The following is a 143,330-nucleotide window of genomic DNA, read 5'->3' on the forward strand; positions in this document are numbered from 1 at the left end:
TGATTGATTGATTTATAGGAAGGAAAGACGCGGTAACTGTCTCACTTGCTTTAAACTGATTTATTTAGAGGAAGGGAAAGGTGCGGTAACTGTCTCACTTGTTTTCTGTGGACACCGCAACCGCGCCGTAAGGGAAGGGGAGAAGATGGGAGTGAAGGTGGAAAGAGAGGAAGAGGAGCCGTAGTGGAGGGCTACGGAGTAATTTCGACCACCTGGGGATCTTTAACGTGCGCTGACATCGCACAGCACACGGACGCCTCTTCGTTTCGCCTCCATCGAAGCGCAGCCGCCGAGGTCGGGTTCGAACCCGGGTACTCCGGCACAGTAGTCGGGCGTCTTACCACTGCACCACCCCGGCGGGGCTCTCACTTGCTTTCTTTGGACACCTCAACCGCGCCGTAAGGGAAGGGAAGTTGGGAGAGAAAGTGGAAAGAGAGAAAGAGGAGCCGTAGTGGAGGGCTACGGAGTAATTTCGACTACCTGGGGATCTTTAACTTGCACTGACATCACACAGCACAGCCTGATTTATTTAACTGATTTATATATAGGAAGGGAAAGGCGCGGTAACTGTCTCACTTGTTTCTGTAGACACCTCAACCACGCCGTAGGGCAAGGTAGGAAGGTGGGAGTGAAGGTTGAAAGAGAGAAAGAGGAGCCGTAGTGGAGGGCTACAGAGTAATTTCGACCACCTGGGGATCTTTAACATGCGCTGACATTGCACAGCACACGGACGCCTCTTCGTTTCGCCTCCGTCGAAACGCAGCCGCCGAGGTCGGGTTCGAACCCGGGTACTCCGGCACAGTGGTCGGGCGTCTTACCACTGCACCACCCCGGCGGGGCACACAGCACAGCCTCCGCTGCCTCGTGCGGACAGAACACAGCCTGATTTATTTATAGGAAGGGAAAGGCGCGGTAACTGTCTCACTTGTGTTCTGTGGACACCGCAACCGCGCCGTAAGGGAAGGGAAGGGAGGAAGATGGGAGTGAAAGTGGAAAGATAGAAAGAGGAGCCGTAGTGGATGGCTACGGAGTAATTTGGACCACCTCGGGATCTTTAACGTGCGCTGACATCGCACAGCACACGAAGCCTCTTCGTTTCGCCTCCATCGAAACGCAGCCGCCGAGGTCGGGTTCGAGCCCGGGTACTCCGGCACAGTAGTCGGGCGTCTTACCACTGCACTACCCCTGCGGGGCACAGAACACAGCGATAGCACCTGATTTATTTATAGGAAGGGAAAGGCGCGGTAACTGTCTCACTTGCTCCGCTGCCTCGTGCGGACAGAAGAGAGAAAGAAGGGAAGAAAGATAAAGAAGGAAAGAAAGACTCGCGTCGCAACAGCCGTCGTCCACCACCGAAGCGATGGCGGGTGCAATGACGGCCTACAACAGATAAAAATTTGGTGGCAGGCTAGCCTCCGCCGCAAGCGGCGTTGACCTACCAGTCCCAGCCCCGTATGGCCAGGAACAGCCACCCTTCCCCACATTTTCAGACGTAGTTCAACGACGGCAAGCAGTAGTGGGGGTGGTGGCCTCGGCAAAAAAAAAAAAAAAGAAATACGAGTACAAGAAAAAGAAATCATCAGTGCTGATGCGCCATGGATTGCCATAGCCGCGCAGGGTCGTTTGGCATTGAATTCTGTGGTGGCTGCTCCTGGCCCTACGGGGCTGGGACTCGTAGGTCACTACCGCTTGCGGCAGGGGCTAGCCTGCCACCATATTTTTTTCTGTTGTAGGCCGTCATTGCACCCGCCAGCTACCGTTTCGGTGGTGGACGACGGCTGTTGTCCACCACCGAAACATTGGCCCTTACACAATACTCTGTTAACAAAGATGTCCGGTGAACTATTGCGTTGGTCTCTCATGCACACACCGTCGCCGATCGGCGTCGGCGCTCCGAAGAAGTCGTCCACGTCTAACGCGTGAAGCTCTGTGCCCGCCGTTCCTCTTCTCTGCAATCAGTGACCAGGGCGGCCGCTTTCTTGCCGGATGGATTTGTTGTAGCTGTTTACCAAATAAGATATGGCGCATACCCACCATTATCATCCCTCGCTTCTGTTTGATGATCACACGCGACATTTCTTGAAGCGGTTTTAGCGGCTTAACCGGCTTAACAGTGGCCATATTTCTCCACAAAAACTATGACTGGCTTGGCTAACCAGATAACAAGACGTATATGGAAAGAACTGTTCGAGGTCGGTAATTGCAACGTATGTTTCCCTGCAAGCGTTCTAGGCGCAAATCTGGCTTGTCACGCGATACCTATACGTTTGCTGCCCTCTTAAATCCATTACACTGAACCACTTTAAAGTACAACGCCCAGATTTCGCCTTGATCAATCTTTATCAGAATTCACATTTACCCTCACAACGTATCAGCGGAACTATGTGCCTCTCCTCAATAAATAAAAATATGCGGAGCTGGTACTTTCAACGAATTATTTTTCTCTCTCCTGCCAGTGCAGCGCTGCTGCCTGAGCAGCATTTATAAATAAATAAATAAATAAATAAATAAATAAATAAATAAATAAATAAATAAATAAATAAATAAATAAATAAATAAATAAATAAATAAATAAACAAATAAATAAATAAATAAATAAATAAATAAATAAATAAATAAATAAATAAATAAATAAATAAATAAATTAATATCAGCCCCATCTCGCTTCACACCTTTTGAATCACGGGGTCTTCATCACATGAGGTGTTGATCAACACTGACGTTAAACTCCTTGTTAACTTTGCACTTTTTTTAAACATTTGAAAGTTAAATCTGTTCTGGCCGCTGGAAGGCCGCTAGAAGTACTGTCGAACGAAATCTCGTGAAAGCTCCGCACCTGCGTTAAGGTCCTGCTCGTAAGTAAAGTACGGGGAGGCTTTTTTCGGAGTAACGAAAGAACCTATGGCGCCTTTCTCAGACTTCATAAAAACGTTTTCGTTCGGCGATTTGGTCCGGCGTGTGAGTGTTTCTTCTGAGGGGCCAGGAGTTCGCAATAAGACATAGGCACTTGAGAAGACATGCGACACTTTTCATTTTGGAACTCTTCCAGCGATGGACAGTGTGGAGTGGTCTGATGACAGTCAGCGATTCCGGACTTGGTCTAGCACGTGGCGTACTGCTGTCAGTCTCGGGAAGGTCTGGTTCGTGTTGCACAGGCCCGTGTAGTCTTCGTAATCCACGTAGTAGGCAGCCACGCATACGCTTGGGTTCACCTTCAGCGCAAGTCGCATCTTCAGGGGGAAACAGGAAAGACACGTGATTAGAAGAGGGAAAGCAGAGAACGGGAAGCATGCGAGGATATCGAGTTACATGTCCTCTTATACATTGCCCCGGGGGAATACGATACTGTACAAAGCACATGTACGGGGGAGAAGCAGGAAAGTGTGAGGACGATACACAAGGCAATACATGAGTCTATGCCCAACTACACACATATACGCTTTACCGCACGAATGCATGCTTCTGCGTAGAGTTTATAAACAATACACGAGACCTGCCTAATCGATGGTGGTGCAGCAGAATGCGCCATGTAGAGTATACCTTAGCCTTAAATATTTACTTATCCTTCATCTTCATCGGAACATTTTGTACCGCCCAAACTCAGTTTAACGGCAAAGCCTACAATCCGGAAGCACCCATTGGGTCAGGCGCTGAGCAGTACCGTGACGTGGGTGGATGGGCCTAAGTTATAAAAAGCGCGTACCATTTTGGTGACGCTGTCCGGAGTGAGGAAAGACTGCCACTCATTGTTGCGATAGTGGTAGGATGCGATGGCTCTGTCGTCCTGGATGGGACCCGCCCAGTCGCCTTTCTTCTGACACGTCTGCGTGAACAAGACAGAAACGATAGTTGAGCTGTAGTGCTTCTGTCGAAATGTGCATAGGAAGCTAGGTGTTATGGGGCGCCTGAACCGAGTGCGTCTAGAATAAGCGTTTTAATTCCACGATGCTCCGGTAGTTTAAAGCACTTTGCCGCTAATTTTCGCACAGGAAGCTCAGACGGCATATTTGATACGCATTTAGAACGCGCCATCGAAGCGAATAATGTTTATATCAGTGAGTGTCAAGACCCCGAAAGTGGCTCCTTCGTTACAAATTTCCCTTGTTACAGCAACAAAGCGTCTTAAGTACTGAATTGCTCATGCGTCACAAAGTAACAAGCGAACTTGCTAGTTCGAACAACTCAGAAGAAGCTCCATGTACTGCTCCGACATGTTGTGGGTTCGTTTACCCGACGATTGCTCACTGCAGGCCATTGTAATGATCCCATTACTTTTGAGTATTGTAAATTACATTCCCTGCGATCACAATTTTAGTCTCCGCAATAACACGGAAACGTTATTCGGAGGGGGATTTCACTGGATTGATTCAGGCTATAAATTAGTCTGCTGGCCATCTACACGGTCGCCAACTTTTTACGAGCTGGTGTATGCAAAGCGTGTCGCACAATTACATTTGCGCCTTATATTCTTCTCCAAACTAAAGCGCTGAATCTTTGCGGCTCAAATTTCGCGCAGAAATGGCATTTGGTCGTGAATATTTTTTCATGCCAAAGATGTTTCGGTACTTGCCTGATTCGATCAGAAAAAGTCGAATGTTCGCATTGTCTGTGGCGTGAGCAAAACATAAAAAGTTGTTGTCCCAGCAATGACACCGGTGGCGCCACCTCGTTGCGTTCCCAGCTCGAAATATTATTTGCGATACGAAAAACTCTACAAATTTAGTGCAGTTTTGGCCAAATGCTGATTGTTAATCAAAGAACAGTTGTGAAAGCTCTTAAAACTTTCCAAAAAAATAACCTCGCCTGCCTAACTTCCTTTCTTTGAGTCTCTGTGGCTGTGTTGCTGCAAACAAAACGAGATGGCGCAACCGGTGCTATCACTGGGATAATAGGTTCTTTTATTTCCCCGCCGCCACAGACAATGCGAACATCCGAGTTTTTTCGATGGAATGAGCAAAGTACCCCAAATAAATTTGTTATAAAAATACTGATGGTCGCATGATATTTCTGGGCAAACTTTTGAGCTGCAACATTCCACCGGTTTAGCTAAGAGAAGCATTCTTTGGCGCACATATAATTGCGCGACGCTCTGTATTGTAGTGCGGTGACGTTCAGTGAGACCTAATCTGCGGCTGACAAAGACAGGTGACAATCATTCTAGGGCGCTGGCGTTTCAGGTAACGAGGTTTTGGTTAGCGCACACCCCAAAACCTCCTGGGGGAGGGGCACTTGGTTCACACCTTGCTGTAGGGTAAGAGCTGCTCTGACTCGCAGGCCGCACCCACGTTGCTGGAGGCCGTCTTGAGCATGTAGTGCAGCGAGGCAAGGTTGAGAGAGAAGCACATGTTGGGCATTGGCACGACGTTGCTCTGCATTTGCTTGATCCACTCGAGCGCAGTCACCTGCGACGCGCCGACCAGTATGTTTACGCCTTGAATCCGATATCGAGCGGTTACCAGAGTGGAAAAGAGCAATAAAGGTCGGTCTTCAACGCACCCATATGGGGCAGGAGGTGGAGAGAAGCCTCAGAACACTGACCTACACTTCGACAAAGGTGTTTGTTTTTGTGTTGGGGCCCAAATGAAGACGCCTCGTCCAAAATGTTGGTCAGCGAAATGCGACTTGTCTCCTTTCCCTTGCTCAAGAAAAAGCAGGGGATGCAGAATACTGACCCATTTTAAAGTGAATCACTGACAGAACACAAAAAAGCAAACGTGACGTATCGTGACAGCGAAAGTTGTTATAGGATCGGTGTAGCTATATAACCTTGCATTGAGCCCTGGAATCTATACAGAGGCGGCTGGTAATTTAAATTAAATGAATTAATTGACTTTAGTTGAAATTGTAATTATATTCATTCTAAACCACCTCTCACGGTCGCTATGGGACAAAACGGGGAGAGGGAAACACCACTTTCTACTTATAAGGAGGAGGGAAGGCTGAAGGTGACTGCCATAGCAGGTTGGCGTATTTCACGATGACGAGGAAGGAAGGGAAGGACAGAAACAAGTGAAGAAGCGCGCAATGTGATTTGGACGCAATTTTGCGATCACAAAGCTCTCCTCCTGCGCTGCTGAAAGTACCACCCAGAGTCACTAAAGGGCCCATGAAAAGCTATTTACTAAAACTATAAAAACGAGCATGAGCAATAGGTATACAATCAATGCTCCCTGCAGAGCAAATATTTTTAAGCTAGTTTTATTAGCACCGAACATACGAGCGATCGAAAATGAGTACGCCCCTTCTCCCTAAACTCAACCTACGCCAGCGTGCAAAAAAAAAAAAAAAAAAAAAAAGGGACGAAAACAAGTCTCGACGGCAATCCACTACGCCCCGTGGGAGCGTCGAATGAGCGGGAGCGCCCAGAAGTCCCAATGACGTCAGTGGGGAGGTTTGCGAGCGGAGATGTGTCGCCCAAGTCGGTTGCGAGCGGTCGCCAGTCCCCCCCCCCCCCAAAAAAAAAAAAAAAAAAAATGCCAGTTATCAATTGCACGCAACTTTTTGAAATTTGGCTTGAATATTTACAAAACCACCTCTATGGATTTCATGCATTAGAGTTAGACCAAAGATAGCATTTCAGGGGCCATTTAACGCAACTGACACGGATATGAGTACGTTGTCTTTAGGCATTATCCCCTTCATTCTTTCATTTTGTCCCCCAGGGCCAAATGCATTGCTTAGAGGAAAATGTAAGACACATGTTATAGGAACATTATTATATGCATATTTTTTCTATGATATGCATGTAATAATATAATAATAGAGTACAGTACCAAATGCACTGTACTAAATATGAAACTTTAGAAACAACCTGAATTACACTGTTAGCCAAAGGGACGTTTGAACATTACGTTATTGTTAATATTCACGAGTTCGTCGGAGCGTGCTTTTATTTTCATGTGGTACGGAGAATGAATAGCTGTGAGAATTTAACTTGTTTTATATTTCAGTGCCTCTTCTGTGACGGTGATCGATGTGGTTGGACATGTACTCAGGGCAAGGAACGAGATGATTACGCAACGCGTAGGGTGAGGTTAAAATTTGTTGAAAAGACTCAGGCGGAAACTGTTCTGAAGGATTGAAAGCGACGAAAAGCCGAGTCAGGATTTCATGTCAGTTATGCCAGCTAGCGAGTCATGTTTGTATAAAGTAACAAGAACAGAGTACGGAAAGGCATCTGGAATGAAATAATTGTCCCAAGGCTTACTAAAGGGAATGTGGCTGGGTGTCCTAGATGGGAAGTACAAGTGGGGCTTAAAATAAATCACCGCTATTGGCAGATTAGCCCTAGATGCTCAAAGTAAAATTACAAATGGAACAACAGAGAGAGATAGAGAAGAAGGGGGTCATTGTTTGAATTCTGGAAAGTGTCCTGTGAAATGTTGTACGAGAAATGAGTGAGGAAAATGTGCGAAAAGCGATGATCAGCCAAGTTATTTCCGTATTGGTACAGAAAGGCCGTTAACCTACTGTGGATGAAGAGAACTAGGAAACTAAGTGGTAAGTATACGAATGATACAAGAACGACGTAGTAAGGCGAGGTAAACGCAGGGCCGCAGACGCAGAGATAATGAATCAGCGGATTCGAAGGAAAAGAAGTGGGAAAGAACTGGACTACACCTTCTTCCATAACCCCCCACTAACCAGTGGTGTCCTGTGCCAGCTACGGCTACTTTACATCCCCGCTAACTTCCTAATCTCATCCACCTACCTTAGTTTCTGATGCATCCTGCTACGCTCGCATTCCTTTGTAGCCCTCATCAACTCAGTTACGTTTAACGATCATCGGTTATCTATCATTCGCATTACGTGAACTGCCCATTTCAGTTTTTTCTCCTTGATATCATTTACGATATTGTTAGCTCCCGTTTGCTCCCTTTCTGTCTCTTAAAGGTGCATTTGCAATTTTTGTTTTGATAACTCACAGCGTTGTCTGTAATTTGAGTTAAACACGCAGAAATTGCATTATGACACACCAAGAGGCAGTGTACTGTCGTCTGAAGCGAGACCGGGGAGCCTGACAGAGCGCCTGCAAAGGAATGTGCCAGGTTGAGTATTCATGCTGCAGTACACAACCAGACATCAGTTCCGGCAAGATGAGTGCCTCTGAGGCACTGTTGTGGTCAAGGATAACGAACGTGGCTGCAGTAGACGTCAAATACGGTAGGAGAAAAGGTGGCGTTAAAGTCGGGACGTCGAAGAATAGCTTTTGAGAGTCAGATTTTACGCGTTATAAATTTTAGTTTTCCTGCGTGGCCTATGATTAGCGTGCCTGAATAAACATCCTGAAGCACTGGAAATCCTTCCTCATATTTCTTGTGTCTGTGACCAGAAAGTGGCCGAAAACGTCCTTCGCACCTGTCAGCCATCCAGAGATCGATGACAATAAAATAAATTTCTGATAATCATGATTTGACTATAGCCATGGCTAGTCATAGTCAGCCATAGTAATGGATAGTCAGTAATGGCTACAGTGTCTGACGTCATAACAGCTCAATGCAGATGGGGCCAATGCAAGCCCAGACATGCCTGAACACGCCAGGCGTTGGCGGAGATCCGTGGTGAACACAACGCATTAGAAATGGGGACACGTGACGTGAATCTGACTGCTTTGAGTGACCTTACGCGGGCGGCGCGGACTTTCCCGTATCCGGATCGCGTACCTGATGGAACCTTCAGTCCGCGGGCGGCGGCGAACCGGGGTTGTTGTTGCTCTTTTTTTGCTTTATCTTTGCTGGGTGTGTCAACGTGGGCTCACTTGTCTGGCTAGCTATCCGGAATGAAGTCTCCTTTGCTCCATATGAACACCTTTCGTTTGGGCGAAATGTTTCGCCGCATTTGCCGTCTGACTGAAGCATTCTTTTCGCGTATTTCGTTCACTGCATTGTTCGCTCCGTCTTTGCTGCACTGCGTCGTTATTGTATGTGTGTGAGCGCGCGCGCGTATTTGAGTGCCCGATTTGTTGTGTTGTTTCTGCTAATATTAATGAAGTTGGAAAGAAAGCGATCAGTGACGAAGCGGCCGCCATGTTTTAAGCTCTCGTTGAGAGCTGCCAACCTATATGAAACATTGAACACGCTGACAAAATTAATATAGCGCTATGAAATAGCTTGTGGCATAAGATCTCCTCGGAATGGGGTGAGACATCCCAGTCGGCCCCGTACACAGTCGGTATACATAACGTTTCTTCATGTTCTCTTCTTTTTATCTTTTTTTTTTTTCTGAAACACCCCAGCTAAGCGGACTTTCGAACCTGCCTTTCGGATGAATATTACTTTGTTACTATTCCCTACGCAGGATTCTTGAAGTCGCCGCTTGGAGATAAGCGCCGGACGATCCCAACTATGGCTTTGTTCAATATAACCGCTTTTTAGCCACGAAACCTTCCGTCCTCTTCGGACGCTTCAGTGGCAATAGCCAGTGCCGCGAAACGACGCTTTCGCTCGGCGTCCATTTTGAAACTCTCGGTAGCAGAGTATTCGGAGACGCGCAAACAGCACAAGCACGCTGGGGGAGAGAGTACGCGCGGTTTGTCTGCTGCCTTCGTTTGAATGCTCGACGTCCGGACTGCGACTCGCGGATGGGTGGTCACGTGGCAAGAGACCAGTCGCGATCTCGTCCGCCCGCTTGAACCCACCTGTGCCCCACGGAATTTTTCCAGCTTCCCAACTGAAATGAGAAATCCGAGTTGGCAACTAACAACTTTATGATATCACGTGGTCTTGTTAAGTCGACAAACCATCAAAGAATTGGTGCTCGGCCATGTCAGCTGCCAGCTACCACCTGCCTGCGCCATGCATGCGATTTGACGTTTACAACGCTCAAGCCACGGTGGAAGAATATTTAGGTGGGGACACAGCACGGGCGATGCACTGGACGCAAGTTTCCAGATAAAGTACCAGCCAGGATCCTCCGAACCGGGCCGCTGATCGCAGCGTCAGCGCCGTTGCAGCGGTGAATCTTCGGCGGAATAAAAAAACCATACATGAACGAGGCCGTTGCGATAGCAACTAGCTGATATCGCACGGCGCGTTTCTGCCGCGCGAACCGGTCGCGTGGCCAGAACTGTCTCTCCGTCGCCGCCAAAAGCATCGCCGTAACTATGTGAGCAAGTTCGGTGCGATTTTGCGTCAGTGCTGCAGTAATCAGCTGCTATGGGCCGCAAGTGCTTTGTCGGAAATTGCAACAGTGGCTACGCAAGCTGCAAAGAAAATTTGATTTTATTTAATGTTCCTTCCGACCAGAAGCGGTTAAAGGACTGGGAAGAAGCTATTCCTCGTAAAGACCGTGCGCTGAGTGTAAATGATGCTGTTTGTAGCAAACATTTTACGAAAGAAATGATGATTGAAAAAAGGTACTTTGCTGAATATCGTGGTGAAATTTTGCTTGACGTTCCAAAAAGAACCGTCCTGGCAGAAGATGCCATACCTTGCATTTTCCCGCCGCCATACGCACGGAAGCGGAATCCACCCATAAGCAGAAAGTCACCTCCACCGCCAAAGCCCAGAAAAAAGCGACGGAAAGCAGGAGAATTGACCACGAATGGTGATAGCTATCAAACATCGCAATGTGATGAGCAGCACGCATCCTCTTCTCCAGTATGCGAAGTCCCAATTGTGACGCGCCGAAAAGGACTTCTTGTATGATGAGGACAAGTGTACAGACGCCGTACAAATGGACTGTCGTGAAGAAAGCCCTACCAGAAATCTCGACACAGCACCCAGCAAGGGCTCTACAGGGATAGAAACGCGCGCCAGCTCCACAGTCAATGATGTGCTAATCTGTTTAGATCCATCGTTTGCTCAGCTGCCAACCGCTGCTTGGAACTACCACTGTGTGCATCAAAACGGCCTTCACAGCTAATGCTTCATGCAAGTTGGCCTGTCACCATCAAGACAGCCCGTTCCTTTGAAGACTGCTCGTTCAACAGGTGACAAAATCAACGTTTTCTTTAAGCACTTTTGTATTAGGCTGCAAGCTGCAAACAACAGTAGTTCCCGACGCGTGCCAGCTACGCTGTCAAGAGGACTGGGAAGTTGTTAGCCAAGCCCTGCAACATTTTCATGCACTGCACCTCTGTCCTGGCGGACCATGTCATAAGAAGTACGCAGATGTACGCCTCGAGTGCGGCTACATTGACTCAAGCAATACTTGGAGGCATAACCGCTGCCCTTTAACTCAAGAAACGAAAACGCCTTGCGCATATTGTTGTAGGTTGGAGAACACGCTTCGAATTCACAAGGCAAGGAAAGAAAAGCGCGTCAAGCAGCGCAGAGTCAGGGTACCGCTCAGTCCTGCGAGGAGAAAGTCGATTTAAACGCTAAGGAAGCAGAGGATTGTTTCTCGCAAAACGAAGACACGCATCCTTAAGATTAAAAAGACTCTTCTGTCGGAGTTATCATCGTGGCGAGAAAAATTGAGGGAGGTTGACGAAGACGCAATTCTCAAAGCTTGTGAGAAGGCCAACCTGTCCGCTGCACAGCAAATGCTAGTGCGAGAATGCTTGTCGGCAGCACAACCAAAGTCGAGGAAAGGAAGGAAGTACACTGACAATTGGCTTCTATTGTGTCTCCTTCTCCACATTCGGACACCGTGTGGGTACAGGTTTCTCAGAGAGAGTGACGTGCTTCCGCTCCCATCTGTTAAAACCATTCGAAGGTATATATCTTCGGTTGGCATGAAGTGCGGTTTCGACAAAGAGTTTTTCGCAGCTTTGAAGGAAAAATTAAATGAAAAATCCACTTTTTGTAAGCGCGGAATGCTATTGCTTGATGAAATGCAAGTACGGCAGTGCAAGCGCGTGAACTCGCAGACCTTAAGCTATGACGGCTTAGTTGACGACGGAACGCACAAGAAACAAAGCACCGATTTGGCAGATCATGCGCTCGTCTTTATGTTTTGTCCGTTTACCGAGAACTATGCGCAGCCTGTCGCAGTTTTTGCATCCAAGAATGCCACGCGAGGCTCTGTGTTGTGTCAACTCCTCTTGCAGGCCATTGTGCTTATTGAAGACGCCGGAGCTATTATTGACTCCGTTGTGTGCGATGGAGCCAGCACGAATCGCACCATGTGGAGGCTTCTCGGTGTTAGCGGTGGTATGAACAACTGCAGGAGCTTCTTCGAGCACCCAGCCGACGAAGAGAGGAAGGTGTACATGCTTTCAGATGTGCCCCACCTTTATAAATGCATTCGAAATAGGCTGCTCAACCAGAAATTCCTTAAAGTGAATGGGAAGGAAGTTAAATGGGCAGACTACGTTTCAGTACTGAAAGAAGATGAATTAAATCCAGGAGAGCTCAGAGCCTGCCCTCGAATAACTCGCCACCATTTACACCCTTCCAACATGGAGAAGATGCGCGTGAAGTATGCAACGCAAGTTTTTAGCGCATCCATGGCAGCTGGGTTGAAGTACTGCAAAGAGCGAGGTGTCGCTAGCTTGCACAACTGTGAGGGCACCATTGAGTTCACAATGAGACTTAACGATCTGTTTGACGCTCTAAATCGTCGGCACCCAGCAGAAGGAGTAAAAGATGGCGGCAGGGATATTTCAATTATGATGGAAAGCCTGAAGTGGCTGAATGAATGGGAGCAGGAGCTTGTGGATGGCCTTATAACTTCCGACATGTTTCTCACACGGCAGACCGCTGAAGGACTCAGAGTCACACTGTCGTCAGCTATTGATCTTTGCTACTTACTGCTGCGTGAATGCAAATTCAAATACGTTCTAACATCCAAGTTTAATCAAGATCCATTGGAAAGGTTTTTCGGCAAAGTCCGGCAGGCGGGGCGAGAGAACGACCATCCTGACATGCCCACGTTCCTACAGCTGTATAGATCGTTAAGCATATACGCGCTTCTTAGACAACCGAAGTATGGGAATTGTGAGGCCAAAGAAGAAGCTCCGATCCTTGATTTTGGCTCTTTCAAGAAAATTTTTAGCAGAGAGAAAGATGTCCCTCAAAAACAACTTGAAACCATTCGTGCAAAACTGGACGGTCTAATCGATACAGATGCATGGGAATGCGAGGATGTGCTACCCGATGAAAGTGCGACACCAGAAGCAGCGGAGTGTGTATTATACTATGTGTCAGGTTTCCTTAGTCGGAGGCTGCAGACAATGTTCTCATGCCTTGTATGCAGAGGCAGCCTAGCGGTACCATCAAGCGAAGAGCCAGAAGCTGCCTTCACGAATACGAAGTCAAGAGGAGGGTTGGCCCACCCAAATTAGAAATTGTTCTGTCTCCTGAAGGCAGCGGAGGATTACTTCTCGAGGAATGCTGCTGACCCTGACGTCTTCTGGAACACACTTGATCACGTCGTTGGCCAGAATATTACATTTCCCTGCGATGAGCATAAACATGACGCTGTAGCCAGAATTCTTCGGTACTACATTCTGTTGAGAATGCGTCAGTACTGCAGACAGAAAGCACGAAATGTTATAAAAGAAAGCAGCACCAAGAAGAAGCAGTCACGACTCTGTAACCGATAGAACGCTTCACAGCCTCGTACCATCATGTCATACGTGTCTTTATTATTTTATGTTCTAGAAGTATGTCATCTTGTAGCTTAACTGTGCATATGAAGGACAGTTGAAAATAAAATTATTTCACTAAGAACACCGTAATTTTTTTTTTTCATTTCAGTGTTTGGCTGAATTTTGCTGAAACTGCCGCCCACCCAGTAGCAATGAAAAACGTTTCGATAACTAAACAAGGAACCTCTTCGGATAGCATACATATTCATGCAAAACTTTTCATTGCGATAGAAAAATTTTGATGGTGGGCGTATTCAAGTATGGGAGAGTGAAACTTGACCTCAACTGTTGTCTTTTTACGTGTAGAAAATATACTGTAAGAGCAGTGAGGTGAGTTACAGCATGTTTAGGTAAGTCAAGGCTAGCGAAACATGGCAACGTAAATGTGACACGCAGAAAAGCGAGGTATAAAAGAACACTACAGCAAAAAGTCGTTCAAAAGTAAGTGTCTTCCTCTCATTTCATTTCACCTCCTCGACTGGTTAAAATTTCAGTTCGCCGATTGCATAAGTGCCGAAGCGATGACCGGAATACTTTGTTTGCGTGTTAATAATACTAAATAGAATTTGTTCCTAACAACGTAGAGCCGAAAAGGTTAAAGTTTAACTTTATGTTGCATTACCTTGGCGTGACGAGAACGCCACCCGACCATTGAGACATGGTTATTCAATCTTAGGCGATGGGGAAGAATAATTTTCTTACTCCAGCAGAGTAAGTAAAGGAAGAAAATTGTTCAAAGCACGTTATATTTCAAAATTATGCCGCATTCGATGCGGCGAACGGGAGCAAATATAAAAACCTCGAAAGCATTCTTAACACGTTAACGCAAAAAAAAAAAAAATAAAAAAATCCGACAGCGCCCTTTTTCTCCAAACTTTACCGCTTATATATCAGAAATCACTAACATGCAAACGACAGAGTGAACAATGCGATGAGCGAACAAAAATGCGAACGAGGGATTTGTAAGACAACCAGAACAAATGCTGCAGTGATCTAAGGCAGGGATATTTCAGAATTGTTTGCTTCAAGGAACCCCAACAGCCATTAATGTGTGCCAAAAGAGTTCTCTCCGCCACATCGCACTCCCAATATAATCGGACGATGTGTGTGCATGAACCTTTCCTTTTAATTTTTTCATTTTCGCAGTATTCTTTAATGAAATGCCCACCTCCTACGAAAACTCAGACATTTAAACTGAAAAATAATGCGGCAGAAGTTCTCCCCGACGCCGCCATCGAAAAGCCTGCAAAAATGTTCGGTGATAGCGCGCGCGCTTTCCTACCTTGACTTAGCTTTAACTCGGCTGAGCGGTTGAGACGTTCAGTCGCATATGCACGACAGCACGAACTCCAAAACGCGCAACCTAGTGCGGGCCGTCCTGCCTCCTTTACACATTTCGACAGGGTTGTAGACGTAAAAGTAATGAAGAAGCAAATTAGCACGCTGTTGAGTTTGCCTGATGGGCAGCTGGCGCCGGTGCTCCGTCATCATGTTAACATGCAGTCGGCGCACAGCGTCTTGGCCTACGCTGACTGCGCGAAACAGGCGAAATAGTCAGGATAAAAAACTTTAACGCTCCAAAATATGTTTAAACGGGCTAGATACTGTGTCTAGTCCATAAGTGTTAGCAAGAATTTGTGCAGTGGACGTGAGAGAGGATGTAGTTCAGTGGAAGTCTGCGGAACCCAATTGAGAACCTCTAAATTAAGGAACAAAGTAACGAGCGAACTAGGGAACAAACGTGAGACCATAGGGAGAGTGAAGGAATGAGCCAGTACACTGACGAACGAGTCAAAGCGGCAACGTCAGATAACAAACAAGACGAGTGATTATTGCTGCTTTGTTTTTAAGGCGCCGCCGGTTATTCGTGCTGCAGGTTGAAATTACGCGCGAAAATTGCATCACCTTATACGCCTTTATTTAAGCGTGTGCGAAGCCACTGCTTCAGGAAACAGTCTTCAGTGATGAACTTACAAAAAAAACTATGCGGGAAAATATTTTCGTCCCCTCATCAGCCACAGTTTCCGAGAAAATGGCCTTCAAAAAGCGCGTATTCCCCATAGAAAAGCATTGCGGCAAACTACGTCACAGGCCGCTGAGCGAACTGCCATCTCGTACGGCTTAGACGAACCAGGGGACTTTATCTGGAACCGGCGCGGCCCGCTGTGTCCCCACCTATATATCTTGCACCGTGGCTCAAGCCGACGCCGGTTTTTAGGTAGTGTCCCCTTTAACGCTACCGCGCTAAAAAATCTCAACCTTCTAGTGCTCAGCATAGCACCAGTTTAAAAGGGGCTCTCTTGGTTCCTTCCATACGTATTCTACGCGCAAATGCTTTGTGGAGAAGAACGATTTGGTCTAGTGTTTTATTCTGCTCCGGAAACTAGCCTCACCGAGTGGCAGTCTTATCGATGCTATAAGGGCAACAGCGTGGCGCTCCAAATATATATTGGAAGACCCGAACTACTCGAAGAATTCCACTTTCGATACGTTTCTGCGCGGCCTCTCGTGTCAGCTTTTCTTTCACGTTGTGTTGGCTCAGTGATGCGTAAGGTAACGGTTTGATATATACTGCCGTGAAATTATACACGGAGAGACAATATATTCCGTAATGTTGCTGCTCAAAGGCACCTGTACAGATATGGCATCAATATTTAGCGCGTCGGGAGCACAAATGTGCCATGGTAAACGCTCAATCGCTTACCACAGGCAGGCTGTCGGCGAAGTCACTGTACTCCCGGAATGAAGTAGGCAGGAGAGTGTTGCACGTGGTCGAAACCTGCGAGTGGTGCGTCTCTAGGATCGTGTAGTCGACCACTCTGTGAAAGAAGAAAGAAAAGAAATCCAACTTATGCACGGAATTTCCCTGCTGTCGGCAGAACATGTTTCGTGGCTGGTTTTGACCTCGGAAGATGACGCTTAGTTTCGGCAGCGCAGATGCTTACTTGGCTATCTTCTGCAGGTTCTGAAGCAACTCAACCGAAGTCGCCTTGTAGTTCTTGACTTGGATGCCGTACATGAGAAGCAGGGTCCGTGGTCGGTTCTCCTTGAACGCCTCGTGGAATTTCTGTAGCAAACGAAAGACGCCTCAGCTTTAGCTTACCAGAGCTGCTAGCTTTCGAACCACGAGACCAACATACGATGAAGAGTGTGTAATTAGTATAAAGCACGGCGAAATTCTTTGCTTTCACGATGAACCACCCTGCCGCAATCGTTTGTGGCTCAAAGAAAAACATCAGCGTATTTAATTCGTGTTGAAGCCGCTACTCTGATAACACAGTACGCATTAAGATACGCGTTTTTAATTAGAACATGTTTTGTCAGGCAGCGAACACTAGCCGCATAGAAGAATCACCAGCTCCAATTATGCGTATAGTATATTGGTGAGTACGCCGCCATGCAGAGCGCTTACCACGCAGCACAATCCAACAAATTTGAATAGTTTCCATTTATAAGCTAGGCCGTTCTCTGCTTGCGCCATACCTAACTTAAGAACGAAAGAAATAAAAAAGAATTCGTTTGGGAACTGCGCTCACGTAAATGCAGCGTATATTCGCGTTTCATCTTACCGACCCTTGCATGCAGATGGAGCGAAATCGCGGTGAAATTGGGGTAAAATTCTTGAGGCGAATGAATACTGACGTTGAGCATCTTGTGCACTGTGGGCATGACGTCGGTGGCCACATGCAGTCCAAGAAAGGCGAGTCCATCGAACTTGTTCTTGGTGATCCACGATGAAGTGGTGATGACGAAGTGGGACAGGGCTAGCGGGTCCTTCCACTTGTCCAAACATTCTCGGATGTCCTCATGGCTCACGGCCACTAGGTGGTTGCCGGAACCGTTGGCCGCCATCTCGCTGAACAGTTCGAATCCTGAGCCTGGGCCCAGCAGAGGTGAGGGAAGCCGGTTAAAGTCGTTGCATTTAGAGTACACATATAGCCTATTGGATCGAGCTGAGGGCCTTTTTCACCTCACCCTCATTCTTAGGTTTCTTGCAGATCTACCAAGGATAGAAGGTCATGGACGCGATATACCAAAAACAAATACAGTTGATATGCAACACTAGGTGGGAATATAGAAAATGCAGAACATTGCTTGAAAACGGTTTGCTCATCAGACCTGGAAGGAGTGATTCTAAATTGCGCGTGACGGCTAATGTTCTGGATCGTCCCGCTCACGGTTTCAGGTTGCTTCGAAGCATCATAATATACTAATCCAGCTGGCTGAACATGGCGCGAGAATCACGCAGGAAGTGCTTACTTGAAATATGGAAGAGAAACGCTGATAATCGATGCGCAGATTAGATTCACGGACAAGCGCAGAGTTAGCGCTTGTCCGTGTCTTACTTCCTTCCGTCCTTCGTGTACTTTCGCGCTATTTTCCATCATGAATGTTAACCAACTCGCCCAACTTTCGGCATTACTTAGCAGATTAGATGACTCTGGAAATTATCCATCTCATGGCAATAACACGTCCAAGCAATACACAAAAACGGCGTTGACAATGAGCGCATTTAATTCCCTCCTTTGTTTAGTAATTTGGGCACCGCAAGTTGCAACCTGATTCTCAACTGCGTGGCAGCGTGTCGTGATTGATTCTCAAGGGGAAGGAGTAGCGTGATGCTTAGCAAGCAAATCTCTATATTCGCAGTTATTAACTGCGAATAACTGCGAATACAGAGCTTAGCTTCCTAAGCATCACTCTACTCCTTTCCCGTGAAAATCAGGCATGACAGGCTGCACAATAGCATTCTATGGGTGAAGAAACTTCGAACTAGGAACAGCCATCGAAATGTCGTCACAGACTCACGTACAGGTGCGGACATAAGTAAACGGAGCATGCTTGTCCCTTAAAATCACGCCTTCTGCACTGGAGATAAGAACAAATTATTTTTCCAAGTGAAAGGACACTGTAGTGTCTACTACCGGTATGCATATACCGCGACTGCCAGTTTCAATTATGCAACACGTGAAAAAAAAATGAGAAGAAAATAGCTTGCTCCGTTTGCTTTTGTGCGCACCGGCACATGCTTATACGAATAAGATATCACTGTGCGTGTGCTGGATTATTTGTTAGCATCGCGTGGCGCGGTCTAAAGCAGCATGACCTCGTTCAGGAGACAGCTCGATAAAAAAAATACCGAATAGGGAACCTGCACTGCAAAGGTGGCTCTGCAATCGTCTCGCAGCGTAACTCAAAAATGCTGCTGTTAGCCGCTTGGTTCGCGATAAACGACCGAGCATGTTCAGCAGCATTATAGATACACGTGTGACAGATAACGTCCTTGCCCAGGCGCACTGGATGTAGCCCAGTTATCTGACACACGCCACACAAAGCTTCGACAGAGCGTGCAATGTGATCCCTGTAAGCTCATGCAGGTGGCGTGAAGGCTCACTAAAAAGCCACCTCAGAAGTATTTGCTCTTCTCGCTAGGATATGTGTTACGGCGCGGCGATCGACACAGCTAACTTCATTGCAGGTTGCCTTATTGTCAGTGCAATTTCACATTCTCCGTTCGCGGGGCGCTGCACACATGTCTGCGGGCCAAGAATACCACGAACCGTTGATCTTGGGCACTAGCTTGTCCTCCTGGCCGTTGTAGACGAGGTCCATGTAGACCACGAAGTCACAAGCTTCCTCGGGGAACTGCTCTCGGACGCTCGTCTTCTCCGTCATGATGCAGATGAGGTTGTGCGCTGGAAGACGATCGAGGCCCTGAATTAGGTAGCTTCTGAACGCGCCACACGATTGATGTTTCGTGGCGTTAATTTTTGCCGCGGGATGCTCAGAAAGCGATTGCCAGCATTTGCCGATTTCGATATGTTGTCACTCCTGCTGTCGCTCACGAAGCAAAAGCGTACGCTGCGAGAATCTCGTGCTTCTTGCTACCGTGATCAGCATGCCCCGTAGTCGGAGTGTCACACTTACATGGCTTTGTGTGCTCTCATGTGAACATGTGATATGACGTGCCCTTTTTCAAGGTTTCGAAAGGTAATCTAACTTAGACGAGCACGCTATTTTGTTTATTCGCTACATTTCATTGCAATGGGTCCCTTTCAGTGTCCGGACGTCAACTTCCGCGACTCTGACCAATTATACTGCCCATTCCTGTTCGGCTGGACATATGGCCTTGTAGAACATCTAATTGAAGCGCCTCCTCCATGAAGTTGAAGCACGACGCCCGGGTCGTGCTTCCATTCCCTTGCGGCCCGTGGCCCCGCCGTGGTGGTGCAGATGGTTAGGGCGCTCGACTACTGTGCCCAAGAATGCGGGATCGAATCCAGGCCGCAGCGGCCAGTTTTTGGGGTAGGCGAAAAGCAAGGCGCCCGTGTGCCGTGCGATCTCAGTGCACGTTAAAGAAGCACAGGTGGTCGAAATTTCCGAAACCCTCCACCGCGGCGTCTTTCATAGACAGAGTCGCTTTGGGACGTAAAACTCCGCAAACCGAATCTTGCAACCCGTGGCTCGCGCATTCTGTTCCCGGTAATCACATATATAGTCATGCGCCTGACATCGTGCAAATGGTTATAGTTTCCATAATACTCTTAATTTGCGTCGAGTGGCTCGACAGAATGCGCATGCCTCGGCTCGAAAAGGAAGCTGAGTGGTTTCAGCAGTTGTTGACAGCGTGCTAGCAGAGTCGCGGGAACTGTTCTTGCGGCGACTGACAAGACAAAGGCTGGCAGCGAAAAGCATGAGCTGCGCGCTTCGTGACAGTTCGTGTCTTGTTCTGTACACTGGCTGCTGCCGCAGTGCGCCCGCTACCCCGTTCGCGGTTCCCTTTGCTCAGTGTTTTTTGCGCTCGTGTGCTCATTGCGCTGGGCTTAGGATAGAAGTGTTTCTCTGTTTGTCAGCATATGTAAAGATTTAAATCACTAAGGGCAGCTGTATCATTGTACTTCAATAGTTAATTATCTTTACCTGGTAGCATCACTAAAAAGCTTTTCTTATGCTTTGTGATTTACACTATTCAGGAAAACAATTTTGCTTTACCTCGACTACAACGTATTTAAACAGTTTTGTCGGCTTTCGCTTAGCACCGGAAAGAGAATCGCCGTGAGCATGTAGAACGAAACGGGAGGAACGTTTTCAGTGGTAGACACGTCAAATAGTTAAATCCTATAATTGGGTGAGGTAAAAAGGAGGTGGATGCTATAAGGGCAGTAAATGTGCAGTAAGCTGCCCTTTACACGTCACATACACCAAGAGAAGATATACGAAGAAGGAGAAAAAAAAAAGAAGAAAGCTTATGCTAAGAGAACTTCTTTTGCCATGACTTCATCGCGTTTACTTACAACGGGCAACTTTTTCTTCATCTACAGGCTTGACAGTTGCCGCTGTCGTGAAGAGGAAGCAAAAGGGCGCGTATTGTTAACCACTGGGAGTAGAGAAATGAAGAGAAAAATTATATGGAATGTAAAATAATACTGTATAGACGTTTATGTAACTGGCTAAAAATAAATAGCTCCGTAATAACGCACGTACAAAAATATTTATGTGGCTAGCCCATCTATTGCAACCAACAATGGAGCCTCGAAGGGCAGTATTCAAAGCGATCGAACTACGGCTTTTTTAAGCTACAAACGGGTTATAAAAATGAATAGATTCCTTCGTTAAAGAAGTGTTACCATGTAACATATCAAATCCAATGACTGGAATTGCGATATTTGTTACTTTTAGGGGAGATAAATCAACATATTGTGGCTATTAAAGGACGAAAACAATAATATCAGCTTCTTACATTCTCCACGCCGACCGCGAGTATCTGAAAAAGAAAAAAAAAGTGTGTGTTTATATTATACTAGGTGCAGCGTCTTCGGAATACCCAGCTGAAGGCATCTGTGTATCAAGAACTTGTAATGATTGCATTCAGAACATTGCAAAAGAAAGAAAAGGTGGTCGTTTTATTTTCGGACATCTTTAGACGCCCATCAGTATTAGCGAAACTTGAAAATACATTTTATTGACGCAACAACTACTAAATTAGTTTCACTTGCGTATTACTTTGAAATGAAGACGTTGAAGTGCATTATTTGAGTTGTAGGCGCTCTCAGCCAGAAAAAACTTGGCGTACTCTCAGCTACCATTAATTGTGACAATGCGGTAGCATATAAACGTCACTGCGAGGTGTCGTGCCCTACCATATATACCATGCATACCGCACGCGTAATAAATACACGAATTCACATTTAATGCATCCCTACGCACGTGTTAGTTATAGGGGACTTTATGGCGCATAAACACAAACAAGTTATAAAATGATTAGGGTTTCTTGTTTTTCAGTGACATCCATCTTCCGGTCACTCCCTTCTTCCCCCGAGCAGGAGAGGGAAAATTATCTCCATTTTGTAACCTGCCAAAGTGGCAGGTGGCAAAAGAGTGACGTCCCGGTATGCCAGCTATTCGCTGGACTGATGCCTTTATGCTGGCGATTAAAACGAGTGTATTGAATAAACGAAGTAGTGAACGTGGTAAGAACGAACGCTGAGCTCACGCTTACCGACATCCATGATCCGTGGCTTCAGTTCGACCAGATTGTCGACGGGACCTGCGAAAAGTTTCGCTATTGTTGCTGCGGCAGCACGTTGAACTATACAGGTACCAAGTGTTTCAAGGAATACCGCTGCTATTCTTTGAAAAATGGCTTTTTAAGTTATGAAGACGGCTGCAGTGGCACAATTTATCAGTGTCGGCGGGCAGCAGGGGAAACACCGGAAAAATATTAGCTGATAAGCTTATTAACTAATCTCCGTTAATTCACTGAAACTTCAGGCGCCTGGTTGCAATTAAAGATTTGTAGCCGGCCATTAGTAAGAGCCTTGTACAATTTTAGAATTTCGAAGTCAGGGTTACTACTGGCGTTGTGGAACAAGAAATTGGGACTATCAAGGGGCAATGGAAGCACACGTTCGAAAACACCGTGCTCTAAGCGCAGCTGACAGCGCCCTCAATCAATGGCGCAAGTACCATGTTACTTTGCTTGTCCCGCGTGGGCTGGAGCAGCAAGCAGCGGTGGGCTCCGCAGCGCATGCGGGGCAGAGATGGTGACGTACGTGGCATGTGAGCCATTGATTGATGGCGCGGGAGCTGCACTTAGAGTGCGTTTTATTTTTTTCTTTGAAAGAACGTCTCTTTTCGAAAGAGCGCGACAGCCAAAATTTGTTGAGCCATTGCGCCGAGAGCAGTCGCGTTTTCGAAATTGTAGAAACTGATATGGCTGTTAGTATAATGACCGGCAACAAATCTCGGATTACAACTCAACGAACTGCAACAGTTAGTTCTTATAGGAACATTACTCACCTGTTTTCTGATGTCCGCTAACATTGGTAGAATTGTGCCGCAAAATCCACCTTAATATATCAAAAGCTTGCTTTTTTTTTAAAATAATTATTGACGCGCTTCTTTAAAACATCTTGTAAAGCATTTGCTAAAGTGAAGGAAATTGTTGCCCTGTTAGCAGGACGTTTCTAGTATTGCCACGTATGAATCTACTTTCACTGATCCATCGTGAAAGAAATTTTCACTGCGTCATTTGAACTTTAGCGTCCATTAAAAATCTTTTTTTTTCCCCCGAAAATGATAAACATAGAGAGCAGACGAGGCAACGGTATTCAAAGGACTGAAGAAAATAAAGCTCTCTGACTTCTACAGTTCGGTCCGACGTTTGTGCATATGGTATGAAAGCGACATGATTAGTAGGTTTTACAACGACATTTAAAGTATTATTTTGCATGGATGCATTACATGTGCACAAGCTACGCAATCATGACCAATGCCAATTATAAGCAGAGTTTTGGTGTTGCGCTCAGCACAAAGCTTTGCTAAAGGGAACAAGACAGCCGTCGCCTTCAGTACTGCGGACGGACATGCTGCCGCTGATCGTTGGCATAAGAAGCACGTTGAATCGGTTAGTTGATCTTTGCTGTTTACAGATATGCACTACATCTGATTTAAAAAAAAAAGGACATGGAATAGAAAAAACGAACGCTTGAACGCCTGAATGAAACGAATTTAGTTTTCATTGAGTGTGCACCGATTGTGCGCAGATGCGCTCTTTCTGACAGAAAAGTGGATCCCCCCCCCCCCCACCCCCCTTTTAAAAAAGAAAGAAAAGAACATACAAATAAACTTCACACATAAGCGCAGAGGCTTCTTTCCTGCATGTGTGAGCCCATGCACTGGCTGTAGACAAGCAGTTGTCAAGATAAAAAATATGAAAAACCTGAAACAAACTTCCATGCAGATGATGTTAGTGTAGTTACCTTTGTGCACCGTCAGTAATGAGTAATGTAGCACTCACCTTACTCATGGATTGAAATCGTTTAGACCCTTTCATCGTGCTCGACTGCTTAGGTTTTCGCACAGTGAACATGTCTCTGAAATGCTTAACATTTCATAGAAAACATGTGCATCTGAACGCTGCAGTGCGACGAAACTGTGGCGATAATCGAATGAGGTCTCCCCTCTGTCTGCACCTCAACCGCAGCGCTGGCTCTGTTCTTTCCTGACCACTCGTCAAGAGTGCTTTGTTAAGATCAATCTTTTCGACGAAGACCAGAAATCACTACGAATATTCTTGTGACCTTGTCCCTCCCGCTAACACCATATACCGTCTCTTTGTCAGTCGTGCAACCGCAGTCAGTGCAATTCTCGTGCACAGTTCTTTTCAGAAATTTTAAACTAAAACGCCTTAAAAACATTATCTGCTCGATACGGTTTTTCTTAGACAGGAAAAGAACCGTGCTTCAAGGCAGCTTGCCTTTGTTCAGCGTCTGTGCTATCTCAGACAGCCGCGAGAACTTTGGTCGGCAGAGACCCATCGAGTCCTCGTACTCCAGGTAGTAGGCAGCGACGCACAGACTGGGGAAGAGGGTGACAGCACGTTCAACCTGTAAGAAAGAATGGTCGCGCGAGCAGGCTTGTCAACCATGGACATTCATCGTGGCGTCTGATTCACCTTGGCGTTATCAACAAAAAGTTTTCTTTTGGCTTATTTAATGGAATAATTTGACTTAGATACGCACCCAAGATCAGGGCATTTACCCAGATAATAATTAATTTTTGACTAGTTGAAAACATAGATAGAATGCAATTTTTTCACAATAAGTAAGGGTTAAAATTGTAAACGAAGACTTGAAAATTCGCTAATAAAACAGACATGCTGTGCATGATCTATCATCGGACGTAAGAATTGGCCGGGGGAGCAATAGGTTGCTAATATGATATCAGCTCAGCCTTTAAAAAAAGCCAGAATACTTGTAATGAGCAAATAATAAGGTTGCAAACGCTAGTCTAAATTCTACAAAACAAAATTTGTAGGATACATATGGTTAACCAAAGGAAAGAGGGGAAATGAAAATTCAGCAATTCCGAAAGTGCAGGCAGTAACACGATGCGGCTTTTAAAGTTGTTGACAAGAAAACGCGGAAATGTTTTGATGTAACATAAGAATGCTTCAGAATGGCTAAATTTTTCACCAAAATAATGGTGCTTAATGCGTGTAAATAGTACTATGTCATATGAGGGAAAAATTGTCATTAAATAAAAATATATTTCTTTTTGCATTCATGGTAAGCCGCATCGAGCTATTCTTTCTAATTTTTAAATTACCTGTTCTTTTTTGGGGTAATCCCGTACGTAGCGTGCATCTAACCTTCGCCATGAAGTCTGGATTATTTGAGGACAGGCGAACAAAACGGAATACGACTGTGTGCAGAAAAGCGAAAACCGCTACATTACAGGCATCTTTGAGCAAAGGCATCACTTGTCAAGGGATAAGCGCATGTACTTTAATCAGTTATTTACTCTGGCTAGTAGCTAGTCAAGTGTTTCTGTAACGTTAACGAAGTCATCTTTGCGTTGGAGCAACCATTACCGATTCATATCAAAACGCTCAGTACCCTGCAACATAACATCGTATCTTCAAGAGCACCTACACTCGCTACTCACAAACACAATGTGTAACAAAAACGGTACGGATGGGGCGTGGTTTGGTGTGCCGTGAAAACATCGCACCAAAGAAATCTCGCACCCAGGAGACCTCTGTTCTAGCGTGTTTGCTTACTAAAATAGGATCATCAGTTTTGGCACGGACATGCCGAGACGATGGTATGTACACAAAGATAAGCACGGTGCCAAACGATGTTATCATTGCTATCGCCTTCAGTACATTCGTTCGAAAGTGCAGGTGAGGAAATAGCTTTTGAAAGGAACCGAATCCACATATTTGTACCTTTTCCCGTAGTGAGTCTTCGTCGTCGTACATCTGCCAGGCGTTCTTGTTGTTCCTGTAGACACCCAAAGCCCCATCCACGCGCACGGGAGCTTCGTAGCCGTCCTTAGTGGAGCACACCTGCGCACCCAATTTCCATACACAACGGCCGCTCTTTGATCCGCAGCTTTCCTTGACCTCAGCTGTAAAACTTCAGAAGTCCGTAATACCGACTTGCTTGGCAAACTGGGCGACTACTGACCAGAGTACCATGCGCTCATATACAGCATGACGTCAGCAATGTAAAGAACGGGTAACAAACGTTCTCAGATCTATAGGACGATCACCAAAAGGTGAACATATTAGGGACACGGGTAGGTAAGAAAACGCAGCTATTTCCCGCAGGTTATAACAGCGCAGCAACACTGATCCTTGCGCAGCTTGGCATATACTCTCAAATGACTATGATTGATTCGATTTACGAGTGCATTTTAGGGGCAGCTTATACAGGCAGGAGGGGGAGATGTTTTGCCCCTAGTTCTTCACCCGAAAGGTGCCGAGAAATCTCACTTTGTGTCTTTTTTTTTATTACAGAGCGTTGTTATCTGCCAACTCGATATTCCTCAGAAGTGTTATTCCCATGGTAGACTTATTTCTAAAACGTCATAAAGAGCTCCATTTTTTTGTGATTGTAAAACGAATATTTTAAGAAGATAGTAATGATGTTACGTGGTTTGGGGCTAGGTTGAATCTTAACAACGCAATGACAGCTTTCGCAGGTGAGCGCCACAGCGCCCGGCATATTTCTATGCACAAAATTGGGCCAAATACGCATTTGTTAAGTATTTAGCCGCATAGAAGTCTACCATTGTGCCACGAAAACTGCTTGTACCCGTTATATCACCGGCGTCTACCTGAGGGAACCGACCGCCTTGCGCATGAGAGGCGGATGGTTAAACTACTACTAGGCTACCGCTATGAGTAGTTGAAGAATATGTTTCCCGTTGCCCCGCCGGGGTGGTGCAGTGGTAAGACGCCCGACTACTGTGCCGGAGTTCCCGGGATCGAATCCCGGCCTCGGCGGCTGCGTTTCGATGGAGGCGAAACGAAGTGGCGTCCGTGTGCTGTGCGATGTCAGCGCACGTTAAAGATCCCCAGGTGGTCCAAATTACTCCGTAGCCCTCCACTATGGCTCCTCTTTCTCTCTTTCCGCTTTCATTCCCACCTTCCTCCCTTCCCTTACGGCGCGGTTCGGGTGTCCACAGAGCAAGTGTGACAGTTACTGCGCCTTTCCCTTCCTGTGAACCAATTTATTTATTTTTGTTAGGGCAAAGTGAGCAGACGTACGTCGCGGAAGTTTGACCACCTCTCCATCTTGCAGGTCAAGTTCTCTTTCCTCGTCTTGAAGTTAAGGGCAGCCATGTTGAACGAGACGCAGAGATTCGCAGACGTCTCATTCTCCACGTGGAGGATGCGCATCCACGCCAGGGCTGTTCGCTGCGATCAAGAAAAAAAAAAAAATAATGCGACAAATAATGGCTCAAAAAGAAGAAAATTTCTCTTGAAATTTACTGGAACAAACGAAATCTGGGCATATTTTTGACCAATTTAAAGCAGACACCGAAAACAACACCACACAGCAACTGACTGTCTTCAGTAGTAATTGGTACCTGATTATCGCTCGCATTATCGACGTTGCTGTGGCAGTAGAAGTTGATTTTTAAGATCTTCCTGTCAGTCTAATAAAATTCTTGGCATCTTTACTGAAAACTATGGGTAGCCATTATTTTCAAATGAACGGCAGTTTAACGTAGCCTCTGATATTCGCAACAAAAATCTATATCGACGCAAGCAGTTTACTTTCGAAAGCGGCCGGTGGCGGCGACACCCGTATTTAGTTTTCATTTTTACTTTGATAGCATATAAAATCTACGTTTTTGATGAGAGGGGTCTCTTTGTGATTAGATGGCAGCATCCTATCGATATAGGCTAAAATTGTTTGTCCCCAGTTTGCCCTTTAAAAGGCCATTCAGAAGAAATCAGCGTGTACCCCGCCAACCATCTCAGTCAACCTATTTGACGATATCTCAGCTAAGTGACCAACTCTTTCGAAACATCCGCTTTGGTTCAACAGTGTGCTGTATCTTAGGCTTCCTGCGACCACGGTGTGATCAAGTGCTTTCCGTGCCATATATATTTCCCAAACAACAATACCTTACTATAGATATGTTGTACTTGCGTCAGAGTACTTTGCCGAAAATCGATTAAGCTCGCAACAGGTATCGAAACCCATTAAGTTCTGCAAACTGAAAATTAGGAAGCATCATGGTTTAATTCTTGACATGTGATTTGTAATCGAACATAAATGATAGCGGCAATTTACGTACAGCCAATATTAGATTCTTTGCTATTCTCTTAATGAAGATCTTTATTTTTCTTAGTGAAACCATGCCTTCTATCTCGTATGTTTAACTTTAAAACGGCGGATTTGTTATATTTAACCGTGGTCGTCAGGCAGTTCTACCTCCTTCTTCAGACGGCGCCTTTTGTGATTGTCTCCTGCCACAGTTTGTGTAAATTTTATTATTTGCATAGTCTTGACTGATGTTATTAGTTTTACGTATTGACATGTCGACCTTGAGACACAGTTCTCCGAAACTCAGCCTTTAAGTCTCAATTCATGAATCTGCCCGATGAACGAGGCGTTGAGCCTTACGATTGGGACCGACTGGCTGAAGGTTGTATCCTCGAGGAACGACGAAGGCAGGGACACCTTGCACGGTCCCGGATGCTTCTTGCGATGCGTTTCGAGGACCAGGTAATCCGAGTACCTGGCAGGCCGAAGAAAGATACCATTTTCAGAAGGGCGCCAAATGCAGCTTTGAAGCTTCCTTTGTTATCTGTCAAGAACCCGCTCGGATCGACTGACTGGACTGATTACTATATGGGCCGAGGCTTCTAATGGGGCTGGGTGGTTACTGTATCCGGACATAACACCGAGCGCAAAAAAAAAAAAAAGAAAACACGCGCACAAAGGAAGGACCGACAACAACTAGCGTGAAGCGTGAAAACAGGACATGTCCTGTTTTCTCTCCTACCTGCGTATGATTTTTCATAGGCCAATTACTATATGTGTGTTTATGACGAGGCACTGGTTCCTACGTTCCTTTCTCAGAGTAGAATTTGAGGATAGAGACCGGCTAAAGTACTGAGCTATAGTTCCCTGTTGAGATCTACATAAGTACAACATTGTGAGTGCAAACGAATTACTATTTCTTCCTTTCAGTCGCGAAACAGAAGACAGCAAAGTTGCAAAATTTCAGCCTATTTTGCTTGAGTTCATCACGCAGCGTGTGTATATATATATGTAACAGAGGAACGTTGTATATGTTCTCCCCAGTTATGATTGTAATACCGATTCGTCCGGATATATATAGCTGGCACACTTATTTTAGAGCAGCCTCTCTGTTAACTCTGGGAATTGGCGTTGGCGTTGGCTGGACCCTGACATGCCCAGACAACCCTGCATATGAGGAAGTGCAGCAGTGCTTTCAGAGACGATCCACATGCTAGAAAAGAGTCGTAACATTGTGTTCGCATATGCATTAAATTGTTGGTTTTTTGTCATCTAGAAAAATGAGTATTGCAATGTGACTGGCGCTCAGTGCACACGCTACGTAGAAGCCATAAAATAAATGTTTACTTTAAAGCAAGCTTCACAAGACCACAAAACGGCAGAGGAAAAGACACACCTCTTCATAAAAAAAAAACAAAGAAAACAAAAGAAAAAACAAAACAAAAAAAAAGCTTCTGAGCTGCAGAAATGACTCGGTGCAATAGGATTTTCTTTCTTTTTTTTTTTCTGGCAGAATGGCGGCGCAGGCATTACTCGTTACGGCCTTAATGAAACGTGTTGTCAAGGCTAAACACAAGCAGTACAGTTGGAGAAAGCGAAGCACGGGCGGCGGTACCTGGCGATGTTCTCGATGTGTTCGGCCACGTCTTCGGCAGTCTTCTCGTGGTCCACGATGCTGAGGCCCACAATAATGAGGAGCTTACGCTCGGACTTCTTGAACTCGTCGTGCAGCCTCTGCGACCAGATTGAGAAATTGTTTATCTACGTGTCTATCATGACACCCGTGTGCCAGTTATAACGCTGATGTCATGGCCACATCAAAAGAAATAAATTATACTGTGTATAGGTAAAAGTGAGCCACACTTCAGAAAAGACGGAGCGTCCTATCCGCTAGTGAAACACGAATGGTTACTGCTGCGCATGTTTGCTGATAGGGTGGCTCCTATAGCTACGTGCAGCGCCCCCCGAGTGGCTTCACCGACCTTGACGATGTGGAAGTATCGCCTGTCAACGTCGGCCGCCTTGACTTCCTGGTCGAGCAGAGCGATTCCGTCAAATCCGTGCAGGTTCAGCCACTCGATCGCGCTGCGGGCGAAGTGGCCCATCTTGGGCGGGTTGCGCCACAAGCGCGCGTAGAAATCGCTCAACTGCTCAGCCGACACGCCCACTAACATGGGCAGCTGAGAGCTGGCACGCAGCTCTTTGAACTGCTGGTAGCTGTGCTCTGCATAGTGGGAACATGGGAGGACTCAGAAGGACCTATCGACCGACATACACATATATTATGGTGAGGCTACCCAAAAGTAATATAAAATAATATGCCTCTATCCGTGCCACTAAGTATAACTGGCTCAACCGGTAGATACACTAAAGGACAGGTAGGCATGTAGACATACAGATGGACGGACGAACAAATGAACAAGCCAACATAGACAGGCGGCGGACGGGCGGAATGATTGACTGACACAGACAGGTGACGTGCTTACCGTTCTCCTTGGGCATGAACCACTTGTGTTCGGAGAAGAAGACCATGTCCTTGTAGATGAGGTGCGTGCAGTGCATGGTCGGGTAGTGGTCCAGATCAGAGGTCAAGTCACCCGCCACGCACAACACCGCCGGGCCCTCTGCGAAGCCGCCCGTCACAAACGACCGGAACAGATGCTTTTGATGGGCCCGTATTAGGGCGTCTTTCGCTTTGCGTATACTCCCTATGTGCAACCCTTTTAGCATGAAACTTGCAAAGCCATTACTGGTCCACCAATCGGAGGTTAGCTGAAAGTCACGACATCTGTCATGCTCAGAAGGACAGCTCAAGACATCGTCCAGGATAAAAAAAGTGCATGCTGCGAAGCCCATGCGCAACGCCATCATCTGTTTATCTTCACTTACTGCAGTCCGTCTATGCAGCTGAAGTGATGTAAGTAGCTGCATTACAATACGTGACCGTGCTAGGCTGGGCGCGTATTCAAGGCCATCTCTGAACCATATGTAGGTAATGTCCCTCCGTGTGCTTGGACAAGACACGGACATCGTGTTCACTTCATTAGATTGTACAGCAGACGAGTGCGATGTACTGTGTGCGTGGGCACCTCCCTGTATTAGGTATAATCACCCACCACGAACACTGCCTCTGCCTTTCATACCCTTCCACTTTTCCCGAGTGGGAAGTTACAAGCCAGGCCATTTTTCCACTCTCTGTTGTCTCCGTCTCTCCTCCCGTTAAACTTTGCCTACTCTCTTTCTGGTAAGCTCCAAAATATGGCCGGAGCTCACGTTGAGACGGATCGGATCGGGAGTTTCGTAACTGAAAGTGTTTGTAAATTATGCACGAATACATACCCTACGCAAACGGACTTCTGGAACAACGCTGCAGCGAGATTAACATAAAAAACTTTTTAGTGCTACCATGCTGTTTTCAGTTTCAAGCTGAATTCCCTGTTTATATAGGCGCACCCTGGCCCACAATATCCCGAGAAGGAAGCTGAGTGAAGCTCTCAAGTCAAGCGCTCAAGCGCGACTTCAAGTGATGTGCAGTTTCTCTGGGAATGCTACAAAGTAATAACTTATTGGATTTCAGTTGCCCCTTAGCTGGCTTTTCTACTCAATACTATTGTTTTGAGGCTTTCCCGTAAAGAATTATTTCCAACACGATGCAGCTATACAGAAATTAGAGTACTAAAGAAGAAACAGAGTGTACCTACTTGGTGCTGTTTTGGATCTTTCTCGCTCTTCTGAGCGTGGCGGTGCTGTGGAACATAAGAAAGTATTACTTGATTACTTACATTATGGGCAATTATTGTATGTTTTGAAAGTAGATCTCAAAGTTCCCCATGCTGGTGTCATAACTTTTCATTCTGTGATCGAGTGTTTGGCACTATTTTACATTTCAAGTATAGCTTAACAGCTGTCCAGTACTTTTACTGAAGCATTACGTTATGTGCAGATAAACTCTTCATTGCCGTTCTACAAGCTAAGGGGCGAGAATGCAAAAGTACAAATGTAGAGTAGTTTCGGTACAAGTTATAGGGACCTGCTTTGTGCAGATAGATCCTTTGCGGTGATGTCAAAATTTTAACACAAAAATGTGGATATCTGATTCTTTAGGACCTTTGTACGTTACGTAAATCCATTCCATATGCAAGCAGGTGATCTGATAATCCAAAATAACCAAGATAGAGCGGATTCGCCGCAATATATCGGGACCTACTCCCCCGGTTACTGTTGGCGCAACAGATGGACATATTTCGTTTTCAGCGAGCTACCCTAATTAGGTGATGAGACAGCGAATGACGCACAGAGTGGTTGATTACCGCTTAATAGCAAGGAAAGACTCAGGAGAGAGAAAGATATTCACGTAGCAGTTTTTAGACCCAATAATAAAAATAAATGGACAACGTCGGTTCCACGCGCAAAGCAGTGAAGGGTTTTATAGGCCAGAACAGGGTCCCGGTTCTAGGAGGGAGAATGAAGGGAACAGTATCGTGAGAGCTCAGCTTGGCGCTTATGTGGTGCCCGAAAGCATTGAGAGATTTTGTGCAGCGTCTGGAGTTCTTGAAACTCTGAGTAATCCCGAAACCATACCAGGGACAGAAAGGGAAGTTATCTTCAATGAGAAACTCGGAAAGTTATCTCTATGCAAAGGTGCCGAAAGTAGGGCGTAGCGAAGTTTCGAGCTTGCACGCGTCGGAATCGAAAAAGGAAACGTCTAATATATGTTTGACTGCACACTTTATTAGGCATTCCTTCTTTCTTGTTGCGACGTTAATTAATGCACTGTCAGACCAAACGGGACTTTGTCAAAACCTTAGATTTCCTCTAGCGAGAGTACCGACTGTCCGGTACACCGGAAAATGATGCCGTGCTCTCGCTACCTCTAGCTGCAGCTTACCGAGAGTTCACCACTAGGCAAACGTGTGAGAAACTGTAGTCCGAACAAAATATATTGGGGAATGCCGGAAGATGCTAGTACTTTTTTCTTTCTAGATACCAGCCCCGCTCGCGTATACGCACTCATTGAATTGTGTGCAAATATGCGCGAATGCGCACACCACCATGGTTCATTGTCTGCTTCTAGTAATTGCTATACAAAAGAAAACATTTCGTACCTCTTTTCTCAACGCCATAGAACTCCTTTTCAACGTGGTGCTCTGTAAATTGGCAATAAAAAGTTAAGTATTAGTTTAACTTTAATGGAACATTTACGACAAATCAAGATAATGAAGAATATCTTGAGTGTCTTGGAGAAAAATTACACAGTGATGTGCCAAAACAATAAGAAAACATCATCCATCCAAGAGTAATAATAACAACAACAACAGAATAGCGAGATTGCTTTACCTGCCACAACGAGATTGCCGGTTTCCTTTGCCTCGGTGCAGAGGCAGAATACGTAAAAAAAAAAAAAGCCAGTGCTATCTCGTTATTTCCGCCGAGGTAATATCAGGCGCATTGTTCGCCAGAGTGCTGGTCTCAGCTCCCAGCTCTCATATCTTCTTTCAGGTTTGGCTGACACAGATTTCCTCTGGCGTCCTGGGGACACAGACCTGTCGCTCAGTTATAAGTGGCAACTATACGCAGCTCGTTTACTCTGCTTTGGCCTTGATACATCCTGAGAACGCGCCCTTTGTTGAGTAGTAGTTTGCACGTTCACAAGTACGTGACTAACGGAGCAATGTAATAACGGTTTGAGATGCTGAACTGCCTAATTTGCAGTGAATTGGACGTTGCGGAAAACACGAACGACTTTTTTCTATCTCGTGTAGGGCGCAGACTGACATATTTGCCCACGTAGATATACCAGGAGTACCAGCTAATAATAACTAAGGTCTTAAATCCACTGTTGCCTAGCTTAGTGTTAAGATTAAAAACTCCAGAGTTGCCTGTCTTACTGCGCTGTATTTTTTATCAACAATAAATTATCACATTCTAATTAAGTATCTTGAATTATTGACTTGAAGAACGATGTTACAATGCCGGTGTTCTAGATTGTCATAAATATAGACGACTGAAATGTTTGCACCAAACTGGAATTCGCCTAATACCGTTTAGAGCTCCTAAATGATAACTCTCAAGATAAAAATTTCCAAACGACAGCGGTGCCGTGTCGGCACTAAGATACATATAAAACAAAATGCACTTCCTCTGGAGATTTATTCTAGACAGGGCTCAGGTGCGCACTGGGCGAGAGACCTGCGCCAGCAGCTGGTCACGTGATAGCTCTCTTTGTTCGAATATTTTGGGAAATCCCCTAAGGTGGAGTAGATTTGTAATAGGGGAGTAATTACTCATTGGCATCCACCCGAGCGTAGCCACACGGCTACAAAGGAAAGTTGTACAGCTTTCTCGGAAACTTCGTAGTCAATGAAAAAATTAGTTCTAGCACGGAGATCTAACCGCCTTTTCGGGAAAGTCGCTCTACTAACTGATCTAACCAGGACGGTCAGCCCAACAGATAGTAGAGCTAGAGCGAATTGATCTGGATGTGGGAATGGTGTTGGGGGGATATTTCTTTGACTACGAAGTTTCTGAGAAAGGTGTACAGCTTTCCTTGGTAGCCGTATGGCTGCGCTTGGGTGGATATCAATGAGTAATTACTCCCTTATTGATAGCTCTCTGAAAACCAGTAAATGAATTGTACCTTGAACGCAAAGTCCGCCGCTAGTTGTTGTCCAATACGATCTAAAAATTTCCCATTGACACTTTGTTTCTCAAATCTATAATTATAAAGCTAGCTAATTAATCAATACTAATTAACTTTGACGAGCGAGAAAAGAATGTCGACTGGTATAGGAGACTCTTGAGAACTCTCAGTTGGCTTCAAAGGGTTGGCACAATCCGACCAAAATTTTTAAAAGCTGCCTTACATTTAGCTCAGACACCTTCAATATATTGTCACTTTTGTCTGCCTAAACTATATGCCTGTGCTTTGATCTTATCGACTGGATTGTTTGCTCTTCTTGTGCTCCACACACACACACAAAAAAAAAAAACATGGTATTTTGTGCACCACATTAACCAGCAAACGAATGAACGTAGCAGACAAGCATTAAGAGAGCTTGGAACTTCCTTACTTTGCACCTCACGGACTGCCTGCAGCCTCGGGAAGCGGTTCACTCCGTCGCAGGCAGCGGCGGTGTCATCGTGATCCACTTGGAAGGCGGCCACACAGACGCCGTGGAATACGTCCATCGCACGGCTCACCTAGCGGCGAAAAGCAGAGGGAATATGAAAGAATGATTTAAGAATACGACAGACTGAGGTCTCTTAAATTCATGCCATTAAGGATAAGTTATTTATCTGTTTGCGCGTCTGCTGGTCTGCTTGCTATCATGGGCCAGTGAACGTTGATCGCAACTTTCGCAACTAAGCACTCTACAATGATGTCAGTGAGTAATACGAATAGCGTGGACAACGAAACCTACTCCAGAACGGGCAGGTTACTGACAACGTATCTTTTTGTGTGTTTGTACATCGAGATGGCTCATGTCAAAAGTTTTGCGAGTATTAAGAGTGTTTACTATGTTGTTTCATTATTTTATTTATTTCTACCTTTATGAGCAAAGAAAACGATATTTTCATGTTTAAACTCTATGCCGCTGTATCCCGAGAGTACAGATCGCGTGGGGTCCTGAACCTCGTCAGGTGCAAGGAAGTACGTTTTGTTCAGGATCCTGCAGTTTCTTTTATGGGGCAACTGAAAATAAACTTCAACTTCATACGGAAAGCACTTAAGCAATAGTGGCATGCTTTTTTGTCCGCCCTTTGTAACTTGTAACTGATGACGAAATGGATAAATGCGACCTGCTTTTCTCAGGAGTTAAGAAAGAGGCAAGGATGTCTTTAGCAGTTGTGACCAAAGAGCGCCACGGTATTTTTGTCCACAGCAGTTAACGTTAAAGACCCGTTACTTGGGCGTTTCAGCTGCAATAAGTCGCTCACAAAGACACGAGAAGATTGTACATATTTTATCACACTTGAGTACCCGTTGGCGACACTGGAGATTGAGTCCTGCACCTCTCACATATGAGAGGCGGGTGCTTAAGTCACCAGGCTGCCGCCTTTATCCTAGGTCAACGTTTGTGTGGAGATTCCACGTAGCAATGAGTCAATTGTATGGCTCAAGCTGTGTGCCACAAATTAGCCGCACTGGATTTTAAATCACAAATCACAGTTTGATGAATAAACTTCGAAACGGTATGGCCGGAAAAAAAAAAAGCCCAGATAAGAGAAGGACCTTCTGCTTGATGGCCTCTTCGCTGTCGTAGGCCACCCAGACCTGCGGCTTGCGTCTGGAAGTGGACAGGGCCACGTTGTCTTCATCGGGCGTCACCCAGGCCGAGGAGCCGCACATCTGCGTTGGGAACACAAAGGAGGCTGACTTCAGCGCGTTATGTAATGAGCGATCACTGGCACGGAGGGACTGATAATGGCCACGCTCAAGTTTCACTATGATCAGGCTGCTAAGGAAGGTTTCTCTCTAGGAATGTAACTTCACTTCCAGAATGTGAGGGCAGATGCGAGCTGTAGACGACAAAATAAATAAACTTTCGACAGCAGGAAAGTGAGAGACACCGTTATCGGAAGTAGTAAACGAGCCTGACTTGTTCGGGTAAACAGGCACGAGTAGATAATGAGTACTAATGACGGACAAAAGGAAGCATGGCACAACGAATTAGTCTATACAAGATGAGGTCAAAGGCTCTTTTTTCAGACATTGCAACACAATGAAGCCGAGCACCAGGCTGCAGAGAAAAGTTATGCCAGTTTGAAACTGATGGGTACCCGGAGGACACAGAGGTCGGACTTCGCACCTCCAGTATAGGAGCCAGATATTCGCTTTTGCTCCCATATGCTTGCACTGCTTTCTCATGTTGATAACGACGCCAACGAGAGGAGTTTTCGAGTTCTTTACCTTAGTGTTCACTGAGTGCTTCGGACGTGTGGAATGGTCTGCGTAATAGAAGCAGCTAGCCGGACACTTTGGCATCTAAACGCTGAAAGTTTCTTGCGCGAAGTCCGTGATTTTTCAACGTAAGCATCCAAAATAAAAGTGTCATCCTCTATTTTTCTTCCCGCCCGCGTTTCATAATCACCATCATCGTCAGCTTCAGTCATTATGTAATCATGTAATTAATACAGGTAAGAAGAGGTCACTCACATCGCCGTAGTTGATCCACTTGCGCCCCGTGCACCAACCGCCCACAACGGGTCGGCTGTTGGCGGCTACGTCGAAAGACATGGTCGACAAGTCGAGCGAGAAACACATGTTGTGCGTCCCGTTCAGATTTTTCTCTTCCTCCTTGACCATCTCCATCCAGAGGAGCGCCGTCTTCACGGGGATGCTACTGGGAGTGTCGTCCACCCGCACAAAGATGGACGGGTAGACGAGTCTGCAGAACTGCTCCTCTTCGTGGTAGTGCGTCTCGACCACGAATATGTCCGCGATTCGAATGTACTCCCGGATCCGGTTGAGTATAGCTTTCTCCGCGTATTGGTCGGGTGACACATATCCGGAGAAGATGAGGGCGGGTTTCGGTTCTCCCAGCTGCTTCAGGTCTTCCTGCATGGTCTGGAGCACTTTCAACATGCTTCGCTGGCGCGTGGTCATCAGCAGTTGACCCGTGATGGCCACGCCATTGAGCTCGTTTTGCGAGATCCACTTGGCGAGCTGCCCGCTCAGCGCCGCCAGACTGCGCTCGTCGCGATCCGCGTAGTCGAGCATCTCGCGCACCAGGACCGGATTCAGGGACACCACGAACTTCGTGGTTACGAAACGCTCACGCAAGGACATGAACTCTTCGAAACCCGTGCCTGCCAGATCCACAAGAATTCTCAATCAATCAATCAATCAATCAATCAATCAATCAATCAATCAATCAATCAATCAATCAATCAATCAATCAATCAATCAATCAATCAATCAATCAATCAATCAATCAATCAATCAATCAATCAATCAATCAATCAATCAATCAATCAATCAATCAATCAATTTGACTTATTTGTCAATATGAAGATCAATCAGTTGGTCGTTCAGGGCTTAGTTTTCAGCCAAATGGTAGCGGGAGCTTAAAAATTAAGAACTATTATAGTGCTGTTGTTCTCGAAATAATGAGCAGGATAACAATGTTATATCTAAAAAATAACAGCTGAGTCGCGCGCGTGGTCCGCGTGTAAGCGAAGTTCTATTTGCAAGGAAAAACACAGGTTTAAGCAATTCCGTTTACATATTGAACTAATTATGTTGAACCTGCTGTATAAATTTAATACGCCCTAAAATTGAATATACCGCGGCTATTTGACACCCTGATGTTATCGCCAACATTGAATCCTGGCAGAACCGGGCTGTGTGCTTTATTTTTTTAGGCTACTCATCTTTCACAAACGTAGCGGCATTAAAAACACGTGCTGAACTGCAAGAATTATTACATCTTCGTAAACACGCTAGGTTAACACGTTTCCCTAAGCTTTATCACCATCCATTACTGCGCAGTGATTTGTTTCAGCCACTTCATGACATCAACGGCTTTATCATGTCGTCAAAGTTATACGCGCGAAGTGTCATTCATCGACTTACGCCAATTAATTCATTGCTCGCACTATCATTGATTGGAATAACTTGCCATCGCGCATCGCTACAGAAACTGACAAAAAAATTCCGAGAGCTGCTTCACTGTGGCGGAAATGAGTAGAATATTTTGCTGTTGTTTTTCTTTCCTCCTTTTGATGTTAGGCCTAATGCCTAATTAGTTTCTTGTTGCTAATTGTATCATGATTACTATGATTGTATGCCCCCCCCCCCCCCCCCCCATCACCTATATAATACCCTCCTTTGGGGGCCTTTAGAGGTAATTTGAGAGGGGTCATGCCGGTCCTGAGGAAAGCGCTCGCTCGCCACTTAGGCCGACATCATCATTAACGGGCCAGAAAATTATTTGGCTGTGATACTAGTTCACCAGGAAGCGCTGTATTTTTTGTGGCTTCCATGATACTAGTACACAGCACCAGTAGCGTTTCAATAGATCTTAAAAGCCACACGGACGCACCACTGGCTGGGCACTTTCTGCTTACAAATTTGATTTCTGCGATGAAATTTACCCTGTGTATGGTCATCTGGGAATGCCAAGCCAAAATGTCGATACTTATATTCCGTTCTAGTCTTCCCCTTTATCACTTTTCATGCAGTAAGCCAATGGCTTGATATAGGTGCGATCATTACATTTCGATTTCAATACCTTCACCGATATGTTCCCTTTCTTTCGGATAAATAGAGGTGGGGAGGGTGTTTGACATATACTGAAACGAGAGTTTCATAAGGGAGCTGTGTTAGAGAGTCGGAATGAAATGAACCTACTCACCGTTTCCGCTTTGTTCAAAGTTTCGGTTTTGCTTGCTGAAGATCATGTCTTTGAAGACGAGATGGGTGCAGTACTCTGCCGGCATGTGCCCCTTGTCTGTGGCGTTCTCCGACAAGAAACACAACAGGTGGTTCGATACGCCTGCGCAGGAGGCAAGACACGCCACTGTGCAGAATGTTGGTGACAACGACGGCTGTCTGTTTTTCTACCTTAAGGGAGTGCATAAGCTGTTCTACAAGAGATTGTATTTTCAAGAGTCGAGCACAGTTATCAAAATCTCTAGTGCGCAGCCATAAGTGTGTAGCCATAGTCCTCTAAGATTTAGAGTATTGACTGTTGCTCGCCCATATTCTAACCTCTTTTTATTCTATTTCCTCTGCTGCATAGAAAGGTCTGCCACGCTGCTTTTTAACGTTCGTTTTACGCATAAAAGCAAATTTAACAAAAAAGAAAAGTTTTCAGTTAATAAGCAGTAATAAATAAGCAGTAATCAAGACACATTTGTAATGTAGACGTAGGACGTGCTATTTTCTGTCGCTAAGAGCAGACAAGACACTTCATTCCGTCTGTTGCCGAGAGGTACAAGGTTGCTCAATAACTCCCAGGCTGCAGGGTCCGTTTTTGAGCGGTGCATAGTAGAGCTGCTATAAAATTATAATACTTAGGAATAAGACAGTCTGGCCCAAGTCCTCGTTTCGGAGCTTTGGGGACTTGGTCAACGCCACGCAACACGGTGCAACAGCAGATTCTATGGCCCGTGAACTTTTGCCGTACACTGTACAGTGAGGAAATCTCAGTGCAGCACCTGGGACAGTTCTCTTACCACCTGGCTTGAGGCCCTTGACTGGTTCGTTCGACTCATCAGTAGTGGCAGCAGCTGCCTTGGTAGACCTTTTAGTAGCGCTCTTCTTATTCTTTCTGTATGCCTCGCGGAAAGCTATGCAGAGAGAAATATTACACAGCGTTAACGAAATGCTGTCTAGTTCGACTCAGTACAGGGCTCGCAATGTGGTTCAAAATCTTACACTTCTGTTGCTCCGGAACACGGTGCTGGGCACGGGGGGCACCTGTTAGCGGAAGGCGGATGTAGGGGAGAAGAGACGCATGAGAAAGTTAAGAAAAAAAAAAAAGAGTACCGCAAATAAATGCAAACATAGGCGAGATACAAACAATATGTAACCTTTTGTACGTATGAGAAGATGACTTTTTTGCTGCGTCGAAAAAGGACGTGATTAAAAAAACAACTCGTGCGCCAGTCACGGTCCTATCCTCGGATTCAATCGAATCAGATAGTTTTACAGCTTTTCCTGCATAGACTCATGATAATGCAGTAGTTAAAATACAGCAAGCGCTATTTCGGCTACCACTAGCCGTTAGTCGTTTCTCGCCAGTCACTACCCCGTTATTTTAGCATCATTTTCGCAGGTCGTCCTGTTATTGGCCGCTAAAGTATACACAGTGCTTCTCTTAGAGTCTTCTATGACGCAGTTACCAGCGCGGCTAATAACACATTGTACCCATGTCCGTGTCTGCAACGGCTTCTCAACTGAGTAGATGAACGGAACCAATCAATTAGATTGCAATGTATAATATGTATTTGTCGTGCTGCTAAAATCTCTCTCTGCATCTTAATTCCCACGAAATTTGCTTGTTTTCTAAAGGTATCCCTCGCTTTATGTGCGACTTCCTGTGCTTTACTTCGCATGTGCCCAGCTTTCCTGATTATTAAGCAACAAGCGTCTTTTGTAAACTAGTAGTGAACATCAAATAACTCCCTTGTGGTATTTCCGTTATGAAATTTTTAGAAAACTGGATAGTGCCGAGAAATTTTAAGCGAGCAGGATTATCATCATGACCTAGTTTTCTCGCGGCAAAATCTGATCTATAAACTGCTTCCGGCGCTGAAGGAAACAATTTTTGATGAGCATTGAAAATTAGTGAAATGTAGCGCACATCGCACATTAGAAATTCCCGCGAGGATTTCGAGTGGCCAGTGCCAGGCTGCATTTGGTGGCGACCATGAAAATTAGGTCGTTTTGCCTGGGTTTTCTGGGCTTTTAGGCAATCACATAACATTTAAAAACTTCACTATTTGTAATATGAAAAACAAACTTTGTTGGAGCCACTCAAATCTAATTTAAGTGCGGTAAGAAAGAAGAAAGCCTTTGCTGCGGCTCTGCAGTCGTTTGCAGCTTTCTCACAAATTTGCTTATATTTTATTTCCTTTTTTTTTTGCACTTGCCCATTTTTGACATTTTTAGCTCTTTCTGCTTTTCATCATTTTTTTCTCTTTCGTTAGCGTTGTTATTCCCTTTTATATTTACTACTTTCTGCCTCTTTTACTCTTGACTTACTTTTCTATGATGTAACGCAATGTCGATGCCTGAAATTAAAACTTTGCAACGTTTTTGGACGCTTCTCGCAAAATTTTGAAGCATGCTGCACAAATTCAACGTCCGTGGTTGTGGACGTCTGCACATTATATTGACGTTCCTGGCTGTTTTGACGTTGAGTAAACTTTTTCTAATTAATTAGCTAATTACTCCGCATCAACGAAAGTTTTCTCACAGACACGTTTTCGCCCTGCACCTCATACAACCCTTCTTTTACTGGTCAATTCATTTGTCGACAATGACGGTGTGACACCCTCCACGAACGCGCAAGTCCTGTCTACATTTGAGAAACTTAAAGGCCTTCACCTTGAGAAAAACCAAAGAAACTTACGTGTCGTTTTCTTTTCTGATTTAGGAGGAGGATGCTTGTGTGTAGTCTTATGTGTGCCTGCAAAAAGATTTTTTGGGGCGTAATTTGGGGGTACTCGAGTTTTATTTCTGCACTGTTTTATTTCGCACAGCAATAGCTAGTCTGATTTATATATTGAAGTATGCACAAAATGATAGCGATCAAATTAAATGTTTTTGCTCTAATTTCCTTCATTTTGCATTTTACCGCACCTCTGAATGTCGGCAATAGATGTAGAGATGTCCTTTTAAGCAGCGAGAGTTTCTCCGCTGCAGACTAACAACGGCTCCGTTACATGTCTAAATAACTAACTCTAACTCGTTAGTTACTCTTATACTTGAATACCTCGCCATGGTGGCCCAAGGGTTAGGGCGCTGGGCTGCTGTACCCGAATATGCGGGATCGAATACCGGCCGTGGTGACCGCTTTTCGATGGAGGCGAAAAGCAAGGCCCCCATGAGCTGTGCGATGTTAGTACACGTGAAACAACCCCAGGTGGTCGATATTTCCGGAGCCCTCCACTACGGTGTCTCTCATAGCCTGAGTCACTTTGGGACGTTAAATCCTGTAAACCAAACGTATATGCCTAAATATACGAGCACAATCTGGGGCCCGCGCCAAGCGAACGTGATCTAAAAAAAAAGAAGGAAATCAGTGTAAAGCCCCATATTCTATGTATTATGTGTTTATGTGTTGTATGAAGTACTTTCGCCTGGCAAGCGTAACAGACGTGTGCATTAGGGCAGACATTAGTATTGAGCCTACATCATAAAAAATTAAACGTAAATAAGGAAGGTTACTTGAAAATATCCCACCATCACTCCAGGCAGGACAGCCATAACAAATGTATTAGACTATGCTTGGTGAGTTAAAAGCCCGATGGCAATTGAAACGTGCAATGCCTTACCAAGTGAAATTATCAATTCTCCAAACATTGGTGTTTTTTGTCGAAAATGATTAATTAACTTGGCCATCAAAGCGGCGGTGCTTGGTTACTAGGATATCGTTTCGCCACTTCCATTTTGTGCCTGATCTTGTTTCTCTGTTTCGAGCGGTTTTATTCTGACATGTTACTTGACCTACTCCTGTAAGCCCCTTGAGAAGGCTTACAGCAACAATAAATAAAGACTGAACCTTCGCACAATCACCGTAACTCCTGCGCCATAAGCTCTCCCACTAGTTCTGGATAAGCATTGAAATATTCCAGTAAACACGGGACAACAAATTGGCTGTAAGTTGGGAATTCCTTTTAAACATGACCCCAGCATAGCAAAAGATGTCGTCTGGCACTCGCGATGACCGAACACACTCTATTTTTGTTTTACATGAAAAGCTGACATTTAGTTTTTACGTGTATGACTGCAAGAAAGCGCACAACCACCTAAGTAAGTAGAGTAAAGATACAAGGACACAAATGCATTGCTTACGAGGTTTGGATCTTCTTGGCTTGATCGTCGGAGCCTCTGCCAGGAGATAGAGGGTAGAAATGTGTTCATATTAAAGGAAAATAGAGAAAATAACTGATTGTCGGTCTATGAATCTCGAGAAAAATGTATACCAGGCTATACAGGGCTGTTCGCCAGCCCGGATCTATAGACTCGGTCATATATAGCAGACATGAACTTAACGAGCGCGGGTAGTTGCAAACAAATCCTAAACACGTATATCTAAAACGGTTGGAGTGACACTTCTTCATTTTGCGCAGCGATTTTGGTGCATGGGATCTGTCTGCAGCTTCCTGCAGCTGATGACGCGTATGATTGTTGGCGTGTGTGTAATGTTTATGGCGACAGTATTATATAATCGTTGCATTGATGTGATGGATTATGGGGATACATAGGTTATCAAAAAGATACGATAGTGTAGTTTCACGTGAACTTTTATTAACCCAAGTTGAACCATTATTGGATTTAACTGAAAGGACTCACAAATAAAGTGGCGGAAATCAACTGAATCCAGTTGAATATGAATCCACACTGTTTAAAGCGTACCACGCTCTGTGGATTTCAATTAGAACATCAGATGATAGCACACACCTTCTTAACATTAGTATATAGTTTCCATATTTTCTATATATACATAGCGTATAGGTTCATCTGTGTTTGTCATACTTTCATGATATCAACAAGTTACCTTGGCAGCAGCCGTACCTCATGATATGTCACGATTTGATCGCGCTCCAGGGAAAAGGAGGCCAGAGCTCTTGAAGATGCGGAGGGCTTAATTATTCGGAATGCTACTGACGACAGCAAATTAGCTTTGAATAAACTTTAGAATCTCTTGAAGTAGTCATGAACACGTGGAAGGATTTTTTTTCTACGTAGGTAACGCCTATCAGCGTCTTGTGCATGAATTTTCGGGTTTTCACGTGAACGGGAAAAAGTTCACAGAAAAACATTGCATGGCGCGACAGAGAAACTAAAGTAGTACACCCGATGAGGGCGTACAAAAAAAAATTACTTATATTTCTTCATGCTGATTTGTTCAGAATTGTCAAAATATTTCAACATTTAGGCTTTGGAAACACGACGAAAAAGTTTATCATGGGCATGATGTATCAAGTCAAGGAGGAGTGCGAACGTCAGTATTTTGGTAGGACTAGCTTCAATATGAAGTTATGTTTTGTAATGAAACTTACGAAGCTGGAAAGATACCGAGGCAGAAGCGCGAGTATTAAACGTGCCCCACCAGATGGCCCACTCCACAACTGCTGTTGGAACTATATATCGAGAAATATTGCTATAGAAGTCAGAAAAATTCACCGCAGGACAATAAAGGATAAAAAATACCAAACACGGTGGCATCCACCATCACAACGCTTCGTAGGGGATGGTTCTAACGTATATTTATCTGTTCGTTTAAAGTGATTAATTTCGCGGAGCTTAAGTCACTGTCAAAATGCAATAAAAGTAGAAAAGTTTGTAATAACGGAACTTTAAACAAACATTACCATTTTTGATTTTTTTGTGCTTTGCCTAACTTTCCGGGTGAAACTTATCACATGCCTTCAGCAGAGTGACATTGTTACGTGTTACTTATGAGTTAATTTAGTATGCAATCACTAGGCCCTCATTTTTCTTTTTCACTATAGTCTTACGTTTGCATTCATACAACAAGTAACTGCTCTCTGAAAACTTCGCTGCATGGTTCGTGGCTTCGTGGGATACAGCTAATGCAAATGAGCAAAGTTTGGATTGCCAGTAACTATGCCGAGCGAGTTATATTATTAGTAAATAAACTGCCTAGTACATTTTTCTTGTATTGAGGTGTTAGAAGTGGTACAGAAACGGAACTTTTTGTTCCTAATACTGGATGTCTGTGTGTTTCTCTTTATTATGGCTGTCATTTTTCACGGTATCATCATCTGGAGAAAGCTCTGAACGTTAGAACTTACCCATATGCCGCATGTTGACGCCTCCCTTCACGCTCATAGGTCCCATGTCATTGTGGTGCCCTAGGTAGAAGAAAAGACAAACGTCGCACCACAAAGCTGGAAAATTTGGCATCAAAAGAAGGCAGGGTACACAGCCAGCGGACGAAGAATATTTTTGTCTACAACACACCCTTTCTGATAGAGCTACAGAAAAAAAAAAAAAAAAAGCTCATGCTCAACTTATAGCGGAGAATGCGATCATCAACCATGTGAAAGCACTGGGAGTTTGTCTATTTGGAGGCAGTTCTTGGTTAGAAGACAAGTATTTTGTACAAGAAACCGGACATATTCTAGGAGCCATTGAAAATCAGTTTCGTCATCACAACTCCCTGTAAGCAGGGCCACGACGAAGGCGTTTAGCGATGTAGACTAAAGAAATGCGTACAGTGAATAAGAGGACGGTGCTTACAGTTTTGAACCTCAACGTTGTCGTGTGCATCGTGAGAATCATAGGCAGCCATGGCCCCGTCTGTAAAGGATACGTAAGTAGCATCAGCATCTTGGGCTAGCCGTATGTGTAACGGGGCCAATAACTGAAGGTCAAAAAGCTAGATGCCATGCCCGCATTAGGGTTGAACTCGAGAAGGGAAGTGGGCGAGAATGGTCCATCACCCACACCTAGCACGCACTAGACCCATTTATCATCTCCATAATCCGTGATTGGAGCATGTCTGATCATTGTTCCTTAATCAGAAACTCATTACTGTGTTGTGCGTTGAGTATAGTATTCCTGTCTGTTTATATTGTGAAAAAGCAGATAGCTCGAACCACATAGCGGTTACTGCCTCACGTTAAATTTATTCTTCGAAATCCTAATTCACCCTTTGCTCAATGTACGCATATGATACAATGCCTGGCATTGTATCATATGCTATGCGGAAAATGGCTGACTAGAATGAACCACATCACGAACATGGATATAACATGCGACATGTCACGGTCTCCCTCATATATGGCTAAATGATGCACCCAGAAGATTGAATGGGTTATATAATTTTAAGCTGGATCTTCGGGCGAAGGGGCTGCTTTTAAGAAAGCTGGGACGTTACTATTTCATGGACCGTGGAATCGGGCGGCAACACACAACGGCAAAGAAAGCATTGCAAAAACTTGTCTCTCTTCGTCATACACTGCCTCTAAGTGAGATTGTTGGCGTTAGCAAAATCTAGCGAAACCATACAGCCATGTGGTTCTTCGTGGAAAAATAAAGATATATCTATGCACTGTAAAATCGACAGTCCTATGACGGAAAAGCTGCACAGTTTTCGTCGGGAGAAACGGTTGCGAAATGTGGTAAAGACACGTGGAAGCCATTACGACATAGTAGTAATAGTAGTGTGCGAGTATCGTGATCAGTAGGAAGGAAAGAGTGGCATCCTACCTGGTGTTCTAGAATGGAAGCTCTGGTGGATGAAAAATCCGAACACGAGCGACAAGACGATCGCACACAGAACCACCACCAGGCTCTCCCATGTTATGAAGTTGCCGAACGGACCCCTGCGTATAAAACCCAGAGGATCGACTGTCATCCGATGACTATGCACTGCTCGAGGTATTTGTTGCTATGGTTGTGCACCCCACGTCTTTTTTTATGCGTTTGCTTTCAAATTTGTAGGCACAGGTACAGGGAACGCGCATGGTTTACGGGTGAATTTTTCTTGCGGAACACGGCGAAAACACGGAGTGCATGTGCCTTGAGCGAAAAGACCCCGTTTTCGTATCGAAGTCCAGCACGGCTTGGCACTCGAGAAAATCACAGGCTGACATAATGTGGACGAGCTGTCCCAAAATACTTACCTGAGATATAACAGTGAAGGAGAGATCAAGGTGAATTTAGACGTTTTCGGGAGATTCAATGTGCAGAAGAAAAATCTCGGTGAGCGACTTTCTATACATTGTGCCTGCTTAGAAGGGCAGTTCGCGCCGTGACCATTAACAAACCCATCACTTTGGTTTCAGAAGGCGGATAGTATAAGCCCTGAGCGACTTGAATGCATGCGAGCCCTCTGGACTACACAACAAGCAGTATTGCCTTCTGTGTAAAATATTTGAAATAGTAGCTCACTTGGAATGGGGTGTTCAATCACTGTGTGGGCATAATTTACTCCCTGAGGAACGCGAGCATAGCGCGAAACAAAACTAGTAATGTGCAGTTTTTATGATGGGTTCACATAAGCGTTTTATGACCTTGAGAAACTGGGGCAGGTACTTACGGTCTTCGGCGGAGCCCTGAAATTGAAAAAAGAAATCAACCAACCGGAACGCTGCTTAGGCCTGTTCAAGCTCAGGAACGAAGTCAAAGACAAGTAAATGTGTTATGCACGCAAGAAAGAAAGAAGGAACCAGCGAAATAGCGCAGCAAAGGGACTTGAACACGCTGTAGTGCTCATTCCGAAAACAAAGTTAGCACGTTGGTGCTTGACAGTGGCTATGTTTGGGTACGAATGAAAGATGCAGGAGGGCAAATGATTCGAGCAAGCCAAATGCGGCAAGTTTCCCGGAAACAACTGAGAGTCTATATGCCGGTATTCACATTCCTAACTTTATACAAGACAACCGTCTCGTACTTTAGCTGTTACGGTGTTTCCGTAACCAGCCATCAGTATCTGTTTTGCCACTTTAGTTGTCATAGGGAAGCGATGGTTGCGGAAATAAACGCACGGCGTTGTATTTTATCGGCACCATTTCTTCGAGCTGTATTCTCTTGGCATAGATTCGCAAGGGCAAAGATTGATTTATAATAACCATTTACAGATGGCTCTTTCTATATTAAATACATCGTGAATCAAAGCTATGAAACTATAGGCACACCGAATTATGAATCATTTCATTTGAACACAGCTGTGAAAGGACGTGTGTCGTTACAGCTAATCCTGACGAAAAATCAATTTTGTGTAAGGAATCGTTTTGATCTCGATGCGTCACGGTAAAATTGCTACCACTGGCTTTCATACAACATAGAACAAACGGGTATTGCTGTGCTATGAAGTACAGTGCGAGAAAGACTAACTCTAAGGTAAAGGTCTAAGGTTAAGCTTATTTTGATTCTTCAGCTTGCAATCCTGCACGCATCATTTGAAGCCCTCTGACCTGCATGCCATACCACTTGCATCACATATACATAGACAGCGTGGGTGGCAGTAATCAAACTACACGATGCTCATTACAGCTTCAACTTGCACGCACGATTATAGAGATGACAAAGGTGAATCCAGCATACCCTGATTAGAGTAACAGTGATAAGAAACACAATGTTTGCGTGCTCCTGGGAGGAGTGGTCTGAAATCTGTACACATTTCGAAACGAGTGAGAGCTTTGCCACTGGCTAACGCGAATATAAGAAAGACGCCATCCTAAATGCGGTCACACACAAGAACAGTGTACATTAAACTAATTCGTTACATCTACTTATTCGTTGGATGCTGAGACGCTTCGCGTCGCATGCCCCACCAGCTCGCGACCCAATTACTGACTCGTTCCGAAAAGCGGATGGTGCGAGTTGCCCATGATGTAAGACGAGCTGGTGCTGTCAACGTCGGTGAGAACACGGCGCATGTCCCGGACTCCTCTTTTGTGGCCACTCCGAGCGCGGCAGCGATGTACGCCGGCTGCTGATGCCGCCAGCGGGGGCTCGCGTGCGCGAGACCCGGTGACTCTCTGGGCGGGCGTCACTAAAAAAACCAAGCGCAGCGGCGCGATGGTGCAGCGAAACACTTGCCCTTGCCGGAGAAGGAGGACACGGGTTTGAGCATGGCTCCGCTTCCGAACGGCCCGGCCATGGCGATGTGGATACGAAGCGGCCGTGGCCGGCCACCCAAAACTTTTGCTTCCTCGGGCTCCGCTCGTGACCGACTGGCGAAGAAGAAGGAAGGATGCAGCCGAAAATAAAAGATGAAGACTGTTCGCGCATCATGGCTTCATGCATTGAAGCCATCGTCCTGAATTTTCGGTTAAGAAAGCTATCTTGTGCAAGTATGCCTCAAGGCAAGTTTGCGAAATAAAATAAAAAGCCGAGAGGAGGAGCCGGAAGTTAGGGCACTGCACCGTGGCGCATGCGCGGAACACGAGACCATGCATTGGCGAAAGCCATGTCCGTGGTCTTTGACATGGTGGTGAAAACGTTTAATAAAAATAGAGAGTTACATAAAGGTTGCTCTGGGCTCAGGCTTAGTGCCCTTCCCCTCAAACACTAGGTGGAGTCCCTAGTACGGGACCCGGTTTCCGCTGCCGCCATTGCTCGTTTGAGCAAGGCCTTTTGGGCTTTCAGGTTGGAGCAGGCGAGTAGGGCCGCCTCCCAGTCCTCCCGGGTGGTGTTTGGATTAGGTGCAAAGGCAGGGTTGGAGGGGCACGCCCACACCACGTGGAAAAGGTCCGAGGACATTTCCCCGCAGTGCGGGCACTCCCCGGAGAAGGCACTGTCAAAGTGTTTAAGTGACGCCGGGCACATCATGGTATTCGTAAGGAGAAGAAACACGCGTTCCTCCGCTCTTGTTAACCCTTTACACGGGTGGGGGTAAATATTGTGTCTGTTTTGGTACAGCAGCGTAATTTCTCTGAAAGTGTAGGCTTGTGTGAATTCTTCTGAGGAGGAAGGAGACCAGGTTGCCTGGTTAGAAAGCGCGCGGGCGGCGGCATCTGCTGTCTCGTTTCCTCCTAGCCCTGAATGGGCCGGAGCCCAGACTATGAAACGGCGGGATGGGCTTTCCATGCACTAGCTGTTCTGCAGTAGTCGGTAGGCCAGGTCCGAGCTAGGTACGGGACCCAGCCCTGTTGAAAGTTCCTACACGCCCTTCACGAGTCCGTTATGATTGTTTTGGAATCAGAGTGTGTTGCTGCTAACGCGATGGCAACCTGCTCTGCCTGTGTTACGTTTCGGGCTTTAAATGTGAGCCCGTTTATCGTTTTGGACTCGTAGATCACTGCCGCCGTGTACCACCCGCCTTGGTGCGGGCCGGACGCGTCCACATAGTACACTCCGGGTTTCCCTTCGTAGTGATGAGCTAAGGCCTCTGCCCTGGCCATGCGCCTACCCTCGTGGTCGTCCTTGGACATGTTAGTGGGGAGCGGTTTTACGTGCAGGGCGTATCGCCACTCCTGAGGAAGCCTTACTCTTTCCTCGGTTACAGTTGTGTGTTGTATGTGTAGACGGGTTAATAGGCGACGCCCCGACGGTGTCTGCGATAGTCGCGTGTATTGGCTCGTCAGGTGGGCTTCTCTCAGCTCCTCGAACGAGTTCGTCATACCCAGACCTTGGAGTCTGGGTTATACGTCGACGTGGTTATAGGGAGGTCGAGGGCCTTCTTCGCTATTTAGCGCTTGGTCACCTCGATGGTGCTCTCGTCGTGTTTCTTGAGGTGGAGGTAGGGGGTCGAGTACTGGATTCTGCTTGTTACAAAGGCATTGACCAGTCGTAGAGCGTCTTTGACATGGTCAAGATTTAGGGGGCATGTGCCATTTTTATTTGACAATATCATCACCACCACCACTATCGCGGATATGAACAGGGTCATACCTTTAACGCGATAGCGTTAAACAACTCCGTTGACCAGAAAACCCGGCACTGAGTTGTCAGCATTATGAGCGAAAAATATCGAGCATGGCGTTGGCAGGTAGTAGCTGGCAGCTGACATGGCCGCGCTCTGACACGACGTCGGGCTGCCTGATGGTACGTTTGGCAGGAGCTGCCAGCGCGGGCCTCCCCTTTCATACGGGAGGGTGATATCAGTATAAGCCTACCAGAGCCCTTGCATTGAGCCAGACACGTTACCCATGGGCCTCGCAGGCACACTCATACGGCTTAGTTAAAGCGGAGCTTTATATGTCGGGTGGTAGCCTGCACTATCGCGTCATGCCCTTAAAGGTGGAGCTTAATGTTGTTTCACAATTTTTTCGTGCGCCTAAAGAGAAACACATTTCTTTTGGGGAGTCACCATCATCATAGACACTAGCCCCAATCAGGTCCTTCGATTTAACCCTGCCGTGGGCCAACTGCGGCTTACATTACCCATGCGAACTATCGATTACTGTCCGACTATGCATGTTTCTGCGTCTGCCTGATACTTGCTACCTCTTGAAACTTGCTCTGTTGCCCCTAAGGGTCATTGGTTGCTTGTTTTGATACTACATGAAATCTCCACTGCAATCTATGCTTACTGATTTCGGCCTAGATGAAATCAGGCTGTCTTTGTTACTTGAGCTACTCAGGTTTCGTCTTGTATCGTTTTCGTTTCCGTAGATGACTGCGTTGGTTTCAATTTAAGTAGTTGAAACCTTTTCGCTAGCTTCCACGTTTCAGCCCCTTAAGTGAGAACCTCTGAGATACGGCTGTTGTAAATTAAGCTCAATAAATACTGGTATTATGTGATTCATGATTTGGGAGCATATCTTCCGGAGACGCTCCACCTCAGTCTTATTCTTCAATATTCGGGACAGCTTTCAGTGCCTATGCAGCCAAGGCTGCGAGGCAGTGCCTATGTAACCAAGGCTGCGAGGAAGGAGTTTTCCTTAGTGATACGACATCAAGTGGTTCCAGCTTATCCGGAATCAGCTTTAGGTTTCAGTTTTGTGTTCACATTGAATTGGTTCATGCGAAAGGAAAGACGCAGTATCTGTCCCACTTGTTTCTGCGGACACCTGAACCACGCCGTAAGAGAAGGAATGAAGGTGGGAGTGAAAGTGGAAATAGTGAAAGAGGAGCCATAGTGGAGGACTATGGAGTAATTTCGACCACCTGGGGATCTTTAACGTGCGTTGACATCGCACAGCACACGGACGCCTCTTCGTTTCGCCTCCATCGAAAAGCAGCCGCCGAGGTCGGGTTCGAACCCGGGTACTCCGGCACAGTAGTCGGGCGTCTTACCACTGCACCACCCCGGCGGGGCGCACAGCAAGATAACATGCATCCCATATTCAACACAGAGAGGAGGGAAAAGAGAGCAGAAGCACTAATCAGACGCTTCGATTCGATGGACAGCAAGTCGTGTGAGTACGTGGATGAGGCAAGTGGCAAAATGGGGGCGGCGGTCGCCTCGGTGGTCGACGGTAGAGGTGCCCCGGTATCAGCCGCCACCATTAGAAGCCGCAATGCCGCACACACGTCCGTTCCTGGCAACGAAGCAGCCCGCGATTTAGCCCGTGATCTCTACTTCCGGATAACTGTGGAGCCACCCGACTGCCGAGATATGGACGAGAGTCTGCAAAATTATACGGAGATTCTTCAAAATTACAGGTTAATCAGGAGACTGGTGCCACCACCGGATAAAAGTCTAAACAATAGGGAGGCAGTCGCACGGCAGCGCCTGCATGCTGGGAACTGTGTAAACCCGGTCTGGGCATATTATGTCGATGGACGATAGAACTGATTTAAAACTGATTTATTTATAGGAAGGGAAAGGAACGGTAAATGTCTCACTTGTTTTCTGTGGACACCGCAACCGCGCCGTAAGGGAAGGGAGGAAGATGGGAGTGAAAGTGGAAAGAGAGAAAGAGGAGCCGTAGTGGAGGGCTACGGAGTAATTTCGACCACCTGGGGATCTTTAACGTGCGCTGACATCGCACAGCACACGGACGCCTCTTCGTTTCGCCTCCATCGAAACGCAGCCGCCGAGGTCGGGTTCGAACCCGGGTACTCCGGCACAGTAGTCGGGCGTCTTAGCACAGCACCACCCCGGCGGGGCAACGATAGAAAAAACGATAAATGCAAACACTGTACGGAGAGAGGGACCCTCGACCATATAATCTGGGAATGTGCTAGCTCCCCAGGGGCTAAAACAAATATAAATTGTAGAGAAGCCTGGGAAGCCCTGCTGCGGAGCGAGGTCCCTGCTCCACAGCAATAAGCCATCCGCCTGGCGGAAAAAAGCCGCGAAGAGCCAAGACCTCTTTGCCTGCTTCTGATCGCGGAGGTCTCGGCTCCCGTCCCTTAGGCCTGCGTGCCGGAGGCGGGTATTGGGGGCCTCCTTAAGTTAACCCATCACTGGCATTCGGGAATCTATTCGCTATATATGTGGGGAACCACCTCAAAAATGGTGTATATTCACGGACTCGAAGACTGCATTACAAATTTTGGAAAACTTCTTACGCCACACTGCCTATCAGTCCCTGGCACTAAACATTATGGAGCTCATCACATCTGCCCAGCTGCAAGGCCACATGATAATGTTTCAATGGATTCCCGCCCACTGCGGCCTCCATGGGAATGAGCAGGCCGATGTTGAAGCGAAAAGCGCACTCATCAATGGCTTCCAAACAGCTGTGCCTTTTTCAAGAGCGGATACGACGTGTCTTCTAAAGAGTTATATGAATATTGCTACAGCATCTTACTGGGCTCAACCAGAAGCCCGACGCATCCGTCTAAGAAGGCTCGATCGAACATTTAAATTTAATGTTCCTCGTGATATTCCGCGTCATCAGACATGCTTGATACATCGACTTCGTTTAAACGTGGCTTTCACGCGCAAGTACTTACATTTAATTGGACAGATGGACTCACCGGAATGTTCAACTTGTGGCATCCCAGAGACTGTGGACCATGTATTATTGGTGTGCCCAGAGTATGCGAACGAAAGAAATGTGCTAGCTGCTTCCTTGAAGCGTTTAGACAAGAGGCCTCTGTCGGAGGAACTGCTGCTGGGCGCTTGGCAGGACAAGGGGAAGGGCGTCCAGGCAGTGCGTGCTCTTTGCCATTATATGAGCGCCAGCGGACTTCTTTCGCGCTTGTAAAGCAAGCTGCTGTGTCTGTATATATATTTCATATGCCTTCTCCCACATCGTCACCCATCATGACATTCTTTCTTCTCTCCTTCCCCTTCCCCAGTGCAGAGTAGCAGGCCAGATTTGAATTATTCGGGCCAACCTCTCTGCCTTTGCCTTTCAATAAATCTATCTATCTATCTACCATCACTGGTGTGTCGGAGCGCTCCGCCGCGCGCTCCGCCATCGCCAGCTGCGCATCCCTCTCTGTTGGTTGTACGGAGAAGTGGTGGAGCGCGCGGCCAGAATCTACCTTGGGGGGTACGATGGTGGGTGCTCCTGGCCCTGGTAGGTCCCCACCGCTTGCGGGGCGGGGGGGCTAGCCTGCCTCCGGATTTTGAAGGCAGAAGGAAAAGAAAATGCACGGGCCTGCTGCTGACTTTGTAGCTGAGCCACCTCCGCTGCTTCGTGCGAACAGAAGAGAAAATGGAGAAGAAAGAAAATGAAGAGGGAAATAACGACGTGCGTCGCAACAGCCGTCGTGACGCTGTTGTTGTTGTTGTGGCTGTAGGAAGAAGGAAAAGAAAATGCACGGGCCTGCTACTGACTCTGTAGCTGAGCCACCTCCGCTGCCTCGTGCAGACAGAAGAGAAAACTGAGAAGAAAAAAAAGGAAGAGGGAAAGAGACGCGCGCCACAACAACCGCCGTCGTCCACCACCGAAGCGGTGGCGGGTGCAATGACGGCCTACAACAGATAAAAAAATTACCGACGATTACGTTACTTCCTAATGCGAAATTTGAGCGCAGCAAATAAGCTGTTTCACCTTTTCGATAGATTGAGGCAAAGAAATCGAGCAACACATGTATGTTGTTGTTGTAGTGGTTATTTATTGTATGTACAAAAGGAAAGAAAAGATGTTTGCCAGCCCCGGTATCTGCTATCTTATATCTGAAGCACCTGAACTGGGACGGCGGAAATAAAGGGATAGCGAGGAGAAGGTAGAGGAAATCAAAGAGGTGAGTGATAGGGAGAAAGAAAAGGGTAGGTAAAAATAAAATAAATATATACACTATGGTACAGTATACAGTAGTTTGCTTGAGGCCCACCCGCAAATGTCTTAAGTCACTGAGCACTCGGCCCATCGGGCGGGCCTCCGCAATAGCTCTGCGTCCAGGCAACTTTTCACAGCGCACGCACTGGCCAACTGTACAAAGCACTGACGGCTGTCGTGGGCGATCGGCCGTTATTGTGGGAAATAGCACACTTGGAGCGTTCAGTCCCAGCGCGCACTATCTGGCGAGGTGAAATAGGCGGGTCATCAAGCCCGCCTGTTCGATGTACTCACACAAGCTCACGTGAGCTCGCTCGCGGACGCGCGCACAGCCCGGCGGCCACAGGAGCACAGCTACGCTGTCCGGGATTACCCCCTGCGCTCTGTAAGCCGCCAGCAACTCACGTCGTGGTTCGGCTAGCGCGGTGCAGCGCAGTAGAAGATGTTCGAGAGTTTCTACCGCGCCACAGCCGTCACACACGTCACTAGTGGCAAGTCCGTGGCGCATCCGTCGTTCCCCAGGCCACACACATCCAATGCGTGCACGGAGGATCATTGCGCGTTGCAGCCGAGTCAGCGAGCGGCCGCTGACACTGTGAATGCGCTCACCTCTTGCGATGCGTGGGTCGGGATGCTGCGTCCGGAGGTGATCGTCGATTACCGCACGCACATCCTCCAAAGCGAGTTGATCGTCGCTAGGAGGGAGTTCATGTGCTGCGGTCGCGAGCTCGTCGGCACGTTCGTTGCCCTCTATGCCGCAGTGCCCGGGGATCCACTGTGCCCGTATAGCGCAGCCACGCTCCGCCAAGCGCTTGAGACGCGTGCGAATCTGACACAGCAGCGGAGTTCCCCGGCCGGTGGTTCGAAGGCGGCTGAGGGCAGCGCGGGAGTCACATAGCACGGCACACCTGGGTGGCGGCGGAGTCAGTTCAAGCAGTAGATCCAGGCCTAGGCGTAGGAGTGCAGGGCGGGGATGGTAGCCGCCGCTGCTAGCGAGCAACTGTCTCTGGCCACGGAGCCGTCGGTGTAAACGAGGAGGTGGTGTTGGAGTTCCTCGTAGATGACGGCTCTGGTCAGCTGCTGCACTGCACAGGGCGGCGTGGTGCGTTTCCCCGCGATTCCGACAATCTCGCTGAACCTCCGTAGCAGCGGGCCAGGGCGAGAAGAGGTCGTAGGGGGGCGTTGCATTGGTGAGCTGCTCGTACTCGAGCAGCGCCGCTCCCATGCGCGAGTGGCGATGATGTCGCAACCGATATAATAGCGGGCCGCCGTCCTTTGCGCGCTGTAGGCGATCGATGTGTCGGAGCGCCCGCCGCGTGGCCTGAAGTTGTAAAGGCCACGCACCTGCCTCGGCCAAAGTAGCTGCGCATTGAGAGTTCTGAGGAAGGCCGAGGCAAATGCGGAGCGCCTTGCGATGCTCGACCTCTAGCTTCTTCCAGCATGGTTTGCGCAGTGTGACGAGCGGTAGCGCGTTGAGTATTGCCCCCAGAGCCGCGGAGTTGTACAGCCGTAACGCTGCTTGCTGGGAGATGCCCTGGCCTCGAGCAGTGAGCCTGTGTACGGCGGCGGTGGTTCTCTTCATCTGCAGGCAGGCCTTGATCGCCGCGGGTCGGAAGGAAAGGCGCTGGTCTATGTCCAACCCCAGGTACGGCACCGAACGTCGCCACGGCAAGAGGGTCCCGTCCAGTGTGAGCGGCGGTGGTCGTTTGCGCGAGCTCGGAACACAGGCCATTGCGACGAATTTGTCCGCGCTGAGCGAGAGACCTAGGCCGCGCAAACAGGCGCTCACCGCCGTCAGAGCTGCCTGCAGGCACGCGCGCACCCGTGCTGTCTCGCCCGGCGGTCCCAGGCACCACAGAGCAATGTCATCTGCGTATATGGAGATGTACACATGATGCCGGCAGTCTGCAGGCAGGCAGCCCGGCACCACCGACATCGCCACATTGAACAGAAAATGTGACAGGACAGAGCCCTGCGGCACGCCTAGCCCGACCGGGCGAGGCGCCGAGATAGCACCCCCACGCGAACGCGCATGGAGCGCGCCTGGAAAAAGCTCCGAACGTATTGTATGCGCTATCACAGAATTTTTTAGAGCGCACGAAGAAAGGAATTAAGTTCGAGCCGGCGCTTTGACAACCGGTGACTCGCAGGAAGAGGGGGGAGGGGGGCGGCGTGTACACCCAGCGGCAAACTATGGGGCAGAAGCGCGCGCAGCAAGCGGACAACGCGATAAAGGCAGGAGGGAAGAGATAGCAGCACGGTGTAAGAAGATAGCAGCGACTGACTGATGCTGCTGACGCCGATAGTGAGTCAACCCCAGCTGTGGAGTTGGTTTCAGGGACAACGCCGCCGATGCCGACGCAAACAATATGATACCCTCGCTTCCGCAGCGGCAAGAACCAGGTCTAGCGGTGGGAAGGTGGTCACGTATTCGTCGACGTGCCGGGGCCTACGTGAAATAACCGGCGCGTCGGCAACTGAAGCTGATTTATTTATAGGAAGGGAAAGGCGCGGTAACTGTCTCACTTGTTTTTTTTTTGTGGACACCGCAACCGCGCCGTAAGGGAAGGGAGGAAGATGGGAGTGAAAGTGGAAGGAGAGAAAGAGGAGCCGTAGTGGAGGGCTACGGAGTAATTTCGACCACCTGGGGATCTTTAACGTGCGCTGACATCGGCAACTGAAACTAAAGAGCACCCTATCCGCCACACAGGAAGAGGGGGGGGGGACCCTCCCCTCCTCTTTCTGCATGGCGGCGAAGGTGTTCTATGCAGTCACGTTATCTTGACTCTCTAGCGGCGTCAGCGGCATCCAGCGGTATCTAGCTGCTAGCGCTGGGGGGACGAAAGGGGGGCGGAGCTGGTTACGAGGCCGACGACGACGACGACGCCGACGCGAAACCCAGGAACGGGCGCCAAATAGCTGCGCTCTAAAATTCAGTGGCAGGCTAGCCCCTGCCGCAAGTAGCGGTGACCTACCTGTCCTAGCCCCATTAGGGCGCATCTTTCTTTCTCTCTTAGTTTTCTTTCTTCTCTATTTTCTCTACTGTTCGCATGAGTGCAGTAGCCAGAAAGTGATTGTTGCTTTTATTGTCATGTAAATGTATTTTGTGTTTGTTTGTGCTGCCAAGACAGTAATAAAGAAAAAAAAAACAACAACCAGCAGCAGGTCCGTGCGTTTTCCTTTCCTTTTTCCTTCAGTCGCAACAACAACTCAGCCTAATTTAGTACCCGGGTTCGAACCCGACCTCGGCGGCTGCGTTTCGAGGGAGGCGAAACGAAGAGGCGTCCGTGTGCTGTGCGATGTCAGCGCACGTTAAAGATCCCCAGGTGGTCGAAATTGCTCCGTAGCCCTCCACTACGACTCCTCTTTCACTCCCACCTTCCTCCATTCCCTTACAGCGCGGTTGAGGTGCCCACAGAAAAACAAGTGAGACAGTTACCGCACCTTTCCCTTCCAATCAATCAATCAATCAGCCTAATTTAGACCACCTGGGAATCTTTAACGTGCGCTGACATCGCACAGCAAACGAAGAGGCGTCCGTGTGCTGTGCGATGTCAGCGCACGTTAAAGATCCCCAGGTGGTCGAAATTGCTCCGTAGCCCTCCACTACGGCTCCTCTTTCACTCCCACCTTCCTCCATTCCCTTACAGCGCGGTTGAGGTGCCCACAGAAAGACAAGTGAGACAGTTACCGCGCCTTTCCCTTCCAATCAATCAATCAATCAATCAATCAGCCTAATTTAGACCACCTGGGAATCTTTAACGTGCGCTGACATCGCACAGCAAGCGAAGAGGCGTCCGTGTGCAGTGCGATGTCAGCGCACGTTAAAGATCCCCAGGTGGCCGAAATTACACCGTAGTCCTCCACTACGGCTCCTCTTTCTCTCTTTCCACTTTCATTCCAAGCTTCATCCCTTCCCTTACGGCGCGGTTTAGGTGTCCACAGAAAACAAGTGAGATACTGACCGCGCCTTTCCCTTCCTATAAATAAATAAAATAAATCAGCCTCTCTCGCGGTGTCGGCGTCTGATAGCCTGAGTTATTTTGGGACGTTAAGCCTCATTAACCAAACCAAAAATTGGTGTGCATATTAAAACGTATTATGCATTATTCTTCTTAGTTAATCATCTACTCGGCGTAACAGAAATATATCTGCGAAGTGCTCCATTTGGCGGGAAATAAGATGTAGTTTTTTTCTACGTGCAGTGCACAGTGCTTTTTTGTAACCTTCGTTCAAATTACAAGTAACCCCAGTCGGAAAAAACTACAGAAAATTTTCTGATGTTACAACAGAATTTCTGTGCCGTTTTTGACGGGAAAGTTGTTGTGACAACAGAACATTCTGTCGTAAGATCAGAAATTTCTGTAGTTACAACAAAAAAGTGCTACAGAACTACAGACAACAAAAATATACTACAGGAACACTACAAAACTACAGAAAAGTACTACAGAACTACAGAAAAGTCTGATGGTTACGACAGAACTACAGTATATTTTGTCGTATTTTTGACACAGTTCTGTAGTTTTTTTCGACTGGGACATTCTGTATATTTTCCAAAATCATTGAATCTTGTAGTTCTGGCTGTAAGCTTTCAGATGGTTGCTGCTCTGGAAGATTTTGTATGGGAGCAAAACCATCTAGCTCCATTTGCTCTCCTTTAGCGTTCATACAAAGAGAACATTAAAGTTCATATGATTTAGCTGTGCCGTGAGGTAAATGTGACAGTCTTTCATTGACTGACTGACATCTTGATGTACGCACCTTTTATTCCTGCGGCACCTGTGTATTCTGCTGGAGCTTGGAGAGTTTTCCAATGAGAAAGCCCTCTTACTTCAGGCAGAGTTGGCTAACCACTTGCGAATAATCAGGAAGCAAAAGGCTAGGCTATTTGAGAGTGAAGGGCTGCCAGAAGATCGTGAGTACCTGTTAACGTCAGTGACCTCATTGTGCCACAGTTCACGCGCGGGTTCAAAAACGAATCTGCGTGACTAAACTTTTTGGCGCACCACTGATCGCTTTCTGTCTATTTCTATAGTTGAATAAGTAATCTTGTTTTTAAACAACGATTTCATTGATGCAATGACAGGGGGACCTGCTGCTGAAAATCCGCACGTTTTAGTTGCACAACTATACCACATGCGCTGTCGTTTCTATTTAGCTATATTCATTTGAAGACCTAAACTATTGCAGTGCTTTGTATAAGGCCCATTACCGGATTTTTAACTTCTCGTAGCATTCAAATAAATAACAGTGCGCAATTTGTATGCGTGGAGTAGCAATACTAATGTCGCATATGCAGTGCATACCGACATATGGGCAGCTTGCAGGTTTTGAACGAAGGGGCTTACATTTGTATTTCCTTATCGTCTAGAATGATTTTACGGCTACTGAATATCCACCAATTAAGTTCTACTATTGATAGTGATGCAAGCCGCGGTGTCGGCTCTTATGTGAGTTTAAGCTTCTCATGTTTGGGTTTATTAGCATGACATTTAACTTTGCTGGTTGTTTTGGTATCACTAATGTGCGAACCTTGTGGTGTATTATTGTACGGTGTACAGAATAAAGTACAAATCGCTTTCCTTTCTCGCACTACCAGCAGTCTTGCCGCTGTACGGGAGTATAGCATAAGGGCTTTCATCGACTCGAGTTAGCCGTCATTTTGAAAGATGCCTTCAGATGACGAGAGTCACGACGACAAGACTAATGAGGAGGAGAAGCAGGATGAGTCCAAGGAGGGCGAACCCGGCGAGGAAGATAAAGAAGAGACCAAAGATGAGTTCAAGGAGGCAGAAACGAAGCCTGGGATTCACCTTTACAACCCTGTAAGTCTGCGTCACAGAACACTCACTGTAACATACTTGCATGTTCTGGTGTCCCAGCGGACTTTTAATTTTTGATCATGGTTGCAACTCGTACTTATGGGTATATTTGCGTTCTTGTTCGAGTAAAATGTTTGTTCTCGTTAATATTGATCAAAACAGCAGCACTGAGGATAACATTACCATGACAACGGGAGTTGTATTATGTTGTCTGTTACATGATGCAACAGTGAAAACTCGGTGATGGCTGCGGCAAGCTATATGAGCAGCTATAAGTTTGTCCACGGCGCTTACCACTCTGAGAGACGTGGGTATGCCACAATGGTTAGGTGGAGGCGTGAAGTAGATTACCAGTCTTTCTTTACAAAATGAATAGTGATATCGAGGGGAGATTGATAAAGTGAAAATGGCTTAAAAGAAAAGCATCACTTTCGCACCTGTGTATTTAATTCTACTGCCACGACTAAAACAATAAAACACTCCGCAATTACATGGGGAAGTTTTGAACGTTGAGCTGTATAGGACTTACCATTTTCTCTGCTGGAATCGTATCGAAGCAATAATAATGTAACGTGAAATTTTAGGTTTCTTTTTTGGGGAAATAATTACTGCAACACAGCGTAATGAACCCGAAAAAAAAAAAAAACTTCGTTTACCATTCCTCGAACACGCAATCACGTGAGCTGTATTCATGTGGTGGCGTGCGAAAGACAGTGGGCTTTGTTTTAAATAAGAATTCCTATAAGCGATATCTACGCAAATACAGCAAATGTCAGCTCCATCCGAAAGTTCACCTTTTCCTAACGGCTTGTTCCGTAGCGAATTCATCGCTTTTTTGCTGAACACGCATGCGCAATGCGTGAATACAAACACACTAACTCGCGGTTGTTGCGCTAACCGCCAGTTAATGTGCTTGTATTTACGAAAACCTTCGTCAGGGAAGACTGCTTCCACTAGGCATCCAGCACTTGCGATATTTGAGTTGTGGTTATTAAAACAATGCAAGGCATTTGCCTTGTAGCCTTCAAGATATGAAACAATATATAACGAATTCCAGTTTCACTTACTAATTCCTTCTCTCTATTTCAGAAAACCCCAGTGGAATTACGCCTTCCAGGAGGCATTCAGAAGTTCAGGGATGTTTTCATGGAAGCCACATTCCGAAAGGATATGAAAACGTATGCTGAAAAAACTTGTCTTTTCTCCCTTAGAATCAGCGACTTCAGCTTGAGTAGACACGGCGCCAGTTGCGCTAAGATTGGCAACGAACTTCCCGCGCGCGGACACATGGTTGTGAGCGCTCGAAACAGCTTAGTCAAGAAAGATCAGACAAGATTCTTGGTCGCTTGTAATGTGCGTAACAGTGCTTTCGCACTCAAGGAGACAAAATCGCGAAATGAAAAGACGGTTTGACCTTTGCCAAATTAAGTGTAAATGCCAATAGAAAAGTTCTATGGAACACTTTGGACCACTAAAGTGGGGGTGGTAAACGTGCGATGAGGCGAAAGCCTCTATTGCGCGGTGGTTCGAAGCCCTTCACTACGGCACCTCTTTCTCTCTTTTTTCACTCCACCTTATTCCTTTTCCTTGCTGCTCGGTCAAGGTTTCTGCAGAGAATTGTGACAGATACAACGCCTTTTATTTCCTGTAAACTAATTTGAAACCCTACTGATATGCCTGCTGTACTGCGTCTGCTTCTGTATGCTTTGTGGTGGTGGCTTTCGAGGAAGCGGCAAATGACAGGCGCCGCACGGACGCCTGGATCGGACGTCCGGCGGGGTCAGCTTCGTATATGCGTGGATGAATGGATGGATAACAACTTTTATTGTGCACCAGAAACGGAGGCCCCTTACTCTCCACCTCCGGCACGCAGGTCTCGAGGACGGGGGCCGGAGCCTCCACGACTAAAGACTAACAAAGAGAGCCTTCGCAGCGGAGCTTCCCAGCTCTTTCTGCTATTAGTATCTTCCTCGACTCTAGGGGAGTCGACGTATTCCCATATAATGTACTGGAGGGTGCTCTTCTTCCCACATGCTTTACAAAGATCATCTTAGTGTTACCCTGGTAGGATGTGAAAGGCCCATACCGTACGTTAACGAAATTTCCAGCTTGCAGTCGCCGCCATGCGGTCGCCTCTCTATTATGGTATCTTCGGCAGACGGCACTCGTGGAGTTTTCTGCGCACTCGAGCGCTGCCAAATGTTCGGCTGCACGCCATTCTTGCAGTGCCATACGTTATAGCTGGGACGAGCACGACACGAGTGTGCGGCACCGTGCCACCGTGGGGACCGACGGTGGAGCGTAGTGCAATCCCGTCGTGGCAGCGTGCGCTAGTAGACGCTGCTCGCAGACGAAGCTGTCATCGTATCCGTATTCGCTTGCTAATGCACACTGCCATTACACAGCCACCGGCCGACGACCCGTGCCTAGCTGAAGTGTCTACAATGTGTGCGTTGTGCAATGTACAGATAAAAACCAGTAAGCATAACGCTGTTGTAGTGCCTGACAAACCTAACCTCCACAATCACAACATTTCGCCAGCATTTCGCCTGCGTCACTCGTTAGCACCCGCTATACCACGACCTACTGTGGACCGCACACACCATTTTTACGAACGTAGGATGGCCTTCGAGGCAGTCAAGGGTCTCGGGGGCTACTGAGAACAAACGGCAGAAAGAACGATGGCACTCTCCGCATCTTTCACACGTTCGGCTGGAGCACAAAGGGACGGCCTACTCGTACCGTGTTTGACGTCAGTTCCTCCGCACCAGCGCGTAGGTAGTGCGCCCCAGCCGAATACACCATTAGTATCTTATCTGGAGCTTAATCTGTAATTCTCAATGATTTCAGAATAGGTTTGCGCGCGTTAATCCAGGTTCTGGCAATCCGGCAGTCCGGAAGTAAATAGCTCGAGCTTACTCGTGTGCCGCTTAATTGCCGGGAACCAACGCATGCGCTGGGGTCCTTATTAGGCTGACTTTGCGGGTTAACTCTTTGCGGCCAGGATCCTCGCCGCTTCCGGCGAGATTCTGCCTTTCATGATATTCCAGATAACAGTTTTACTATCGCTGACTACGAGGTTTGCTTCCGTTCCAGCGCAAGCAAGCGCTATATCAACTTTTTCGGCTGTCTCAGTTTTGCGGCTGCGAATAGTGGTTGCCAGCTTGGGAGCTCCTATATAGTCCGTTGACTACTGAGGAAACCGCCACGCCAGACTTCCCACTAGCCGCGTCCACGTAGGCGACCTCTTCTGGATCCATTTTTCAGAGGAGGAGGAGAAGAAGCGTTTTGTAAGAGCTTCGGCTCTAATTCCTCCTGTCGGTATTATGCTCCGGATGCATATTTCTCGGGAGTGGGGTATCATTATTTTCTCCCTACATTTAGGGGGATGTTAGTTTTAAGGTGCATCCCGCGGTCAGTCTGCAAGCCTGCAATCTGCAAGATGGCTCCGCCCGTAGTGGTGCTGCTAAGTCTCTCTAGCTGAGACATGCGAAGTGCCCCTGTGTATTCTTCCCAGTTATTATGAACCCAAATGGAGAGGCGTTTCTGCGTAGAGGTGAGCGCCGGGAGTACTAGGGCTCTTTTGATACATCTTCAGATGAGAGAGTTGCCTACACAGCCAATAGGGGCCTCTCGTGGTCACCGCAAAAATCAAAACTTTTCGTCTACAATCCTAAATTCCTTAGGAGAAACAACGACTCAGAATTCGAAATTATAGTGGAAGGTAAAACCGTTTCTAAAGTAAAGCAAATCAGAATCCTGGGATTCTTTATCTAGTAAACTGGATACAATGATGGCGTAATAAAAAAGCTAGACGACTATGCGTCGCAAGTTATAGGCATCTTTAGGAGAATCTTCCGTAGGTTCAGAGGCCTTAAAGGGAGAAGCCTACAGAAATTAGTACAAGCTTACGTCTTTAGGCGAGTGTGCTAGGCCACACCTTTCCTAAATCACCTGGCAACGTCATGACCAGTCATGACCAGATGCGATGTCATCACGATGCCAATTCCGGTTATTAGACATTGCCGATGACGTCAAATCCGGTCATCACGTCATGGCGTCACCATGTGATGACGCCATAGTCATCTCTGTCATTACCATCTTCACTTTCACTATCACTAGCTACCACTAACTAGTGGTGGTGGTCCCCATGGCAACCGCGCTGGCACATGACGATAAACTAGAACTAAGATACGTTTCTCACGTGCCCGGCGTGGCTGTTAGGATGAATGACAGCCATAGTGGTACAGGATGCCGGAGACCATGAATATGAGGCATCGAATGCTTTCGCCCTAAATGTAGAGAAGGGAGGGTTGGAAAAAAAAAAAGAACACGAAATTTTGGGAAAAAATCATTTTTTCTCGTTTTTTTTTCCCGAGGCATGGCAAACCTAAAAAAAAAAAGCAAACAAACTATAAAGCATGATTCCCTTAAAGAAACATGAAAATTTGTGCTAATTGATAGATGGCTGCTTGTAAGTAGGAAAGAGCACTGAAAAGGCCGCAGAATTAATATAATTTCTTTTATGTTTAGTTTTTATCAGACAAATCACGCTTACTTCAGAACGTTTGTGATAAATGCTATTCAAACAATTTCACATGCCGAAATGGTGCACTGTTGAACATTACCTTAGTTTCCTGCATATTGATTTTCAAGCCTACCTTTCTACTTTTCATGTCTAGGTCATCAATCATTATTTGCAGTTCATCTCCCGAGTTGCTTAGCAAGGCAATGCCATCAGAAAATCGCAGATTACTGATTGGTTGGGTTTGGTTTGTGGGGTTTAACGTCCCAAAGCGACTCAGGGTATGAGATGCCGTTGTGGAGGACTCCGGAAATTTCGACTACCTGGGGTTCTTTACCGTGCGCTGACATTGCACAGCACACGGGCGCCTTGCTTTTCGCCTCCAACGAAAAGCGGCTGCCGAGGCCGGGATTCGATCCCGCATCCTTGGAAACAGTAGTCGGGCGCCGTAACCACTGCGCCACCCCGACGCTGGGTATTCTCCATCTACCCTTATCCCTAACTGCGCCCATTCTAAGTCTCTGAATACTTCCTCTAAGCAAGCTGTGAATAGTACTGGGGAAATTGCGTCTCCTTGCCTATAACACCTTTCTTTATGAGAATTTTGTTACTTTCTTTATGCAGAACTATGGTTGCTATGCAGTCGCTATATATATATTCCAGCACTTTCACGTACGGCTCGTCTACCCCCTGATTTCGCAATGCCTGCATCACCGCCGAGGTTTCAACTGTGTCAAGTGCTTTTTCGTAATCGATGAATGCTATGTATAAGGGCTGGTTATATTCCGAGCATCTTTCTATCACCTGATTGATGGTATGGATATGATCGATAGCAGAGTATCGTTTCCGCAAACCTGCTTGATCAGTTGCTTGATTGCAGTCTCAGGTTGTCCTGATTCTATTAGGGATTACCTTAGTAAATACCTTATACGTAACAGACAGTAAGCTGATTGGTGGGTAATATTTGAGGTCCTTAGAGTCCCCTTCCTTATGAATGAGGATAATGTTTGCATTCTTCCATGCATTCTTCTATTACCCTCTTGGGAGACATCTAACAGACCCTCTAATTTTTTGAGACCGTCACATAAAGCGAGGAAAGGGGAAATGAAGGTAGGCCTCTTGTCGGCATTCGTTGTAGTGCTATATATAATTATAATTGGTTTAAAGGAAGGGTAGGCTTTCGCCATTATCCTCCTAACCGCTCCTTTAATGTTTTCAGACCGTCACATAAACAAAAAACACGGAATCACTGTTCACGGAGTATCCAACAATCCCGCAACGCTTTAATTTTATATACGAAAACACGCCTTAATGCTAAAATTGTTCTAAACATTTTCAGCGCAGAACTCATGCATATAAATATAAAAGGGAGAAATAAACATATCAGCCTCATTTTATTCCTCAGAGCGCATACAGTAGTTATCAGGAATTCTGGCAGTTCTGCTTAACAGCAATTAGGCTTTGAAAACCGAATCAAAAATATTTTAAGAACACCTAATCGGCCGGACATTGCCCCGCCGCGCTGGCACAGTACTGAAGCGAAAAGCTTCACTACGAGGGTCAGAGCCGAGCTTCGCGTATGCCGCATAATATCGTATAATTATATGATATCGTTATATCGTATAATATCTTAATAATTATACGAATTTCGACTACCTGGGGTTCTTGAATGTGCGCTGACATCGCACAGCATACGGGCGCCTTGCCTTTCGCCTGCATCGAAAAGCGGCCGCCGAGGCCAGGATTCGATCCCGCGCCCTTGGGAATAGTAGTCGAGTACCGCAACCACTGCGCCATCCCTGCGGGGTGCTACTAACAATTTAAACCCGCGAATGTCGCTGGACCCGGATGGCCTGAGCGCGGTTTTTAAAGCATTTAAGACAGAGCTAGCATCACTCATGGCAGCAGTATTCATTCAAGCCTATAAGTTTCATGCGTTGCCAGCATCATATGCACTGTCTTATGTGCTTATACAGTAAACCGACGAAATAAAAAACTCAGGCAGGTGTCATACTACAGACTTGTTGCACTAACAAACGTCGATTACCAATTCACGCGTAGGTTCTTTGAAAGCATTTGATAACATACAACATGACTCAATCCTTGACGCCCTCTCCAGCCTAGGGGTAGGAGAACGCACCCACTCATATATCGCAGCCTTTCTCCGCGACCGCACCACGGAACTCAAACTCGGTCCTACAGAATCCCCAACCCTCTCTCTAGGGAATCACGGAACCCCCCCCATGCAGGAATCAGTCCTCTCCCCGTTACTATTTAACATCCCCCTCATACCGATGGCCCACAAACTAACACAAATCCGAAACCTCTCCCACACCCTCTATGCAGATGATATTGCCCTGTGGACAACCGCGGGAAATGTAGGAAACATAGAGGACACTCTTCAAGCAGGAGCGGACGTGCCTCCATACACATCACCATAGATGGGCTCCAAGTGCCTGAGGTCAGCAAACTTCGAGTTCTGGGAATGTTCCTGCAAAACAATGGACTCAACACAAATTATCCTGAAATTGAGTATCACTACCCATCAAACTATCAGACTCGTTAAACGAATAGCGAACAGGCACAGAGGCATGCGAGGTCACGATCTCCGGCACCTTGTACAGCCATTTGTCATCACTCCCGTATCTCTATCTTACAAAGGCAGAAACTGAGAAAGCGGACGCACTCATTCGTCTGGCATACAAAATAGCACTTCACCTCCCGAAACATACTCCTACCACACGCCTCCTAAACATGGGAGTGCACAACACAATCTAAGAACTAGTGGAAGCTCATCGTACTGCCCAGATCAAACGACTTTCTTCCACAGAGACGAGCAGGTTCGTTCTCGCAGCGCTAAAACTCCAACCAATTTGTCCACCCATTGAAATCAGCCACCTGGTCCCCCAACACATCCTGGATAACCTTATCGTACAGCCTCCCTACCTAGAAAAATGCTCACCACAAGGCACGGCGAGAAGCTCGAGCTAAGGCGTTATACAAAGCACACGCGCCTGACATCGAAGCGGCCTACGTAGACGCGGCAGAGTACAGTCACCCCATGGCATATTTCATCAGTGTGATTTCTTATAACCCCAATCACATAGTTTCTGCCTCTGTCAAAGCAAAAACGTTGACAGAAGCCGAAGAAGCAGCCATAGCACTAGCCATTTCCTCTTCCACTGCCACACTCATTTTCAGCGATTCTAAAACGGCCATTCAATATTTCGCAAGAGGGAAATACACCCAGTCGTCCATCAAATCTTAACCTCTGGTTCCACAGCTCTCCGACCCATTCACATCGTATGTGTACCAGGTCATGCAGGCAACCCCGGTAACGAGGCAGCCCACTCAACTGCTCGAGCGCATGACAACCGAGCGGGGCATACCGAAGACTGGGGAAGTACGCGGGACACACTTCTCCTATCATGACATAACCCTTCACTACCGAGAACGACGACTTTTATATCCCCCACCTCACACCTCTCTCTCAAAACAGCAACAAATAATATGGCGACAGCTACAAGCCAAATCCTTTCCCTCCCCAGCTTGGTTGGCCTTGGCACACTCGGGCCTGTACGACCCCGCATGCTCCGTATGTGGCGCTCTTAGAGCCACCTTCAATCACACATTGTTTCTATGCGAAGATTTGAAGCCACCGCCCCGATGGGGCCTCACGGACTAAGAGGGTTGGGAGATCGCGGTCTCCAGCTCGGACCCAGCAGTACAAAAGATGCTGGTTGACTGGGCTGAAGCGGTCGCTGCCAGGCACGGCTTGACACCAGCCGGAATCAGGAACCGCCTCAATCCTTATAGTTCCCACAATAAATGTTTTACCACCAGGGGGTTCAAATAACTCCGTAGCCCACCAATACAGCTCCCCTTTCTCTCTTTACACTTCCACTCCCACCTCCATCCCTTCCCTTGCGGTGCAGTTCAGGTGTCCACAGCGCAAGTGTGACAGACACTACGCCTTTCCCTTCCTGTGAACCAATTATTATTCAAACGTTTCCATAAGAAAAGGCTTTTTCCTACCATGCGTATCCAAATGCCTAATCTGTAAATTGTTGGGAAGGTGTTTTGCTGGGACGTGCTACAAAGGGCTATTAAAAATTGTTGCCGCTCGCCTCGTTGGGAATTAGATTTCTTCCTACAGAAAATGAAGGTGGCTTACTGTTTGATCGTGGGCTGTATATGGCTCTCCCGAATGGCCGGGTATCACTGTGATACGTGTGCGCAGCCTGCACGCAGTACTTTTGAGAAGTATTCCGAATTTTATGGAGGTATTAAGACGAACGCCTTTCTAGGCTCATGAAACGAAATCCCGTGCGCGAGGTTTGTGCGCGAGATCTGTCATATTCTACGAGATTCCTCGAGATGTGCTCTTGTCTAGCGTTCCTGCCATCTCCGATTCCTCACTTGAACGCGCGCTAAAGAACGGCGCGAGCCAGGAGCGATGGTTGACCGTCCAAAGTGTGTCAGATACTGAGCGTTTACTTTCCTGTAAACCCATTTATAATTATATGTATCACTGCAATGAACACCGATCAGAGACAGATGATAGGAAAGGAAGAAGGGGAAAGGAAGGAAAGGAAGGCTTTCGCCATTCTTCTCTTGAGAGAGGTCTAGGAGAGCCTCTAATTTTATTGAAATTTCAAACACGTGCCCCAGGCTGGCCACCAAGGTGAGAAACCTTGGTTGCGTTTAGTGAATATTTTCACAAAGCCATACTCGTAGAAGATTAATAATGATAATAATAATTGGTTCACGGGAAGGGAAAGGCGCGGTATCTGTCACACTTGCTTGTGGACACCTGAACCACGCCGTAAGGGAAGGGATGAAGGTGGGAGTGAAAGTGGAAAGACAGAAAGGGGAGCCGTAGTGGAGGGCTACAATTTCGACCACCTGGGGATCTTTAACGTGCGCTGATATCGCACACCACACGGCCGCCTTGAAGGTTGGTTCACAGGAAGGGAAAGGCGCAGTATCTGTCACACTTGCTCTGTGGACACCTGAACCGTGCCGTAAGGGAAGGGAGGAAGGTGGGAGTGAAAGTGGAAAGAGAGAAAGGGGAGCCGTAGTGGAGGGCTACGGAGTAATTTCGACCACCTGGGGATCTTTAACGTGCGCTGACATCGCACAGCACACGGACGCCACTTCGTTTCGCCTCCATCGAAACGCAGCCGCCGTGGTCGGGCGTCTTACCACTGCGCCACCCCGGCGGGGCCGGCCGCCTTGTACATTTTTGTTTCTGCAGTGCATTTTAATGTCTGTCAAAGCCTGGCAGTAACAAAAAGTCATGCGGTGGAGTGGTTGGGTGTTCGCCTCGCACTGCGGAGGAACCATATTCGACTTTGCTGGTTTCCGCAAAACTTATTGTTTCTTTACTTTCTTCTGATTCGCGCGTTACAACCACAACACCGACACCGACCTTTCTGCCACACGGGGTCCTTAACACTATTGCGTTAAAATGTGATTTCGGTTATAAAGCACAAAGCCCGCGGTAGTGGTGGTGAAATCTTACTAGGGCCAGGACGCCTGGCTAGACGGGTTCGTAAATGACTGTGGTGGCTGCATTTCGACCGAGACGAAACGCTAGAAAATGGTAGGGTTTTGACGTATTTACGGCGAGTAAGGACGCGCGAAAGGTTTTACACACTGATGGAAATTGATGTAGACGGCGACGTGCTAACATTGCAGTGCGATATTGTGTTGCAGTGTGCACACGAGGTGAGGGGCTGCTGCAATAACTACGACGTTCAGTACTCTGATAAATTCCTATATGTTAGAATCAGCTTCGCTCCGACTTTTTTCCACCCGAGCTAAACATATGCAAGCCATAAATACTTTGTTGAGTTTGATCTGGTGGAATGCGAAGTATATTTATTGATGACGATAAAACATTGTGACAGTTTGCGAATCACGGATGTCAAGTTGATAACGAAGAAGGTATAAAACACATGCACAAAGTATGGTTTGCCGACATCAAAGACCTTACACGAAAATGCGTAAGCTTTCGCTTCCAAAAAACAGGTGAAGTAGTTTTTGCACTAAAAATATTCGGGGTTTAGCCTAGATATACCGATAGCGCCCGCATGCACCAGGGTACTTGCCTGTGACGCCACGGAAGACCCACAAATATAGGAACGGGGGGTGGGGGTGGGGGGGGGGGGGGGGTTAAGCATGTTAAGAAGCTTATTATACGACTGAAAGCTCTGATAAACATGCATTTGCATTGCTTAGCAAGGTTGTACGCGGGAGCTCTCAGCCTTTTCCTCGATAGTACACACGATGGCGCATCATACACCGCATTTACTCGATTCTAACTACCCCTTTATTCCCGATTGCGATGGCCAAAGTGTGCGGGCGGGGTGCTCAAAATTTAAAAATCTAAAATGAGCGCCCCCCCCCCCCCCCCCCCCCCCATTTTTTCTTTCTTTAGCGGCGCTATCTCGACAAGACGGGCTCAAGAAATATTTTATATGGCAAGCAAACTTGGCAAATATTTTCGGCAGACGCGATCACAGTTTGCTTACACATAAAACCGTGGGCAGCCCTCTGAAAAGTTACGCCTCTAAAACAACCGACACCAAACCAAGCAAAAGCGCGTCCGCGATGCCCTTGAAATTTGCCGAGTGCAGCTGATACCAGGACCAAGTGACAACACACCGGTAGTGTTATCGCGGTCACTTTCGGCCGGTTTTTCGTAGGGTGCATCGATGCGCGCGCTTTCCCCCCACTGGCGCGCGCGTCGAGGCACCCTAGTTTTTAGCGTTCTGTCGCGCCATCTGTCAAATAGTGTCGCAACACAGCAACATATGAAGTCGGACGTGACGCCGCGTCGCCTCGGGCCTCTGACAGTTCCGGTTCAACGATAGAGTGAGGTAGAGCCAGGGAGATGCCAGATTGTCACGTATATTTTCTTTTTAAATTTATTTTTGCGAAAGTAAGGGGGGTACAAAGGTTTGGGGTTGGGGCTTAGATTCAAGAAAATACGGTAATACCGCCTTTTCGCTCCACATATTTTTTTTTTACTTTTTCGTTTAGGTCGGTTTTTGGAGAAAGCTAGACCCAGTGTATTTGTCATGTTTTCGTGGGCACTATACTTAAATTTGTAAATTTGTTTATAGGAAAGAAAAGACGCAGTATCTCTCTCACATTTCGTTGAACACCTGCACAATTTGTAAATGGGTTTAGATGATACGAAAGGTCCAGGTGGACAGCTGAACCACGCTTAGGCTACTAAAGGGCTCGCGAGGTTGAGTGTCAAACATCAAAACCATTGTGATGAACCGAGGCGAAATCTCAGGTTGCTCTCGAGTATCAAAGCTTGCTCTGTAAAGTTTAGACACACCAAAGACCGCCTATGTGTGTTAAAGCGAAAGCTCGCCTGAACAGCGACGCCTGATTCGAAAACGCGCTCTGCGCTGGGTCACGTGGTATAGTTAGGTGATTAGGGCCTACAATTGGAGGGACATATGCCAGTTCAGTTCCTATTCATTAAGTAGACATTCAGATGCATGCTCACTATTTGGGCAGCTAAATGATGAGACCACCCGGAGCGCTGCTCGAAGAGTGGTTTTCAGAATTTTAACACGAAGAAACACCAATCCAGAATACCCAGGTTCGATCGCGACCGCCGGCTGCTGCGTTTCGATGGAGCCGAAACGAAGGGGTGTCCGTGTGTGTTGCGATGTCTCTGCACATCACCTCGGGTGGTCGAAATTACTCCACAGCCCTCCCCTACGGCTCAGCTTTCTCTTTTCTATTTTCGCTCTTGCCTTCCTTCCCTCCCCTCTGATCTCGACGGGCAGTCGGCCTCTGCACCCTGACGGAGACTACGTCGCGACACCTGAGAGCACGGATGCTGCTACGAGACCGAGGAATAACGTTGGGAGCTCCCAATAAACAGCTTGGGAGCTCCCAATAAGCAGCTGTGCCTCGGTGTGTCGTCTTCTCCGCCACGGATGTGGTTCGAGCTAACCCCGCTAGAAACCGCCCACAAAATGGCGCCCAACATGGGGCGCCAAAGTGTGGGGTTCTCTACTGGGCTGCGGCTCCGCTCTGAGCCAAACGCCACTGCTCTAGCTTAGACCACACAGTTGGGCCCAACGAACAACACTAGTACTGAGGACCAAAGGGTAAAACCGTTTACAGGAGTGGCGCTCCGGTGGCGGCGCACGCTGGGTGTGACAGTGGCACAGACGACAGTGAGTGTGTAAGTGCGCGTGTGTGTACACCTAGGAGTGAGTGCCAACCGGACGAACGGAGCGGGCGGACGCGTCCACGACTCTACAATCCGAAGTGGCACCCTCCCACCCTCCCCCTTGAACTATACTTGTTGGATGATCCCGCGCGGCCGAGGAAGAGCGACTCACTCCAACAAACGGTTATACCCTTTGGTCTTTGGGGCTGGTGTTGTTCACTGAGCCAGCTGTGTATTCTGAGTTAGCGGAGTGGCGTTTGGCTCAGAGAGCAGAGCCGCAGCCCCGTAGAAAACCCCACACTACAAAGGTCCAATTAGGGCAGCATGCCGGCACGCCCGTACTTTAGGCCTGCTACGGTGATGTAGGACCCGCAGCGATTTGATGTAGGCTTTCTAAGTTGACGGCTTCTAAATTGAAGCAATGTCTTTATATCACTTCAGTGATGAATACATACATATACATTGGTTGTGGCACCAGGTATAAGGTAGTTCTAATCGAAGAAAGTTATTCAAAAATCTCAGTTGGCGACCTCTGAAGCGCAGTGGAGCCAGTGATGAGTTAAATGAATCAGAACATGAGCGCGTTTTCTCTGTCATCGTTAAGAGATTATCTCGGTGTTCAATTTTGTGCACTGTTTCTCATCAGGGACCTGTCATTGCCTTAAATGTACGAATTAGTTGTTGTTCTGTCCCCGTACACATTGTTTACGCAGCTGGTGGCTTCAGTAGTGGCGACACATTATAACTGTCATTTGTTTCCTAGGATATTTTTAGTAGGCTGAGTTTGACGAATGGCAGCCAGTTCTGCACTCTATATGTGAGGAAAGGTAATGACGAAGGGCTTTTCCCAGGTTCCTTTACCTCATATGGACGATGTGTGTGTGAAGGAGCATTAATAGTTGAACGGTGAGTCGAATAGCACTAAAGTGGACATCAGCTCTACCTATTTTAGTCTCATAAGCTTTGGTGAATGTACCCAATCTCGACTGTTTTCTGTGTCCACAGCGGAAGGGACAGTAAGGCCTCTCAATTGAGCGCTTCAATCCTTCTTTGGTACACCATGCAAGTAACATCTCACCGCTTACTGTTGGCTATTAATTAGTCGACACTATTATTATTCTAGTTTTGAAAACCCGCGTAACTTCAAATCTCACAGCTTTTTTTCATGTCACGGTCATGCAATAGAGAGAACACCAAGGCCTCAGGTTAAGCAGGGCATTTAACAAGCTAGGAAATATTCGTGCCTGTTTCCCATTTGAAGTACCAGACTGTATAGAACAATACGATTTAGGTTTAAATGAGAAATGTGGGGTCTCGTCGTCTCATGGTTCTCAGTGTGTCCTTCGAGTACTGGTGGAGCGCGTCGATGGACATGCCCCTTCTGGAGCTGGTTACGGAGCAGTACAAGCCGGGTGCTCTGAACCACACGCTGGACGACTACTATCTGAGGCGCTACATGATACCCGAGACCAGCTACGACTTCAAGTTGGGCGGCACGCACCAGCTGCAGTTCCACCTTGAGATGAAAGAGGGACTTCCGCTCTACTCGGTCAGTCGTTAATTAAACGCGATTCATACCGTGAAGCAGTAGTGGTGATGACCTCTTTAAGAAACGTTTGTCGTCACCGTAATATACCCCCGAACGACGAGTAAAAGTTCCCCGTTCCATTTTCCCCGCCAATAAAGCAGAAAACAAAGAATAAAGAAGTTTCTTATTTCGCCTTTGAGTAGCTTAAGTGTATTGCTTTAACGCGGCTAGCAAAACTTAGTAGGCAAGTAGTGTGCAATGCTAACAATGCTATAACAATGCGAGTGTACGGATTCAAGATAATTTATAGTCTCTCTCTTGTAAATAAAAAGATAAAAAGTCGATGAGCGATATGAAAAGTGACTGGGTTGGCTTGGTAAAGCTGGTTGAAACGAAGGAAGACAACCATTCCAGCTACTCGTTCACGGCAGATCTTGAGGGTAGCCGGCGCTACGCTCTCCCTTCGAGACCGGGTATGACCCTTTTAGAGCACTGCTCGTGCTTCCTCAAGGCGATGTTGCGGTTAGCAATCATGAACTCCAAGTGGCCAATCCAGAGGTCATAATTGTATATCATTACAAAAGGATGTCCTGCAAGAAAAAAAAATCAATTGCATTGACTTATGCAGTGAATTTCATAACTCCATACGATAAGCTGGAGCCCTGCACACACACAAAGAAAAAAATCTCATGATGGATACCTACTGTGAGAAATAAAAAAAAAAAACCCGAAAAGAAACGTAGTCGTAGCAGAGAACTTGGCGGCAAACGGAGCAAAGATAATGGAATTAGGTCAGGCAAGTAGATTCTTGAAATACATCTCAAACTAATTCTTTTGGCAGGTGTAAAACATAGTGCGGGGCCTTAAAATGTTCCTATTTCACTTATTGTATAACTGAAACAAAATGCAGCAGTTTTGTTTTTGCATATTAGAGGCTCTGGAAGAGCAATAGCGAATTGCGTCTAATTGTAATATCACAGATAAAAACTTGATGCCAGTTGAAGACAAACAAATGTTTCTGTCCAATGCCAAGCTATTTATAGCAGAATGTTTGTGATTAAAATGTAAACACGACTCGCGAATGTCTGCATAGCTTTCTTCCTACATTACGACGAACGCCTTTTTAGTCCACTGATTTCGTGTTAATTAGCTGAAAGGCATTCGGTTATCTTTAGCAGTACTTATTGGCATCATCTTGTTACAGCTCATACGTTAATGTCATTAGAGTCCGATTTGTTTTTGCAATTTCAGGTCCATATTGATGGGAAGGGCTCCATGTACGAGCTTCTCGATCGGTATGAGGATGCGAGGAATTATGACCGTTTCTTTATAAAGGGCGGCCTGGATGTCAAACTGATCCGGGCCATTTATGAGGAACCCCTGGTAAGAACATCTGGGATTTGGTGGTACCAATCGCGTATTTAAAGTGCTGACTGATGCACACATAGGCCAATAATTGAACGGTTGAAAACAATCATTGCTGGGACAGCGTAAAGAAAGATGCAATATACAAAAGGGCTAATGGGAAAATTGAGATGCAATTGTTTCTATTAAAGTCTTGTAGTTCATAAAAAAGAGCTTGAGAACAAGAAAAAAGCTCAAGACGATGCAAAAGCGGCGACCGAGCGTTCTTCTTCTTCTTCTTCTTCTTCTTCTTCTTCTTCTTCTTCTTCTTCTTCTTCTTCTTCTTCTTCTTCTTCTTCTTCTTCTTCTTCTTCTTCTTCTTCTTCTTCTTCTTCTTCTTCTTCTTCTTCTTCTTCTTCTTCTTCTTCTTCTTCTTCTTCTTCTTCTTCTTCTTCTTCTTCTTCTTCTTCTTCTTCTTCTTCTTCTTCTTCTTCTTCTTCTTCTTCTTCTTCTTCTTCTTCTTCTTCTTCTTCTTCTTCTTCTTCTTCTTCTTCTTCTTCTTCTTCTTCTTCTTCTTCTTCTTCTTCTTCTTCTTCTTCTTCTTCTTCTTCTTCTTCTTCTTCTTCTTCTTCTTCTTCTTCTTCTTCTTCTTCTTCTTCTTCTTCTTCTTCTTCTTCTTGCATGCATGGTCCGAGCCCAGCCCATGGACAAAGTCATATCTCCCAAGAGTCACGTAGAGCTAAAACTGAATGTGAACTGCGAAAACGTCCGCTTTCTGGAGCATGTTCAAGCGAAGGTCACATTGTCTGCAACACGGAGGGGTGACCTTCACATTTACCTCACTTCCCCTGCAGGAACAAGGTCGACCCTCTTAGCCCAGAGGCCTCTTGATAACTCTCGATCAGGCTTCCAAGCCTGGCCTTTTATGAGTGTCCATACATGGGGCGAGAGCCCCAATGGGCGCTGGAAGCTCGAAGTGCACAATGACGGACGCTACTTTGGAAAAGCTACACTGAAAGAATGGTCCTTGATCCTTTATGGCACAACCGAGGACCCCAACGTGTGGTCGGCGGGAGCTGGCGTGCGCCCGCCCCCGCAGTTCGGTGGCGGCATCTTCTTCTTCTTCTTCTTCTTCTTCTTCTTCTTCTTCTTCTTCTTCTTCTTCTTCTTCTTCTTCTTCTTCTTCTTCTTCTTCTTCTTCTTCTTCTTCTTCTTTTTGAGCCCACATATAAAGCCCCGCTTTAACCAAGCCGTATGAAAACGGGCCTTGATGGGTAACGTGAATGCCAGGCTCCTGTAGGCTGATTCTGACATAATCGTCTCATGTGAAACGAGAGGCCTCAAGTTGGCAGCTCCTGCCAGAGTTTGCAGCTCCTGCCAGGGGACCACGGACACGGACACGCACACCGCGACGAGCGATTAGACCTGGCGTAGTATTGCTTTCGCAATAAAAAAGCGGAATTTCGTTGCTGCCATTAAAGTTAAATTTTAACTACAGCAGCTACCAGCCAGAGCTATGTACAAGGCCCAACCATTCTATAACATCTGTATCATATCTTTTCCCTTTTGCGTAGAGCCATTGCACGGCCCGTATTCCGAGTTTGCGTCGTTATCGAAGTGTTGCTATCTCACGCGACCTCGAGACCGGGTGTTGCCACTACGGAAGCGGAAAAGGTGGCAACATCATGTTCCGGCGTTTCCACCAATCAGAGGACTCGAGGTCACGTGAGATAGCGACACTTCGATAACGACGCAAACTCGGAATACGGGCCGAGGTGTAGGCTAATGTAGCCGCGATGTAATATGGCAAGGAGCTTGCTGTGGCATGGCTTCGAAAGACGTGCTGCTAAATATTCTAACTGCAGAGATTCGTTTTCCTTGCAGCCTGTGCCTTTGTCCCTGCCCCTCAGTTCGGCCGGCATCCTCGAGGGTGACAGCTACGAAGTCAAGGCAAAAAACCCGAGGAACGCCAAACAGTTGAGTACCGCGCCATTTGCAAGTTGTTGCATCCTTTTCGAGAGCATACTTGTTCTCGCTCACTTTGCTAGACTTTTCAGATCTTAAATCGTACCTTTGAAGTTAGCCTACAAAACACGCTGGATGCTTATTAAATAATATTTAAAAAGAAAAACAACAACAACAACAACTGAAAAACAGGATAATTTTCTTTGCTGCCTATAACTATGAGACGTTACTGATGTTGACAGCATGCAGCCATCGCATATAACGATGAAATGCACTGCCAGCAGTCGTGTCGCGTGCAGCTAGATAGTGCAAGCCACTGTGCTAGGAGTAAAGAAGCGCACTGACCTTTCACCTAATTTTCAGAAAGCTTTAGAATCTGGCACCTACACTGCTAACGCTATAAAGTATAAAGGGAATAAGATACTGATATGCTTGGCGTTCATGTCTTGGTAACTAGTATACTTGCTGCTTTGCTTACATGATACAATAAGTATTTACAATTAAGCGGATAGAGTAGTGATTTTAACACAGACGTTACCCTTTTGTAGACTCTATAATCGGCATTAGCGTATTGTAAATGTCTAAAGGGGAAAGCTGTGACGAACACCATCTTAACACATTGCAATGTCATTCTGGAGCATCATGAGCTTCTCCTGAGTTTCTGCAAAACTGCAATACTGCTTAGTTTGAATAGAACGACCTGTCATTATACATATATGGTAAGGTCAGTTGACAATAGACTTTGCGAACTGTAGCCGATTTAATAAGAATTTCGTAAAAAATTATGAGTGAACAATGCTCCTATATCCTTCTATATATCGCAATTTTTTGTTGTCATTGGTTTACCATTGGTGATTACAATGTGACATTTAGGGAACGACGGTGGCAGAACTGCGATATCAAGACTCGTCGCGAAAACCTGAAGGAGAACATGACACGGGAAATATTTAAAGGCCTTACAAAATTTCCATAAAAAGCCAGCAGTCCCAGAGGTCTCTGAATCTAGCGGCTGAAATACGGCACACTTTACTTCTGCTTATAAGGACCGCTTATTGTCGAGCACTGATATTCTGAATGGGTTTCCAAGGAAGACAAAACGTGCTGCACTGAGCAGAATGTACTACACCATCACCGTAACTGATCATCCAGAGCGTTTCAGTTTGAGTATTTCGTTCTGGATTATCTTACACACGTGTGTAACGGATCCAGAACACTTCCCATTGCCATTTTAAGGAACGCTGTGTTGCCCCAAAATTTTACAATTCTTTGCCACTAAGGTTCCCAATCATCGCATTCACCCATCTTTTTCTGAAGACTGCTTGACTGGGAAAGCTGAGCCTCGAACCGAGGCTGCAGTAACATTCGAGTCGCTAGCGCTCTAAATATATTTTTAGCTCAGGCATGCTACATGGTTCATATTTTTCCCGCCTGCTTTACCCGCAGGTTTCGGCTTGTATTTGGGGATCAGTCACTGGATATTCCATTGAACGAAGATTGCGAAGAGATCGTCCTGGAAGTGACAGGAGTGGAACATGGCCGTTGCACGGTCAAACTCAACGGAGTTGAGATACCGGGTGTCATCAGCAAGGGCCCCTTCATCACTGACCGAATGGTTCTGGAGGGTGACCTGGACTTCCTCTGGGTCACGATTGTAAGGAGCCATAAGAATACTACAACGTTTAAAAATTGTTTGTGCTTACGGATTTGGTTATAATTTGGGAATAATTATGCAATGCGCATTGGCTGGATCGTGTACAGGGTTTGCGCCGAGGCAAATCAAATCTTGTGAGGCTGATTTTCCCCCTTATCAGCAAAAGTGCCTTCGCTCTTACCCGTTTGCAAATAACTACTTGAAATATAGCTTACATATTGAATACGAAGAGAGACAAAGGAGAAGACGAGGCACCTATTCTTCCCTTCGACGAACCAAGAATGGGTGTTTGCTGTTGGTCGCTTCCATTTGCATGTGTTGCATTACGCGAGTTATTTTACGTGGTTTTCAGCAATCTGCATCCCAGATTTAATTTCTGCCATACAGTTCGTGCTTATGTGTGCAGCTTCCAGCTGCTCTAAACACATTTCAGGGTTAGGCGTATAAGTTTTCCGAAACAGTCAACAATAAAAATACTTGCTTGCTTTCTTTTTTTTTTTTTTTTCAGTTTGGTTAGTGTTCCAGCAGAAAGATCTTATTGACTCGCCAAGCGATTTTCTTGGTTCCCAAACAGGGTAAACCGAACCTTTGATGAAATTGTGAAGTTCTTTAATTGATGCTTTTTGGCTTGGTTAGACTAGAGAAAAACTATGCACTAAAAATAGTTGAGACATTTAAGACCTGTTAAGAACGTAAGACGAAAGCCTTTGGGGCTGGTTCTACTCTAGTGTTTGACAGAACCCCGCCGATCACACAGTGCAGGATAGCGGCTTCTTCCGTCCCTGATTAGAGGTGAGTAGCGGCCCTCGGCGGCGATGGCACGCGCTCGTGGCGCCGCTTTGTTTTGATAGCTGGAGGCAGATGGAATGCGCCATGCTCCCTCCTGGAGACCAGGGTGGAGGCGTCGTCGTCGCGCCCATACATAAGATGGCAGGAACGCTAGAATAGGGGAACTATGATATGTTTCTCACGTGCCCGGCATGGCGTAGTCGGTTAGCGCGCTCGGCTTGAGGTTGGAGGGATGAAAATTCGATTGATTTCTTTAAAGGTTAGACAAAACACCGCCGATATCTCGCGGATCTCGAGCATGCAGAATTTTCAATATGAGCCAAGTAAGGCTTTCGTCTTAAAACGTCTTGTTAACCGGTATTAGTCCTTCACTTGTTTTGAAAACAGCACTAGGTCATAATGTATTTTTGTGCAATTTTGAACAGGTCAAGCCTGGCGAGGATGAAGATGCCATAGAAGGCAGCGAAAAATCTGAGCAGGAAGACGAAGCCAAAAGAAAAAGTGAGGTCGACAAGGGTTCTCGCCAGGAATGAGGACCTATTATGAAGAAACAAAAAGCAAAAGCATTACACCACAGAAATCTGCGCGAGACCAAGTTGACTCAATAAAGTAATGGATGGCGGTGACGTTCAATGGAGCATTAGAAAACAGCGTCCAAGCCCTACCGCTTCTTTGTCTCTGAAATTTGCGTACGTGGTAATGTCTACCTCGAACGTGTTTGTAAAATGGTAACAACTTTTATCTATTTCACTCACTAACAGACAACTATAGACATACGTAAGCGATTTGTTATCTTTTGACGGAACGTCCAGAATGTGCTGCAGAATTTAATCAGTGCGAAAGTGACCGAACAGGAGGAAGCTTTTAAGGACAGCGTTGATTGATAGGCATTTGCTAAGAGCAATATTTCTTCTGAAAATTAGCACACACGTTAAACAAAGTGCAGAATCGCACTTTTGCGATGACTTCTAGAATTCAAGGAAAATATGACATTGGAGAGCTAATTAAAAATTGCTACAACGTGCGGCGTACGACCATTGCTCACAGCATTGCCTAATGATGGTAGTCGTTCGAGTCGGCAAGCATCCCATCTTTTTAGACCAGAAGAAAGCATGTTTTATTGAAGAAAAAATACGCCGCTTATCACTGCGATAGTTTGTCATATAGATATTGTTTTGAATCGGGTCCCTGATCATTCGCTATTGTCTGTGGTAAGGAAGTTCACAGAGAAAGGCTTTCCTTGTCGCTAAAGGAAGCAAAACTGTGATAAATTAACCCTTCCTCTCGGTTCGTCACTTGTCATGTCTAAGATTTTCGCGGTTATGCATTTATCTCATGTTTGTGGATGCTACTAGCTTTTGGAAGAGGGCTATAATCTTCTCATCGCAGTTAATTTATGTAATAGCGTTATTATTTGCATTTTCTTAGATAATTGGGCGGCAAAACATAAGCGCCAATGATGGTGCTACCGAGGTGATGTTTTGTATACCGGCTTTGTCCAACATAGCAGAACCCAGATGAAGAAAGTGCGCAGAAAATTTTTTGTTGCTGCACAAGAGAATTTCTGTGCGGTTTCTGACCGTGAAGTTATGGCAACAAATATTTCTGCAGTAACGTACGCCAACATTTTGTGTAGTTAAAACAGAAAAGCACTATAAAGCTATCGACTACTGAAAAGTACTAATTAAAGCACTAAAGAGCTACAAATAGCAAGGTAGAACCCCGCAAAAATTTGATGTTAGGACAAAACTACAGAATATTTTGTAGCACTTTTGACATGATTTTGTAGTTTTCTTTTCTACCGGGAATGGCAGCATTTATGCTGGCGACACATGCCTTCTCATTGACCTAGTGGCAGATATCGAGGAATAGGCGAAGTGATAAATTCAGGCACATTTCCCACTACACGTACCTTGATATGTTTTTTTTTTCTTCGGTATAAAAAAGCCACGTGGCTTATAGAACTTCATTAAAGCTAAATGCCGAGAGAAGCTGAAAGCATGCATGAAAACAATAAATATGCGGCCAACACCACATATCTCAAGTGGCTGTTTCTCCATCAAAGTTCCTGACTAACAATGCAGCATCAGCCTAAGAGAGATTTCCTGCCAGTCCATTGAGCCCACCACGATTGTGTCATCAGTCCTTAGTTTGAAAACCCAGCAGAGAGAGAAAGAGCGCTGTGTGTTTGGTCACCATGCAGGTACTCTGTTATGGTGCCCGAAATTGGCGAGCTTGACCAAAACTCCCTTCAAATCAAGCGGGGCACCTTTGAATTTTGTGGGAATAGTGGGATATTATAAGGTGCTGTTACGCGCATGTTGATAGGAGTAGTAAAAGTGCCAATCCTTAGCAAACGTTTGTTTCTGAAGTTTGTCATTCGTTCTCAGCGAGTATTGATGGCTGCCGTAAAAAACCGTAGGACCGTGTTTTGGAACATAAACAGCAAAAATATAGACGCTTGTCGAGGTAGAATCTGGAGATAAACTCTTTCCCGCAATTTGTCTAAACTTTGTGGGGATATGGGTATGTGGAAGGCGTTAGAACATCACGTCAGACAATTTAGATGATAAACTATAGCGTCTGCGAGCTTGTATCTGAGACTGGGCAAGTTGAGAGTAGTTTGCATAGGAAGGCCAATATGGTGGTTATAATTACATCACTTGATTTTTAGCTGGGAAAGAGCAGCTGGGCCGGAAAGTTTCAGTGTAGATTTGCTCTTTCTGATACAAGGTGCGCTCAGAACCCTTCTTTCCGAGCGTTTCTACCGAGCAGAAACTGAACGCCAAGACAGGGGAGAATTGTATCCGGCTGCACGACATATCGAACTTACGACTCAGAGGAGGGAAAGTGAAGAGGGCTGTTCTGGAAAATAGGTATATATGTCGGTCTCAGCATCACTTGCATCAGTTGCGACCAGAGTAATGTTATATGCATTGCGTGTCGTGGTAGATGAGGAAGCAATGAGTTGAGAGCCGCGCCAAATTTCTGTCCTGACGCGAGAGAAAAGCAGGGAATGCACAGCGTGGATAGTCTACGTACGATCTCGGCTATAAATATCCTGCTTTCGCCACCTTCCGTTAGATGGCAGCACCAGAATGCAAGATGGGAGACTCGCGGCGATCGTCTCGTTATTCTCGCGGAGCGCTGCTAATGCGCTACAATGCATAAAGCGCTCCTACCGACAGCCTTCGAGCGTGGCGTTTTGACTAGGTTTTCTCAGTACTGCAATCTGGTTTCCTCAAGAATGCGGTCATTTTGTTATTACGCTTCATTCACGGTAGGCCTCACGTACACGAAGAGCTATCCGCTGATTAAATTAAACGTGGTAGGAAATCATCAGACGCTTATGACAATGCCTTTTTGTTTTTCAGTGGCATGAGGCGTTTTTGGTTTTGTGAAAAATGCCCTAGGGGTCTTTTTTGGGGGAATATTACTGTTGTAAGACGGGATCAACGGAGCTCGCGGCCTCACCACTTGTTCGGTTTTGCGACGCATTTGATCATTGTTCAGTTTTGTTTCGTTCGGGGTAACCCTACCATATGCTAACAGCGCTCTACTGTTCAAAATAATTTCTGTGATATGATGTGATGATAACGTCCGAGGTACTTTGAGTTGAAAGAAGAGTGGAATTGTTTTTGTGAGGGTATTTTTAGAGAAAATTGTTAACAGAAATTATTTTGTTATGGATCTTCACCAGTCTAAGTCTAAAGTTAGGTGCATTTCCCGCCCGTCGAAAACGTTCAAATATAAGATTATCCGAGTTTCACTGTTCACATCACTAACAGCTTATTCTGGCGCATCCACATCGAATATGTCACTAACAATGCAAAGCACACTCTTGGCTCTATGCGCAGGAACTTCTGTCAGTTCCACCCATCTGAAATTGCTTTATATCAAATACTAATAAGGCCTATGAATACGCTTCTATATGTGATCCTTTACAACTAACTTTAATTGATGCTGTAGAATCGGTTAAAAACCGCTCAGCTCGTTTCATCCTTTGGAATTATTCTCGCACGGATAGTGTTTTTTTTTTTAATGTAATTGAAACTTGGTTTGACTGATCTTGCAATTCGTAGAAACATTTCACGACTTTGTCTCTTCCACGGTATCTTCTTTTATTACAACAGAGTAAAACAGAACTTTTTTTCTTCAATCCCTTAATATGCTTCATCGCGTGTTGGTCATCCGTATAAAGTTGCCACCCTTATTTGTAAAACTAATGTGCTTCTTATTAAAACTGTTTGCAACCGAAGACCAGCGCTGCGTGGAACCATTTTCCGCCCATATCGCCTGCGTTTAAAACGTCATCGTTCAAGACACACACATTGCCAAGTTTATCACCGAACAAGCGTCTGCATCAGATTACAGCTTTTCTTGTGTGCTGTGTTATATATATATATGAAGGAAAGAAACCGATAGTCGGCGAGGCCAAGGAAAGCATTGGGGATTGTTCTTTGTCATTTTTTTTTAATTTTACTTCCGTAATCACAAAAATTAGTAATGTATTCTGTTTAGGGGAAAGATAATTAAACAAAGTAGAAGAAAAAACAACGTGCCGATGGTGGGAACCGAACCCACGACCTCCGAATATCGCGTCCGGTGCTCTTACAACTGAGCTACATTGGCCGCTGTCCCCCCTGCTACTTTCTCGGGCATTAATGTTGTCTGTATACGAACCTTCAAAGTGTTTACCAGCGTCACCCTCAACCATAGCGGTGGACGTGGAACGTCCTGTGTTACCGCCTGCGTCACGTAGAACGTGATCAAGAGCGAGGGCGAAAGCTGTGCTAGAACCCTCTTACGCTACCTATGGCTTCAAGACTGCCAGAACCGAGACCCCCGTAAGCCTCGCCGACTGTTGGCTTCTTTCCTTCATGTATTATAACGAGCACCCTCATTTCCCCTATATATATACCGGGTGTCCCAGCTAACTTGAACCAAGGGGTACAAGATAATATATTTGAGGTAGGTCAGTGAAACCAACTGCATTCAACTGCCAGCCTCCTTGCGCACTACAGGCAATTTTTTGTTTTGCAATTACTTAATTAGCTAATTATGTTAATTTATCTAATTTATTAAATATCGACTTTAGACCAAACATGTAAATTGGAAAGTTGTAGAGCACCTTCAGAAACCCCCATTTCATTAATTGCGATAAAGGAAGTCTTACGTGTATCTTTTTTTCCGGGCTCAGAAGAAAGCCCGCGAAATACAAATAATACCACGTGACTAGTGCATTTGTGCGCCGCGATTGTGGTGCTCTCAGTCGTGGTTTGAGCGAACGAAATCAGCTGCGGCCGTGTCTTCTTGGCCCCGTTAAACCGGCAGGCCGATATGCCTGCGATGGCTTCTTCGCCCGCGTCAGACAGCCGGCCCACGTGACGGTGCAGTAGCAGCGAGAGCGGCGAGCCGACACCACCGACATTATAACAAGGCCTCCTTCTCTCCCATTAGCAAACGTCACGACAAACGAATGAGCGATAAGGTATTAGCCACTGAATCTGCGCATAAAGGATTGGGTAAAGGGGCGAGATGACATCATGCGACTCGACTAAAATTAGCGCTGCACCTTCATTTGCCGGTTCTTTATCGCCATCCCCCTGTCGTGATGTAGGCTGCTGCGGTGCGCAGGCCTGGCCAAAATCGCGGTGGCGACGGGCGAGCTCGAGCTCGCTCGAACCATCGCCAACATTTCTGCCTGCCGCTGCAACGGGACCATCGGGTCACGGCCGCAGCTTATGTCGTTCGCTCAAACCACGACTGAGAGCACCACAATCGCGGCGCACAAATGCGCTAGTCACGTGGTATTATTTGTATTTCGCGGGCTTTCTTCTGAGCCCGGAAAAAAAGATACACGTGAGATTTTCTTTATCGCAGTTAATGGAATGGGAGTTTCTGAAGGTGCTCTACAACTTTCCAATTCACATGTTTGGTCTAAAGTCGATATTATAAATTAGAAAAATTAACATAATTAGCTAATTAAGTAAATGCAACACAAAAAATTGCCTGTAGTGCGCAAACAGACTGGCAGTTGTATGCAATTGGTTTCACTGACCTACCTTAAATATATAATTTTGTAACCCTTGGTTCAAGTTAGCTGGGACACCCGGTATATATAGTTCGAGTCGTATGTGTTGTGCGCCTATTGCTCTCAGCGGTATTGGAATGGCTGACTGACTGTACGAATCAATTACTGACGCTTGGATGTACGGTTTCTTTGTCTGATTCGCACCTGTGACTACAGATTGAGGTTCGAGAAGGTTCCACTGAGAAAAAAAAAAATATCTTTTTGCCCTAAAGGCTGCCTGTGTGGCTGTCGAGGAATAGGACGTGCGGTAGGAAGAGCCAAGCTTAGAAACAAAATTTCGTGAGTATTTGCTAACGCTACTTATTCGCGCTTGGGCCCATTGCATCGGGGACTACAAAACAGCTCAATGCAAAGCGTAACTTCAGTTGATCAAAATAGCTCTTTGGGCCAGTTGGTTCATTCTTGGCACATAAAATGGCCAGCGCTAAAAATGGGGATTAAGGAAAACAAAACGACAGGACGCTTTGCGTTCCGTTTCTTCCTGTCGTTTTGTGTTCCTTTGTCTCCGTTTTTCCCGCATGGTCTTTTTACGTACCTTCAGCGTTGCTGAACGCAATTAAAGTTACATATGCCTCGCCTAGAAGCCTTCTTGTTAATTTTATATTCCTGGAGGACTGCTGCGTGAAAGTTTAGTTCCACGTCACTATGTCACAGAGCCTACAGTTTTTGTTTTTGCAATTCTTGTGTAGACTCCAGCACTTTGCCTTGGTGTTGAGGACGTTAACCTTGTCTTTTTGGTCGCTTTTGATGGACTGCTCATTAAGGAGTTGCACTATTAGAAGAACATTAAATATAAATTACAGCTTTTTATGGTTCCTGATACGGCCAATACATCTGGCAGCTGCTGAAGAGCCCAGGGCTGGATTTTCGGCCATAATGGGGAGAAGGAAGGGGTCAGTTTCATTCTAACCGTAGGTTTTTGGTTGACATTTTTAGTCAAAAGCAAGGAGTTAATCATTCCAGGATAGCGCAGCGCACCTGCACAAACACGAAGGAGGAAAGAACGAGACACCGCGTTTGTTCTGTTTTGTAAACATTTCTCGCTCTCTTTTTCTTGTTAAACCGTCTTTTTAGAACATTTGTCAAAGTAAGGATATCACAGGGATTGTTTCTAAACCTTGCTGCGGGACACTTGCAGCATATCTGTGGAACTTTTAACTTCCTCAGCATTGAGGACGGCATCTCTCCTCAATTTGCAGAGGTTTGTAAAGCAGCCGATGAATGTCTAGGCACAGGACTTGGGTCTAAAGGAAGACACCCGTGGTCCGCACTTTCCACAAACTCTACATAGGCAACTACTGGTTCTCGAAATGAGGCGTTTCTGCGTCCAGTATTCAGCGCAAGCCATTGAATAATGGTGTTCTGAATATGATTTTTGGAACTTGCACGGTTTCTCCAATGCGCTGCCGGCTTGACTCATCCGGTCGATAGCCATTGTCCGCGACGCAGGTGCGTTACCAGCTTGAAGGATGCCTGTCCTCGCGGATAACGAGTACTACGAGTGGGAGACCAAAGAGGAGTTTGAAAAGGCGAAGACGAGATCTGGCATTCATCTCTTCAACCCCGTAAGTAAGACCCGAAAGAAGTGGGGAAGGTTGGCTGAAAATCGATTATTTTGCGTAGTATAATTGAACTATATTATATTGTTAACCATAATTATTTATGACTAATTAGTTATTCGTAACTAAAAATGAGAAGGGTTCGACGCTGCTGAACCAAATGTGTAGAGAAAGTATTAGCTGCGGGTGACCGGGCGTTCTTTTTCTTCTTCTTTGACTTGCAGCATCTAGTCTTACATCGCTATATAGCTTATGTCAACTACAGGGTCTTTAATATTTGGGGGCTGGTATTTAAAAAATTCGTATGCAAAATCTACTAACTCATTCGAGCTGAAATAACGTTCACAAAGTAGCAAAATATAGTCTACGTTATCTGATAAGTGATTCAACATCTGTACTTGCCTAGATTTCTCGAAATCGAGAAAAAACTGCTCTCGGTGGCGTGCACAATTTTCGCTGAAGAGAGTCGAAAAGCTATTTTAACATGATGCGTCATCTGTCGAGCAATGAGACAAGCTCCATCCCGACCGTTGGCGCGCTTGCCTCGCTGCCCGACAGATGACGCACCATGTTAAAATAGCTTTTCGACTCTCTTCTGCGAAAATTGTGCACGCCGCCGAGAGCAGTTTTTTCTCTATTTCAGAAAATCTAGGCAAGTACCGATGTTGAATCACTTATCAGATAACGTAGACGATATTTTTCTACTTTGTGAACGTTATTTCAGCTCGAATGGTGTAGTAGATTTTGCATAGGAATGTTTTAAATCCCAGCCCCCAAATATTCAAAACCCTGTATAGTTTCACTGGAGTGATTACAGGCCTTACGTGATTACAGTTATTTGACTAATTGAGCTTAAAATTAACTTAATGCCATAGAATAAAGTGATATACTGTTGGATAGATTATATTGACTGGGAGCACGTGTTAATCAATAACAGTTAATTAGGTAATGGTTATTAAGAATCGAGCTGTACGCTACGACGTTAAGTCATATATCGTTGAAAAGGTCTCGTCTGGTAGAATCGAAAATCGAACGGTAAACGCAAAAACCACGTAAAGCTGAGCTAACGTTTGTATAAGTCTATTAAAAAATGCGCAGTGGAATCAAGACATTAACACTTTATGCTTACGCGTTCACAACACGCCAGAAGTGCCCCCTGTGGTCATTTAAAGCCAGTGACAACTAAACGCACGCCGTAGGCCCATAGAATGAAGCCAAAGATGAAAAGGTAGCGTGCTGCCAACCTGTTTATTGTGCGTCCGAAATTTCGCTCTTCTCCCTAAGTAATGGATTTTCCACCCTAAAAACTAAATGAACAGAGGATTCCTAGAGATATTAAATCCCCTGAGAGAGACATTGTAGTGATGCCCCTTGGCGAGCAGCCTGAAAGCGAAAGCGCGTCACAAGCTGATCCACTGCGAAGTGCCAAGGTAAACCGTGTATAATGTATGCAAAAAAAGTGCGTAACTTAGCAACCAGCCATAAGAGAAGCAAGAGGGAAGCTATGTGTTAATGCAAAAACTATCTGGCATAAATTCAACGGAGAGCCATAGAAGCCATCAAAAGGTAGGCAAAATTCATTCTATCAACTTTCAGGCAACGAGGTGAGGATACAGAAAGAATCATTCAAGTAGAGAAAAATCAAATACGAGAGCACATCCCGATAGCGCATTCTGCTAACACAGTTCATCGTTTAGGAATGTTGGAGCTGTCAAAATTTTATTTTTTCTTAATCTGCGAATGCCGCTGGGTAGAGGACATTATGTCTCGTTTGGTTGTTTCAGAAAACGCCGCTCGAACTGCAACTTCCAGGAGGGATCCAGAAGTTCACTGATATCCTCCTGGAATCCGCTCTCCGGAAAGACATGGAAAGGTTAGCGCCTATACTTGCATTTCTTTTGCTTCTCATCTGAGCATCGCTTTTTGCACTCCTGGGGTTCATAAGGAATGCATGTGGTTGCTCCCAAGGTTGATATCCAGATGCATTGTGCTGCTAAGTAATCTCTGCAGCATTGACGGTCTTCGCACCTTCACCTACTTGATGCACTGCTGTAAAATTATTCTCTTCGAATGAAAATAAAAGCAGTGTTTTCTGATGCTGAGCTAAAATCCACCGAATTGAGGGGTCAAAGGGGGTCATATTCAACTGGTAGTAAAACACCCGCGCTGTGAGGTCCTCGGTTGCCGCAGGTCATATAACGTCTCCAAATACAAGACACATAATAAGTGAATGGGCATCTTCGCAATCTTATTTTCACATCACTGCAGACAGGGGCAAAGAGAAGGAATTTCAAGAGACCTGGCTTATGAAAACAAAATTTAAGTGCCGTAATTTTACTCCATAAGTTCAAAGAGCAGTTATGTAAATATTAATGCTAAATGCAGCCCCCCCCCCCCCTCCCCCGCACACACAAACACACGCACGCGCATGCACGCATAGCACACACACGTACGCAGAGCAGAGGAGCCTAATCGCCTCACTTGACATACGAAAGACCGCTAACGACGGGGTCGGCTGTACGCCCGCTCTGGCAGTTATCCGAGATGTGTCGCCGATTGTGCCGTGCGTTCTTGTGCATCACGTAAACGGAAACATATAAATAAACTAAGTTACGTATTTAACTTTACCCATAGCATTTCTGAATGAATGAAATGCTAATCAATTTTGAAAGGCGTCAGTGTCTCAACCCAGAATGGAACGCTCCTGATATTACCTAGTACGTCGTCACTCCGCAGCGTGGCGATCAAAGCTATACTCACTTGGAGAAGCCTATATAATACTGACTAATCTCCGACGTCAGATACGAACGTCATCAGTGATTTCTCGGGCTCCATGCTAAGACCTGTCTAGTTGTGCAGCAGTGCTGTGCTGATACCTCTATATCTTGAGCTATTAAAGTTAATATGAGCAAAAAAAAAAAAAAAAAAAAGAAATAGACGCGAAAAGGTAAAAGACCCGAAACATTTCAGCGTCGTGTACGAGTGGTGGTGGAGCAAGAAGATGGACTTCCCTCTGTACGAAGTGACGATCGAGCAATACAGGGACGGCCGCCTCAACTACAGCATCGAGGACTACGTCAAAAAGTCGCAGGAAGTGGGCAATAAAGACTTCTACTATGTGATTGGAGAGAAGACCCCCACAACGTTCATGTATGACGTCAAAGATCGCTACCTCGTGGTCAGTACTCACACCGTGCACTTGTGTTGTCGATAATATTTATTATAACAGGCCAAATGTTGTGGGTCAGAGGGTTCGAGATACCGTGGCCGTCTGCTTCATGAAGCGACCTCGTCTCACGAAAGGGTCAACGACCTGTTGTGAACCGAATGATAACCGATGGGTCAGTGGCAGAGGATCATATCATCCACTAATAATTAGTGTCTTAAATCATTCAATGTTTGAATGGATCGCGTGAATATGATTGTCATCGTTATGCCGAAATTAACTCGCAGCTAAATATCTGAGTGCATAAATCTTATCACATTACTTCGCCGGCATCCTGTTGTACATAAGGCTGACACTTAAACTAGAGTATTCTAATTTGAAAATTTAAATGTTTCTCACATAACTTCAATTAACCGTAATTTCTGCAGGAATTAAAAAAAAAAAAAAACTTACGGGACAGGGTAGGCAGTGCGCATGAACAGAACTGACAACCTTACCGCAAGTTTGGGAAAAACAATGATGACAAATAAGAACTGGCAAGCGGTGATCTGCTAGGGTTTCAGGGTGTGCCGAAAGATAAGGACAGCATACTCAATGTCAACTGAGTGTTAGATTGCGGACCGAGGTATAGAAACCTGCTTGAGTGGCCTGGGAAGTTTGCGAAACGGGAATAAGTGGAAGTCACAAAAGACAATCTTTTAACCTGCAGTGAACTAACCTCGGCCTCGACTCCTAATGCTGACAATGACGACAACGTTAATGAAAGTATTGTTCAGAAACTGGTTCTAAGAGATCACAGATATCTCTCCTGCTTCATGTTTCGCGGCTTGTTCTTAAATTCAAGAAACATACACATGCTTTGTCAACAGAGCTTATTCTTGGACCTGCTGGTCGCACATACTGACGAAGGTGTTAGAGCGCAGAGAATCCGCCATGGGGTGCCGCCTTATGAAATGCTTGGTCTTTCTTTTTCTGTATCCTGCATTGCATATAAATGACGTCCGCTTTGTCTCAACAACTTTTTCCCTCCAATGCCAGATCCGGATTAACGGCAGGTACGCGCTGTTTGAACATCTCGACCGGTTTGACGATGCTACGTTTTACGACCGGTTTTTCATCAAGGGTAAAGTCGACATCAAGGTGATAAGACTCGTCTACGATGACCCCCTGGTAAGGACATTGTCATTTCGAAAATTGGCTATTGGCGCCGCGTAATTCAGTTATCTAGTGCATGCGAGAGCCCTGTTAGAACAAAACATCAACTGCAAAAAGGGCTGAATATTGTAGCCGTGGGCCCGTTTATTTTTCTGTCCTGTGAAGAACAAGAGCATGCGCATAAAAAAAAAAAAAAATTAACGAAAGAGAAAGCACTCAAACGAAACAGACGTTATTTACATTGTGATAGTTAAGCAAGTTACGCTTTCTCGCTTCGAGAGCTAAAGATCCCTAAAAAAGGCGAAACAGAAACAACCATGCTACCGGGTAAGACCCCTTGGTACAGCAGGAATGTGCACATTTGCTGGGTCTTTATTCCGTCCCAGACAATGCGCCGTTTAGTTGAGGACAAATTCCGTTACGCTTAGAGGCACTTAGTTTATATACGAGGAATTCTCCTTTCTACACAGAGTACCATGCCAGCGAAATCTAAATGTCGGCAAAATTTTCTGTTTTTTCATTAAAGAGTTTCTCTCTCTCTCTCTCAGTTAATAAGGTTAAATATTTCAGCTAAAGATTCCAACGAATGAGAGCAGCTCATCAGCTAGCATTGACTAACCAGTGCGTGAAATGTGGTAGTGCAGCTTTTACCATCTTCGTGGGCGATTAAACTGAGGGATTGGGCGAGGGTAACCACTCCGATATACGATCGTGAGCTTGACGTTCAAGAGACTGCGCAATCAATCAATCAATCAATCAATCAATCAATCAATCAATCAATCAATCAATCAATCAATCAATCAATCAATCAATCAATCAATCAATCAATCAATCAATCAATCATGCAAAGAAATACATAAATAATTTTTGGACCGATAGCCACAGGGCTAGTAGACGGTCCAGTACAAAATAAACTCGATCAGGCGGCCGTAATGAGCACAAAAAAAAAAAAGAAAAAGAGGAGACAAACAAACAAAAAGAATCAACTTATACTTAGGAATATACAGTTCAGTAAACGGTGAATAGGCGAGTTGTACGAAACGCAAGCATGAAAAAAATTAAGGGGGAGGGGGATCAGGATTTTTCTTGGCTGTTATAAAGAACTTTTGGCAACTCAGCTTAAAGCAGAAATGTATTTCACTAACTTATTTTGTTATGCAGCCGGTGCCTCTATCTTTGCCCCTCAGTTCGGCCGGCATCGAGAAGGGTGACCGCTACGAAATAAAGGCTAAGAATACGAGGAACGCCGAAGAGTTGAGTAAGCTTGTTCTGGCTGTATTTGTAGGAGCTGTCGCGCGGAAGCTTTATACTGTTTATAATATTGTAATGTGGTGGTGTCATTGAAACAATATGCGACAACTTTTCATTTGATCTATTAGTCACAGGACAAATTCGACTGCATCTTGTGCAAGGCGGGTTTTAATTGTTGCAGGAAGTACGCTTTTGGACCCTTGAAAAATGTATCAATGCCCAGTTTCACAGAAAACATTTTCTTCTGATACGGACGCTCAGATATTTGTGGCCCCTTTAGTCAGCTGCTGAGAAGCTTGCGGTGACAAAAACAGCTGCTCATACCTAGTTGGATGCTAAACGTGACTCAAAATGTTCACGTACTGCTCTGTAAATATGTGTTGTTCTGTTTCAATCATTGTAAGAAAAAAATAATTGTTTAAATTAATAATTCAGCTAGATTATGCCAGAAAATTAGTGACTACTCTGCGTCTCTGGCAACGCACCCCTTTCCTTCATATGGTGCAAATAGCCGGCGAGTCGTCTCACTGATCAATAGGTATTCATTCCGTAGGCTTGCAGGATATCCATGAACAAGAAATCAAAGCAACAGCCTTATTGTTGCGTCAATCGTACTGCCTTTTTCGGATTCAGGATAAAGTACTGATGCTGGAATATGCATAGCCTTTGCGCACGCACACACAAACACACATGCGCACACTTATAGAGATGGTAGTAGAGAAGCCCCACGCCCAGCTTCTAACAGAAGCCATGACTTTTAGCGTTGGCTATGCACGTAACTGTCTTATCCTGTATTATATTTGCTGCCTAGGACAATTATACATATTGTAACAGTACAGAAGAAGATGAAGTTTAGAATACAAGTGAAGGAGAAAGACGTTGGCAAAAGACTCTCGTGCCGGACGCGCTGCCGTTGACCAGCTGAGCTCCCTACCCTATCGTCTTGTTGTTCAGCGCTCCGACGTCTTACCCCCTTCGTAACAATATGCTGCGGAGGCAAGGCCATGTGGGAGTCCACACCCATTTTATTTATTTCTCTAGTTGTACCGAAGTAGAAGAACAGAAAAATTCACTTTACCCTACAGCTAGACCCTTCCTTCGTGACTGCAAAAACAGATATTGGGGTAAATAAAGGTGTATAAATAGACAGATGCCCTTAGTAAAGAGCGCGCGATCGGTTTAAAGGACCACCTTTGATGGCTGCCATTTCGTAGCAGGAGGCAGAGGCTACTGTACTAATAATATTGCAGTAGAGGAGCATCGGGTAGACAAGAAATTGAACTTTTGTATACTTAGCGCACTCACTAGCAAAGAGCTTCAAAGCTGATTTGATGGGCGAATAATGGTCGCAACACTTGCAATAAAGGACTGATGCTCTAGTGAGAACCCTTGAAGAAAACTAAACATAAGGGCGCAAGAGTGATTCATGGTCATTAACCGCGCGGCAATGTATTGCGTGAAGTTATGAAAGAGCATTTGGTTCGTTTTGGAATCTAGGAAGACGTAAAGTTTGGTCTAATTTGTAAGGATCGACACATAGTGGAGATTCGTGCCTCACAAGGTGAGAGATTGAGCTTCGGTGAAGCCATTAGGGCAAAAAACACCTTTCAGAGAAACTAGCTGCTCATCCATACCAGACATATACAGTGTAAAAGGAATGGCACGTCCCCACATTAGTCTACGTAACTGTTCTCACTTAGGAAATACTTATCAGTGACCGGCAGATCGTGTATATCATTAAAGGGCATCGTGAGTACGCCAGAACGTGTGTGTCGCGCGATAAACAACCGAATAGGTGGAAACAACTTTGCTACTCCTTATGCATGCTACTATTTTGCCTTATGTTTAGATCCATCGTGAAAAACGACTTTAGTGTAAGTTAATTCCGTAAGCAACATTCACAAAAGGCCTGGTAAAATCGTGAGTGACCATACGTTTAATTTTGTCTTTGACAGGCAGAGTTTTGGCACAGTTGAGGTCAGCTGTTTATTTTCTATTTTTCCGTGCAGGTTCCAGCTCGTGTTCGGGGACCAATCGTTGGAGATTCCTCTGAATAGCGAGCAAGAAGAGGTGGTCCTGCAAGTGACGGGCGTGGAGCGTGGCCGTTGCACGGCCACGTTGAACGGAGTTGAGATGCCGGGCGTCGTCAGTCAGGGCCCTTTTCTCACAGACCGAATGGTCCTCGAGGGTGATCTTGACTTTCATTGGGTTTCCATTGTAAGCAGACTTCGAAGCAGACTTCGCTAAAAGCATGACTTTGAGATCTGCGCGCAAGTGTTATCACAGCTACGTCTTTGAATAAAACGCAAGAATAATTTTTGCGTGTAGTGGGCCCTGCCCCGCTTGTATTATTTTCAGATGCCACCCGAGACGACGTTACTGATAAATGCGACAGATCGCCGCCATGTAGTCCATTTTCTATAAACACTGAGAACAAAATTTCGGTATATGATGCAAGCCAGAAGCTAAAAAATGACGCTAAGGTAGTCATGGAGTGTTCTTTGCACTATCAGTCAAAAGAAGACAGCCGAATCGGCCAAATTAAAAATAAAAGGGGGGGGGGGGGAGAGGGGGGGGGGGGATTCAAGCTCTGCCTTCAAGGTCATGACGCGACAGCATTAGAGGCTTCAGCCGGCCGGTACCCTTACGTTATCTCGTTCTCGTACATGTATTTTGCTACTCTATAACACCCAAATCTCTTAATCTGAGCCTCTGTGATCGTACACATACTCTATAGCATTATTCGCAAAGCCCCGCTTTAACTAAGCCCTAAGAATGAACCTGCGTTGCGTAGGGGTAGTGTGTTCTACACTGTATCTGAGAGACCCGTTGGGTCCGATTCCCATCGCACTCTCCCATCTCAAAGAGGGCATTCGGTTTGGCAGCTCCTAAAAACTACATGTCATGACGTTTCGTGACGTCACACAACTTGCCGCCCAATCAGAACCCTTCCATGGCATCTGCAGACTGCCCCCTGCCTGCTGCATGCTCGTGATTCTGCGCGGAGAGCATCTACAGCATCGGATTTACTGGATAACGAGGGCTTGAACGCTATCGCGTTGTAGAGAACGTTTATCGTTTTGTTGCAATGATGTGTTTTTCTATAGTCGTACTTCTGTACCACTGTAGTATTTCCCTCTGGCACACTTCTGCAGTTTTCTCGCTACGACAAAACAGAGTGTAATGCTATAGCACTTTCTGCTGTCAATTGCTTTGCGCTCTAACATACTAAACTTTGTATTGTGCAGTGTACACGCCCTTTAGTATTTTTTTGTAGACGCCGATGGCGTTGGTGACCAATTTTATACCTGCCGCCTGGTATAGTTTTACGGGCTTCTGTGTGCATGACCATCTGTATGTCTTTAGTGAGATAAAGCTACCATTAAAATATTAGCTGATATTATGAAGCCTTGACTGAGCGCTAAGCCCACTACAACATAACCAGAAGAAAATATAAATATGTATCACAACTGTCCACTTTGCCTAAAGAAAAAAAAAACTAATGTTTCTTAAAAGCTGCATCAACAGCTACTGTGTTGCTTTGTCCGTAACATGGTACGTTGGAGGATCGCCTCTAGTTTTCTCAGAATAACCGCAGACCTCAGGTTACACCTTTGAAAACACACAATTGCTCCATTTACTAAGACAGTGACGATCACTTTGCTCGTGTGGTAATTCTTACCAAGTGAGAGGGCGGCTTCCGAAACACCGGGTTAGCGATTCAAAGATTCTCTTTGGTAATCCAGAACTGCAAGCATTACTTTTTCGCAGAAAAAGCAGTATTTTAGGATTGCTGTCATACTTTTTACCTTTACTGCGAAGAAATTAGAGCTCAAACTGCTTCGTATGTTCAAGGATAGTTGGTTGACTTCAATGCGTGATTGCTCTCTTCTTTCGAGGCACAAGCAGCATGTCAATTGAGCCATGAAGAGAAGCCACGATGTGTCTTCACATTATGATTCGTGTGTAGCTTTGAGCACGAAGCGCAGCTACCTTAATGTTTACGAAATATTACATTCAAGATTAACAAGCATAAGAATACTGTCGGCAGCATGTCGGTTGATCCATGAGAAGAAGCCACGACGTGTCTTCGCACCGTGACTAGAGTGTAGTTGTAAAAAATACAGCTGTCTGAGAGTCTATAAAATATTACAAGTGTTAACAATATCGACAGCAGCCTGTCAGTTGACCCACGAGGAGAAGGGACGACGTGTCGTCACACCACTATTCCGGTGTGGTTGTGATCACGAAACACAGGCAGCTGAGAGTCTATTGAAATATTACATTCGAATGTAAGAATCTCAACAAGAGTTGTTGTCGGGCTAGTTGGCTAGGATCATGTCAAGCCATGAAGGCTATGCGCAAAAAAGGACAACACAAAAAATAGAGGCAAAGACAAGACGAGCGCTCGTCTTGTCGCTTCCTCTGTTTTTTGTGTGGTCCTTTTTAGCGCATAATCTTGATTGCTTTATATGAATGTAAGAATATTGTCGGCAGCATGCCAGTTGAATCATGAGAAGCCATGATATGTCTTTATACCATGATTAGTGTGTAATTCTTCAGTTCTTTGTTCTCCACTTCAACAGGTAAAGGCTGGGGAGGAAGGAGGAGATACCGAATGCAACAAGGAAGCCGAGGCAAAACTGGGAGCAGGTGAAGGATGTTCTGCAGAGAAAGCTTAGAGCCAAAATATGAAGGTCGATCAAAAAAAAAAAAGCAAATTAACGCCGACTTCTGTGCAGTTTTGCCAAAGTATTAAATTGACTATTGTGGACTGCAAAATCATTTTGCGAAGTCAAAGCATTACAAAGAAAGCACATTCCCACGTGCTTTATATAAAGTTCACCATCGGTGGTCAAACAAAAATAATGAAAAATTTAGTAATTGGAGCCTAAATCTTCTGGCAGTATTTTAATACAACATACATTTATGAATAACTTCGCAGATAGCAGTTAATTGCCAAGACGTAACCTAACTGATGCAAGGGGCGTGCCCCCTTAAATAGGTTTATACAAAATTTTAAGTCCAACCTGACTCACACCTTAGTTAAACAACGCTACAAAGAATCAAAATATAGGCATCAGTTGTTTGATATATTATTAAAAATGTTTAATTATCCTGTTCATTGATAACGATATGTAATAAACTTCATCCGTTGCTAACTCCCAGTAATAAGTTTTGTGCTGCGCTCTGTGCGCGCAGTAGAGATCTACATGCTCGCAAGATACTGCTGAAAGAAATAGAAGTAAAAAAGGAGCCGTGAGTACAGCCATATCACAGTGTGAATATTCGCACAATTCTTTTATTTCGTGTGTTTCTCCAGTCTGCTTATCCTTAACGTGCTGGTCATGGAAAAAAAAAAGTAATACCTGGTCGCATGTGTAGGACACTGGACGCTGTTCGTTTTTACCAAGTTGCCCAAAAATGGTGCAGTACACCTCTCGGGATGCTCGTGATCTACAAAACTGTTTAAAAATATAAGCAGTGGCGAACGAATGTGGTTATTCACTCTTAAAAAAAAAAGCAAGCTGAGCGAGTTTTTTTGCTTGGTTATGTGCTATCTGCGCGCCAGTGCATATTAGTACGTCTAATATTAAATAAAAGTTGTTGCAATGATATCTACAAAATATGATGCTCCTTAAGCGGTAGAGATCAATAAGTCGAGCACTGTGCAGTGGATAATTGGGGCAATGGGAACTCAATAGCCAAAATGAAAGCGTCGCACATCTACACTCACTAGCATGGCATCCGCAGCAGTTCTTTCGATTGTTTAACCAATCCAAAGCGTCAGAGAGGAAAGCAACTCAGAAATGCTCCAATAAGAGAAGATAATATTTATCTTCGTATGCTAAATGTTAGTGCTGCTTTTTCAGCATTTCTTTTGTAGTAACGTTGTTTGTAATAAAGATGAATACTCGAACTCTGTCTGGTAATGTGACATGGCAGTTACTGAAGCGCTGAGATTATAACGTGTCGTTCACACCATCAGAACATATAATATGGCTCGCATAGCCAGCCTGGCCTGCGTTGCGCATATGTCTAAACCTGGCATGCATTGCTGAAAACTATGAAGGCGCTCTTTATTTCTGAGTGTGATCGTTCGATTACGCCCCCGAAAGAAAGAAGCGTCGGTCAGAGTCGCCCATGCAAATCGCACGTTTTACGCAGGGATGAGACGAAGTGCGAGGTGAAACAAAACTGCGATTCCTTCTCCCTCCCTTCTCGATTTCGTGTGTTTCGCGTCGGTGTTACATGTGTCTCGTGTTGCCGAAGTTGATGCCGCTGGCGTTGGCCCCCTTGTTGGTGCCGTACTGGAGGTTGATGATGCCTTCACCCGCTCGAAGTTGTTCCTCGGTAAAGTGCCTCTTGTTCTCCTCGGCGGGCTTGGGCCCGAGGCACGGACCTTCGTATTCAGGGTGCAAGTAACACTGCGTGTCGAAGCAAGCATCACAGTTTAGTACGATTCGGCACAATATTTATCGAAAATTAGATTTGTAGGATACATGCGAAAATGTTAGCATGTTCAATGGCGCAATGAGAGAATGACAGGCATCTATGTTGTGTCGGAAACTTTACTTTCATCAGCAGCAACGTATGCTAATATTTTTTGCGTCGTCACTTTATGCCGGTCCTGTTTGGTATAACTTGGCGCTTTAGCCTGACCTTTGAAATTCAGGTTCTTTTATTATATCCTTGTAGAAAGAAAATGAGAACGCAGAGAAGTTACGGGGAAAACCTGCAAGACAAGTCTTGACACCTAGTACATTTGCCCTTGGCAGCGATTGTACAGCACAGCTTACAAGAAAACAAGTACAAAGTGCTTCAAGTAATTTGAAAGATAACCAGAATATCTGGGTAAAAACTGAATAATGTTAGGGCGCGACGACAGTAAAGTTCTTAAATTCTAGTGCACCGAACGCAGAAGTGGTTTTCAGAAATGATCAGGTGAAAATCATTAGTTAATTAAAGAAAGATTGCATTCAAGTCGTTCTATGCCTATCAAAGTGTGGCTGCTTAAGTTTGTGCATACCTTTCAAGATGGTTCTATTTTCGGGTGTGCATTTAACAACCTTACAGAACGCGCTTTTTAGCATCTAAACAGAGGAGATTTTCGAATGGTAGTGTTAAACGTTTCTTTGTAGCATTGAAATGGAATAGGCACGACGCGTACGCAGGATCGCGGTTCAGATCTGCACTACTTCTGACAGTCTGAGTACGTTTTCATTGCCATAGGTGGCAGGACACTCTCATATAGGATGAGTGAGAGCTTACCGCGCGGCCGAGGGCCAGAATGCACTGGGAGACCTGCGGGATGTTCCTTCTCTCCCAAAGGTCGACTGTCTGGAAGACGTCAAGGTCGGGCACGCCCCACTCCTTGGCCGCGTTCTGGAACATGACGATGTTCTCCATCTTCTTGAACTGACCGCCCGTTGTGTTGATCTTTGGAATGCAGCCTGGGTTCAGGGCGTTCATTAGCCTGGGAAATGAAGACGAAAGGAATGAGCGTATTCACGCCTAAAAGATTTACTGCGCAACACGATAATCAGCAACAGCGCTTCAAGATCACGTGATTGTACTACGTAATCGGCGCGTGTGGTCGGCGGAACTACGAGTCCTTGGCGGCTACTTAACCCGCTGCTTAAAGAGTAGTACTGTTTCTGGCCGTGTGGTCATTCAGAAAGCATAAGGTGGAAGCAGCGAGAGCAGGCGCTCTGTCTGTCACTACCCTGGTTGAGTATATGTCGACCAGCGTCGGCTCAGGGAAAGCACCTTTGTGCCCTTTGCAACCGAACATAATGCGGGTCTGCGTCGCATTTGAACCGAATTTGCCATGCGTTAGCGTTACAAGCAGCACCGCAATAATTCTTTGACGGCACTGGTGGTACGCGAAACGTTGACGGTGGCCGATGCCCTGCCACCGTCCATACCTGGTCGAGGTTTGGAGGGTTTGATTGGAAGCACTTGGCATTCGCTTACTTCAGCGCGTTGCACAGCAGAGCATCTCAAATTCGCCTTTTTGTTAATTGTACGCAGTATCTTTCTATTCTGCTTGCCAAAGTTAAGACTGGTTTCTGTCAGGGGGCAGGAGTCAATGCTTACAACAATACAAGAAAGAGAACGTTCGAACAACGTTCGGAGGTCGGTGCAAACTTTGCGGGTGTTATTTGTTTTTGTTTTGGGTAGGGAAGGAGGATTAAAATATCTTTCTTATCTAGAACTCCCCGTTATACCACTGTTAATGCTATTTGGAATCGATTTGTGTCTAGCTCACTTTCCTGAAATTTCTTCTAACGATGCATAGAAAGTTTGTGACAAAATTGACTGCGCATTTTAGTTGTTTCTTTATTAATTGCGACGTTCTAGCCCAAAATAATCACCCTGCCGCACTCCAAACCAAAATAATGCCAAGTTATTTTAATGCAGAAAGGCAGCCATCGCCTTCGCATCGCCCTTTTTGCGTTCCCGCTCTGACTCCGAGCCTCGCCACCAGCTCGTCGCGGCTTATGTGCCTGGATGGCAAACATCAATTTTCAATTCTAACCTCAATTTAACAGCTGTGCCCAGTATCAGTATTCGATTTAATGACCCACGTATGTGAAAATGCTGCTTTTTGCAAACATACCTTGGCGTTGGTAAATTTACTCCGTTTCACGTAATCGTCCTCAAATCAGAACAATTTTTTCTGCCAAGGATCACAGCCCAAATTTTTGCCTCCTTGCCGCATTCCTTGTCATCTAGTGGAACATCTAGTGTAAAATATATATAATGAATATTTTATGTAAGGTGCGTAACCAAAGTAGCATAGCATAAGGTCACTCAATTATAAATTATTTGTGTCAGTCGACAATTTTGAGTAAGACATTTCTGCACTAGATTTTTGCCCGAGAAGGTTTCAGCGAAGCGCTGATTCGTTGTTAAAAAAGAAAACAAATTCTTTACTCTGTGGTACACTATTTCATATCCCCTCAGGAGACATTCTAATACCAAAGAGTTTACTTTTCGTCTTTGAACGTGGGCTGCGAAGAATACGTAGATCCAGGACTGCAAGGTATAAAAAGCACTAGTATCCTCCTCAAGAACTACGTAACAGGAAGACGTATACGCGGCAAGTGCCCACAGAAGGTATCTTCCTTGCAAGACGGCGGGGTCGCAGCGCGGCATGATGCATAGAAAAGTTACGTTATGCTGGTTAGGAACACTGTCGCCCGGCGTTTCCACTTGGCAAGCGTCCCTGCCGCATGGCCTCGGATGCCTCGCGAGGGCCAAGATTTGTATCGCTCGCATTACGGTGCGCCGGCCCTAGAGGCGAGAAAGGGAGCTCCCTTCCCCCTCGACCCGCACCTGTTCCGGCCCTCCCCTTGACAGCACGCCAGTGGGAAAACCTCGTCGGGGTGCATCTTGGCAGCACGCGGCCGTTTCCGCCCATCCGCGGTATACCCAGCTCAGCGCACATATGAAAACATCTCTAGAGGCAGCACGAAAATACGCGCGTCTCTCCCGCCCGTGCCGTCCTCCCATCGGTATAAACAACCTTGTCTTGCGAGGATATAGGAACTGACAGTATAGCGCGGGGTAAGATGGGAAGAGGAGGGACTAGGGGTGCGAATTCTTGGACGCGTGACGGGCGCGATTAGCAGCTATAGAAAAGAAAGCAAATATGAGGCACCACATGTCGTGCTTGACCATTAGCGCCAAGTCGGGTTTGAATCTTAGCGTACTTCAGTTGACTGAATGACTTTGCATGTATGCTAAGATGGAGCAGCTACATTGAAGGAGACGTGAAAGCCGGAATGATGATGTTTGGTGAGTTTAAGGCTGCAGAGACTTGTTTAAAGTTCTTGCGGACCAGCTTTGCTCTCAAACACCAACAGTGACTGTCGACCGTGCTCCACACTGGGGGAAGTCCGGTGCTGAGGTAGCTAGGCAAGCTTTTTGCTTCATATGAACAAACTCTTTGTCGATAACTGAGGGTTGCGTCACTGGAACCGAAATATTACACACAGCAGTTGTTTCACTCTAACTAAACGTTGATGGGACCTAGATAATTCAGCGTGGCCATGTTAAAAAGAGGGCAGTCGTTAATTTCCCTCCATTTAGACCACAGCTTCGGCAATACCAAAAAAAAAAATCAATTTATTTCCGATGATGGGCGTTATTCAGCGAAATTGCTACAAGGGTGGGCAAATGGCCGTGGAGGAGAGTACTGTTATGGTGAACAAAAGCGGCAAGCTAACAAGCACTGCGCTCATAACTGCGATACTAATAAAAAGCTCTGGTTTAGTTCTGGTTAAACCTGGGTGCAAGCGAAAGCTTCTTTTGCCTGGCTGCGCATGTGGAAGAATTATGAGGACATTAATCTCCGCCTTTAAGCATATGAATCAATAGCGTAGTCTGGTCTACCAGCCCACATATATGGATTCGATCTAACCAAGCCGCATCAACGTGCCTGCGTGGCTTAGGGGTAACGTGAATGCAAAAGTCCTGGCAGGCTGAGTCCGATATCACTCTCCGATATGAAAGAAGAGGCCCAGTTGGCAGCTGCGGTCAAACATAATATCAGGCAACCTTAAGTCAAGTAAGTTCGCCGCCATGTCAGCTGCCAGCTACCGCCTGCCACTGACCCTACCGACACCTACCAACACTGACACTGAATGATCGAGCTAGCTGGAGTAGTGAAGCTTCAGATTAAAAAAAAAAACGTAAGAGAGATATACAAAAACACACCTTTCGTCTTGTTTTGTCCTCGAACACTGTTCTTATTTTCGAAATCTATTATATTGAAAGAACTTATAGCCACGCATATATCGAACCTATATTACTTTTCAATGCGATCTCCATCAACCTGTATGGCTCTCGCTTGTCCCCTTGTGCCCGTGTTAGCATGCAAGGACAAGTGTGAAGTCCCACATTAACAGCGCCCTCACATCTGGCGGTCAACAAAAGAAAAAATTATCTGCACTTCACTTAATTATCCACTTTGCAGTGCTCACTAGGCACCGTATATTTCTATCTTTCCGTGCTGCTAAAGAAAAAAGAGAGGGTAATTCGCTTCGTGAAGACATGGTTGTGGCAGAATCAACAGAAAAAGCTGGTACAAAGACATGCATCGCTCTGTTTACCGGTGACGAAAAGCTATGCAGGTTGACTGATCCGGGTAGCGGCGGCCGCTTTTAGGTGCAAGCGAAAATCAAGAGAGCTCGTATGCTATGCGATGTCAATGCGTGTTCAATAACCCCGGGTGATCGAAATTCCCGGTGCCCTCCACTGCGGACTTTCTCATAGCCTTAGTCACTTAGGGACGTTAAACACCAGAAACCAAAATCGAATCAGACATTGCGTTAAAAAAGTAATGCAGATGCGGTAGATTTGCGGCTGCATTCTTTGTGAATTTCATAAATTTTTGATTAAGCAGTTTCAGGAAAAAAGAACAAGCTTGGGTCAGTGCCTTTTAGAAAGTCCTCATAATAACGCAAAGGAATGAGCAAGTCGGTAGACGCGTGTGCTGCTACAATTAAGTCGTTTGTTGAGCTCACATCTAACCGAGCTGAATGCAGTTAAAAACACGACAAAGCGAACTTATGTGCTAACTCGTTTGCGCAGTGTGCGTGAGAGTGTCTCCAATGCCACTGTGTCAGCCCTCTGATGCTTTTCCGAATTTCTGTTTTAAAGTGTAAACCCGGTTACGTTTGACTGCGGGAATGCACCTACGTGTAGTCCAGACGTCGACAGTTGGTGCGTACGTGGTTCTTTCTAGGTGCGTCTCTCTAGCTTGATCCCTCCACTGTTGCATGAATCGGGCAGTGTCTAAGTGGAAAAAGTCTCTTTTTAAATCTATACGCACTACAATATTTCGCTTTGTTTAAAACGCACAGTGTCGCACGTGCACGTTATGCACTGCCGTGCCGCGCTGTGCGTATTAAACGAAACGAAATATTATAGTGCGTAGAGTTCTGGATAAAAGCTTCTTGCACACAGGCATTTTCCCATACATACTTTAGACTAGTGCGCTCACTTCTTTATTGCGTAAACAAGTTTTACCTTCTTGGTTGTTGTCATTATAGGCGTCGTCATAGGGCATCGACCGCTATGGGCCGTCGCAATAGTTTTCACGACCCTCATGCATGGCCCGAGGGGTGGAAAGGGGCTAGTGCTAAAGGCAAGCAACGCGTTAACTAAAATATATAGAAGGCATTACTCAACAACCCCATCCGTGTTATCAGCGTCTGCTCATTCCTGTTCATGACTGTCTCACGCACTTAGAAAGCGTGCATGTTGGCCCACGGGTGAGACTTTGTTCCCAGGAGAGCTGTACGATACGGTGGGAGCAGAACTTACTTGCAGAGCACGACGCCATCTCGAAGCACTTCCTCGTATGGTGCTTGAGGTAGCCGGCATTCCAGTACTTCCTCGATCCAGTCTAGAATTTGAGACTCCAGCTCAGGATCGCGTTTGGATGCAATCTGCATCGGAAACGGAGAATACGCTTTAGTGTTTATAACGCTCATGCATCAGTGGAAGCACATCCGCATGACAGTGAGTCATCTACCTCGCAAATAGAAGACACAAAGTATGAGGGTACTGGAAATGGCAGGCAACGTTTTTTTTTAATAAGCTAGAGACAACTGCAGTTACTTCCCCTTTTCCCAGTTTCGTGGAAGAATACGCATAATAGACTATTTGAATTGCATTTCCAGTATAAAGTGCCAAAAACGTGGGGCACGTTCGTCATTGTTGCATCGCATGGTTATAACTCCTCGTGTCAAGAGCCATTCGTTTCTTTTCATCTCGTTTAAATGACTAGCCGTATTTGCTTAGTAATCACTTGGTGACTCCGTGACAGATTTCTATATTTTGTATCATTTTATCTTTTGTTACGCAACTTGACCCTTTATTTACACCAGACTGATGCCATTTACACCATGTTATGTCTCTGCGTGCTGGGGTCCTATAAATTCTCGCCTCGTATATAAACTTTGTAAAGCTGACTGGGTGCGCAAGACTGCTGCTGCAGCTGTCGTGACAAAGACGGATGCCCTTGGCCCCGTGGAAGAACGTGGGTTGCAGGAGCTGGTTTTCCTGACGGAGCCAGAACTAATGCTCCACCAGCTCCATTCGAGCGAACAGAACGACCCATTGAACCTGACGAGAGCTGAGTCAGAACGTCCTGTCAAAGATGCATCACACACACATGCATCCTCAAGCCAGGGCAAGCAGTCCTTGAAAAAGGGGCAGTGGAACAAAAAAGCATCCCTTCTTGGCGCAACTCCAGCCACGGTGCAGAGATTGCTGCGCTGACTCACACGAATATACACAGCGAGTTCGAGCGCATACGTCCCTTGGCTGCGTCGGCGTATACGGCTACCCGCGGCGCAGACACTGACTCAGGAAGAGGTTGCTCATATGGTGCAGTGTAGAAAGAAAGTTGCCGTATAGTTAGGCTGGAGTGGCAGGCTGATGCCCTTTGCTAATTGTTAAAGGTATCGACACTATACATTTTCTAGCGAAGCCCTCAGTGCCAGTGGTGGAAGTACGCCAAGGAACCACTATTATAGGTTTGGCATATGTTGTGACATACCAGCCTCACACATTTGTAAACAAATAAAACGTTAGGCCGTAGTTGGAGTCAAAAGATTCGAAGTGTATTGCCTGGCAAGTACTGATGGCTTCAATATGAACGGGAACACTTTATTGCTGTCAAACCATAGAGCACACCTTAAGTGGGAATGATATGTGAATTTTTCTGTGGTTCCAATTATTAATATTTTTTATAGGTCACAAAATGCTAATTAAGCATTTGCAACTTCAGTGCACAAGCAACTTGTTTAAAGACATCTGTTGTTTGTTACTTGTTTCTGATCGTGTCCAGAGAAACCTTGCCGAAGCTAGGAATGAACTATGTTATCGCCAATCCAATGGTAGACCTCAGATAAGTCCTGTTTGCTGGAACGAGTTTTTGTAAAGGACGTCTAGGCTGCAAGACTTTAAAAAGGCGTAAAGCATTTTCTTTCACTTTAGAAATAGTTACTGTTAACTTGTGTATAAGTTGAGCGGTGTGACACTGTCTGATGGCTCTACTTTGAGCCCTTTGAGTTCATGTGTGTAGATTGCTATCGTATGGTTCCTTGTATATTGCTACGAAGTTAGCCGATGTCTCTGGCGCCCGGGTAATGAATTCGAGATTAAGTATACTATGTACCAAGGTAGGAATGATGCTTTACCTGACAGCACAAATCAAACCCTAGTTTGTATATTGTGTGACTTTAAAAAGGCGTAAAGCATTTTCTTTCACTTTAGAAATAGTTGCTATTAACTTGTGTATAAGTTGAGCGGTGTGACACTGTCTGATGAAGTGATTGCGTTGTGGTGGTCATATTTGCAAAAACTTGGCTACATTTCGCCGCAAAAAAAATGATCGAAATGTATGTTTTGCTCTCATCAAAGCTGGTTGATTTTCAGGATGTAAATCAGACTGAAATTCGAATTAAATTACAAGCAAGTAGCAACGTGAATATGGGTAAAAGGAGGCGAGAAAGCAAGTGGAGGAGCGTGAAGCGTGGGGAAAAAAAAAACAAAAAAAAAAAAAACGTGCCATTGCTGACAACGCAGCTCAAGAACTTTGTCGCTTGTGGGATCGTGCCGGGCTTTGGGTTCTGCCGCTGTAATAACTTGACGGAAGCACTAAGCATTATTTCACCACTCGCTGGCATGAAATAGCAAAAAAAAAAAAAAGATATATCAAATCCGGTGTTCTCTAGGCAGGAATTATGGCATTCATTCACGGTCGCCTTGATAGCACCGATAAAATAAAGTTGCTAAAAAGTTTTCACGCCCGTATTGTGCTTATTTTTCTCGAATATGAGGCTATGTGCACTTATAGCACAACTACATAGGAAGAACTCAGCAATATGTGTTGTTTACGATTCTCTATGAATTATCGTTTTCGTGAACTTAAGCCGTTGCAAGCTTCAGCATTCACTGTTCTTGCTTTGAGCGAAGAAGTGAATACTTGTTTTGAAAAGGAATACCTGGACAATGTGGTATGGGGAAAGGCGGTGTAAGGAAAAATAAAATGTTTTTTTTTTTCTAATTTACATATCATATGCAAAACCTTAGAAAAAATGTTAACTCCTATACTAATTACCGAACTTGACAACGTCACCAAACAACCTGCCTTGCGATTGGTAACCGTACCTTCACGTCATAGGACTCCGGGATATCGCTCCGTTAGAAGAGGAAATTTCACACTTAGACTGGTAGAGCGAACGATTGTAGCGAATACCGCGATGCTAAGTGGCGTGTTTTAAAATTCACAACTTTTTTGCCTTACTAGTGCCTTCGAAATTCGAGAAGTAATACCATTTAATTATCGCAATAGTTGGTGAGCTTTTTGAATCACGAGTAGTTTTAATCAGTTCGTGACGTATGTTATAAAAACGAAATTTTATTGCCCAGTAATTATATTTGTGCATGGGAGCGTGTTGGTCCCTGTATTCCTTTGCTCCTGCCGGTATGCTAGCGTGCTTATCTTTTCAGCAACGTCAGCTTTCGGAGTGGATTTTTATTGTCAAGGCATGCACTGTATGAGTATATTTTGTTATCAAAACACTGATGCATAAGTACGAGGGTGTACACTTTCAGCTCAACAATAAAACTGGCTTAATATTGTAAATACACTTCTTACCAAATTTCACCAAAATTGACAATGCGATACGTGGCCGCGAATTATTAGAATGGACACACCTGAATCTGATTAATCGCTACCAGGGGACAGATATCGCAGAGTTAAAGCCTATATTGTTGCGACATATGCAATATGAAAGCGCAAGAGACAGATCACTTCTTAAAAAAAAAAAAAAAGAAAACATGATAAAAACACATGGATTGATGGGTTTAACTAAGCAAAAAGTTGGAATTAAGGAAATGAACAAATAAGTAAAAACGACAACGGTAAAGAAGGATAAGAGAAACCTACTTAAGAATATCACTTCTGGAAACCTTGTGCGCGACTGTGGCGTTAATGTTTTAACATATTAGTTTTGAAATTATGGCTTGTACTTAAATTTTAGAGATAAAATACATTGTTTCCAGCCTCTGCATGAGTTAGGTATTCCATGACAACTACTCGGCCTTTGTTAAAGCCATGAACAAAAATATCCACCTTGCAACCTTCTTCAACGGAGGCGTTTGTATTAGAGCTCAAGCTGGATTCACCGATTCACAACGAGATTGCCTGCAAGCGAGAAATCTTAAGATAACAAAGAGTCCGTCACCGATGGTAAGCATTTCTTTTTTGCATCGGTCGCTCCAACGGGCTCCCCGAAAATAGACCATCTCTAACGAACGAACTCAGGCGCCTCCCCCGCAGTTCTCGTCTCGGCAGGAAGACGAACTGCCTCTACAGAGGAATGGGCCCGCCGTGCACTAGCAAGACGGCGTCAAGAAAAGATGTCTTCGGTTACGGGCCTCAGTTTTGGCTCACTCTGCGAGCGTTGTTCTTCAGTCTTTCTTGTGCAAGGGGCAATAAATAACAGCTTGCACACCCAGTCGTCTAGACGAAACCGACTTCCCCAGAAACAATGAAAAAGAAAAAAAAATGGTAAAGAAAAGCCACAACTCCGGCAACGATGAGTTGGCTGACAGATTATCGGAAAGCATAGCCGCTGCGAAAGCAAAACCGCAAGCGAAGACACTCAGCTCGCGACAGGAGGTAGGAGGAAGTAAACGTTCACGACAGCTGGTTTGTAAACTTGTTTGGCTGCTCTTGAAAGTGGTGCCGATTCCCACGAGTAATTGCGGTATTTTTTCATTCGAAGGGTGTTCTCAGTGAAAGCGGTAGTGAAAGGCACGACGACTGGAACTTCGTGCTGAATTTCGTTGCACTACGACTGGGCTTTTTTGATCTTTCACTCGCAGGTAAATGATGACAAGTGCATTAGGTAGGCGGAGGACAGTTGTTCTGCGCGCGGAATAAACACACCACAAAGGCCGCTTTAAAGGTTTTAAATCGTGTACACGAGATATAGTGAGCGAGTTTCTTACTGGCAAGTAGGCATTGTCCGGAGTTTCCTTGTTTTCATTTATTACTTTTCAGCAATTTATTAGTACGTTTGTGACATAAACCAAATTGTTGAAATGAAACAATTGGGAAAAAATTGTGTTCAGATGTTCCCCGCACAAATGGAGGTTATGTTTAAAAATACAGGCTTCAAAAAAAAAAAAATACGAATTTCCCTGAAATGGAAAAAAAAAAAAAGTACTGGAAGAAAGATTGCAGAGGCAGGAAGAAAAGGATAGGCTGCTCTTTCTTTGTATACACGGAAGCGCGGCAGGCGCAGTGTTTATTTGAACTTATTCCAAGGGCTAGCTCAAGCATAAACTTGCAGCTAAGCAACTTTGAAGCTTCTTCTTCTTAAAAAAAAGCTTCGTGTTTTATTCTAGCTCACACGTGGTGCTTTCCCTGTGGGTAATGATTTAACGGGGAATTAGGCTTCAAGGGATTAAAGAGCCCCAGGCGTTTGAGGTTGTTTTGGAGTTGTGCCCTACGACGCATGTTTCTCTCTTTCCTCCTTGCCTATACTGCGCGGTTTGGGCGTTCGCCATAAGCGAGACAGTCACAGCATCTTTCTCTTGGCTGATAACGAATGATTTTTTATTTTAATTATTATTATGATCATTCCTGTTGTATTTTTAATCTATTTTTATCGTACTCGTCCTTGGAGCGGTTTCTTGCAAAAATGGTTACGATAACATCCAGAAGCTAACGACGTCTTTAATGATCGCAAACTTTTACATGTCAGAATAGAAAGCCGATTATTTGCCAGTTGTGAGCTACACTTGAGTACATCACTGACGACAACATTGTTAAAAAAGATGATTTTACCATAATAACAAAAGAAACTGGCACAATAGAATAAGGAAAGAGTAACTACCCTATCCTGAAATAGCTATTTCCGGATCTAGCGGAAAAAAAAAATTTGGTGCTGTTTAAGCGCTTAATTATTATTTCCGTCTCCTTTTTCATTTTTTCTACCAGCACAAAACTGATTAGCATGATTAGGAGATAATTGTCGTTCAGACATTGCTCGAGAAAGCTAGGGCATTTCAATATACCGTAAAAGCAGTCCTAGAGGGTCAATGTATTATATCGGCTACGTAAGAATCAAGAGGATCCTTAGAGGCGCCGAGCTAAAAGGAGCCTCTCAGGTCATCAGCCCGGGTGGAAAAAAAGAGATAACACGTGAGGGATAGCTCTCCTCGCATCTCTGCGGGGCTCCGAAACGAAGGCAACTCGGAGAACTCACACAACGAGTACCTTCCTTTTTGCATTTACGGGTGATTGAGCGACCCGACACGTCTCTCACCTTGCTGGCGATCTGTGCACTGAGACCATAGGCTGGACCGCGGTAAGCCATGGCGACACACTGAGCAGTACGGGTGACGGCAACAAGGGCACCTGACCGAGAGCAAGAGGCAGAGGCAACGGCGAGCCGGACAGACCACGACTAAGATGCGCCACGGTCCGGGGCTCGAACCCCCTCCTCTTCCTGGGGGAGGGGGTAGTGGGGAGCGGGGCTCGCTAAAGATAGCTCCGTCCTGCAGCGGCGGTGGCGGCGGCGGGTGCAGGCAGCAGCATGCTTTGAAAAAAGTCGCGATGGCTCTTCTTCCTGCGAGGGAGGGAAGAACCCGGCTCGGGTTCCCATAACGGGTGCCCCAGCCCCGCCGTGGTGCATCCTCCGCCTCTTCCACGCCGCAGGTCTGCCCTGCACCTTGGAGGAGCGCAAAAGCGCCCCTGGGTTTTCTCTGGTGCATGCAGTGGGCGCACTGAGCTGAAGAATGTAGCCTCGCAGGAAGACGGCTCTGACCGTGCCGATGCTTGATTGTACTCTCTTTCTCATACGGCATTCTTTAGACCTTACGTTTGTTCCTTGCCGGAAGAACGGAAAACCCTTTCAAGTTTCTCTATTTCTTTTTTAGCTGTCGCGATACAGAAATCAGGAAGAGTAACTTTCGCACTAGGAAGAGCTTCAGTGTAGATAAATAAACGACAACTTGAAGACTGAAATAGACGGCCCATTTGGATGCCGGGAAGAATAAATAAGGAAAGAAAGCTTTCATTTCCTCAAGAAATATTGGAATAATTAAAAATTAAATATATACTTTTATTATTTATTTGCGCACAGATTGAAGCTCGTTACGCCCAGAGTGGGCATAGAAAATATGTTTTAAAAACCCTTCTTCGCATGTATTCAATAATTCCAAGTGGTTCGTATTCCCAGAGTTGTTGGTAGGAGTGTGATATCAGTAAAGGATACGTTTGTCTGCTCTGAGATGCATACTGAAGAAACAAATGCACATGACACGCCGTACTACAATGTGAGACAAGTGCCGACTAAGAATTCAGCCATAAGCTGCGTATAGACAAAACTGCATTTCAAGGATTCCTCCTCGTTGCAATCCCTCCAGGAGACACTCCAATTAGGTTTTTCAGCCAATTCAGCTTTCGCATGCTGCCGAAAGCTGAAAGTGCACCTACGACTAAAAAAAAGCGGACAATCGAGAAATTAGTGTATCTAATTCAATACAGATACATGCCTTTTGAGCGAAGAGCAATGAAGTGCCAGAACAAGTACGATAAACACGTCCGTATGCATTATACACTAGCGGGGATATATTTGTTGTTTAAAAGCGCTACTAACAGAGAAGCATCCAATCATCTAAGCCCTCATTCGCACCACAGTCAAAACACTATTTACGCGGCTTACCTGGGGTGGTAGGGCATGGCATGATGAGGCAAACACAATTATCAGTCAGCATTAATCCATTCAAAACGCTGAGATGATATTCCTATGTTGCTCTGTCCAGCTTGCTTTCGTCAAAAAAAAAAAAAAAAAAAAAATGTTAGCCACTGTGCGGAAAGTCCAGAAGCATGAGCACAGAAAACCATTCTTAAATGAAATATATTTTGTTGACATTCCTGCATTAGGCCGTTAGTGGCTGTGAAAATTTGCGAAATATAAATAGGAAGTGGTCTAACTTTATCAGGCTCTGGAAGAGATTTTTTTTTTGTTTTTTTTTTTTGTCCCGAGGAGTTTTCAAGCACAGTTCGTCATAAGCGATGGAAGTAGCACCCAAACTAACATTAATAATAATAATAATAATAATAATAATAATAATAATAATAATAATAATAATAATAATAATAATAATAATAATAATAATAATAATAATAATAATAATAATAATAATAATAATAATCTTTATTTTCACAAAGTAAGATTCAGATTCAGGCCCGCCAAAGCCAAGGAAGGCTTGAAGAGCAGTGCTTCACAGTCGGCGACAGCAAGAAAAAATTACAACACAAAAAGGAAAAAAGTCAGAACTGAGTGCTATTGCCCCGAAACATATGTTTAGGGCCAATAGCCTTTTAATGGCAGAAAGTGAAGTGGAACTCAAGAGGCTTCTGATGCGCGTACAAGAAGCGAGTGAGAAGTTTGGGCTTAAACTGAACATTAAAAAGACAAAGGTCATGGCGTTTTGCCCTATCAAGTCCTGGAGCATCAATGGACAAGAAGTGGAAGCTGTGACAGATTTTCTGTTCTTGGGCTCCAAGATTACCTCGGAAGGAGACTGCAGCCATTATATTAGGAGACGCCTGCTTCTGGGAAAGAGAGCAATGTTTAGCCTTGACCGCCTAGTAAAGAGCAGAGACCTTAGTCTGCCAACCAAGATCCATATAACTCGTGCTATGGTCTCTCAAGTTGTGATGTATGGATGCGAGAGTTGGACTGTGAAAAAGGCTGACCGCCGAAGACTTGACGCGTTTGAATTGTGACGCTGGCAAAGACTCTTGAGAGTTCCTTGGACTGCCAGAAGATCAAATCAGTCGATATTGTCGACCATAAACCCTGACTGCTCATTGGAGGTCAAATTCTAAAGTCAGCTACTTTGGTCATCTGATGAGAAGAGAGGAGTCGCTGGAGAAAGATTTGATGTTGGGAAAGGCTGAGGGTCACCGGAGAAGGGGTAGACAGCGAACGCGATGGTTAGATGGCATCCTCGAGGCACTGCAGATGAAGTTATGTGATGTTAGGAAGATAGTGAGAGACCAGAAAGCGTGGCGTGATATGGTCCATAGGGTCATGAAGAGTCGGACACGACTGAACGACTGAACTGAACTGAATAGCCTTTTATTCACGCCGTTCTAGCCGCAGTGTCATGAAGAACAAAAGCACGGCATATTGCTAATATCATCCTGGCTTTAGCACGGTTAAGAAGGGACGTCGAGATTACAACAGTCTAATACACTGCGCCGCATTCAAATTATCCTCTCTTATGAATTAAAAGGCGGGCACAATTTCCCTTTCACATCTGGGATTTTTCAAGCGAACCATACACAACCAAGCGGATGGAACCGGTGGCATAGGGTTGCTTTTGATTCTATTTTTAATCGATTATCTCCATGTAACGTTATTATTTTACATAGATCACCAGTGATAAAATATCAGCTATGAAATATTAATGGCAATTGTGACAGAAAAATGTCATGCTTGTGAAGCCAGCAACTGCGCATGTTTCTGTCGCAGAACGCTTATCTCAAGGTTCCTCAAATACGGATGCGTTATGAACGTTCTCTCCTTCGCTGTAGTCCGTATCGTTTACATGCGTTCGTCAGAAGTGGCGCCGGCAGTTCGGTTCTGCCGTGCAGCAAGTGGTAGCAAGCGAACCAAGGTGTGACATTAACGACAGGCGATCGTCCCTGAGGCCCCGTTCGGACACCTGGTCTTCAGGACCACAGCCGCGACGATGGATTCGACATTGCTATCTGCGCCAAACCCTCTCAACGCTACAAGTGACGTTTTCCGAAGCTGACTCATCTGCAAAAGGCGAGTTCACCCGCGAATATGTTGAACGGACAACCCGAACATGTTCAGGCCGAGGAGAACAAGGATTTGAATTATTTAATACTGAAGTTGAAGAGCATTGTAAACCGTCCACAAACTTCACATTCAACGGGTTCCGGTTTGGTTACGGGAACCAGTGATTTAGCGAGTAATTTAACAACTGGCCCATAGAGCTAATGACCATCGCCAGGGCGTGGGAATATGGGAACTTGAGAGGATTTTACGAAGCCGAATAATCCTTAGCATAAGAGACAAATAACTCTAAGAAAGACTAATTTCGGATAATCCACTTTATGTCATGTCTGTAGAAATTTGTGCTAAGGAACAGGGCAGAGAGCAGTTCGCACAGATCCAAGCAGGAGCCGTCTTGTCTTTCGCATCAGAATGTAACATAGAAGCGGTAAAAGCAAAAACGACCAGATGTTCAAGATTCGGCTTACAACAGCGCAAACCCAGAATGTGTCCCGCATTAGGAAGATATTATAACAAATGTAAAGGCCGAAATCATTTTTCGAGCGTGTGGCGCTTGCATCCCGCTCGAAAATACCGCAAGGACGGCACTTTAGGCTAGTATATATCACCGACGAAGAATATTTCCTTCAATCATTGGAAGTTCATGCAATTGCCAGTGACGAGCAGCGGTTAGCAACTGTACATGGGGCTGATGCTAAGGGGAAATGCAAGATAGACACGGGAGTGAACCACTGTGCCATGCTAGAAAGATGCGCAATTGTTGCATGGCATGGCGCTCTGTCACATCAGCAAGTGTTTTTTTTTTTTTGTTTTTTGTTGGCTTCCCAAGCATGAAATCGCGCTCTGTCAAAGCAGTGAGTGTTGGCTTCCTCCTTATGTATCTCATCTGATTCATGGACTAGAAATAGCGGGCAGTGAATGACAAGGAAGGGAGTATTCGCACTATAGTCACCCTACCTTTGGATCAGACAATATTTACACATCCGCCAAATCACTTCAGTAAACAATAACACCGCTTCTATCGCACAACACAAACCAACAAATTACACCATAGCACCGCACCGCCATTAGACCTGACATCATGTAGTATATGAATAAATGTTACCGGATTTCAACAACAGAGGAAAAGCGTGTCATTTTATATGAGATTGCTAAAAAGAAACAAGTTCTAGATTCAATTACTAGCCCTTAATCTTGTAAGTTGCATTAAGGTCGGTGCCTTTGCTAGGTGCAGGGGGGGGGGGGGGGGGTATGCTTGCGGATTCTACTGGGAACTGCTTAATCGTAGCGACATTTAAATAATAAATAGTGTCTGCAAATCAGGCACATGCACACAATAGCATGTAATAGTTAATAGTCACTCCTGCTGTCACCACCTGCAGTCCAAATCCGAGTCCTGCAGGAAAAGTAGAGGAGGGTGGGAGGTTACCACAACCAATGCTGACCCTGCACACCGGAAATCGCTAGTGGATAAGGCCGCTAAGGCGAAAGGCATGAATGGACACCCAGGAGGTGGGACTCAACTGTTGCTACTCTTCTATGCACAACATAAATTTTTCTAAGTGCAGGGTTATCACCATGCGCCTTGTAGTTCTGCTTTCACCAGCTTATCATTACGTAATAATTGGTGGAGGCTTGCTCCTTTCATAACTATGTGACAGGTGATGAGAATGATTTATAATACAAAGTCTATTCAGCCATCTCTGTTGAAAGAATCCCACGTGTACTTGCTCAGTGAAAATCTTATATTCGTATAACTTACTTAAACATCTCTTACTTATTTTGATTTTCATTTCTGTGTGCCCCACCCCTTATGTAATGCCCTCTAACGAGGGTCTTTAAGGTATAAAGTGAAGTGAAGTGAAACCAAAATTCTTAATTATTACGTAAACCAGCTAACGTTTGCTTATACCTTCGATAGAAGAGATAGCTCAGTTAACTTCTATTCGATTTAGGCAGCTTGGGGTTACAGCAAACAGAACTATGGCTTTCCCAATGCGTCATTTGAGCGTGAGAGCTCGTATTCGTGGAGGTTATTGCCTAGACCAGTTCCCTGCCAGTACCTTCTGTCCGTGCTTCTTTATGGCAATCAGCAAGCAAGAGAATGCTCTTGATTCAGTCCCGTTCCTTAACTTTGTTTTTTATATTAATGCATTTTGCCAGCAAATATAGTCGAAAAAAAGATTGTGGTATAGGAGTTTTCCTTTCCGATCATCTTTTTTGCCAAAGGCTCGGCCATGCTTGATCCTACCACCACCATCTTATTCGGAGCGTAAGAAGGGGCCTCCAAGTTCGCGCTTTAAGTCTTCTCACGCAATATATCAGCCTTGCTGCGGCTGCTAAATCAACCGGCGCCTCGAAAACGTGCCAGATGCGGATAGTTGAGACCACTCTAATGCGGTACCTGAAATAATAAAAAAAAAGAAGAAATATCACTTCGATCTTTGTGTGCGATTCTCGTGATGCAAATACGTCGAAGAAACGGGTGCAAAAGGCGAGTGCATTGACCTTCAGCGATTCTCCACACACCTCCCACACAAAAAAAAGAAGAAAAGTGGAGCAGGCAATTGGGGGCCGTGAAGGGATGAGCTGAGAATCCGAAGAGCGTATTCTCGGCGTGCCATCCCGGTCACTCCTCCGGGGCAGATCTGGTCCCGTCTCGTGCGCGTCCAATGGTGCGCGCAACGCACTAAGGGCGCTAGAGAAGGAAGGGTGCAGAGGGAGAGGGGTGATGCGAGAGGTGTCCCTGGCCGCGTCAAGTTCCCACCGGTGTCGCCAAAATCCTCCTTGAGACAGCTGTCACCATAAGCGCTGACGACCACATCTACGCTTCCTAAGACGCCCTCCAGGCTCCATGGGCCTGCGGTAACCCGGGCTCGGCAGGCTGTCTGGGGAGAACGGAAGGGAAAGCGGCAAGCGATGAGCCGCGCTAACAATGTGCGCCTGCGGAGAAGAGTCAAGTGGATAGGTGGAGATCGCGTTGTTTTAAGGCTTCGAAGCCATGAAGGCGCCCGAGCTGAGAAGTTATTTCGAGGCGCCCGCGGCCCTGACTCAGAACCCCGAGCCGGAGAAGCTTCTTTCATGTCCCTGGGTGTATAGCTGGCAAAAAGGGGGAATTTTTCGATCTGCATAAAGACGGCACCCTCTCTTTTGGCCCCTACCTATGGATGCCTGTGGACGCGCACACAACGGAAGAAGCGCACCTGTGCGCTGGTGCAGCTTTCAAAGACTTTCAAAGTTCTCTCTGTGATGACGGCGGCCATTTTAGCGCTCTTACAAATGTTTTTCTTTAGTGTTCTTTATTGATGGTAGATAAATTATTGATTTTTGAAGAGATAGTTCTCGAGACCCTTGTTAATATCGATGTGACTGTTCTCGTTCCTAAACAGAGCTGTACGTTATGAGAAAAAAGAAGCATTGAAGACATTTTCGGACGCGGAATATTATATTCGGATGCGCACAGGTAATTTGTCACAACTTCCGGATTCGCATGCCTGCTTGTCTTAAAAGATTTCCAGAACATGAGTTTGGTTCAGACAGATTGAATTTAAACGTAAAATGTAGCGAATATTTGGAGCGGAATGATATATGATGTGCATGGAATTAATTGTGTCTTGAATATAATATAGAAAACCGAGTAAACAACTCATGTCAAGCTAGTGCTTTAAACAGCGGTACTCCCAGAAAACCATCTAAGAATTCAACCTAAAAGGCAACACAGCCCAGTAGCTCAATGACAAATAATTTGCATGTAGCTCATGATTCATTAAGCGTAGAACAAGCAAGAGAAAAAAGTAGGCTAGAATCGCTGTCTTACGCTTTCAATAAATATAACCCTAACCCACTGCGCCGAAGAAACAATAAAAATCTACGCATTTTATTAATTTTCTTTCCCGTTATTACAAATATTAGCTCAACTTTGGTTAAGTTATGATTGAAGAAGCGGAGTACAAAGGAAATTTAAAAATTTAGGTCTCACTAGCGATTACTTCATCTTGCCCTCCTCCCTGTTTTGAAACCTCGTAGCCTCGAAAACTCACCACCCTGCCTCTGGCGCAGGTGGTATTTGACACCAATATGTACAAACACCGACGCCCTTGCCCTTTGAGCATACGCTCACAAGTGAGTTTATCTGTGATTCCTTTATATTGACGCTGCATTAATCGTGTAGCATCCCGTGAAAACATGACGTTCTCATGTATATCTCGCATAAATCGTATTGATCGAATGTGAAGTTTTACTCTTTTTTCGCTGCTGCAAGAATTTCATTGATATTATCTGAATTTTCACTTTTCGCTGCTGATGGCGGTAACCAAGTTGCCCCTTTCGCGCTTTGCACCCACTGAGCCTCAATGTCCTTTTTGAGAGCCTGTCTAGAAATTCAGAAATCCGCATACTGCGAGAAACAAAAATTTTATTGCATAATTTTAGGATGCAAAGATTGAGAAGCAGATCAGGAAAAAACGTCTTTGGTAAAAATAGAATTTTAAGACTACATGGGTCAACTGCTGGTTGTGTTCGCAGCCTTAACTTTTCTCAAGAGGTTTCCTAGAGTTCTGCAACGGTGTTTTATGTTGTGCTTTATACTGTAACTTGAAGGATGATATTGTTGCGAAGAAAATCGGCAGTGACGCGAGAGGAGCCCTCGCGCTAGGCCAGCCGTTAAATCATCCTTCGCCATGTCAGTATGTTGTGCCGTTCTCTTGCTTGTCGCCACGTAAAATTTTGGTGGAGGTGCAGGGTAGGTCATCCTCATCCTCGCCTTGGAGCGTCAGCGAAATCCTTACGCCAGGGCCATCGACCGAGAGCCCTGGGATAACGCAGCGCAGCTTCGCCCCAGGCCTTCCTGAACAGGCCCGACCAACTATACTGCTTCCCAGACCCCAGCCTGCATCTGAAGACAAGGAGCACACATGTACTGCCGAGAGGCCAGACCAGATCAAAGACCCGATAGACTCGAAGAACCTAAAGACAAGAACACGCAACCCTCGCCCCGCCCAGCCGCCTGACGCGACCTCGAGCCATCGGTCCCATAGATGCTTCGGTGGCGTATGGCTGAAGAGCTCCAGGGTAGGCGGATCACTCAAGCATCATCGTGGTCATCGTCATCGTGGTGGCAAGTGCATCATTCTCTTCTATCTCTCCTTGAACATCTACACCGTCACGTCATCATCGACTTCAAGTAACAGATCGGGACGATCGCTCGGTGGCCCCGGGAAGTGTTGCGAAGAAGAAGATTGGCAGTGGCGCGAGAGTAGCCCTCGCGCTAGGCCAGCCATTAAATCATCCTTCACCATGCCACCATGTCGCGCCTTTCTCTTGCTTGTCGCCACGTAACAATATTATTTTTGAAGGTTTGAGAAGGTAAACACGATCGAATATTATATGCGTTCACAACCCTACGTTGACTCGAACGGCATACTACTCGTAAATGATAAAAAATATACTCCTTAGCGCTGTTAGAGTGCTCAAAACAAGCATGCGGACGTCGTTACTTGCAAATCCGCTCTTCTCTCTCTAGTTCATAGGGGTGGTGTATGACTGCTGGACAAATGGTACTTCCCACCTGTTCCAAGCAGGTTGGCTGAACCCCTCGGCACAATACAGAAGATCTAACAAAACTAACCGCCTGCTTTTTTCTGTCAACCCGACCTTTGCAGGTCATTAGTTTGTTCGGAACTTTAAGCCCTCGAAGGAGCACAGCAGGGTTAGCAGAGCCTCTTCAAAACGCACACCCCTGAGAGAGCTGGGCGCCGGGCTAGGGGACGCTTGTACCCATTTTACCGGTGGGTGTCCGGCGGCGGGTTTCGAACTGATCACCTCCCGCAGCCGAGACGGGCGCGAGCTTTGAAACCATGCATCTAAAGAATCCTTTCTTGCTCTTGATACAGGCCGTGATTTACATCAGCCACAGCGATGCGGCTTCAGCTACTGAATGCGACCCAACTATGGTGAAGTTGACGGAATTGCACGGCCACCAGCGCAATGCATCGACAGGCTTTCCTGCTGACGACACACCGGGTCTGCGCAGCTGGACGACGCGCTTGGATCGACATCGAGCGCCGCCATCCGCTACGTCACCACTGTCAGAGCGTACTCAAGCGTGGCATACGATCGGTGGGCGTGGCGAGAGCTTTGGAACCATGCATCTAAAGAATCCCTTCTTGTTCTTGATACAGGTGAGAGACTACCGCCAGGCTTCTGGCTATCGTAGTGACGATGTGTGCCTTTTTCTCTGGCCGTGCCCCCGGCCGTTTATTAATGTGCTGAAAAATCTATATGTTTTTTTTTAACCTATTGGCTTCCTGCGGGGACGTTGAATTACATCCAGGCCCCTCTACCGAAATCATGCTGCGGACAATTATGGATGACTTGCGAGAGCTTAAAGAAAGCGTGGCCACAACAAACCGACGCTTAGATGACAGCATTGTTAAGTTAGCTTCCATTGACCGAAAAGTGGAGGGTATTTCGACCACTGTCAAGATCTACACAGCCAAGGTGGACGATCTACAGAAACCTGTTGACAGCCTACTGTCAAAAGTAGATGATCTGGAAAATCGAAGCAGGAGGAACAATTTATTACTTTATGATTTACCGGAACCAACGGAAAAGCCGTCCCAATCTTTAGAACAAGAGGTTTCCAAAAAAAATCTTTCAGGACATACTAAAAGTTTCAAACGTGTCAATGGAGCGCGTCCACAGAATAGGGAAGCCTAGGGACGGCAAATGTCGCCCAGTGACACTGAAGCTTTTGGACAACTCAGACAAATTAAAAATATTAAAAGTGTGCAGCGCCTTCAAAAACACTGACTATAGCATTACTGAAGACTTCTCTCCTAGGGAGTAAGCAATAAGGAAAATTCTTAGGACTTAGACGAAAGAAAACCGAGGAGACAAGATGTTTTTAACCTTTGACAAAGTTAGAATCAATGGCAATACTTTCAGATGGGACGAAGCATTGGATAAGGTAGTTCTGTTTGCAGCGAATTGACATACCCGGTCTATTTACAGTCAAAAACAGCGCAAAAGTAAAAGTAAATCTCAATCTTTGGAATCACCCCATGCGTTCAGTCTGCTTTCTGTATTACCTGTTAACGCCCGGAGCGTCACGAATAAGTCTGGCGACCTTGAAAACCTACTTCTCAGTTACAACCCGGACGTCACGCTACTAACGGAAACATGGCTTCGTGATGCTATTCCTGATTCCGACATAATACCCAGCTCGTACAACATACTTCGCCAGGACCTTTGCTCGAGAGGGGGTGGTGTCGCGGCCATAATAAAAAACGGCATTCCATTCACATCCATTGCTCACAATACTTGTGCTGAGATTGCTTGGATCCTTGTGCCGTCGTTCAGGTGCAACGTTCTTATTGGTGTAGTATACAGGCCTCCGAATGCAGACACCTCAATTTTAGAATCGCTGCGCGATATTCTTTACGCTCATAGTAAACGCTACACTCATATTATCTTGTGCGGTTACTTTATTCTGCCCATGATCAACTGGGACGACTTCTGTGCTCGACCTCCTTGTCAGCACGCCGAATTGTTGCTCGATTTGGAATTTTCTTTTAGTCTTAAACAGGTAGTAGGAACACCTACACGTGTTACTTCAAACTCGCGAACTATCCTCGATCTACTTCTTATCTCTGAAGCTGTCAGTGAAACATGATTTACTGTAGAAGCTTTATCAGGCATAACAGATCATGGTGGGGTCCTCTTTAGAAGTAATCTACCGCAAAAAAAAAAAAGACAACAAACAAAACCGATACGTTGTCCAGACAAAGAATTCTTGGATTTTAGGAAAGCGGCAGATGAAAGTGTACTAGACTACTTAGAACAAGATTTCGACACTTTTTTTGCTTTTGCTTTTTTTGCTTTGTGGGGTTTAACGTCCCAAAGCAACTCAGGCTATGAGAGACGCCGACACTTTTTCTCAAAAATTTATCCAGGGTGAATTCAGTGTTAATGATTTATGGTTGAATTTTAAATACGCAGTCCAAGAATGTATACACAGGTACATTCCAACAAAGCGCAAGAGAATGGCTCGCAACAACCCTTGGATCACTTGTGACATATTGCCACTAAAGCGCCGCCTGAAACGCCTGTCACGTTCCAATTCCTCTGTCGACCGTTCTCTGCTACAATCAATGCGCACAGAATTTAGGAACAAAATATAAGACTCAAAGTATCATTTCTTCAATGGTAAGCTGCACCATTTCTTTTACTAACGCTCCAAGGAAGTTTTGGATGCACATAACGAAAAAAAAAAAAAAAAAGGATCCGGTCACCAAAGAAGTCCCCAGTATGACCTCGGTCGAATCCTTTGCGTCTGCCGTGCACTCTTTCCAATGAAGCGCGTTAATTTTTGTGTCTAGTCTCATCTTTTTGCAGTTTGCAGATGTGTATTTTTTGTTCTTTTTAATGCTCTTTTTTGTAATTTTGTATAAGCTGCTTTTTTTTCATGCAACAATCTGTATGGCAAGCCATTTCCCTATGCTTTCTTGTCACTCACATTCTTGTTTACCTTGATTTGTAGTGTCGACTTTGACTTGTCTTTCCTGTATTTACTCACTCCTGCCTGGACTGCCAAGAGGCAGTTGGCAGTATCAAATAAATAAATAAATAAATAAATAAATAAATAAATAAATAAATAAATAAATAAATAAATAAATAAATAAATAAATAAATAAATAAATAAATAAATAAATAAATAAATAAATAAATAAATAAATAAATAAATAAATAAATAAATAAATAAATAAATAAATAAATAAATGTAGAACATTATGGCAACATTTTCGCGCACTGCGCTAGCTCAGGTAATGTATAGATACAGCTTTCGTCATACTGAGATATTGTGGATAAGTACCTTTCTCAAGGAGATTAGGCTTATGAGCTCACTTTTCTTTTGACTATCATAAGATCGCACGTACCATAACAATCAATATATGACACATATAGTTTTTTCGTATGTACAAAAACAAAAACCTTTTCCCCATTAATTATTCGTGGCAGTCTTAATTACTCAGTGCGACCACAGGTGAAAACATTTAAACAGAAATTTTGTGCTCAGTGGACGATTAGACGATTAGACAATCCTCATCAACGTGTACAAACCACTCCTTGAAACATTCAAAAGATTACTAAAAAATTGTGACGTCCAAGAAAGCTGGACTTGTTTCGGAGTTGAAGCTCAGTGGGTCTCGCGAAGGAACGAGAGGAGAAACAGAGCACTGGAGACATGGCTTTCAGCTCACCCTGCTAGCTGCTTGCGAGCCAAGGTATGAGGGGACTCATAATCTGACAAAACTACTGGTGTAATTTTTACAGACAGTAGTTGTACGATTTCCGCGTGAAAAAAACAAATAAAAAAAGCCATGGAAGCCACAGATTAGCAAAGTGCAGTAGCGGAAAGGGGATAGTGAAGACCTCTTTCGTTTGCTTTTTTTGTCGTGGTCACATTTTCCCACGCACACAAATTGACGATTTTATTCTAGCCGAATTAGCCTCGCTTTAGAAGACTTTGCGCTAATAGGCAGCAGTGGGCTGCTGTAGCATCCAGGCGACAAAATATTGATTTTGTGCGAATCAGTGTTAAGTAAAGCATCAGTTAGCAAGGCAGTAAAGTGATGTAAGGCTATGTTCTTGAAGTCTTGCCAGCTCTGGCTTTCCTTGACCTGCCAGGACCTTCCTGAACTTGTCACTCTCGGAGAGTTAGCCAACCGTGCCGGTTAGGGGCTGTCACGTGCTGAAAAGACAGATGAAGACACAAAAGCTTCACTGTTTGCAACCATTAGGGGCCCGACCAAAAAGTACAGGTACAATAATCCGGACAGGGCTGCCATTTGTTTGCTTTGAGGGTTCGGTTTTCGTAACGACGTCACGACTTTCGGGGATGGAGATGGATGAGGCAGTGTCAGGGCTTCACGCCTCGGCTGTGAAAACCGCCCCCTTCAGGTGCGCAAAAAGAGCGCAACGTGCCGGTCCAGAGGTTCGGGTATTGAGATCAATGTGTCACTGAGGTCATGCCCTACTATGCGAGCACAGTGGCAATAACCACGCGTAGGACATGCCCAAAAGAGACGCTTGGTGTCATCTTCCAGACCTCAACAAGGGAAAGGGCTGTCCACAACCAGGCTGTAAGGGGTATTACAATTCCTTGTTGGCGCCAGGTTAACATTTAATTTACTGTCTTTATATCGGAAAGCAAGAAAATAATTGTTTATGCATCAAGAAATGTGGTATATTTATTCAAACGAGCCCAGCTGCCTTGATAACCTAGCCTGACATGATCGAAGAGGAATTAAATGGAAGCAAGGAAAGGTATTTCAACCCGAGCATCTCATGTTAACAACATTAGAAAACGTTTTGGAGACACTACGCTTCTAAGGCTATAACGCATAAAGTTAATGGCTTCCGTCTGCCGCATCTTATTACGGATCTTCGATCGCGTACAGTCATCCCTTCCCGCATTTTCTACCGGGCTATCACTGCTCCCGTGATATGTGGTTCTGTAATTTTACATACATACTTATTCACATGCAGTCGTAAGATACTGTACATAAAAGGCCACACGATATGGATACAAAGCTCCGTCTTAGCCTTGCGAATGGGCCTGCATGGCATAGTGACACGCTTGCATGACATTTGGGTGTGCTATAAGAAATCCTGTGCAAAATTAATTCCTAACCAGTAACTAACCAAACGGATACCACTGACATCATCGGTTCGTCAAGGTGGTCCCCTGTCGCCTTTGCTGTTCGACCCATGCAAGGAAGGCATTTACCTTCTTGTTGTTAACAAGGCAGCTACACGTGGCTTCACATAGGCTGAGCGCGAAACTAAGATTTCCTGCTCATGACGTCGTTTTTCCATGTTTGTACCAAAAGTGCCTACTTGAAGCCTTACAGTCTACTCAACTTTTTGTGAGGTGTTAGGTGCGGCTCTAAATTATATAAATGGAGAGTGTGAGCACTTATTGTGAACTTCATCTGTGATTACTTATCACCCTTCGTTTCATAGAACTTCATCCTCATTTGTGAATCATCATCAAAATGCTGTGTGTTCGTTCCTCGACACCATTGTTGGCCGTTCCATTAAAGCTCGGTCTCTTAGCTCACAGTATTTATTTATTATTTATTCAAATACCTGTAAGGCCTCTTGGGGAGGGTATTACATAAGGGGGTACACGAAGCGCACAAATTTCAAATTGTGAGTACTCAAAATGCAGAAAAACTAGTGGAGAATATCAGAAAATACGCAAGCACCAATATTTGATGTGTAATCGAAGTTCGCACCAAATAAAAAGAGAGAAAAGGAGAAAAAAGAAGCTGCTCTTGGCGCTTGTCACTTACTGGCGCCGCCGTTGAATACGGCACTTCAGGAGCCACGCGAGCACAGTCGCATGAGCGATTAGTATTTTTCGGCCCTGTTGTGCTATTGACCGCAATGCCACCGATCATCAGAACGTTACACTGCGGCACAATCTGCAGAAAGATGAGGACGAGCGAGCTGCCTGGCTTCATTGCATGAGGTACTCTCGGAGAGAAATGGTTATTCATTAGGAATAACATGGTGGGATAAAAGGGGGGGGGGGGGGGGGAGTTGAGTAGCAAGGGGGGCAGCTTGGTCAGGTGCCTGCCTCCTATTTAAGGGGGATACTGCAATGGGACCAAGGTACTCTCAGAAGGAGAAACGGAAGCACCCCCATGTCTGTCGTCGGCCTGTCTCGCCTGACGACTATTTCGTCAACTCAGATTTTCTGAAACGATCAGGCTTCAATATATTGAGGTTGCTGCTGAAGCCAAGAGCCTTGTTTAGGTTGTTTAATTTTTTCCCAACACAGAAGTAAATACACTATTTTGTATTTTACCGTGAAGTTTTCGAAAATTTTCCCGCTTCAGCTGCTGTCGCACTAACGGCTAGCTTGCGCACGGGGATTGCTTCTTGTGGTAGCTTTTGTCTTGTAGTAAGTTTAAAAATGCCACTTACCTTGTTGGGCGCGCATGATCTAATCCTAAATATTCTGCGTCAAAATAGAGGAACCAAGAGACCCCAATGATTGTTCGGCCATAAAATGGCACTTGTGCTACCTGCCGTCTGCATAGGACTCGCGTGCTATGTGTGCAATGCGCCCATCGGCTGCCCTGCCATTTAAAACACTTAATTTATTTATTAAAATACCTCCGATCCCATTCGGCAGCAAAGATTTCCCTCGAAAATATTTCTTCCTTGCGCTTTTTTTTTTTTTTTTTGCAAACAACAGATGACGGCACTCCCACCGGCCGCAACTCGACGTTGGTGGCTTTCTTATTTTTTGTAACGATATTTATTGCCCCAGGGAATCAATAAAATATGTGATGAACAATGGAGAACTTAATAAATGAATGGAAAAAAGTTGCCTGACTTTATGAAGTCCAGGAGTGAGCGATGATGTGGTCCCTGCGTCCAGGCGATATACGAGGCTGGGTTGCTTGCTTAAGGGCCAGCTATAGTCAGGTGCCGGATTCGTGCCTGTTTCAGTGCTGGGCCGTCCCACAGCAGTTGGTGAATATTGGCTTCAACATTTTTGTTTTTACATATCGGACACCATGGGCGGGGATATAATCATCGACAGTGAGACCACGTCCGAGTGACAGCTGGTGTGAGGGCAACCCCGACTCGGATCCTCCAAAGCGCAACCTCCTCTGCACGGGTGAACCCGCGTTGGAGGGTTACCGCACACGGAGGGATAAGAGCACGTTTGGGGCGCCGGAGGTGTTTCTTTTTTGATAAAAGGAGGGTAGTGTCGTCCACATAAAGGAGCCTGGCAAAGAGGAGTTTTGGGTCATGAGGCGGGTCGCTATGTCGGTGTGACTTTGGGAAGGCAGAATGTCCCGTGGGACGCACTCAATACGTACTGACTGCGGGATGTGTGCCGCAAGCTCGTGGATGTCTTGACATATTTTTGGGCATTGGCTGACATGTCGGAGCAACCGTACTGCTTGAAGTGCGTCATTGTGAATGACAACGTGAGCCGCAGGGAGCATAGTTGTGGTGGCCACGGAGCAGAGTGCCCTCTGCACTGCCACGAGCGCATCGCAGAAAGATGTAGGTGGTTCCGAAAATTGGAACATAGAGGTCTGATCCAGTCTAAGTCTACACGGACAGTATAGATTGCTGTTTTATCTTGCCAGCCTTGTATGCTTGCATCCACGTACTACACTACAATGGACCCTTTAGGGTGGTGAGCATCTTGCTCTTCAAATCTCCGGCGATGTGACGATGCCGAGTTGGCAGACGTTGGTCTGCGGTTTTCTTGTTGTCGCCTAACTGTACAAACTTCCTGGGAGAGAGAACTGGCGCAGGTGGCTAAAGAATAATGTGTGAAGGTGTATATGCCCTGAGTTCTTGCGTGGAATTGACAGAGAAGCCTTAGGTCTGCGAGCATCAGGGCGCTACTGCACCAGCTCATCGATGGTGTTGCTCATTCTCTTGTAACGCTACGACCAGAGTGATTCGGAAGTCATGTAATGATCCTCATGGCTTCTCGGTTCACGGCTTCAAGGCGATCCGATTGTGCATTTGTAAAATGCTGGAACTGGGCTTTGATAAACAATACGTGGCTGCAGAACCGTCCGCACCAAATGGCATTCAACAGACGAGCCAGAGTCATTCGTTTTAGGAGCAAATCTTCTAATCAAACCTATAGTCTGAATAGCTTGCTTTTTTGCCTGAGAAACCCAAGCAGTTGCTGATCCCGATTGGTGAATAATTAAGCCCATAATTTTTACGCTCTGACTTTCTTTTAGTGGTGTGCCTGACAGACAGAGAAGAATTGAATTTGCAGCAAGTTTACGGAATCTCCAGCGGTTGGTGACCGACGTGTATGTAGTTTTACGCACGGAGAGGTGAAGACCAATCGATGAGGAGAGGTAATGTCTAATGATGATTGAAGGGCAGTCTCCTGAGTTAGCAGATCTTGGTGAGGGCTCCATATCATATCCATATCAGCGTATTTAAACTAGATTTCAGGGATGTGACATTACATACCTGAAATCTAGTTTAAATACGCTGATATGGATATGCCAGTGGGATGAAAGCCAGCGGGATGAAAGAAAAAACGTAAAAAAAAAACGTTGGTGACAATACAATAGAGAACTTTACTAGCCTCGCTGAGCCAAGGTTATCAGCGCCGGCAATTTGTGCCACGCGACGAGCCAGCTTGTTCTTCGCACGTTCGGCGAGAAGTGACTAGGGAAGTGACTGGTTGCACGTCCGCCGCTGGCCGAGCTTTTTTGCATTTCAATAAAATATGATCATATCCGGCTATCTCGACGCATTCTTTGCAAGTTGGATTGTATTGTATTGAATACATGTGGGCTACTTTTGACAGGCTAAAGAAGTCCTGCGTCTGGAGCCGACTCCATGTTACTTCCTGCCCTTTGTCGAGGTTCTTGTATGGTGATGGATATATCCGCTGTTTTAGCTTAACATGGTTAGTACAGTCGTGTAACAATTTTACTGCATCTCTCGTGAAATTGAGGAGTCAAGCTAGCTCCCTTCTTGGCTTGGAAATAATCAGCCATTTGATAGATATGTGACCCACCGCTTTATGAATTATAGAGACAGGAAACCATTGTGACCGGACCTCCAAATAACACTCAGGAATAATAAAAAAAAATCAAAAGTGAGGTTTTGCAGCTATGAACACATTTTTCACTGCTGCTGAAGTTATAGATGAAAGACACTGTAAACTCCAAAGACAGAAGAAGAAGAAGAAGGAGATCCTATGAAGAATGATCTTTGCAGAAGAAGAATGAGAAGAGAACACCTGTCTTTACCTGGCTGTCTTCCACAGTCATGACGGAGCGCAGCACCCAAGGGACGTTCGAGACTGCGCGCGAATATCTAACGGCTACCAGCAGCAAGCACACATCTTCGGGCACTGGTCGCTCACGGCAATGGAACGCAGTGAGAGAAATGAGATACGGGTTTTCAAGCCACGTCCCTTCATAGCGCCATTGTTACTGTCCTCAGTGCATGCTTTTCATACACTTTTAATCTGGTTATAGGTGGAACTTCTAAAAAGTTACACTTATAAGCGGAACGTTTTCAAAAGTTCCGTTTATAACTGGAACCTATGTGGAACCAGACTGCGTGTACCCAATGGGTGAATAATTTGCTTCAACCTCCAGCGATTTTCTTGCGTGTTGGGGCGCTGAGACACAGTTGTGCGCCTGCCATAAGGCATCCTATTTAGTGGCGGAAAGGTTTTCGAGCGAATAATTTTTCTATAAGAATATGTTATTATATTAGAATAGAGCGTAAATACAGCAACTTGTAACAACAGATGGCGCCTGTATTGTTCCGTTGACCAGTCGCAACAGCTAATCAAATCGGCACTTTAATGTTTGAATGCATCAAACAAAGCAAGCATATCAAATCTCGAGAGCTCGCAATGAAGTCTGGCTGTTGGATTTTTTTTTTCAGGTAACAAAAAACGTCTTAAGATCGCACTATACCTTCTTTAACAGAGAAATTCTTTGTCGAGTTCAGTGTGGACCTGAATTGTATCCGACTATAGGTGACGTCATACTGAAAAACCAAAAGTTCTACGAGGAAATAACCTCATAAAATCTTATCTAATCGCATAGACTCTCATACGGTGAGCATAATTATCATAAAATATCTCACATAAGCTATGATAATGTACAAGAAACTATGCGACGTTATGCAATTATATGTTACTTGTATGTGATTTCTTATGTGAATTGAGTGAGATTGTGTGAGAAAATGTGTGGTTATTTCCTCATACAATTTTTTTCAGTAGGGTATTGACGGGAATCTGCAGTTCCCACCCAATAATCACTAAGAGACAAATAAGGTCTTTTCCCCGGTCCCACAATGCAGTTACTATTCTGCCAGAATGCATGGTGCTGGGATGCGTGGACTGTGCGCCATAATTCAATACTCGGTAGAAAAAAACAATAAGAGCGAGTTGGCGGACTAGCTAAAAATAAATATAGAAAAAAAAAAGTCTATCATTCTGTAGTTAGGGAGCCTTCAACGAGAAAATAAATTTTCTGCTTATAATTAGCCACCTTGAAGCGTCACTGCTTAGTTTGCCTAGAAGAAATCCACCTTCTGCTGTAGCGACGTTTTAACTGTGACAAGTGTTAAGTGTGCACAGCTTATACAGGCCGGCGAGAACAATCACGTGAACCTGATTGCTGTTTAGAATGATATCCAATCGTGTTGGGGGCAGGGTGCTCTGGAAGATGTAAGCTAACCTGTATGTTGGCAAAGAGTTCGTGGTGATAACCGCTATGTGCTCACGGTTCTTTTCTTCTACCGTAGCCCAACCGTGGGGAGCTGGATGCTATCCCGGAAAGCAACTCTAAGATCACTGTGCCTAAGGGTTCGCTTCAAGATCTTCACACTCAACAATCAAGAACGTTTGAAAGCGTGAGTTTCTTCAATTCATGACTTCACAGACTGCATTAGCAGTTACCGCATATTGTAGGAATAAGACTAACCGAGGCGAAGCCATGTGTTAAGCCGCACGTAGTCGTCTTATCATATGCAGCCTCAGGTTCACTTTCATTTAATTCCTGCTAAGCTGCATGAAAACTTCTGCCAGTGCAAATGGCGTTGTGGTCGTAACTATTCGTAGCATGCCGTAACCTAAAATTCTTGCATCCTCTTGTCTCCCCCCTCCCCCTCCCCTTTCAACTACAAATATAGTGTTGCCGATGTAAGCTTGAGCCGTAAGGAAGACTTTGTTGAGTGGGTCTGTCGAGAACGCTCCATTTGTGGTCGCGTGGTCTAAACGGTGCTATGCCACGTAGTATAGGATGAGATGTTACATTACCCTTATGTGCGCATCACATGAGCCGAGTAAAGCTCCCCACACCTCAAGAGCGGAATCGAGGTGCGATATGAATGCCGGTGCCATTCGTCGGCCCAAGAGAGAGGGGTTCCGGGCAGTTTCTCTTTCTTTTCTAGAAGACGATGCGCTGAGGTTTAGTTATTGGCTTAGTTATATGTTTAGTTATGGGCTACTTCTTTACGCTTTCACATGGTGTATACAAATGAAGGCTATTAGTATGAGACCAGTCTAGGCTAGCTGCAGTTTTCTTGCAAAAGGCAACTTAAGTGGCATATGTAAGAAAGCACAACGGGAACTTCTAACTTGCCCGCAGTAATTGGAACACATTGTATATATCGGTAAACCTAATTCCTGGCCGTTTAATTTCATGCCGCGGAGATTTGTAAGTGTGGACAAGTTTGGGGCGCTGAAGATTCAATAGGCACCTCTTTGAGTTTCCACCGCTTAGCAGCATGATGCCCCTGTTTACGCTGAGATAGTGTGTTTGCCATACTTTCAGAGCTTAGGTTTGGCGGAACTGTCCTATGAGTCACATGGGCAAACTTCTTGGCGCATTTTAAAAACTTGTTCGCACGCAGAAAGCGACACGTAACACATGTCTTATGAGTGCCATGCCCTATTGCGATCTGAACACTGCACGAATGAACAATTTAGGTTTATTTTTTTAAGGATAGTTTCTGTGGGCCTTTTTGTAGTTCATGTAGATTTGCAGATATGCTTTTGACTGACGCGAAAGATGTCATGCATGGAGACGAATTTTTTTCTTGTCATTCCTTGTTATTCAGCGCTGGCAACTGATATTCAAGAGGTATTCAGGTTTTTTGGAGAAGAGTTAGTCACCCCAGCAATTATACATTGTTTTAGTAAATTGATGAAGCTTTACGTTCTTTTTAAATAATGAAAAAAGTGGAGTACATTACTTAGTTATTAAATATCGAAGGTACAAAGAACCAATGTGAAACAAACAAAAGCAATTTTGCGACAGTAAGCTACGAGACGGGCAACTTATCTTACAAAGTTGCACGGAAATGCGTAACTTTCGAAGCAGTAATGACTGGTAGACCCGGAAAATCGGAAATAAAATGGGCTGTGTAAGAAGAATTGGGGCGCATTCAACAAGCGATATCATGGTACAAAAAAGCATTTTAACTAGCATTTTAGGTAGCATTTTTAATAGCATTTTAAAGTAACTTATGAAATACGGAGATTGGAGACATGGTAGTACAGGAAACTGAATAACGAGGGGTATAAATGAAAGCGAGACTTTTCACATCCAGTTCGGCTTTTGGGTGACTGGCGACTTTGCGGAAATGGTCAGCTTATCTGTTAATTGTTTTCTGGCCACTTTGAAACAAACATTCAGCAGGCCTATGTTAAAACGTAGATAGTGGTGAAGGATCCGTAAATAGCCCTCTCACAGTGAATAAGCATTACAGTCTTACTCAAATGCCGACATACTCTTGGCTAAAATATCGAACTGCGTAATTAAATTGTGTCATTGTCACTTTCAGATTGTTCTCCAAACCGTAAAATCGGTAATAAGCTCTGACCTAATGTTGTATTAAGATTATGGGAGTTAGTTGAGCAAGACGCAGTAAACCATGTAATACCTTTATCTATTTATCTCTTCTTATCAGAAAAATACGCTAAAACACAGAACCGGCCCTGTCCCAGTGGATCAGTGGTTAGGGAGATCGAATGCTGATGCCAAGGGTGCGCGTTCGATCCCTGCCGCGACGGCAGTGGTTAAGATGCCCAACCACTGTGATGGAGTACCCGGGTTCGAACCCGACCGCCGGTGACTGCATTCGATGGAGGCGATACGGAGAGGTGTCAGTGTGCTGTGCGTTGTCAGTACACGTTCAAGAATCCAATGCGGTCGAAATTTCTGGAGTCCTGCACTGCGGCGTCTCTCGTAGTCTGAGTCGCTTTGGGACGTTAAACTCTGCGAACCAAACCAAACCAAAAGAGACACAAGACATGCGTGTTGTATGCTGTTAGAGACACAAACATTTATTATGAGCAGGCGTGAAATATTCAGCCTTAGGTGGGCAGCCTCCTCAGTACAGGAAACCGTGGACCCGAGCCATCTCCCGAGTCTGGCTGACCAGACTACGCTGATCCTCCAGACTGGGGACAATTAAAAAACCTCAACTGGTCGTAATTACCACAACCCATCTCCACTACAGTGCCCTCATAGCAAATATTATATTGGGAGCGTTAAACCCCAGAAACCATATCATATACCGCAACATACCATACCATACCATACCATACCATACCATACCATACCATACCGTACCGTACCGTACCGTACCGTACCGTACCGTACCATACCATACCATATCATACCATACCATACCATACCATACCATACCATACCATACCATACCATACCATACCATACCATACCATACCATACCATAGCATACCATACTAACCATACCGTATCGTACCGTACTGTACCATACCATACCATACCATACCATACCATACCATACCATACCATACCATACCATACCATACCATACCATACCATACCATACCATACAATGCAACTAGAACTTGTCCCGGTAACCTCTTGTGATATTTGTCTCGCTTGACAGACGAAATAATTGTTTTGCACATCCCTTAATCTAGTTAATCTGTATTTGTTCTTAAATGTAAACTTGTTCGAGCACCGCTATCTTTTCCTCAACTAAGGTTCTGAAAAAGATGCCATGGTAAGCAACACATCAAAACTGCGGAGCACAAAAGGCAACATGCATGGGACTTGGTAATTCACATAAGCGGTTGTCCCTACAGCACTTTTAAACGCAACTACTTCAAGCATTAGTGGAGTCTTAGTTAGAAAAGATCAGTTATTGGGCGAGTTGGTGACGATGTTCCATATCTACAGCGCGATAAACGAGACTAGAGAGAAAACATATAACGACAAACACAGCACTGTTTGCCGTTATATCTTTTCTCTCTTGTCTCGTTTATCGCGCTGTAGATATGGAGTGGAGTCTTCGCACATATTTTTTCATATTTTCTTTTAAGTCCAACCATAAGTGACAAAAAACGTGTTTCCTAGCGTCTCTGAACGATCTTTCTATATACTTCATTATATTAATGTAATCAAGAACGTGACAGGCTAGCTTCCAACGATTGTTTAATGTAGGGTTTTTGCCGCACTTTTTCTGTGTCCAGATTTCAGCAAGCTGCCAGAGGTTTAGGTGGTGTGTGCGCATGGGCTGCTGTTACGGAATACTGCAGTGTTGTTCTCTGTTCCGTGTCGATTTACAGACCCAGGCATCACCACTGACCCAGCAGTCTTGCAGTGAGTCATGCCGGAAGGCGGGAAGCGCGAAGGAGTTGGTTCTCCCGTTGCTCACTGTGTCCGTCGGAATCTGCGTCATCTTCGTCACCGTCGTGGTCGCTTCAATCCGAAGAGTTGGGCAAAGTTCATCGACGGAGGGGGTCTGCGCCAGTCGTAACTGCGTGCTCCATGCACAGCTCTTAAAGATGGCCTGGAACCCTACCGTTGACCCGTGCGTCGACTTCTACGGTTTCGTTTGCGGTTACTGGGAGATGCATGAAACGCGAAGCAGGTTCGACGCCTTGGTCTCCGATGTCGTCGATGCCGCCATTAGCAACCTGCGGTCCACAGCCAGCGAATCGAGGAGGGCAGGGAGGCTTTTCAAGGCTTGTGTCGAGCCTTCGGAATCCGACGTACGTGTCAACCTGCAATACTTTAAGGAGTTCAAAAGGAAGCTTCGCATGTACTGGCCTGAAGCTACTCCTCTAAACGATTTAGACGTGCACCCGCTTGACCTCCTGCTGGACCTAGCCATCAATTGGCGTATGGCATTTCTCTTCCAGGTTCACATCGTGCCAACGACGGTGAGGAAGTCGCCAGCCTTGGTCTTCACGCCAGGAACGTTGAACACAAAATGGTACGCGCAAAAGCTCACTGTACGGACACTGGATGAGTACGAATCTAACGTAAGAGAGCACTTTCGCGTGCTAAATGTTTCACTGTGGTTTCCCGTGAAGACTTTAGAAAAGATGGAAGCTACATTTGTGGCACTGGCCTTGGAATCAGCTCAGGAAGGAAATCACCAGGTAGCGAACGAGATCACAGCCATGGACGCGGCTGTACCTTTAGGTGGAAACGAATCGTGGCTCAGCCTTGTTAACAAGCACATTCTGCCCTATCGATTCCGACCTGGCAGTTTTATAATTACCAGTGTTAGGATGCTGGAAAACATCGCGAAACTTTTCAGAGGTCACCCTAAGGAAGCGATAATCGGAGTTCTTTCCTGGATTTTCCTTCAAGAGCACCTCTGGATTATTGCAAACAGGCCGGACCTAAGGTTCGGGACGGGAAAAGGAACCAAAAAGCACGTCGATTACGTCACGCTGTCGTTAGGCCTATTAGCGGCCGAAAAATACTTGCGAAGCGAGTACACCGCTGGTAGCCGTAGAGAAGTAAATAACCTATTTGGCCACATATCTTTGTCCTTTTATCATCGCATTAAAGGTGTCACGTGGTTAGACGCTCATAAAAAGTCCGTGACGCTCGGAAAAATTCGTAACTTAAAAGCGAAACTTTGGCCGGCGGCGCAGTTCTTCGATGCCAACGCGACGGACGTGCTTTACCGCTCGTTTCCTGATATGGCCGGGCCTTTCTTCGAGAACTTCATCGATTCTATGCGAATTCTTCGAAGTTACCTGACGGACACACTTGCCAACGACTTGTACCTGAAACAGTTTACTACGCCCTATGGGCCGTTCCACTACAACTATTACCTCAACAAGGCCTACATTTCGCTGGCAGTGCTGAAGGCTCCTGTTTTCTACGTGAACGGTAAGGACGTCATGCTGTATGGAAGCCTCGGAACTCTCTATGCTCAGCAAGTCGCTAAGATCATTGATTCTCGTGGCGGACACATCAATGACGAGGGTCGCACTGTCTCAAGAGAACAATACAGCTTACCTCAAGAGTACCAAGAAAAACTACTATGCGCAGCTATGCAGAACAGGGGTGCCGATACCGAGTTGTTCCCGCAGTTGGCAGGGTTGGAAATCGCGTTCGGCGCCTTTCACGACTTATCAGTGAAAGCCACGGCGCTCACAGACAACAGGGTGGAATCGATCGCGCAGTTCAGTGAGAAGGAGGTATTTTTTATGACGTACTGCACCGCGTTGTGTTCTCCAGAAAGTGAATTTAGTGCGAGAGACAAGTGCAACTTACCACTCAAGAATTTCGATGCGTTCGCAAGGGCGTTCGGTTGCCCTCCGAACGTATCAATGAACCCGACGCATAAGTGCAGAATATTCGATAATTAGGCATCGTGAACTTAAATTCGTTTGTGTTAGTGTGTTTTAACGCCGTATGTCTGTACGCTCTCATTATTTAACCTGTTGCGAAGGACAACTTTTGAAATAACGGTGTGATTGTTTGCATGGTGGTGCCCTTCTGGGGTTCTCACAAACACGTGAGCGTTATCCTTTGGAATTATGAGTTGAGTTATTTATTAACACTTAGGGAACTGTGACTTTGATATCTTTAGCAGAGTTTGATCCATTCATTTTTTTTCGTGAGCCTTTCTTGGCTAAGACACTCACATTGGCTAGAAATACCCACTAGCAGGCATAGTGGCGCCACGCTGCAGTGGGAATGAGACGTTGAAAGTTTTTCAAGGCTCAGTGCTGTCACGTGTGGATCCTCGAGGTGGCGCTAGCGGCTATAGCCTTGGCTAGCAAGTGCCCACTATGTCCCTATTACACGAACGCTGCACGATGTAACGTGAATGACCGGCCTCATTTATCGGAGTTGTGTTCTTTGCTAATTGAACAGTACTTTCGTGATACTAGTTTCAACGAGTTAAGGACTATGAGCGCCGTGAAAGCGAAAACTGTGGGCTGTTTTGTGAAGCCTCTGCCACTATACCACGGGTGGTACACAGATGTGCCACCTGCTATGGTTGACATATGGTGAAATCGAAAAAGAGAAATCTCTCCTTTCCTCTTGGGCGAGAGAGTGGAGAGGCTGAAGACTCGACAGGATATAACGAAATACTTATGTTCCTCATGGCAACGTCTTCGGAGTGGAAAAGACGTATGTACGCTGTCACATTTTGTCAGAATCATTTAAACTGACCGCACCTAATGTTTTACTGTTGTCGTGGTCTAGTTTAACTGAAAGCATTGTTATTTGTCATTTTAGCTGAGTGAGATCAATACTTTTGTGCTTGTGATGCGTTTGCGTTCGGCGTGTTTTACTCTGCTGATGTTAGGTGTGCACCTCTAATATATGCATGCGCCCTAATGGTCATCAAGAGGCTTTACAAGTTACAGCCCAACCTGCACTTTCCAGTATTTTATGTCTTAGCCTCGACAGTAGCCGACCTTAAGAATATGGCAAATAAGGCATATTCGGTAAAGGATACGAGAGAGTTGCAACATATACTTTGAAAATGGAACGTTACTGCTGTGAACGAACTTACTGCTGGGAACTATCTTAATTGTTTCCCGCGAGGCTAGAAAGTACCGCAAGTCGACGAGTAACATTTTCTGAATCCAGGTGGCGCTTCGTTTAGCTTTTTTTTTTTTTTTTTCAGATGATACCGGGGTCATCATTTTTAGGATGACTCGACTGACCGCACCTTAGTCACGTACGGCTGCGACTCAGAACATGGTCACGCGTCAAATGCTGCCATGATACTTTTAGCCTCATAGGAACTTGCCACAAAGCACTTATCACAGAGTCGTACTGCTGTTGACTGAAAAGGTTGTCACGCTCAGTAATTTTATTCTTTGGTCGTCATAACTAACGCATTTTTACAATAATTCAATACTGAAGACGTCGATGGCAGACGGTGGGGGCGCTTCGTAGCATCGCCCAATAATGACATTATCTTGAGTAAACGACCATTGCTTCTGCGGCCAGCAAAACTCGAGCTCTATACTTGAGCGCGCGAAGTATTATGCAAGAAAGCGTCATGACGGCATACGTGGTACAATAGAAAAAAGCTTGCCGAGCGAGGTGCCCGTATAATGCGTGATGCCAGCGCACGTAAAGAACCTCAGGTGGCTGAGATTATCGCAGTCCTCCACTACGGCGTCCCTCATAGCCCGAATCACTTTACGACGTTGATCCCCATAACCAATCAAACGTGATATGCATTTAAGACACCCGGTAGAGAATTTGGATAGGAAAGAGGAGAATGAATGCTCCTAAGTAGCGTTTTCTGTTCACCGCATGCCTTTACTGTCAAAATACCTGCCTCTACACTTTAAAAATAATCATGACAGTCGAACCTTGATACTACACCCGTCCAATTTCCCAGATCCCTGATCTATAAAAAACTGCTCTCCTGCTTCGGCCTTGGAACTTCAATGACTGCTCGTGGACTGTGGATGACCAAGGGTAGCCAGCTCGGGGACCCTAAACAGCGAGCGCCATCTGTATTGAGGCATCGATGGTCGTCGAAATTATGTTAATGCGACAGTGTCAAAGCTCGCTCTCTGCATAAAATATGTCGTCCTGTTGACGCGTTTCGCGCGGAAAATTGCGAGCATGTTTACGGTAGGTGGCAGGCGAGATGACTGGGCTCTGACTACTCGGCCTGTTGGGCAATGTCACAAGACTCTATGACATGAAAAACTTATAAAGAGCTGCCAACTCGGACAGCTCCTTTGTGATGGAAGTCGAACCATCCGGGTCCCTTGGATCATGAGTAAGGCATACTTCCCCTTTGCCAGACAGGCACTTTCCCAGGGCTTGCTTGTAACTGATTTTTAACTACGTCGGGGCCCTAGTAACCTACGATAACCTACGGCTGTATATAGTTATGAGTATACCTGAGATAACAGAGGCACACAATAAGGAATTAGGGATTAAACGAAGAGTAAAGTGCTCGAGCGTGAACAAGGGTCCACAAAGGGAGCAGCAGACTGGGTCCGTTAACGAATTGCGTCATGTCCTTCTGTCCCCCAATTTTTCTGGTGTCTCTTAATTTTTTCTCCAGCTGGTGTGCCCCGATTATTCATTAAATATTCTTCCTTCTCCCCCTGTTCATTCAGTTCAGTTCAGTTTAGTCGTTCAGTCGTGTCCGATTCTTCGTGACCCTATGGACCATGTCACGCCACGCTTTCCGGTCTCTCACTATCTTCCTAACATCACATAACTTCATCTGCAGTGCCTCGAGGATACCATCTAACCATCGCGTTCGCTGCCTACCCCTTCTCCGGCGACCCTCAACCTTTCCCAACATCAAATCTTTCTCCAGCGACTCCTCTCTTCTCATCAGATAACCCTGTTCATTACCATCACGTAAATTTAAGCAGCATTAAGAGAGTCTGAGTCGTAATATTAACCAGTCGCTCTTCACGATTTATTGGAACCATTCGCGCCACTTGTAAAAGTACAAAAATACGCAGAAAAGGAACGTGGCTGAACTTCTCACTCGCTTTTTCTTTCCGAAACGTTAAGCGATGAAAACAGAAAGGAGAAATTCTAGCCACGTTCCTTTCTCAGGCATTTTTTTTTCTCTTCTTAGCTGGTTTCAGCAGTGCTGAGGTTTTTAAAACACAGCATAGCTAGAAAAGGCAGCAAGCTGGGAATACAGTGTGCTGAAAGATGCATACCGAAAAAGTTCTAAAATTTGTGGATGTTTATAGCATGAAGAAGGTTTAACGCAAAATGCCCAGGCAGGGATTGAGAAGGAGGAAATCATCTGACATCATTTTGTCTTTTTGTTTTTACGTCTGCGGTAGACAACAAAGGAAGAATATGCTAATGGCGGCAAAGGAGCCAATATTACTCTTGTGTAACTTCTCTATAACACGATTATGATGTCATGGTTAGAAAATGAAAAGCAGTACTACTCTTAAAAGGGAGGGTTTTCACGTGAACATCGTAAGCACTGTAGAAAAGAAGAGCAAGTGAACGAAGAGGAGAAACGCTCACTTGAAGGTACATAATTTTTTTAACAATAACTTAATGTGTACAGTCTGTCGGCTTGGATCATACGGTCGCGCAGATGTTCATTCTCTTGTCTTGATGCAGCTGTAAGGTAGGGTCGCAGTGGCGCAGATGACGTGTGATCTTGTTTTTGTTGATTGTAAACAGAGGGCGCGGCAAGCTGTAAGGCTTGTTGTGCTGCAGTTCTGGCGAGCGCTTCACATGTGCCGGGTGTTGCCGAAGTTCTGGCCGCTCTGGGTAGCACCCTTGTTGGAGCCGTACTGCAGGTTGATGATGCCTTCACCGGCCCGGAGCTGCTCCTGCGTCCACTCGCGCTTCTGCTCCTCGGCGGGCTTAGGTCCCAGGCAGGGTCCGCGGAACTCAGGGTGGCTGTAGCACTGCGAACAATACGCTTTGTCATTACAGTGCAAGTGCGCAAAACTCCAGGAGTGGCTATGCCACTGAGTTCTATATTGTGGCGAGGGACGAATGGTATGTTCCTACAACGTTGTACGCTGGCAGTACGCTACTCCTAAGCGATACTTGTGCCAATCACTCAGCCATCTCTATAGGTTTTTCAAATTGGTGAGCTTTCAATTCATGTACAGTCGTGAGCAGAAGTAGTATACAACACTCAGCCGGCGGCGGAGCTCAAGAAAACTGCATGCCATTTTTATATAGCAACAGCTATCCATGCTCGAGACAATAGCGGCAGTGCCTCATTTTGTCCACATGCGTGTGCCGATGTCGCTGTCCCTTACGCTCTCGCTAGATGACATTTCGACGCAGTTTTCCTGAGCTCCATCACCAGCCGAGTGTTGTATACCACTTTTGCTCACGACTCTACATGCTGCATTGCCGAACTTGCCCATCTCGTTATCTCTTTTTACTGGTTGTGGAACATAACCAATTCTTTACTTTAAAATTATTGCGATCGTTTTGAGTGAAGCCATGGATTACTAAACTACATTATTGTAATATTTTCTGCGAGTAGCCGTGGTCATTTATATGCACTCGGGGTAGTCAAAACCGGCTACCGAGTAATATCAAACCTGGTTTTACAATCTTAATTGCTTTGGTCAATCACTCGTGCCCAACGCTTGCGCGCGCAGTGGGCCGGAAGATGTAACGCCATTGTCAGCATGCTAGATTTGCTGTCTCTGTATGCGCACCACTGAAATCTTTGCGTGACGATAA

General features: G+C 45.6%; 6 protein-coding genes across 6 annotated transcripts in view; 3 read left to right on the forward strand and 3 right to left on the reverse strand.

Annotated features, from left to right (window-relative positions):
• Positions 1-3,019: 3,019 nt before the first annotated feature.
• On the reverse strand, positions 3,020-49,188 carry LOC146207902 (uncharacterized). The gene is made up of 29 exons (XM_084577745.1): positions 49,103-49,188; positions 47,015-47,130; positions 46,043-46,102; positions 45,595-45,654; positions 43,628-43,663; positions 42,183-42,239; positions 40,484-40,525; positions 40,282-40,395; positions 39,459-39,599; positions 37,259-37,911; positions 36,335-36,451; positions 35,172-35,301; positions 33,207-33,248; positions 31,803-31,847; positions 30,588-30,725; positions 30,084-30,325; positions 29,717-29,835; positions 28,462-28,576; positions 27,093-27,242; positions 25,767-25,886; positions 24,294-24,423; positions 22,035-22,082; positions 19,096-19,230; positions 17,177-17,412; positions 16,480-16,601; positions 16,239-16,353; positions 5,241-5,402; positions 3,704-3,823; positions 3,020-3,230 (listed from the first exon to the last, which is right to left on the reverse strand). The coding sequence occupies exons 1-29, from the start codon at positions 49,186-49,188 to the stop codon at positions 3,081-3,083; spliced, it is 3,801 nt and encodes a 1,266-aa protein (XP_084433871.1). The 3' UTR covers positions 3,020-3,080.
• An 11,796-nt stretch (positions 49,189-60,984) lies between these two features.
• Positions 60,985-81,853, forward strand: LOC146207903 (uncharacterized). Its single transcript, XM_084587182.1, has 7 exons — positions 60,985-61,202; positions 62,289-62,377; positions 75,266-75,479; positions 76,710-76,841; positions 78,687-78,778; positions 80,211-80,418; positions 81,633-81,853. Exons 1-7 carry the CDS (start codon positions 61,047-61,049, stop codon positions 81,738-81,740), a joined length of 999 nt encoding a protein of 332 aa, XP_084443308.1. The 5' UTR covers positions 60,985-61,046; the 3' UTR covers positions 81,741-81,853.
• A 6,903-nt stretch (positions 81,854-88,756) lies between these two features.
• Positions 88,757-99,114, forward strand: LOC146207904 (uncharacterized). The gene is made up of 7 exons (XM_084577751.1): positions 88,757-88,866; positions 90,645-90,733; positions 91,831-92,038; positions 93,065-93,196; positions 94,343-94,434; positions 96,442-96,649; positions 99,019-99,114. Exons 1-7 carry the CDS (start codon positions 88,771-88,773, stop codon positions 99,112-99,114), a joined length of 921 nt encoding a protein of 306 aa, XP_084433877.1. The 5' UTR covers positions 88,757-88,770.
• A 592-nt stretch (positions 99,115-99,706) lies between these two features.
• Positions 99,707-112,943, reverse strand: LOC146207905 (muscle-specific protein 20-like). Its single transcript, XM_084591536.1, has 4 exons — positions 112,795-112,943; positions 106,769-106,893; positions 101,705-101,909; positions 99,707-100,860 (listed from the first exon to the last, which is right to left on the reverse strand). Exons 1-4 carry the CDS (start codon positions 112,843-112,845, stop codon positions 100,681-100,683), a joined length of 561 nt encoding a protein of 186 aa, XP_084447662.1. The 5' UTR covers positions 112,846-112,943; the 3' UTR covers positions 99,707-100,680.
• Positions 112,944-122,162: 9,219 nt separating this feature from the next.
• On the forward strand, positions 122,163-138,613 carry LOC146207906 (neprilysin-1-like). The gene is made up of 3 exons (XM_084577756.1): positions 122,163-122,486; positions 132,649-132,756; positions 136,469-138,613. Exons 1-3 carry the CDS (start codon positions 122,163-122,165, stop codon positions 138,512-138,514), a joined length of 2,478 nt encoding a protein of 825 aa, XP_084433882.1. The 3' UTR covers positions 138,515-138,613.
• Positions 138,614-141,542: 2,929 nt separating this feature from the next.
• Positions 141,543-143,330, reverse strand: part of LOC146207907 (muscle-specific protein 20-like) — a 5,144-nt gene continuing 3,356 nt past the window's right edge. Inside the window, exon 4 of the mRNA XM_084591521.1 lies at positions 141,543-142,531. Within this exon, the coding sequence (XP_084447647.1) occupies positions 142,352-142,531 (180 nt within the window). The 3' untranslated portion in view covers positions 141,543-142,351. The remainder of the gene's footprint in view (positions 142,532-143,330) is intronic.

This window comes from Amblyomma maculatum, chromosome 1 (genome assembly GCF_055883805.1).
Source record: "Amblyomma maculatum isolate TAMU_Amacu chromosome 1, ASM5588380v1, whole genome shotgun sequence".
Classification (NCBI taxonomy): domain Eukaryota; kingdom Metazoa; phylum Arthropoda; class Arachnida; order Ixodida; family Ixodidae; genus Amblyomma; species Amblyomma maculatum.

What these genes read in the sequence shown, in the direction of transcription:
- LOC146207906 (XM_084577756.1), top strand. Translation starts at nt 122,163, where the DNA reads ATGCATCTAAAGAATCCTTTCTTGCTCTTGATACAGGCCGTGATTTAC. An exon ending in CCTTCTTGTTCTTGATACAG is followed by an intron (nt 122,487 to 132,648) that starts GTGAGAGACTAC and finishes CTTCTACCGTAG; the next exon opens with CCCAACCGTGGGGAGCTGGA. An exon ending in AATCAAGAACGTTTGAAAGC is followed by an intron (nt 132,757 to 136,468) that starts GTGAGTTTCTTC and finishes GTCGATTTACAG; the next exon opens with ACCCAGGCATCACCACTGAC.
- LOC146207903 (XM_084587182.1), top strand. Translation starts at nt 61,047, where the DNA reads ATGCCTTCAGATGACGAGAGTCACGACGACAAGACTAATGAGGAGGAG. An exon ending in GGATTCACCTTTACAACCCT is followed by an intron (nt 61,203 to 62,288) that starts GTAAGTCTGCGT and finishes TCTCTATTTCAG; the next exon opens with AAAACCCCAGTGGAATTACG. An exon ending in AGGGACTTCCGCTCTACTCG is followed by an intron (nt 75,480 to 76,709) that starts GTCAGTCGTTAA and finishes TTGCAATTTCAG; the next exon opens with GTCCATATTGATGGGAAGGG.
- LOC146207904 (XM_084577751.1), top strand. Translation starts at nt 88,771, where the DNA reads ATGCCTGTCCTCGCGGATAACGAGTACTACGAGTGGGAGACCAAAGAG. An exon ending in GCATTCATCTCTTCAACCCC is followed by an intron (nt 88,867 to 90,644) that starts GTAAGTAAGACC and finishes TGGTTGTTTCAG; the next exon opens with AAAACGCCGCTCGAACTGCA. An exon ending in ACTTTCATTGGGTTTCCATT is followed by an intron (nt 96,650 to 99,018) that starts GTAAGCAGACTT and finishes CCACTTCAACAG; the next exon opens with GTAAAGGCTGGGGAGGAAGG.
- LOC146207905 (XM_084591536.1), bottom strand. Translation starts at nt 112,845, where the DNA reads ATGGCTTACCGCGGTCCAGCCTATGGTCTCAGTGCACAGATCGCCAGC. An exon ending in GTGCACAGATCGCCAGCAAG is followed by an intron (nt 106,894 to 112,794) that starts GTGAGAGACGTG and finishes TTTCCGATGCAG; the next exon opens with ATTGCATCCAAACGCGATCC. An exon ending in GATGGCGTCGTGCTCTGCAA is followed by an intron (nt 101,910 to 106,768) that starts GTAAGTTCTGCT and finishes TTCATTTCCCAG; the next exon opens with GCTAATGAACGCCCTGAACC.
- LOC146207902 (XM_084577745.1), bottom strand. Translation starts at nt 49,188, where the DNA reads ATGCGCCGTGTTCTCACCGACGTTGACAGCACCAGCTCGTCTTACATC. An exon ending in GATACTTCCACATCGTCAAG is followed by an intron (nt 29,836 to 30,083) that starts GTCGGTGAAGCC and finishes ATCTGGTCGCAG; the next exon opens with AGGCTGCACGACGAGTTCAA. An exon ending in CGGACAGCGTCACCAAAATG is followed by an intron (nt 3,231 to 3,703) that starts GTACGCGCTTTT and finishes TTCCCCCTGAAG; the next exon opens with ATGCGACTTGCGCTGAAGGT.